The sequence below is a fragment of the Apium graveolens genome, chromosome 10 (assembly GCF_009905375.1).
Source record: "Apium graveolens cultivar Ventura chromosome 10, ASM990537v1, whole genome shotgun sequence".
Classification (NCBI taxonomy): domain Eukaryota; kingdom Viridiplantae; phylum Streptophyta; class Magnoliopsida; order Apiales; family Apiaceae; genus Apium; species Apium graveolens.
In genome coordinates this window covers 50,170,327-50,314,505 of record NC_133656.1, presented here as the reverse complement: position 1 = coordinate 50,314,505, position 144,179 = coordinate 50,170,327, and the positions used below count along the sequence as shown (strand labels likewise).

The window sequence follows — 144,179 nt, the reverse complement described above, 5'->3', positions numbered from 1 at the left end:
TATAGATAACTCAAGAAAGCTACTAGAGAACTCAGAGATATCGACAAGCCAAATTGAAGACATGAAGATTGGAGATATCCACAAGTCATTTCTTCACTAGAGAACTCAGAGTTATCAACAAGTCAAAATTCATTAAGAGAACTATGAGTTATTGACAAGTCAAATTTGACTAGAGAACTCAGAGTTATCGACAAGTCAAAATTCATTAAGAGAACTCTGAGTTATCGATAAGTCAAATTTAACTAGAGAACTCTGAGTTATCGACAAGTCAATAAGTCACTAGAGAACTCAGAGATATCGATAAGCCAAAGTGAAGACATGAAGTGGAGAGATCTCGACAAGTCAAATTCTCTTATAGAGAACTCAGAGACCTCTACAAGTGAAATCAACAATAGAGTGATTAGAGATCTCGATAAGCTAATATACTTATCGAGATGTCAAGTTCTCTATATGCCTAACTGGAGATCTCGAGATAAAATCTCAAGTACAAATTGCAGACCAGTTCAATATCCAAGATTAACAATCAACAAACAATCCAACCAGATGGATTGACAAGTATATAAAAAGCAGCTTGAAGAATGTGCAAGATCAAGGGTGAAGATTAACTAACAAAGGAAGATCAAAGTTAACACAGTATGCAAAGATATGCTAATCCAGAAATGGAAGATATATTTTCCTAAAATGGAAATGATAAGTGACAGTTTACTAAAGTGGATAGCATCTCTTATTTTACACTGTGTAAACCAGTAGTTAGCTATGATATAAAGTTAACACTGGTCCTTTGTTAGTTGTAACAATCTAGATAAGAAAATCTTGTATTTCTCTCAAGATAGAAGCTAAGCTCTTTATCAACAAAGAGCCTAGAAATTTTGTAGCAAAACATTCTTAATTTTGATATAAAATTAAGTGAGTTTTGAAATATCTGTGTTATTCATAATTGCATGTTTAATTTCTATTTTAACACATCTTACTACAAGATTTGATTTACTTTGTTCACAACCATAAAATATTCAAGAAAAGCATAAAAATACAAAAACACATTCACCCCCCCCCTCTGTGTGTAATTCATTACCTAACAAGTGATATTAGAGCAAAATTTGAAAGTAAATAGATTCAAGATCTTGGAAGAATGAATACACCGAAAATCAGTAGCATTAAAATTCCTACTTTTGACAAAGCTAACTACACTCTTTGGAAAAAGAAAATGTTGTTGTTTATTAGGATGGCCAATCCACTATACATTCAGATTCTCAAAAATGGGCCCTTCACTCCTATGGTTAGAGTTGAGGAATCTAAATATGGTGATATGGTCATTCCAGCTCATTATGCTCCAAAAGATCCTTCTGAGTGTACTGATCCTGAGAAAGAAAAAGTTTCCCTAGATAGTGGCTTGCAGCTGATATTGATAGAGTCACTTAACAATGTAATGTACACCAGCATTGTCAACTATGATACTGCTAAGCAAATCTGGGAAAAGATTGAAATACTCTGTGAAGGAACTGAGGAAGTTAGATCTAATCAAAGAAGAATATTGATCTCGCAGTATGAAGGTTTCATGGCTAAGCCAAAAGAAAGTATCACTGATGTGTTTGAAAGGTTTAAAAAGTTGATAAATGACTTAAAGCTGCATGACAAATACTATGAAGCTGAAGAAGTGAACTTGAAGTTTTTGCTAACATTCCCTGATCATTTGGAACATAATTTCAGCAATCAGAAAAGGGAGAGACTTGAGCAGAATAACACTGAAGGTTCTATATGGAATTCTAAAAACATATGAACTAGAAATGATTCAAAAGAAATCATTGAGAACTGGTCAAGGGCATGTTGTAGATGGTTCAAGTGCTTTAATTGTCAATGAAAGCCAGACCTCTAATGATGAGTCAAGATCCCAGATTCCAGTTACCTCAGTAAGTTGGCAAAGAAACAATGATTCACAGGAACAAGTCATTCTGGAATTTGAAGAAGATGAGTTCTACACCCTAGATGAACATGATGAACTTGATCAGTCAATGGCCTATCTAGCAAGAAAGTTCTCTAGCATTAGAGTGAAGAAGCCAAGATTCTTCAAGGGTAAAGGACAATCATTCAACAAAGACTATAGCTGGTAAGGAAAAGGGAAGTATACATCTGATAGCAAAAATGGTTACAAAACTGGATCTGTTGACAGATCAAAGATAATGTGCTTCAAATGTGATGAACTAGGCCATTTTGCTACAGAATGCAATAAACTCAAGAAAGCAAAGAAAGTCAAAGTTTATCTTGAACTGGAAGCAAAGTATGAAGCTCTTCTGAAGAAACAATAAAGCTAGGCTTATATTGCAGAGGGAAAAAGTTGGGATGACTCTGATAATGACGAAGATGAGGAAGTTGAAAGTTATGCACTTATGGCCTTGGAGCAAGGAGAATCATCCTCATCAAAATCACAGGTACCAACTCTCACTACCATTAATTTAAATATGAGTCAATATAAGGAAACTGTAGAAAAGATGAACACAGAAATATTTCACATTCATACAAGTATGGTTGCTGCTAATGAAGAAGTTAGCAAACTGACAAAGATAAATGAGAAGCTTGAAAATGAGAAACAAGAACCTGAACTGTTGTTGGTAGAGCTTGAAGCTGTAAGACAAGAAAATGCATATCTGAAGAACAAGCTCAAGTGTGCAAGTGAAATTGAAGCAGTGTTAAGGGAGAAGCTGGAAAAGAATGAGGTGAAGTTGAAGTCCTTCAAGAATGCATCTGAAAAAAAAAAGATTATGATGCCTTAAACAATAAAAAGAAAGATATAAGTGACAAAGGAAAAACAACAAAAACTGAAAATGTTCCAGCAATGCTGAAAAAGATTGTTTCACCTATGTTCAAGGCATGTGAAGTTTACTTCAGTGAAGAAGAGTTAATTATCAAGCAAGAAATTGATGATGAAGATTATGAAAAGAAAAATGCAGAAGCAACTCAATCTTCTAAAGTTGAAGAGAAGCTCATAAACAACCAAGATTCCAAGACACCTGTCAAAGAAATCAAAACTGAAGATGCAAGAAAGAAGAAGAAAAATAGAAATGGGAAAATTGGGATAAATAAAAGAAACAATTTTGCTTATATTGTAAATACTCCAAGAAAGAAATGTGATAAATGTGGCTCTATGAATCATCTAACTCACCTTTATAAAAAGGTTGTTAGCAAGCCACTTGAAGTAGCCTGTAAATATAATGAAGCAGATGCAAATGATCCCTACTCATTGTGTGACAAGTTTGATTGTATTCCTTGCAACTTGAAAGTAATGAAAAGTTTCCACAAGCTGAGAGTAGATCTTAAAGAAACAAAAATTGGGTCTACAGTAGATAGGGAAAATGCACAACAGTCATTGAATCTATTTTATCTGAAACAACTTATTCTACTTCTGCTAAATCAGTTAACAAAAAGAAAGTGCCCAACACTGTTTGGGTTGCTAAACATACTTAAAATGCATTGTGTGCAGGGAAAAATGAAGAAGGTCATATGGATCATAGACAGTGGATGTTCCAAACATATGACAGGTGATAAGGTCCTGCTATCACAGTTTGAGGAGAAAGTTGGCCCTTTGGTGACCTTTGGAGACAACAACAAAGGATTGACAATGGGATATGGCAAGATTATTTCTGAAAATATTGTCATTGATGATGTAGCACTGGTAGCTGGTCTTGAAGTGAATCTTCTCAGTGTTAGCCAATTTGCAGACAAAGATTTTAAAGTTTTATTCAACAAAGAATAATGCACTTTTATCAGCAAGAAAACTGGTGAAGTTGCTCTGAAAGGAGCAAGAAAAGGAAGCTTGTTTGTTGCAGACTTGGACTCAATAAATAAGGATGGTATATGTTGCTTCTACACCAAGGCATCAGAAGAACAAAGCAAGTTATGGAATTTAAAAAGTTATCTCACTTGAATTTCAAGGCAATTAACACCTTGGTCAAAAAGGAGTTAGTAAGAGACATGCCTAATATGGAGTTTGCTCAAGTTGAAGTTTATAAAGCTTGTCAGAAAGGAAAAATGAAAAGATCAAGTCACAAGTCAAAAACTGTGAATTCTATAAGTGCACCATTGTAACTTATTCACATGGACTTATTTGGGCCAGTAAATGTCTTATCAATTTCAAGGAACCAATATGCACTTGTGATGGTGGATGATTTCTCAAGATATACTTGGGTAGAGTTATGCACTCTAAAGATGATAATCCACACATCATAATTGAGCACATAAAGAAGATAGAAAAACAGGCTGAAGATCAAAACTGTCTAAAGAGATTGAGAAGTGATAATGGAACAGAATTCAGAAATGCAACTTTAAGTGAATTCTGCAAAAACAAAAGCATAGTTCAAGAGTTTTCTACTTCTAGAACACCTCAACAAAATGGGGTAGTTGAAAGAAAGAATAGAACATTGGTAGAGGCTTCTAGAACAATGTTGCAAGATGCCAAGTTGCCAATAAGTTTTTGGGAGGAAGCTATTAACACTGCATGCTATACTCAAAACAGATATCTTAGTAACAAGGCCCATGGCAAATCACCTTACTCAATCATGTCAAAGAGATAGCCTACTGTAAAGCATATTCATGTGTTTGAGAGCAAGTGTTACACATTAAAAGACAACTCTTAATATGTGGGAAAATTTGACTCAAAGGTTTTTGAAGCAATTTTTTTTGGGATATTAATTGGAGAGAACTGCCTACAAGGTCTATGTGATTGATCAAAAGAAGATTATGGAAAGCACAAATGTGACTTTTGATGATGACAAGTGTCCAGGCTTGGAATGGCTTGATAAAAATAAAGCTAAAGCCCTTGAATTTGAAAACCTCAATATTAACAGTAATTCTGATGAAGAAGATGAAGCTACTGCACAACAGATGATGAATAAAGAGACTACTGAACAGGAAAATCATGGGAATGGAAGCTCATCTCAAACACCTGATTTTTATAGCACAAACTCAGGGGGAGAAAGAGAAGAAGGATCTACAAATCATACCAATAATGAAGAAAATGATGAAGGCACAAGTCAACAAACTCACACAAGGAAGTGGGACAGAAGCCACACTAGAGAAGCAATTATCGGTGATCCTACTGCTGATGTGAGAACTAGAAGTGCAACTGCTAATGAGTGCCTACATGCATGCTTTATGTCTCAAGTAGAGCCTAAGAAAAGTGAAGAAACTCTAATGGATCCTGATTGGATATCTGCCATGCAGGAAGAGTTGAATCAGTTTGAAAGGAATAAAGTATGGGAATTAGTTCTTGCACCAAAGAACAGAAGTATTATTGGAACAAAATGGGTGTTCAGGAACAAGATGGATGAAAATGGTATAGTTACCAGAAATAAGGCAAGGTTGGTTGATAAAGGCTACTCACAGGAAGAAGGAATTAATTATGATGAGACCTTTGCTCCGGTTGCAAGACTTGAAGCAATAGAATTTTTCTAGCATTTGTTGCACATTCAAATTTTAAAGTGTATCAAATGGATATCAGGAGTGACTTCCTAAATGGTGAGCTAGAAGAAGATATTTATGTGCAACAGCCACCTGGCTTTGAAGATCCAGAATTTTTAGATTTTTTGTATAAGTTACTCAAGGCTCTATATGGACTAAAGCAGACACCTAGAGCTTGGTATGAAATATTGTCAGAATTCCTACTTAAACATGGTTTTACTAGAGGAACCATAGACAAAACTCTTTTCTATAAGAAACATGGCGATGATATGATCCTAGTTCAAATTTATGTGGATGATATCATCTTTGGCTCTACAAATGAAAAGCTTTGCCCAAGATTCTCCAAGCTTATGCAGAGTGAATATGAAATGAGTATAATGGGGGAATTAAGTTACTTTCTTGGACTACAAGTCAGTCAAAGAAGTGATGGAATCTTCATCAGCCAAACCAAGTATGTCAAGGATTTATTGAAGAAGTTTGGTATGGTTGATTGTTCACCTGCATCTACACCTATGTCTACAGCAACAAAGTTGGATGAAGATAAGAAGGGCAAAAATATGGATATTTCAAGCTATGGAGGGATGATTGGATCATTGCTTTACTTAACTATAAGTAGACCAGACATCATGTTTGCGACATGCCTGTGTGCAAGATTTCAAGCAAATCCAAAAGAATCACATTTGATGGCTGTAAAGAGGATTTTTAGATATTTGAAGGGGACTCCAAACTTGGGATTATGGTATCCTAAGGGAACTGATTTTAAAGATGTTGGCTACACAGATGCAGATTTTGCTAGATGCAGGGTTGACATAAAGAGCACAAGTGGAAGATGTTAGTTTCTTGGACAAAGACTTGTATCTTGGTATAGCAAGAAACAGTAATATGTGTCAACTTCTACATTAGAGGCTGAATACATAGCTGTAGAAAGTTATTGTGCTCAAGTGCTTTGGATTAGAAATCAGCTAATGGACTATGGCCTAGTGTTACACAAAATTCCGATTTTGTGTGACAATACTAGTGTTATATCTATAGTGGCTAATCCAGTTAATCATTCTAGAACAAAGCACATTGATGTAAGGTACCATTTTATTAGAGAACATGCTACATATGGTACTATTGAAACTCATTTTTATTCCAACAGAAAACCAATTACCTGACATTTTTACTAAATCTTTGGATGAAGCAACTTTCACTAGACTTGTAAGTGAAATTGGAATGCTCAACTCTTTATCCTAAGGCAAGAACTCGGCTAAAGTATTGCAGCGGATTAATTTCTAGTAAATTAAAATTATTTTAATTTAATTGGAAATTAAATAAAATATGAATTATAAATATTTCAGAAATCTCTGCATATTTATTTTTTTTAAAATAAAACTTTCAACTTGGAATTTTTCAAATTCTAAGTAAACTGCTCAGTTGTCAATTTACTTCTTTAATATGTAAAATTAACACAAGGCATGATCAAATTGATCAAAAGTATACAGAGAACTGAGTTCTCGATAAGTCTAACTGACTTATCGACAAGTCATTTTAAGACTTCTCGAGTGAGTTCTCAATAAGTCAATTTACTGATTTCTCGAGTGACTTCTCGATAGGAATTATTATAACTTATCGATAAGTCAATATAGAGTTCTCTATAAGTGTAAACTTATAGAGTTCTCTATAAGTGTAAACTTATAGAGTTCTCTACAAGTATTCTTTTAGACTTATAGATAACTCAGAACTAAAATAATTTAATTCAATAAATTATTTTGGTAAAATACTTTTGGCAAAATTATTCTGATTTAATTTTGAATTTATTCAAATAAAAATTGGAATCAAATTCAGTCCATTTCTGGACAAACTGGGTATTTATTTAAATCTCGATAAGTTATTTTTGTTTCTCTAAAAGAGTAATTTAAAATGACTTCTCGATATGTAATTCTTTTTCAAATTGACTTCTCGATAAGTATAACCCAAACGTCCATTTTTGACTTCTCGATAAGTCATTTGCTTTTACTATAAATACCCAGACTTCTCGATACATATACATACTTACACATTCGAGATCTCAAGTGACATAGCTTTTCAATCCAAAACCAATTTCTCTCTCATTTTTACTCATTTCTCACTAATTTCTCTTATCCACTTACTCTTACTAAACAAAAATGGCATTCAATGTTGTTAGAGCTATTATCCCAGAGAAAGGAACAAACTACCTAGCTTTTACTGATGCTAACCAAGCCCCTGATAGTTTCAAGGGGTTTGTAAAGTTCTTATTTGAATCCTACCTTGCAGGAGCTTTAATAGCTAACCCAGTCTTGTACTTGGATGTTCAGCATGAGTTTTGGACAACAACTGTGGTAAGGACTGTTATGAATGACAACACTATATCTCTGGTGATAACTTGCTCAATTGGAGGACAACAGATAGAGTTCAATGAGTAAGATGTGAATATAGCTTTGGGTCTTTCAACTGCAAACTTAGTAGAGGTGCCAACCCAGGATGAACTGACTGAGTTTATTGATTTCATTAACTATCGTGGAAGAATCAACTTGTCAAGCTTGAAGGGGATAAACTTAAGGAAAGAATGGTCCTTTGTATTTGATTATGTGGTGAGGGCCTTCACATGCAGGAAGATAGGGTATGACAACATCTCAAGTGTGGTGCAGAAGCTGGTGTACTCAATAGCCCACAACAGACACTTGAATGGTAGTCTATTAATCCTGGAAGAACTTGCAACCAGGCTGACCATGCCCCTGTCTTCTAGAGGTAAGGAAATTTTCTTTCCTAGATTCATTATGTCTACTTTAAATCATAAAGTAACATACATACATTTGTTGAATGGTATAGATAACACTAAAATAGGAAATTATAAGCAAGTGTCCAAAATAATATTTGGTTCACTTACTACTAAGAACAAGTGGTAGGTCCCAATGTGTTTGTAGAAGGGGGGTTGAATACAAACAGTACCGAATAATCGAATTAAATGCGGAATAAAAATGTGAAACAAAATTCAACTTAAATAAGAATATTATTAAACTTGAAGGGTGTTACAACAACGGTATCGATTACAAGGAATTAATCTTAAATTAATTATCACAAATCTAGAATAAATTCGACATGAACTTTTTCTATTTTTGCAATAAAAAGATTCAAATGCTAAACACAATTTGAGATTAAGTTCTAGGAATTTTGATCCGCTAGATAGTTACACAAGAACAAGAGAATGATTTCTAGTTGATTGGATTTAACTTTACAAACTAGAAATTATGATCTTGAAGTATGCAGATGAAGGATGAAATATTGTCTTCTTTTTCTTTTCTGCTGTGTTCTTGTTTTTGACTTGTGTTCTGTGTGTATGATAGTCTTCTGCTTCTTCTTTTCTTTTTAAATCAATCAACAGACTCTCATTGAACTGGCAAGACAATCCTGAGCTCAGCAAGACAATCGGTAGGATTATTGATTGTACTAGCAAGATAATCTGATTGAACTACAATGACTTTCGGTATGACAATCAGTTGAACTAGCAAGACAATCTCCTTCCCAGTAGAACTTTCGGTATGACTATTGAAATGACTTGGCATGACAATCCAGATTGTCATGCTAGTTCATTTTCAATTGTCTTGTTGATTTTAAGATTGTTTTTAATCCAATTAAACTTCTGAAAATTCTTAATAATAATTCTGAATTAATTAATCAATTAATTCAATTAATAAATAAATTAATCTTTGCAGATATAATTTATTTTCTTAATTAAATTATATGACTTAATTAATTAATAGAGAATTAATACTAATCCTGAGCAGCAACCATTCTTCTGAAAATCTTCTGAAAATCACTGAGAATTATGAATCAATTCCACCACTTCAATGTTGACACTCGATGTACTGTCTGGTTCATGAGTGACTAACTTCCGTGACGTTTCTTCATGTCTTGACTTTGATTTCAGATTAAATCCTTGTAATTCTTTGATACCCTGACGAGATCTCTGTCACTTGATTAAATCCACAACCTTGATTTGTATCACTGAGGCTTGATCAATTTCTTGAACTTCTTCCAGTGAATTAACTCCTCAAGTATGTAGATGAACCTTGTTTCTGAATCCTTTGACAGATGTTACTTTGCGAGATCTCTTTGACGGTAGATCCACTATTTACTTATTACATTCTTATTTGAGTTGAGTTAAATCCTCGAATATACAAATAGGTTATGACATATGCCTTACAACAAGGTAAATGTAAGTCTGAAAATCACTCCATTCATGCTGGAGAGGTTTAGGACTTACCCTTATCCAATGCTTGACATGAGATCAAATGCACAGTTTAGCACATCTATGGTCCCTGAACCTATGGAAGTACAAACACAGGAACACCCACAGGGACCTTCCCAAGATGAAACCACTTCTTAAAACTAACTAGCAGCTAGGAAACCAACCACCTCATCTTCTCAAAAGGATGAGGTGAGTAAAAAGAAGAGAAAGGAGATAACCTTGAAAGTTATGAATGAGAGTGGTGAGGACCAAACAGAAGCTGAGTCACCATTAGTCAAGAGAACAAAGAAGTGTAAGAAATCTGAGCTGACCACTCAAGCCACCTCTGTATCTTCCCAAAAGGATGCAATTATAAAAATGGGGACTAAACAGACTCTAGATACATTCTCTCAACATGATGTGTCTATTAAAAAGAGCATTCACCCCAATGCACCCTGTATAGAGTCTGCACAGCCTGCACCTGAAGAAATTCAAGTGTCTGATAGGAGAAATAAGGATGGCACACACAGTGAGAGAACATCTATTGAAGCTCCATCATCTATTCAGGGGGAGCTGCCAACACCCACTTCTGAACAATAACTTCTAATCTCTCAAATTTCTTCTTCACATCCAGCACTTGAATGTATTTCTCAAGCGCAAGTTAAATAAAGTGACTTGGTTCAAGAAACCTTGCTCACCCCCCAGACACTACATTCAGATGGTGAGAGTCTACGAGCTGGGATAGACCTTGATGACACCATCAAAACCATGGGGGATTCATCAGTTTTTACTGAAAACCCCATGGATGTCATAAATGCACCTTTATATACAAATCAGCCTTCACAGGCTGTTAGGTTTAAGGGTAGTACTCCTGAGGGGGAGCTATCTAAATCTTCTCCAATTCAATTGGAGGTTCCTGAACAAGGAACAACTCCCCTCAAAACCCTAGCAGAAATTGCATTAGCAGTTGATGCTAGGAGTACAATTTCCAATGACCCTGCTATGGGAGAGGCACGTCTATCACATTCATGTGATAGTACTTTGCAAGAAGCACAAGGGTTTGAGGCTGGTGCATATGAAAGTAACCCATTTAAATCCCCTCCAATTCAATTGGAGGTTCCCACTACATGTGAGGAACAACAACTTGTCATAACCACAGAGCAATTTATGAGTAAAACTGTGAATTTAGTCACAAGTGGTTCTGATCCCTCAACAGCTCAACCTTTAACCTCACAACCTCAACAACAACACATTCTCTCTTAATGGCTGCAAGAATCTGACTCTCAACCTACTTCTGTAGATGATCTTCTTGTTGAGCAGATCTCTGGATTGACAAACATCTCACAGCATCTACTAACTTCTGAAATGAGCAATCAAGACTATCAAGCCATCATGCTCACATACAATGAAGTTGTTGAAAAATAGAAAGAGAAGATTGTGAATGATGAAGAGAAAGATGGTAATGTAGATGCATGGCTGTCTGAGAACTATGTACTGGAGATGGATCAAGTCTTGGCTAGGTTTAGGGATAAATATGTCACTATTCTTGGAAGCAATGCCAAGGTCTTGACTGCACAGGATGTCTATGATATAGTAACTGAGGTCTATAAAGCTCAACTCAAGGCTTTTCATCTATTTGGTAAAGTTCTAGAACTCAAGTTGACTGGTCATGAAGACAAGATAAGGAAGCTGGTGAAGGAGAAAATGGATAAGTTTATACTATCTCAAGTACAGATCACCTCCAAATTCAAGCATTTTTCTAATCAAATGACTACTCATTGAAAAAAGAAGTCAAAAATCTTAAACAATCCTTCATTGCCCTTCATGAAGTTATTCAAACGCAAATCACCAATATAAATGACTGAAAGGTCAAACTGGAACAGCTTCACCAGAACAGATTTGAGCCCTTTGCCTTGCTTATGGATGGCATCAAACAAGCTGTGGAAGCAACCTTTGGCTCCACAAGCTCTTATCAGCCTGGCTCAACCTTTACAAATCTGCAAATCCAATCTCTCCAACAATAAGTCTCAGACTTGCAGACCTTTAATGCTTCTCTCAATGCACAAGTACAAGCCTTGACCTCTCTAGTCAAAAGTCAACAAACAGACATCCAGACCCTAGTGGACTCTCATAAACATCTTCAAATGCAGATTTTTGTTACTTTGGGGACCATCATGGGGAAGTTCAACATATCACTGCCTGCTTTACCTGAACAAATAAGGCCAGAGTTACCAACTCCCCTCCTCATGCCTGTCACCAAGACTAAGGGGGAGATTGAGGCTAGGATTCAACAATCTAGGGATGCTAAGGCAAAATCTAAAGAGCCTGTTCAGGTGGGACAAAGCTCAAGTTTATGTTGGAAAAGAAAGACTTCTAAGGGCTACAGAAGGACCCAATCAAGATCAGGAATTCAATGACCTTCTTGCAGCACTAAGAGGGTCTCTTCAAAACAACTATAATGGCATGCAAGAAACCTTTGGGAAAAAACATCAATTTCATAAGAACAGTGGTGATGAAAGTTGATAACTTCCTAGGGAAAAGGATATTCATGAACATCAATGATGGTAGTGTGGACAGGTGTCTCCAGGTGACTCTTCCATATCTTCAAACTTTATAAGCATCTGAACTGGATGTAATGATTCACAGAGTGAATCCAGTTATTTAAGAAGACACTCAACTTCTCCAAGAGCTCAAAAAGGCACAGATAGCAGCTTTTCCAGAAGCCTATCTATATCCACACAAAGGAGTAGTTTATGTATGTCCAACAACCGGTCAAGCAAGACATCTCATTATTCCTAAACATTGTGTCAAATCAAACATGAGGCTGATCATGACTGTTGGGAATATATTGTGAACTTGATGATTACATTAACAAAACACCTTAGTAGATTTAACTTAGTGAAAAATTTAGCACTTGATGGATGATCATATATAGTCCCGATGGATGACTCAATATAGTCCCGACGGATGATGATTTGACATCCATCGAGTGAGTAGCTTATGTAACAATAAGTATTGTAACACATTTCTGTGAACAACTTTGTATAGATCCTGCAGTAGCATATGAGTCATGTTGACTATTATTAGATATGCAGAATAGGATAATTAATTGTAAATATAAGATGTCTTGTAATTCTGCATAAGTGAAATAAAGTCAAGTGTCAAATAGCTACCCGACGGATGATCAACAAAGCTACCCGATGGATGATCAACAAAGCTACCCGACGGATGATCAACAAGGCAACTCGACGGATGACAAGCATATACCCGACGGATGATCAATTCAAATATTTGTTGACAGTGACAAGATAGTCACATGCATTGGGTGTTTACAAAAGGAATGTGGGAGCCTGTTTAACACGAAATGAAGAACAAAGAAGCATTACCATTTCCACGTAAGCTAAGAAGATTTTCAGAGATGGTGGAATAGAGTAATGAAGCAGCATGGAGTTTGACTTGATAGTTTTGTTTTATTATCCTATCTTATTACCATGTAAACTTGGTGATATATAAACCAAGTGTAGCTAGTGAAACAAATAACTAAGAAAACACTTTTAGAAGAGAAATAGAAAAGGCTGTAACTGTTAAGAATTTCTCTGTAGTTTGTTTGTTCACTTGTAAAGCAGCTGTGAGACAATTTGTTCTTCACAGAGTTCTTAAATCAATATATATATATATATATATATCTGGTGAAAACTTTCAAATCCACCAGAAAGTTTTAAAAGCTTGTGTTTTTATTACTTTGTGTTTTTGATTCACTTAACCTGTTATTTCGCAACTTGCAAATCAAAACACACATATATATACATAGTTTGAGTTAGAACATTATATAGTTCAAGAAAAAGTTTACTAGAATTACATTCAACCCCCCCCCCTTCTGTAATTCTTGCTGCATTGTTAGGGACTAACAATTGGTATCAGAGCAAGCTCTTGAAGCACAAAGAGTTTAAAGATCACAACAAACAGCAAGATGAACAAGAAGGATGTTAGAATCAAGATTCCTTTTCTATAAAAAGATAATTACCATCAATGGAAGGTAAAGATGCATCTTCATTTACTTTCTCAAGATGAGGCCTATATGGATTGCATAGAGAGAGGTCCTCACGTACCAATGAGAGCTGCAACTGGAAATGAGCCATCAGTTCCCAAGCCAAGGCATGAATGGTCAGATCCTAATATTGAGCAAGTCAGGAAAGACAAGAAGGCCATGAATATTTTATTCAATGGAGTTGATGGTGACATGTTTGACAACATCATCAATTGCAAGACATCCAAGTAGGTTTGGGACACCATTCAAATAATTTGTGATGGCACTGAACAAGTTAGAGAAAATAAGATGCAGTTACTAATTCAGCAATATGACCATTTTCACTGTGAAGAAGGTAAAACTCTCACTGATATCTTTAGTAGATTTTAAAAGCTACTAAATGCTCTGAAGCTGCATGGAAGAGTCTACCAAACCAAAGATTCTAACCTCAAATTCCTGAGATCCCTTCCAAAAGAATGGAAACCAATGATAGTCTCTTTGAGAAATTTACAAGAATATAAGGAGTTTACACTAAAGAGACTGTATGGCATTCTAAAGACTTATGAGCTTGAAATAGAGCAAGATGAAAGAATGGAGAAAGGGAGAAAGAAAGGAGGGTCCATTGCACTGGTTGCTGAGTTAGAGAAAGAGAAGGAGATGAAGATAGAAGCTGTTGAGTCTACTTCGAAGGTCTGTGAAAATAAGGGTAAGGGACTGGTAGCAGAAAATGAAGATTCTTTGTGCCAAGATGATATGGATGATATTGATGAACATCTTGCATTTCTTTCCAGAATATTTGCCAAGCTCAAGTTCAAGAAGAACTTTGGAGCAGCTAAGCCAAATAGAAACATGGTGGATAAATTAAAATTCAAGTGTTTCAAATGTGGCTTGGCAGGGCACTTTGCCAGTGAGTATAGAAAGTCAGATTCCAGCAAGAAAAAGTTTGAGCCTGTGGTTTATAAACAGAAGTATTTTGAGTTGCTCAAACAAAAGGAAAGAGCTTTTATTACACAAGAAAATGACTGGGCAGCAGATGGTTTGGATGAGGATGAAGATGTCAGCTATGCCAATCTAGCCCTAATGGCTAAGTCTGATGAAATAGAGACAAGTTCTTTAAGTAATCAGGTAATCACCACTAACCTTGCACATTTATCTAAAGCTGAGTGTAATGCAATAAATGACATATCTAGAGAATTATATCATTTGTGTGTTACACTTAAGTCCCTCACTAAGGAAAATACTAAAATCAAAGAAAACAATTTGTTTTTAAGTGAGAGGAATAATGTGCTAGAGTCTCAGTTTATTGAATTTGAAAAATTGAGAATAGAATGTAAGATTGTTAAGGAGGAATTAACTGAGTTCTTGAAGAAAGAAGAAATTTTGAAGAAGCAGCTTGATCGTGAACAGGATGTGATTAAGGCATGGAAATCATCTAGAGATGTCCATGCTCAAATCACCAAAGTTCAAGGTATTGAGTCCTTCTGTGATGCAGCCTGTAAAAAGAGTAAAAAGAAGCTGGAATCCAATTTGGTTGAAGGATTGCTAACAGATGTAGACTCGACGGATGATGAGAGTCATCCGTCGGATAATCAAAAAGGTTATTCGTCGAGTGACATAAATCCTCATCCATCGGCTGTGAGCAAACCTGTGAGTAAAGCCAAACTTTCCAAGTTAAATGAAAAATATGGATCAGTTTCCAAAAATTTTATTTCAGGAGAATCAAGTCAAGTGAAGAAGGAGAAGAAAGTGAATGTTGGTCATCTGTCCATCAAGCAATTGAATGACAGACTAGAAAAGATTGAGTTTAAAATAGAGGCTAAAAAGAAAAACAATAGAAATGGGAAAGTAGGGATTAACAAACATAATAACTACACACCTGATAAATATGCTCCAAGAAAAATCTGTGTTAAGTGTGGAAGTGTTAATCATCTGTCTGTTACTTGCAAAATTGCCATGCCTACTTCCATGAATGTACCACCTTATTTTCCCAACATAAGTGTTATGCCTTCTATGCCTATGAATGCTATGTCTGCACAGAATATGAATGCACAATTTGCTAATATGCCATTTACACCTAATCCTTATTATGTTGCATTTAGTATGCCTCAAATGCCACTTAGCATGCCCTACTGGAATAACATGTTTGCAAATAGCATGCCATTTCCTATTAATCAAAATGTGCATGATAATTATGCTTTAATGAATGGTTTCAAAGGTCCAACTCAGATGACTAAGGATGAATTTGATATCCCCAAGTCAAATGAGATCAAACCTAAGAAACAAAAGAAGAAAGCTAACAAGGCAGGACCCAAGGAAACTTGGGTACCAAAATCAACTTGATTTGATTTTAATGTATGCAGGGAAACAGAAAGAATATGTGGTACTTGGATAGTTATTGTTCAAGACACATGACTGGAGATTCTATCGTGCTCACAAAGTTTAAGGAAAGAGCTAGCCTAAGTATTACTTTTGGAGATGACAACAAGGGTTATACCGTGGGATATGGCTTGATTTCAAAAGACAATGTCATCATTGAGGAGGTTTCCTTAGTGGATGGTCTCAAGCATAATTTGTTGAGTATCAGCCAGCTTTGTGATAAAGGCAATTCAGTAACCTTCAATAGAGAAGCCTGTGTTGTGACAAACAAGAGGAGCAACAAAGTGGTTCTCACTGGAGTGAGAAAAGGAAATATGTACTTAGCCAACTTCAACTCATCAAATGCAGAATCTGTTACTTGTCTTCTCAGTAAAGCAAGTCAAGATGAAAGTTGGCTATGGCACAAGAAGTTATCCCATCTGAACTTCAAGACCATCAATGAGCTTGTAAAGAAAGAAATGGTTAGAGGTATTCCTCAAGTGGAGTTTTCTAAGGTTGGACTATGTGATGCTTGCCAAAAGGGAAATCAAATCAAAGCATCATTCTGAAAGAAGCTTGATTCAACAATTGAAGAACCTTTGCAACTGCTACACATGAATTTGTTTGGACCAGTCAATGTGTTGTCCATCTCAAGAAAAAGATTTTGCCTAGTAATTGTAGATGATTTCTCAAAGTTCTCTTGGACATATTTCCTAAAGTCTAAAGATGAGGCTAGTGAAATCATCATCAATCACATAAGGCAAGTCGACAATCATCCTGATTTCAAAGTTAGAAGAATCAGGAGTGACAATGGAACTGAGTTCAAGAATTCTGTCATGAGAGCATTTTGTGAAGATAATGGGATTATGCATGAGTTTTCAGCAGCAAGAACTCCACAACAAAATGGAGTAGCAGAAAGAAAGAACATATCACTTATTGAAGTTGCAAGGACAATGCTTGAAGAATTAAAGTTACCAACATACTTCTGGGCTGAAGCTGTAAATACTGCATGCTACACTCAGAATATTTCTTTGGTTAATCAAGCAAAATGCATGACTCCCTACCAATTGTTCAAGAACAAGAAGCCAACTCTAAATTTTCTTCATGTCTTTGGCTATAAATGTTATATCTTGAGAAATCAAACTGATCAAAATGGGAAGTTTGATGCTAAAGCAGATGAAGGAATTTTTGTTGGATATATTGTTGGTAAAGCATACAGAGTCTACAATCTGAAAACCAACATTGTTATGAAATCAATACATGTTGTGTTTGATGATAAAAAGATTGAAGGATTACAAGATGGAGATTACCATGATAGCCTAAAATTTGACAATGTGGAGATGGTTAGTGATGACAGTGATGATGAAAGTGATCAAGAAAATACCACTAAGGATAGTGCAGAAAAATCTACAACCAATAAAGCTAATAACTCAACATTTATCGAGTTACAAAATGCTTCATCCGTCGACAGACAATCTGCATCATCCATCGGGAGACAATCAGCTTCATCCGTCGGAACTCAAAATACACCATTCGTCGGGTCATTAAAAGAAGCTGAAAGTCAGAATATATCACTTATAAAAAGTCCTCCTTTCTCAAATCATAGATTTACAAACTCAGGAGAGTTTCTAATAATCAAAACTCAATCACACATCAAGACAACAATGAGGGCTTTTCATCTAGAGCTAATCTACCTCAACAAAGAAAATGGACAAAGGATCACCCCTTTGAGCTCATCATTGGTGATGTATCTTCTAGAGTTCAAACAAGGAGAGCAACTCAAGAAGAATGTCTATATAGCAGTTTCCTACCTAAGGAAGAACCAAAGAAGGTAGATGAAGCTTTGATGGATCCTGATTGGATTTTAGCTATGCAGGAGGAGCTAAACCAATTTGAAAGGAACAATGTTTGGAAGCTGGTACCCAAGCCTAAAGAAAAGAATCCAATAGACACCAACTGGGTATTCAGAAACAAGATGGATGAAAATGGCATAGTAGTCAGGAACAAAGTTAGATAAGTTGCTAAGGGCTACTGTCAACAAGAAGGAATAGATTTTGATGAAACCTTTGCTCCTGTTGCAAGACTTGAAGCCATCAGAATCTTCTTAGCCTATGCATCCCATGCCAATTTCAAGGTCTATCAAATGGATGTCAAGAGTGCTTTTCTAAATGGAGATTTGGAGGAGGAAGTCTATGTCAGTCAGCCTCTTGTTTTTGAAGATCCAAATCTACCTAATCATGTATACTATATTTTGAAAGCACTCTATGGATTGAAGCAAGCACCTAGAGCTTGGTATGACACTTTGTCAAAGTTTCTTTTAGAGAATCACTTCACTAGAGGTACTGTAGACAAAACTTTATTCTTTAGAGATGTTAATGGCTCTAGCATACTTGTTCAAATTTAAGTAGATGACATTATTTTTGGTTCTACAGATGAAAAACTTTGTAAAAAGTTTGCCAAATTGATGTAAAGTAAGTATGAAATAAGCATGATGGGAGAACTAACTTACTTTCTTGGTTTGCAAGTTAAGCAAGTTAGTGATGGAATATTCATTAGTAAAACTACATACATTTATGATCTTTTAAAGAAGTTTGAACTAATGGATTGCACATCTGCAAAAACTGCCATGGCCACTGCAACTAAACTTGAATTAAACACTACTGAAAAGTCTGTGGATATTTCAAGTTATAGAGGCATGGTTGGCTCACTTCTATACTTAACAGCTAGTAGGCCAGATATAATGTTTGCTACATGTCTTTGTGCTAAATTTCAAGCTGACCCTAGAGAATCTCATTTAATTGCTATTAAGAGAATTTTTAGATATCTCCAAGGTACACCAAAACTTGGCATTTGGTACCCTAGAGATTCTGGTTTTTGATCTAACTGGTTATTCAGATGCAGATTATGCAGGTTGTAGAATTGATAGAAAAAGTACAACAGGAACTTGTCAATTTCTAGGAAATAAGCTTGTGTCCTGGTTCAGTAAAAAGCAAAATTCAGTTTCTAATTCTAGAGCTGAAGCTGAATATATTATTGTTGGCAGTTGCTGTGCACAGATTTTGTGGATGAAAAACCAATTGCTAGACTATGGTCTGCAAGTGGAAAGAATTTCTATCTTCTGTGATAACACAAGTGTAATTGCCATCACTGAGAATCCAGTACAGCATTCAAGAACAAAGCACATAGACATCAAGTACCACTTCATAAGGGAACATGTAATGAATGGTACTGTGGAACTATATTTTGTTCCAAGTGAAAAATAGCTTGCAGATATATTTACCAAGCCACTGGATGAATCCACCTTTTCAAGGTTGGTAAGTGGGTTAGGTATGCTTAATTACTCTTGAATCTTTTCAGATATTTGTAAAGCAACCAGAAATTTAATTGATTTTTCAGTCCTGGATGAAGTTTTGGCTAAGTCAAAATTTACATCCCGACGGATGATCATTATCTGTTAGGTCACACACACTGTAGAAGGGGGTTGAATACAGTGTATAGCACAATCAAATCGAATTCTAATAACACAAGTAACAGAAAACAGACTTTATTCAAAGCAATAAACTCTGTTACAATATGAAACTGTCATCTCTCAGTGATAAACAAATATCACGAGAGCTGCTAGGGTTACAATGAATAATATTCTCGATAATGATAACACTTATAGTGTAAACCCTATGTCTATGTTTATATACTACACAGTTACAAGATAATCGTTAATTGATATGGAATATAATTCTGCTTCCTAAAATATATCAATCAGATATCTTTTCTTCCAAGTATTCTATTCTTCATAGAAATCCTTCTTCATGCATATCTCTTCTTACATTTGTCTCGATCTTCTCTTTCTTCAATCAGCCGCCTCCTTTATCTGAACGTTTCCTTTAAGTCCTGATATTATCTTCTGATAAATATCTCCTGAACCTTAAGTATTGATGACTTAAGTTCTGACTTCAGTATAAGTGCTGATTTCAGTTAAGTACTGATTTGTCCTGTTTAAGTAAGATCTGAAAACTAAACATAAATCATATTAGTCATGACATTATCAAATATATCTAACAATCTCCCCCAACTTGTAAATTAGCATAATATACAAGTTTAACAAATATTTGATGATGTCAAAAATATTAAGTACAAATGCATGAGAATTTGACTAGATAACTACAACTTATAGTCCTTAAAGCTTTACCAAATTTAACTTCTGATAACAACTTCAGTCTGTATTCATATCAGAATTTGAGCAGTTGTAGATCTTGACTTGGCTTCACTTTCTGATCTCTCTGATGTCAGGAGTTATTCTCAGATAGTTCTTTAACAAACATCTCTCAGCATATCTGAGTTCATCAATCATCCTCCTTTTAGCATCTTTAAGCTCTGCAGAATCTTCACCAGTTTGGAAAATAGCAGCCCTGAGATCATTAATTCTAGCTTTCCTTATGTCCTGATCCAGTATGATCAAATATGCCTTGTCAGACTCAAGATTAAATTCTACAGCCTTATAACCCAGAAAGGTAGTTATAATCTTCGCAGAGTTAGGCTTCATCTCAACAATATCACCCTTGTGATCTCTGTACTTTGGAAGATATGTGCTATCAGACTTTATAGAATAAAGCCTTTTCTGTCTCTGAATTTGAGTCTTCAAATAGTTTGCAGCACTTTCTGTTATTCTGTCATTCACTTGAAGTAAAAATAAAACATGTTCCAGTTCTTCAAAATACTTCAGTGGAATAGCATTTTCCCTTATGTGGTAAACCCTACCATCTGTCATGAAGTATAACAAGATGTGTTCTTTCAAGTAGGTATGGTAAACCATCTGTACAGATTCTAGTTGATTCAATCTTTCAGGAGTTGCTCCAACACCTGGTTCACTTAAGGAAGTTGGATCATTAGTTGTGTTATGTACTCTTCTTTCATCAGCACTACCCAATCCAGATTTATATCTTGCTTCCTTTCCAGTAACCACTCTTGCTTCAAAACCACTTGCTGCAGTCTTCAAAGGTTGAGTCTGTTTGGCTTTGGTGAATCCTGGTAGGAGTAACTTTGAGGATTTAACATGAGCAATGTCAGAGGTTTCCTTTGATTTATCTTCTGATATCAAGTCAACTTGAGCTATGTCAGAGGTTACTTGCTTCTTTGTAATATCAGAACTAACTAAATCTTGACTCTGAACAACTTGAGCCATGTCAGAGGTTGTCTTAGAAATCTTTCTTGAAGTCAGAGTAAGATCAGCATCTTCAACAGAAATTTCTTCATCCACGGAAGGCACATAAACTTTTATAGGTTCACCAACTTTTTCTTTGCCCTTGGACCTTGGATTTATCTGCAATTGTGATTTGGCCTTGGTTGCCTCAATATCTGTCCTTTCTTTAATCACAATGCCTTTGGCCTTTGGAAGTTTCTTTTTACCAACAGAAGCTTCAGATTTAGAGTTAACTTTTTTTGACTTAAGTCTAGCTTCTTCTTCCAATAGACTCTCAAAGTCCCTTCCAAGATTTTCCTTCAGAAATAACTGTCTTGAAATTTCTTCATCAAGATCCAAAAGTTCATCAGAACTTATCCTTTTACCAGTATCAGAAGTAATTCTTTTTCCAGTATCAGAACTTGTTCTATGACCTGTAGCTTCAGCTCTTCTTGATGAGAGACCTCTACCTTGACTATGACATCCACCCATTCCAGAGTTTCCCAGGTCATCTTTTTCATCATCCTTCCCCTTCAGTGTCTTAACAGTTTTGCATTTGGACTTAAGTACTTTCTCCCCCTTTTTGGCATCAGCGGGTAAAAGAAGAGAGACAAGCAATTCCACTGAGGATTGGATCTCATCTAGTTGAGATTGCTGAGAAGTTTGATTTTTCAAAATTTCAACAATCTGAGACTGTTGCTTCTCTTGGGTCTTCTCAATGTAAGAAACTCTGTCAAAGGTAGGTTGGAAGAAAGTTTTCTTGTCAATTTTCTTAGTCATTTCTTGCTTGAGCAATTCTTCCTGAATCTTATGCATCTGCATGAGTTGTTGAATGTAGACCTTGAAGATGTCTAGTACTCAATGCAGTAACTCGAAGTTGTGTCTTGAAATCATCATTAATTAGCATCTCATCAGCTTTTGCCAAGTGCTCATCAAGAATCGATTGAGAAGGAACAAAAGTAGCTGTGTTCCACTCCTTAGTCCACTCATGTCCTCTAGGAGTTTCACTCCAAGGTACTGGTGCCTCCCCTGTAACAAACTTCTTGACTATCTCACTTTTGTGAACAGTTTGTTGAGGTGCATGTCCTGATGGACCAGCCGCAGTAGCATCTTCATTTATAGCAGCATCACCAGTAGTTTCAGCATTTGCAGCATCAGAACTTACAGAGTCAGCATCTTCTGATAAAAGAATAGGATGAGAAGCAATTGAGGCTTCAACATCATCCTCTAAGTGTTGATCTGCTTCCAAGTTCTGATCAACAGCCATAGTCTGATGCCCACCTATAATCTATCATCAACATCTAGATGCAAAGAAGGTGTTGTAGACAATTATGGAGTTTCATGAGCATCAGTAATTGGTGTTGTTGATGGATTAATTGGAGCTGTTGGAGCTTCTAAGTAGAGAACCTCGGGCACAACCAGGTTGTGAATATCAATTTCAGCACTTGTGCCTGGGTCTGCAGTAGATACTGTTCATGTATAGGAGACACAGGTGGTGTAGATGCTTTATCTGTAGCAGTAGCTTCAGCAAATTCTGGCTCTTGTGAGATCAGAGATTCCTGATCTCCTTCCTTAGCTGCTGCTTCCTCATCATCTAAAACTGGCATGTGAGCTCTCTGTTTCTTTCTTTTCTTTGAAGATGGAGATTCCTTGGGAGTTTCAGCATAAGACATTCTTCTAAGCCTTTTGAGAAGCTTAGATCCCCCAATTCCAGTATCCTTCTGAGAAGGAACCTTCTCAGCTTCTGTAACAATAGGTTCTGATACAGGAACCTGTTCCTCACTGTCTGACTCATCTCTCCGAACAATCCTCATTCTCTTCTGTGGTGTCTGAGGTACAGTCTTTGTCCTTTTGGGCTTGGAAGATGAAGGCTTCACAGTATGTGCTGATGATGAAGGTTGAGTTATCTGTGAAGGTTTGAGATGTGGTCTAATAGAGGGATTGGTAGGTTGAGGTGTATGTGAGGTATGTTCTGATGGTTGTTGTGGTGTCTGGGATGTGCTGGTGGGTTGAATATCAAAGTAAACAGATCTTAAGTGTAAGGATCAGCATTTACCAGGATCTGTTTTACAGACTGAGGTATCTGTAAGGGTCTAACCACCTTTTTCTTAAGGTCAGCATTTACCAAGTCATTAAACACCCGTTTTGCAAGTTTAAAGGGTGGAAATAAAGAACTGGTTGGTTGAGGTTCATTAGCACAACAAAAAGTATATATAAGCTGACAGAATCTAGCAAAGTATACTACATTCCTATCCTCTGTCATCCTATCCCCTATAAAGCCTAGCACAGCACTTGCAAAATCAAAATGAGTTTGGTGAATAATAGCATACCCGATGTGCTGACTCATAATAGGAATGACATCAAAGTTGGAACACTTATTGCCGAATGCTTTAGTGATGCAGTCGAAGAAAAAACTCCATTCCTTTCTGATATGTGCTCTTTTCAACTGTCCAAGTTTGGCCAAACTCTTCTCATACCCCAAATTGGCCATGAGCTGTTGTAGAACGGGTTCCTCCGGTGTTGAGAAAATGCAGCCTTCTGGTAAGTGTGGAGCTTTACGAATTGCTCCAGGAGTTACCACATGCTCAACATCATTTACTTCGAAAATAATGCTTGGAGTACCAGTAGCACCACCATTATCAAAATGCCCAGTCCGCCAGAACGCCAGGACTTGTTGGCTGGAAATGACTTGAGGCTGGGTTAATGCATACCCAATCTCACTGTGTGCTAGAAGATCTTGCACAAAGTGCAAATCAGATGGAGCTTCATCATAGTTTAAGATTGCAGCATAGTTGTTGGGTACAAACTTGGCTCCATCTAAAATCAAATCCTTAGGTGCCATGAGAAAAAGTGAGAAATAAGATTGCCTGTAAGGTGTTTGATAAAATGTCTGTAAGAAAAAAAATGACAGGAGATGAGAGAGAATAGAAGTAAAGAAAGAGAGATAAAGTGTGAAAGTAAATAAAAGATTTTACAACCGTATCTCTCTTTTACTTATACACGGTAGAAAAAGTAATCGTTGGACACATGTCAGACATGCAGCAGTAAAGAATAATTAATGGGCACGGGAAAACAGTAATCATTACTTATCACATGCAGTTTTTCAAGGAAAAACCGTTCCACTTACCAAGTAATCCCATTAATTAAGGTAGTTCAGTTTTAATATAACATTTAAACTGTTCCCACTTAAAAAATTATTTTTACTACGAGACCAATAATCTGTATAAATACACTAAGTGAGAGAATGACCAAAAAAAATAAATCAAGTAAACAGGTACTGCCACGTCAGAATCAGGACTTGATTTGTATCAGGTATAAAAACGGTCATCAGAATATGGGTAAATCAGGATTTAAAAATGTATCAGAAATTTCAAACAACTCAGAGATAAAATATTGCAAAAATATAAAATTTCATTAATATATTGAGAAAATACATTCATGAAATTGAAATTACAGCATAAAATTACAAGATTGTCCTAACCTACAAATCCTATCTCTTCTTCCTACTTTCAACAAAAAGAACAGCGAGACGAATGATTCGCTCCTGCTGTCGAAGAGCTTCCAACCGTTCTTCTTCCAGTCGCTCAACATGGTGATGGTAATCCATATAGAAAAACACAAGGTCTGTCAGAACCTCTTGGGGAACAGAGTCCCAAACCTCATCAAGAATGGCAGTAACATGCCATTCCTGCTGCCATTCTGGACAGCTCATGGTGAGAGAGAAAGTATCATAGTTCAGAGCTAAGTTATAATTAACCATGATTGTGATGAGTGAAAAAGAAATGAGTTTGAGAGTTTGAGTGTAAATGAGAGATGTACTGGCTGGAATGAAGTGTTGGTTTATATAGGCAATAGAATGCCAGGAGACGCAAGGAAAATTTAATGCTTACAGGTAGAAATAATTCTACCTCATCTCCCTAGACTGAGGAGAATAAAAACAGTCATTGGAAGTGTAAAACAGGGTTTAATGCGCACAAGAAACAAGTAAACATTACTATGCATGGACGTGTACCACTAACCCTAATTGTAGTGACTGTTAATATCTCACCCGAACATATTCTGATGTAAAATAGGACTGTTTCAGATTTTAACCATAAATAAGTCAAGTAAACAATCAGAATTTAATATCAGGATTTAGACTTATATCAGAACTTAATAGTCATCAGAACATGATTCCTTAACTCAAAAAATGAATGCCTATTTCTGTAATTCTTCACACAAAGTTTGATTTCGGTTCTTCAGAACTTAATCATCAGAACTTCCATCATAACTTGTCCTCAGAATTTATGCAATCTGACACATAAACTGTTCATCTAAAACAACATTGATCACCACAGTAATTTTCATCATTCATATGGAGTGTAAGTGTGCATTAAGCTAAATATCAGACAAAGAGTAAAGTCTGATTCACTTCAGTAAATCTTAGAAATAAGGCATAACTAAGAACTTTACTTAAAATCTGTCATTATTCTGAAGCCTAATATTGAATGAGTTCATGCATGAGTCCACCTCAACTGTTTTGTGCTTATTTTATGCATCTTTTGAAATTCCATTTTACAGTGGCTTCTCAGTGTAAGTGAGTCACGACTGCTTATCAGAATTTATGCTATTATCAGAGTATTTCTCCAGTAATCATAGAGTGTGACAAGTCACCAAGAAAAATAATTATTTGCTTTTCTGATGCATATTACTTAATACCAGCAATGCACTTGGGTCATCCCTTCCATATTTTTACTCTAGATCTCAAAGGAGTACCTGATTTTTATTCCTTGTTCATTTCCTTTTTCTTTTAATAAGTAAGGTTTATCAGCACTTAGTACATCCAGCAGATTTACTAACATCAGGACTTAACAAATGAGAAGCATTATTCTAGTTTTTGACTTAGTAATAAGATAGACAAAGTAAACTTAACTAAGCTCAATATCAGAATTTGCTTGTGTCAATAGATTTCCACATAAATAATTACTTCGAACATGGGATCTTTAGTATATTAAAGACTACTAGGTCAGCATCTAGCACAGTTATCCTCATAGGATTGAATAGTCACAGAAACAGTCATATCACTATCAGAGTTTAGAAATTCACATCAGACAACAATCAGTACTTAAGCAATTTTCAATTAAGCACAGAATACATAAAGATAGTAATATCTGTAAATACTGATCATAAAGTCTGATGCAGCAGAACAAAAGCTAAGCAGATTTAAAGAAAGAACCTGAAACCATTCCAAGTTTATTTACCAATCTTGTAAAAGTAGCTTCACACAGTGGTTTTGTGAAGATATTTGCTAGTTGTTGATCTTTTAGAACAAAGTGCAATTCCACTGTACCTTCATCCACATGTTCCCTTATGAAGTGGTACCTAATGCTGATGTGCTTTGTCATTGAGTGTTGAACTGGATTACCTGTCATAGCAAAAGCACTTTGATTATCACAATAAATAGGGATTTTAAAATATGTTAACCCATAATCCAGTAACTGATTCTTCATCCAAAGAATCTGTGCATAATAGCTTCCTGCAGCAATGTACTCTGCTTCTGCAGTTGATGTGGAAATGGACTTTTGTTTCTTGCTAAACCAAGAAACCAAACTGCCTCCAAGAAATTGGCAGCTTCCACTTGTGCTTTTCCTGTCAATTTTGCAACCTGCAAAATCTGCATCTGAGTAACCTATTAGTTTAAAATCTGATTCTCTGGGATACCACAATCCCAGATCAGCTGTTCCCTTAAGATACTTGAAGATTCTTTTCACAACTGTTAAGTGAGGTTCTCTTGGATCTGCTTGAAATCTTGCACAAAGACAGGTAGCATACATGATATCAGGTCTACTAGCAGTTAGATAGAGTAAAGAGTCAATCATACCTCTATAATCAGTAATATCTACTGATTTACCAGTATCCTTATCCAATTTTGTTGCAGTGGCCATGGGAGTGGATGCACTTGAACAATCTTGCATTCCAAATTTTTTCAGCAAGTTTCTGGTGTACTTAATTTGACAAATAAAAGTGCCTTCTTTATTCTGCTTGACTTGAAGGCCCCGAAATAGCTGATTTCCCCCATCATACTCATTTGATATCTTGACTGCATCAGTTTGGCAAACTTTTTGCAAAGTCTGTCATTTGTAGAACCAAAGATGATATCATCAACATATATCTGAACCAGAAGTAAGTCCTTTCCATGGTTGAGGTAGAACAGTGTTTTGTCAATAGTTCCTCTGTTAAATCCACTTTTCAGAAGAAACTGAGCTAAAGTCTCATACCATGCTCTTGGAGCTTGCTTAAGGCCATAAAGTGCTTTATCAAGCATGTAGACATGATTTGGATATTTAGGATCTACAAAGCCTGGAGGTTGTTCAACATACACTTCCTCTTCCAATTCTCCATTGAGAAAAGCACTTTTCACATCCATTTGAAAGACAGTAAACTTTTTGTGAGCAGCATAAGCCAAAAATATCCTTATGGCTTCCAATCTAGCAACTGGTGCAAATGTTTCATCATAATCAATTCCCTCCTATTAAGAATATGCTTTTGCAACCAACCTTGCTTTATTCCTTGTGATTATGCCATCACTATCAGTTTTGTTTGTGAATACCCACTTTGTTAACCAATAACAGATCTGTTCTTTGGTCCTTGGCATTAGGATCCAGACTTTTGCAAATTCATTTACCTTCCGGCATTTACCCAATAACAGATCCTGTTCTTTGGTACCTTGGCATTAGGATCCAGACTTTGTTTCTTTCAAATTCATTTAACTCTCCTGCATGCTTGCCACCCAATCAACATCTGAAGAGCTTCTTCCACTTTCTTTGGTTCAGTTGAGGAGAGAAAGGAATTATAAGAGCATTCGTTTGAAGTAGTTGTTCCTAGTTCTGACACCTGCATCAGGATTTCCAATAATTAAATCAGGTGTATGTGATTTAGTCCACTTCCTCGCAGATGGAAGGTTTTCTCTAAAACTGGATGCTCCCCCATGATCCATGCCATATTCATCAACATCTTCTGATGCTCCCCCTGAAAATATGCTCTCTGAGTTGGATCCTTCAGTGTTTAAGTTTTCAGAACTATCAGAACTTGGCTTATCAGAACTTGATGAATTAGAACTTGAAGAGCCAGTTGTATGTTCTGATGCTTCTTGGGATGTGGTTGTATCTTCAGTATGCTCCCCCTGCACAGGTGCATCCTCTTTTGACGTAGTCACCATAGTTTCAATGACATCAGAGTTTAATCCATCAGAGTTTGCAGTATCAGGACTTAGACTGTCAGGGTTTTCAGTGCAGAATTTAATTCTTCATTTTCGAATCTCAGCTGATCATGATCATTAAAATCTTTAAGTCCAGTAATTTTATTATTATCAAAAGAGATATTGATAGATTCCATGACCCCCTTGTTCTCAAGTTGTAGACTCTGAAGGCTTTTGTGGAAAGTGGATATCCAACAAAGATTCCTTCATCAGCTTTTAGATCAAATTTGGATAGTTGTTCAGGGTAAGTCTTAAGAACAAAACACTTGCATCCAAATACAGGAAAATACTTCAGATTTGGCTTCTTTTCTTCACCATCTCATATGGGTCTTTCCATGCTTGTTAATGAGTGTTGCATTCTGAGTAAAATAAGCAGTCTGCACAGCTTCAGCCCAAAATAGGTTGGTAGCTTTGCTTCATCAAGCATAGTTCGTGCAGCTTCAATGAGAGTTCTATTCTTTCTTTCAACAACTCCATTTTGCTGTGGAGTTCCAGGAGCAGAAAATTCCTGCTTGATTCCATGGTCTTTGCAGAACTCTTCCATCGTAAAATTCTTGAACTCAGTGCCATTATCACTTCTTATTATTTTTATAGAGTCTTTAAACAATTTATCCAGTTGCTTGACATGATCAATCAAGATAGATGCAGTTTACTTTTTGTGTGCAAGAAATATACCCATGTGTATCTGGTGAACTCATCCACTATGACCATAACATATTTCTTCTTTGCAATAGACATGACATTTACTGGACCAAATAGATCAACATGTAGTAGGTGATAAGGTTCAAGAATTGATGATTCAGTCTTGCTCTTGAATGAAGATTTCCTTTGTTTAGCCTTCTGACAAGAATCACAAAGGCCATCAGGAGAAAATACTGACTTTGGTAGTCCTCTCACAAGATCTTTCTTGACTAATTCATTTATATTATTGAAATTTAAATGAGAGAGTTTCTTGTGCCAGTTTCAGCTTTCTTCAATTGATGCTCTACTCATCAGACAGATTGCAGAACCATCAGTAACTTGTTGAAAGCTTGGCTTCATAAATGTTACCATGCCTATATCCTTTCAGAACAACTTTTGCTGTAGATTTGCTTATAATTTCACAGTGTTCTTCAAAAAAATCCACATGATAACCTCTGTCACAGATTTGACTAACACTCAGGCTATTGTGTTTAAGTTTTGAGACCAGAGCTACTTCTTTAATGATGACATTCCCAAGATTGATATTGCCATATCCCAATGTTTTTCCAATATTGCCATCTCCATAAGAAACACTTGGGCCAGACTTCTCCACAAAATCTGATAGCAGGGCTTTATTTCCAGTCATATGTCCTGAACATCCACTATCCAGAACTAGGATGTTTTTTCCTGTTGCCCTGCAATCACAAAGACCACTAATGATTAGTTTTAAGGACCCAGACTTGCTTGGATCCTTTGGCCTTATTAAGTTTGTTAACATTTGTAGCGGATTTAGCATCAGAGTTTATGTTAACATTTTTCTTATCAGAATTTACACTATCAGACTTTGAATCAGAACTTACACTAGAAGGAACAATGCTAACTTTCTTTAAAGAAGGTTTTATTTGATAATAATCATAGTACAAACTATGATATTCCTTACAAGTATAAATGAAATGCCATAAACTACCACAATGAAAACAAGGATTTTGTGGCTTATATCTAAGAGACTGACTCTTAACTCCTGACTTTGAAGGTAAGGAGTTTATGTTCTTATTCTTCCTGCAAAAAGAAGCCAGATGGTTAGAACTTCCACAGTTATGACATGTTTTTGTAGGAGCCATCAGGAACAGGCTTAGAATCATTGCTTTTATTCACACCTTCCTTTCCATTCCTATTTTTCCTAGGTGATTTTACCTTGTTTGCATTCTTAACTTCTTTCAGCTTATGCTTAAGCTGCTTCTTTGTCATCAAGCCTACATTTGCTTCAGTTATCTTTTCCTGTTTTAGTTTGTCAGAAGTTAATTCCTTTTAACTTCTGATTTCTAAGTTTCAGACTTTACAGCTACAAACTTAACAGGTTTTAACTTTGGCTTTTGTTTAACAACTATAGGCTTAATATCTACAGTTCCTTTATCATTCTTATCATTTCCATAACCTAAGCCCTCTTTCCAGTTTCCACTACTTAACAAATTCTGAGTTGTTCTGCCAGAGTTAGTCCAAGTCCTGATAATCTCTCTTTCCTTTTCTAACTCAGTTTTTAGAGATTCATTCATTTTAAGTACTTCATCCCTAACATAGAAAGCATCATCTCTATCTTTCTGAGTTTGATGGAACATGACTAACTCTTTTTCTAAATAATCATTCCTCTTTTTACAAGCAAGATTTTCAGAAGTTAATCTTTCATATGTTAAAGTTTGATTCTATAGCTAATGAAAATAGTTTTAAGATATCTTCTCAACTCATTAATATCATCAGTATGAAAGGCATAAGTAGTTTGAGGTACCTTTAACTCAGCAGCTTCAGGACTGCTATCAACATTTGCCATATCAGCATTGGCCATCAAGGCATAGTTCTTCTCACTTTCAGAATCTGAAGTGTCTGTCCAGCTTTTCTTCTTTGTGACAAGAGCCTTGCCTTTGTCACTCTTCGCTTTCTTGCAATCAGAAGATATGTGGCCTTTCTCACCACAGTTGTAGCATTTGACATTTGTGTAATCTCCTCTGTCAGACTTCCCTCCTTTGCCTTCAGATTTTCTGAAATTCTTCTTATCAGAACTTGCACCTTTCCTGGAAAACTTCTTTCCCTTCCTGAACTTCCTGTATGCAATCCTTGTGATTCCTTTCACCATAAGAGCACACAGCTTCATCATCTCTTCATCAGCATCCATCGCAGGCGAGCTTTCAGTTTCCGAGTCACCATCACTATCAGAACTTGATGACTCAGTATCAGACTTTGTGAAGAGCGCTTTACCCTTGCCTTTCCTTGAGGTAGCTTCCTTGGGGGATTCTTCTTCAGCCTTAAGAGCAACTGTTCTTGACTTTCCTCCTTTTCTCTTGCTTCTTTGTTCCATCTCAAGTTCATGAGTCTTGAGCATCCCATAGATTTCATCAAGAGTTGTTTCTTCAAGACTATAGTTGTCTCTTATGATTGTGGCCTTCAAATCCCAGTTTTCAGGAAGAGCTAACAGGAATTTAAGGTTTGAATCTTCAAGATTATACTCCTTATCAACCAGTGACAAATCATTTAAGAGTTTGACAAATCTATCATATAAATCAGTCAATGACTCATTAGCCTTTGAGTCAAAGTGTTCATACTCTTGAGTGAGTATTGTCTTCCTGTTCTTCTTAATCGAATCAGTTCCCTGACATCTTGTTTCCAAGGCATCCCATATCTCCTTTGCAGTTTTACAGTTTATTACCCTGTTTGACATTACATTATCAATGGCACTATACAGTAAGTGTCGTACCTTAGCATCATTAGCAATTGATGTGATATCTTCAGCAGTGTAATCACTCTTCTCTTTTGGTACAGACTTTGCTGCTTCACCTGCAACTGCAACAGCGAGTTTTGTTGGATTGTGAGGTCCTTCCTTGATTCTATCAAGATATTCTAGATCTGTAGCTTCCAGAAACATAGTCATCCTCACCTTCCATATGGAATATTCAGATGGTTTCAATATGGGAACTCTAATGGCCTCATATCGACTATGGATTTGTGTCTTTGGAGGTTCTTCAGTTTTGGTGGGCTTAGTTGGAGTTTCTACTTCAGACATGATTGTTTTTGGATCTTAAACTGTTTGTGTGTTAAAAGATAGGCTCTGATACCACTTGTTAGGTCACACACACTGTAGAAGGGGGTTAAATAAAGTGTATAGCACAATCAAATCGAATTCTTATAACACAAGTAACAAAAACTAGACTTTATTCAAAGAAATAAACTCTGTTACAATATCGAACTGTCCTCTCTCAGTGATGAACAAATATCACGAGAGCTGCTAGGGTTACAATGAATAATATTCTCGATAATGATAACACTTATAGTGTAAACCCTATGTCTGTGATTATATACTACACAGTTACAAGATAATCGCTAATTGATATGGAATATAATTCTGCTTCCTAAAATATATCAATCAGATATCTTTTCTTCCAAGTATTCTATTCTTCATAGAATTCCTTCTTCATGCATATCTCTTCTTACATTTGTCTCAATCTTCTCTTTCTTCAATCAGCCGCCTCCCTTATCTGAACGTTTCCTTTAAGTCCTAATATTATCTTCTGATAAATATCTCCTGATCCTTAAGTACTGATGACTTAAGTTCTGACTTCAGTATAAGTGCTGATTTCAGTTAAGTACTGATTTGTCCTGTTTAAGTAAGATCTGAAAACTAAACATAAATCATATTAGTCATGACATTATCAAATATATCTAACAACATAATCAATACAACTCAAACAAACACAATCCTTTGGATCTTAACACGACAACAAACATAACTCTTAAATCCAACCATAAAACCTTAAAGGGTTGAAAGTTATACCTTCTTGGACACTAGGAAGGTTAGTTCTAGGATGATTGAGGCTTGGTTTGCTTAGAAAACACTTAGAAGGGCTAGATCTTTAAGAAACAAAACCAAGAAATAAGTTAAAATTTCGGAGTTACCTTTCAGCACCTCATTCAAACATTTTTATAAAATTGAAAAAATAATTTGAGGCTGAAATTTGGTAAGAAAGCTTACCCATGATATAAGGAAGCTATGGTAAAGATTTCATGATATTTGAATGAGTATATATTGAGTTATGAATTTTTCTTTTTCCCTTGCTCAGAAAACCCGAACTGCTGGAATGAAAAATAGGAGAGCTTTAAGTGAGGGAAAAGGGGTTGTTTCTTTTGTGGCTAAAGTGTGGAGTGTATAATGAATATATGGGATGTATGCAGCAGATTTGACAATAATTTGGCAAAGGTATGGGTTGGTTTGATTGTGTGGTGAAGTGAGAAAAGGGAGAAGTATGGCTTGTGTACTTGTTTGTCTCCCATCACTATTCAACACTATTCCACTAACTATTCTAGTTAACTTCTAATCATCTAGTTACACTCCTAACTACTAGTTAGGACTTGGTTATGCATGGCCAACTTGCATGGGATTTAAATTCTCATTCGTTTATTTATCGTAAACGCAATCGTCATTCCATTCCGATAGTTTCCACGTATAACGACTTGTTTCATAGCGATTTCTTTTATCGCTTATAATCCTATAACCAATTCCATTCCTTCTCTTGATCATAGAAACACCTTGATATATTATTTATTTCACGTAGTATTCCCGGTTCTACGCCATTCTTTACCGATACAAAAACACGTAGTATAATCGTGAATCTTCGAATTCCGTCGGCTTTTACATTCACTTATTTCCTCGATAAACAAGAATATGATCTCGGATTCTCAAAATTCCACTATTCATTTTATGATGATCCCCATACGTATTACTTAATCAGCTCAAGTTACTATTCATAGAAGTTTTAAAATATTACAAAAATCAGGGTTCTTACAGTGGAGGTTCCTGCTGAGGGAGCTGAAGCCCACAGTGCCCCTATCTTTGCTGCTGCTCCTGTCTCTGCTGCTACGGGCGCTTTTCAGCCTCTTTGGGGATTCCGCCGAGGGAATACCGTGGTTAGATCCACAAAGCACGCTTGGGATTGGTCTTACCACGGCCTAGCCCCTAAGGACTTCACTGATGTGGTAGCTACTCCCGACCTGGAGAGGATAAAGCTCATGGGAGCTCAGTCCTTGGCCTCGGTATGACTCTTTCTTATAATTTTACTCTTCTCTCTTTTTTTACTTGTAGCATTCACATGCCTTATATCTTTGTTTATTGTTTCATTTCAGTCTAACGCCTACTTTCAAGGCGCTGTGAGGCAAGCTAAATCATGGAAGAGGGCTTCGGACAAAGCTGACAATGCCCTCATGAAGCAGCAGAGGAAGTACGCTTCTTTGGAGCAAAGTGAAGCGTAAGGAGGAGGAGCTCGGAGAGTCTAATGCTGAGCTGGTTGTGCTAAGGGCTGAGAAGGACAAGGCGATTGATAACTATTTGGACTCGGAGGAGTTCACCCAGCCTATGAGAGGGACGACTCGGTGTTCCCTGGGTTTTTTAGGACTGGTTGGGATACGGCCATTGGGACCGTGAACGAGGCTTGCCCTGATATTAACCCAGCGGACTATGTCTGCCCTGATGACGAGGCTTACTATAGAGGTTCCGCACCCGAGTTGTTGTCTCGGATCGTATCCCTCAGGACCCGCTTCTTCCTTCTCCCGAGTCATCTTCTAGGCCTGCTGTAGATGATAGCTCTTCCTCCTCCGGGACTACTGAGACTTCCAGCGAGAGTGGCGGAGATGATGATATGGATGCTGAGGGCACCTCTGCTCCTTAGAGCTTTTCTAGCCCTGCGTGGCTTATTTATTTTACTTTGTCTTTGAGACTTAATTTATCAGACTTTGTACTATTTATTTGAACCATCTTTATTTATCGAACTTCATGCTTTCATCTCATGCACTTAGTTTACTTGCCATGCCACAGGAATTTAAACATATTTCGAAAAACTTTATGAATTTCTTAAACTATTGGGATTCATCCCTTACATAAATCTTAATAAACCTCAAAATAAAACTAGAACATGTAGTCCTAAGCAAGCAAAGCTTCACGGCGCTTTTTAACCTACTTGTCATCTTGATAAGTGAGAATCATGCTCAACCAATTTGCACATAGTAATTCTTCAGGTTTTGTGCATGCCAAGTTATTGGGACTTCAAAACCATCCATAGTCTCCAGCTTGTAGGTTCCTCTTCCTTGAACACTTTTGACCTTATATGGCCCTTCCCAATTCGGGGCAAGTTTCCCTCTCTGCCCAACACCAGAAGCTTCCACCTTCCTCATGACTAAGTCACCTTGCTTAAAAACCTTTCCTTAACCCTTAGGTTGTAGTAGAACGAAGTATTTTTCTGATATTTCACTATCTTCGCATGTGCCTCATCTCGTACTTCATCAATTAGATCCAGGGCTAACCTTTGCCCATTCCTCATTTTTCTTAGCATTAAAAGCTTGAATCTTGGGAGATGCATGTGATATCTCTACAGGAACAACCACTTCTGCCCCATATGCTAACATAAAGGGAGTTGCTCCAGTCGTGACTCTACAAGTAGTCCTATAGGCCCATAGTATTAGGAGTATTTCATCCACTCAGTTATTCCTCGACTTCTCGATCCTCTTCTTTAGTCCATCCAGGATTATTCGATTTGCCACCTCCGCTTGCCCATTGGCTTGCGGGTGAGCTACGGAGGTAAATCATAACTCAATCTCATTCTCTTCGCAATACTTCTTGAATTCCTCATTGTTGAACGATGTTCCATTATCGGTAACCAGGATACGGGGAATTCCATAACGGCATATGATGTTTTCCCACAGGAATTGTGCAACCTGCTTAGTTGTGATCTTGGCCAAAGGCTTGGCTTCTGTGGCGCCCCAAAATCCGGGGTCAGGAATCTCGGAGGCCACGCCATCTAAACCACTATAAACCACATACCTCACATTACAATATATAAATACTCACACTTCACGACCCCATACTTATCACACACACACACACTTACAGGTTATTGTCTTGGAAAAGAACCATTCATTACTAGAGTAAATCAAACCGCAAAGTGATAATTATTACAACCCAAAAGTAATTAAGTTTTACCGGGGAATAACCTTTAAGTAAGGCTAGTGCGTCGACCAAATATATGTTTCTTGTTTATTACCTTGCATAAGTCATACTTATATATAAGCCGAACTAAAAACAACTGAAAACCAATCCAGCTTATTCGGACTACCTGTGGTACAACACCAAACAATCTACGGAACAGCTGGCCATTTCCTACCCATTTTCTGGCTGTGGTTCTCATGGTAGGCATCTTGATTCACTGTTGTTTTGTGTCAATTTAAGAAAACAAGTGTGAGCTATAATGCCCAGCATAATAATGTACAGTATGAAAATGACTGTATGATAAACTTACATAAAACATCATATATGATAATATATTTCATCCGAAAATAGTTTTCCTTGGTGATACACACCTTCTTATGAAAACAATTCTTTAGGGGATTTTATTATCCTGCGAATACCTTAATAGTAAACCCAGCACCTAGGCTTGGGTTACAGTATTGCATCACAATTCCAATTGGAAGAATAGGACATTCATTGGAGCCACCGCATACGATGATCAGTCGTACTACGATAAAAGTAACCTTTTCTACATGTAGATGGATGATTCCCTTTTATTATTGGTTATCACCCTGGCCGCATTTGGGCCTTTTCTGTGTCCGTCCCTCTTAGGTACACACTTCGTGTCTATCCCTCTCAAGACACGGTTTTGCGTCCATCCCTCTCAGGTATGCATTCTCCACATATTCATCAGTATATAAGATACCTTCTCATGTGGTAGTAAATTGGTAGTCTCCCCAGTCCATGAAGTACTGGAGTCTACCCCTTCTTGTCCTTGTAAGAATTTCATCATAAAATCTGGAACTTATATTGTTCCCCAAGCATATTGCTTGTTGATAGGTACACATTGATTTGTACGTATATATGTACTTCCGAGAATTTTTGGAGGAAGTACTAGGGATGTGAGTTGACCGTTGTCAACATATTTGTTATATAAGGGGGAGTTTCTATTGAAACTATAATTCAAACATTTTAAAATAAGTCGAGATAATATTCTCCGACGATCTGAAATTATTCGATTGATTTTCTGAAAACCAGAAAGTATTTTAAATCGGGTTCTATGATTTTAAATCAATATTAAACCATTAAATAACTAATGCTTATTAATCAAATATTAATCGTTGAATAATTAGACCTCAAATAATTATACTTTTAAAAGAATATTTGAAATAATATTCCTCAACTAATTTATGTTTAAGTAATTTAATAACCTTTAATATTTAATCGAATCTGAAATAAATACTCACTGGAGAATACTTCTCCCATAATAAATGAATAGTAATTAAATCTTTGTTATACGAATGATACAGTATAGTTGAGGGAATACGATCTTTAGAAATCGTTTTAATAAAAGTTCGAGGGTTTAGTATTTTGCAAGTGGACGTTGAGCCCTTTTTAAACCGTACTACTGTGGACTTTTAATCGTCCTACAATATCACCGGGATGATCACCGGGTTTTTATCTTAAAATCCCGACCGACTCATGATCTTATACTTATACGTCACGCTTAAAGCGGATTTAAACATTCTACGATACTTACTTATCGTACAACATCGCTATATTATGCGAAAAGTTCAATTACTACGTATCATGGCAAGCATGGTATTTATGCAATGATAATAAAACAATACTTTCACAACACAATAGTAAATGGAGTTGGGTTCATAAACTTTCCTGGTATCTCGAGGTGGAGGATGCTCTAGGTTCCGCTCGGAAATCTATAATCATAAACACAAGTCGTTTCGTTAGGTCCCGTTCTAATTTACGGCTACCCGCACTCATGCGTTAATTATTATGTACCCTCTCAACTTATATTACCCTTATTATTTCTTTAAGTCCTTATTCTCATTATGGTTACTTCCTTTTTCTAAGTACCTTAAGTTCATTTTCATTTTCGCCGTCGGCTCCCCTTATAGATTCTACGGTTTCTAATCGCGCGATCTCGGCTCCGATATTTTTATAAAATTGACAAATCATTATTTTCACTTGAAATTTTTATGAAAGTTAGGAAACTCAATATACCGCTCTCTGTAAAAATTTCATGATTTATGAACCTTGTTAAGTCGATCCTTTATATTTTTAAAGTTCGTAATTCGCAGCAGTTTTTGTTGCGTAACTCACTTTTAGTAAAACGGCCATAACTTTTGATCCGTAAATCGGAATCAAGCGATTCAAGCGCCTAAATGATCCTCATAACATTTTCTATCATAATCACAGGTTATTTTTTAATAAACTAGAGTTCAAATCTTCAGAACTTTCTGCAGAAACTTAAAGTTACGTTTTGTTCCTTTTAACGAGATTACGGTTACGATCGGAGTTTCGTTTAAGACTTAAATCATTATACTACCCCCAACAATCGATATATCATCATCAACACACTAACTCCTCTCAAGAACATTATGTTCTTGAGGCAACACAATCAACCTTAAATTTACTTAGCTAAACATCAAGATTTCAACAATACCACCACTAAAACTAGGTTTACAACTATATACTAAAAGGATCTTGAACTTAAATCTAAAATAAAGTTAGGTCAAAGATTTATACCTTTCTTGAGAGCTTGAGATGTGTTCTTAATGATGGTGAAGTCTTGGGAGTGCTTAGTATGGTTTTTGGAACCTAAAACAATCATCAAAATCAAGAAACCAAAGAAGAGTTACTATTCAACCTATTCATTTTCAACTTTCTTGATTTTATTTCACCCATCAAACCTTGATAAAAAGAGCTCAAAGATTTATCTTACCTTAGTTTGGTTGGTAGGAAGCTTGAAAATTAATGGGAGGATCTATCCATGGCTATAGCTTAAAGATTTGAAATTGGTTTCTTTGTTTTTTGGTGAAGGGCCGAATGGAGCTAATAAATAAATGGGGAGAGAGTTTTTATGTTTGCTTCTTGATTGCTTCTTGGAATGATGCAAGTGATAGGTTGTGATATATTATATTAATTTTTTATTTTCTAGTTTAGATCCTAGGATTTTATTTTTGTTGCAAATCTTGGGGACAAATCTAACTAGGCTTCCTAGTTTACAAGCTAAGCCACTTGTTTAGCTCTTTTAGCTTACTATTTGATAGCCTTGGTTGATCATCCTACACCTTAGCTCACTATTTGATAATTTAACCATGGTTACTTTCTTACCATGGTTAGTTAGTGTGTTACGTTTATTTAATCATTTACGCATTCGCTCGGTCGCTTAAATATTTTCGTAATACTTCCTCGTAAATGGTTCGCGACGTAATTCCTTTCGTATTTATTTCTTATGTTTTGAATTATCATACTTAGATATAAATCCGTAGGGTTTTAAATTGATAATTATATTGTGATTCCCGTAATCCTCGATGATTCATAAATATGGTCGTTTTTCAAAGTTCATTTTCTTCGAAAACTAATAGCGTTTACATACACTCATTTGGTACGTATAATCATAATATCAATTCCGAAACTCACTTTCTCATGCACTACATAGTATGGGCTAAAACGTTTTTCCCCGTCCGTCAGGGTTACTATTCATCAAACGTTTTACAAGGTCTCAAAAATTCGAGTTATTACAGTCTTCCCTTGTAACAAGGATTCCGTCCCGGAATCAAGTAGAAAGTAAGTGGGGATATCTATTCCTCATTGCGTCTTCAAGTTCCCAAGTTGACTTTTCAAAATTTTGATTCCTCCACAAGATTCTAACCAGCTTCACAGTCTTGTTCCTTAGCACTTCTTCTTTTTGGTCCATTATCCTTACTGGCTGCTCGATGTAGGTCAGGTCTGGTTGTAAATCTACCTGCTCGTATTCTATTATATGTCATGCATCTGCATGGTACTTCCTTAACATGGACACGTGGAACACGTTGTGCACTTGTTGCAGATTAGGGGGCAAGACGAGCTCGTAAGCTAGAGGTCTTATTTTCCTCAAAATTTCAAAGGGTCCTATGAATCTGGGACTTAACTTCCCTTTCATCCCAAATCTCATCACTCCTTTCCACGGAGATACTTTTAATAGCACTGAATCTCCTACTTCATATTCCCTATCCTTCCTGGTCTGGTCGGCGTACTTCTTTTGTCTGTCCTGAGCTGCTACCAGTCTTTTCCTGATGAGTTCCACCATTTCCCTGGTATGTTGGACTAACTCTGGTCCTATTATCTTGTGTTCTCCAACTTCGTCCCAACATAGGGGAGAGCGACATCTCCTTCCGTAAAGAGCTTCATATAGAGGCATTCCTATGCTAGTGTGATAGCTATTGTTGTAAGCAAATTCGATCAGGGGTTAGTGGTCATTCCAATTTCCTTTAAAGTCAATGGCACACACTCGTAGCATATCTTCTAGGGTCTGAATAGTCCTTTCGCTTTATTCATCAGTCTGGGGGTGGTAAACGGTCCTCATGTTTAGTCCGATGCCTACACATTCCTGGAAACTTCTCCAAAATTGGGAATTAAACCTTGGGTCTCGATCTGACACTATGGCAATAGGAACGCCGTGTCTCACTACAATTTCTTTCAAGTAAATATCCACCAGCTTTTCTACGGTGTACCTTTCGTTGATTGGTCGGAAGTGTGCGGACTTGGTCAATCTATCTATGATAACCCATATGGCGTCGTGATTGGTCTTTGTCCTTGGTAAGCCTGTCACAAAATCCATGGCTATATGCTCCCTTTTCCATTCCAAAATTTCCAAGGGTCGTAATAGTCCACTAGGTCGCTGATGTTCAGCCTTCACTCTCTGGCATGTCAAGCACTTGCTGACCCACTCTGCTACTTCTCTCTTCATGTTAGGCCACCAATAATATTCCTTAAGGTCACGGTACATCTTCGTACTTCCTGGGTGGATTGCATATCTAGAGTTGTGCCCTTCGTGCAGCAGCTCGTGCTTTAACTCTTGCACATTTGGAATCCAAATTCGGGATGCATACCTCATGATCCCTTTCTCGCCCTTCTCGCATCTCACTTCCTCACCGGTCAATGTTCCTCTTTCTTCACTCATATTCTTTTCCTGACATACTCGTATATTTTTAGTCAGTTCCGGTACTAGCTTAATCTCAAATAATCCTTCTGTTCCTTTACCGGTCATTCCCACGTCAATTTCCTTCTTTTTAAATTCTTTAATTAACTCCTCTGATGTCATTATAATCTTGAGTCTTTCCTTCCTACTAAGGGCGTCAGCCACCATATTGGCTTTACCCGGGTGATACAAAATCACAGTCGTATTCCTTAATCAACTCTAACCATATCCTCTGTCTCATGTTCAGTTCCTTCTGAGTAAAAATATATTTGAGGCTCTTATGGTCTGTGTAAATCTCATATTTCTCATCGTACAGGTAGTGTCTCCAAATTTTCAGGGCAAACACTATGGTTGCTAATTCCAGATCATGTGTCGGGTATCTGATCTCATACTCCTTCAATTTCCGAGAGGCATACGCTATAACTTTGTCGTGTGGTATTAGTACACATCATAATCCTTTAAGCGATGCGTCACTGTATATCACAAACTCTCCCTTTCCATCGGGAAGAGCGATCACTGGTGCTGACACCAGCCTCCTTTTCAGTTCCTGAAAGCTTTCCTCACATTTCTCTGTCCATACAAACTTTTCTGTCTTCCGGGTAAGTCTAGTCAGTGGACCGGCTATCTTAGCAAAGTCTTGCACAAACCTCCGGTAATACCCTGCTAAACCTACAAAACTCCTAACCTTAGTTGGGGTATTTGGTCTTTCCCAGTTAGATACCGCTTCTATTTTGGCGGGGTCAACTAAAACTCCTTTGCTACTCACCACATGCCCTAAGAACTGAACTTCTCTTAACCAAAACTCACACTTCGAGAACTTGGCATATAATTTCTCGTTCCTTAAGATTTCTAAGACTATCCTCAAATGTTCTGCATGTTCTTGCTCTGTCTTTGAGTAGATTAGAATCTCATCTATAAGAACTATCACACATATATCTAGGTACTTCAGCGCCGTTATCGGACATTGCAGGTTGAGCATCTATTTCTCGTATATCGCTCCACACCGAGAAGGGGGATGTGTACCTCCAGCAACAACAAGAATGGAACCATAGGCTCCTATGCTGGGAGCATTTCGGGGTATAGGCCTAACCACCTCAACTCCCCGTTTCTGGCATGCTATATTATGAAAGTCTCTCGACGGCGGGAATGGGAGATTACCGGTAAGCCAGATGCTTCGCGAACCATATTCAACACCTTAATTGAGTCAGTCAAGATAAAATATGTTTATCAAAGTGCTTCTCCGATTGCTCAAGACATCTCTTTTCAACCGAGAAACAAAACAAGAGCATTTCGTTCCATTTTTAGTAAAATAGCGAAGGATATTCCATTAGTAATGAAAAAGGGGGTGGAGGGGATCCGTATATCCTGTTCATCAAATCCATAAAGGCTGCGGGTGCATTGGTTAGCCCAAACGACATGACTAAGAACTTATAGTGTCCATACCAAGTGCGAAAAGCAGTCTTCGGTATATCCTCAGGTTTGATTTTCAACTGGTGATATCCTATCCTCAAATCTATTTTGGAAAAATGCACAGCTCCCTTGAGTTTATCGAATAGGTCATCAATCTTAGGGAGAGGGTATTTATTCTTAATAGTCATCTTATTCAATTCTCGATAGTCTATGCATAATCTTATACTGTCGTCCTTTTTATTTACGAACAGTACTGGCGCTCCCCATGGTGACACACTAGGTCTTATCATTCCATTATCTAATAATTCTTGCAGTTGAGAAGCTAATTCCTTCATCTCAACTGGGGCTAGCCGGTAAGGGGCCTGGGACACTGGTGCCGCTCCTGGTGCTAATTTTATAGCAAACTTTATTTCCCTGTCGGGTGGCAACCCTGGTAAGTTCTCTGGAAACACATCCTCGATTTTTTCACTATAGGTATGTCCCATATATTAGGAACTTCCTTCTTGGTATCTACCACATGAGCCAAATAGGCCTCGTTTCCTTTCTTTAAGAATCTTTTTGACTGTAGCATGGTCAGAAATTTCTGGGTCTGTGGTTGCCCTCTAAACACTACTTCATTTCCATTCTGCACTCTTATCATCACCCTCTTTCGTTCACAATGTATTTGCGCTCCATTACTGGATAACCAATCCATTCCTAAGATTACATCAAATTCTCCTAACGCAAATGGGATTAGATCAACCTCGAATACCTTCCCTTCTAATTTCAACTTGCACTTAAGGTGTACTTGATTTACAGGAATTATTTCTTTGTTAGATATTTCCACTTGTAATATCTCACGTAAGGGTACGGCGTTAAGTTTTAACTTTTTAGCAAAATCTTGAGATATAAATGACTTGGTGGCTCCAAAATTAAATAGGACATTTGCATGTTCGGAATTTAACAGAAGGGTACCTGCTATCACGTCAGTGTTTCGGAAAGCATCTTGAACAGTCATGTTGAAGGTCCTAACAGCTGGGGGTCGGTTGGATGCAGCTCTGCTCATTCCTAAAGCTGGGGGTCTCAATATCGGGAAATCCTTCCTCATGTGTCCTACTTTCCCATATTGGAAACATGTCACGCTGGGTTGGTTGCAGTTGTTGGCAAGGTGTCTGGTCTGACCACACTTATAGCATTTCAAAGGGGCTCTCGCCTGGCTGCATAGTCCAAGGTGTCTCCTCCTACAGGTTACGATCTGAGTTTCGTTTAAGCATTAAATCATTATACTACCACCAACAATCAACATATCATCATCAACACACTAAATCCTCTCAAACACAATCAACCTTAAATCTACTTAGCTAAACATCAAGATTTCAACAATACCACCATTAAAACTAGGTTTACAACTATATACTAAAAGGATCTTGAACTTAAATCTTAAATAAAGTTGGGTCAAATATTTTTACCTTTCTTGAGAGCTTGAGATGTGTTCTTGACGATGGTGAAGTCTTGGGAGTGCTTAGTATGGTTTTTGGAACCTAAAACAACCATCAAAATCAAGTAACCAAAGAAGAGTTACTATTCATTCTATTCATTATCAACTTTCTTGATTTTATTTCACCCATCAAACCTTGATAAAAAGAGCTCAAAGATTTATCTTACCGTAGTTTGGTTGGTAGGAAGCTTGAGAATTAATGGGAGGATCTATCCATGGCTAGAGCTTGAAGATTTGAAATTGGTTTCTTTGTTTTTTGGTGAAGGGCCGAATGGAGCTAATGAAGAAATGCGGAGAGAGTTTTTGTGTTTGCTTCTTGGTTGCTTCTTGGAATGATACAAGTGATAGCTTGTGATATCTTATATTGATTTGTTATTCTCTAGTTTAGATCCTAGAATTTTATTTTTGTTGCAAATCTTGGGTACAAATTTAACTAGGCTTCCTAGTTTACAAGCTAAGCCACTTGTTTAGCTCTTTTAGCTTACTATTTGATAGCCTTAGTTTATCATCCTACACCTTAGCTCACTATTTTATAAAGTAACCATGGTTACTTTCTTACCATGGTTAGTTAGTGCATTACGTTTATTTAATTGTTTACGCGTTCGCTCGGTCGCTTAAACGTTTTCGTAATACTTCCTCGTAAATGGTTCGCGACGTAATTCCTTTCATATTTATTTCTTATGTTTTGAATTATCATACTTGGATATAAATCCGTAGGGTTTTAAATTTGTAATTATATTGTGATTCTTGTAATCCTCGATGATTCGTAAATATGGTCGTTTTTCAAAGTTCATTTTCTTCGAAAACTAATAGTGTTTACATACACTCATTTGGTACGTATAATCATAATATCAACTCTGAAACTCATTTTCTCATGCACTACATAGTGTGGGTAAAACGTTTTTCCCCGTCCGTCAGGGTTACTATTCATTAAACGTTTTACAAGGTCTCAAAAATTTGAGTTATTACAGCTTCAATCCACTTAGTAAAATAATCAATTGCTACAATCAGGAATTTCCTTTGTGTCGTGGTCATGGGGAAAGATCCAAGTATATCCATTCCCCACATGGCAAAGGGAATGGGAGAGTTGATGGAGGTCAGCATCTCGGGGGGTTGTCGAACGACAAATGCATTGTAACACCCCCAAATCCGGGGTCGGGGATTCGAGTTGTCATGAGTTCCATTTCCCTTATCAATACTTAATCTTAACAGTCAACCAACTAGTGCGTACTATGACCCCACAATATATACACACCACAAGTTATAGTCTCAGAGATGAATACCAAAAATAACACAAGTCATTTTATTCCACAATTATAAGTCATTACACCTCAAAAGGGTTTCTAAATAAATTTACATATTCTTTTCCATTATTACAATTCATAATATACATAAGTCTGGTAGATCAATAGTTGAAAACCTAGCCTATTGGTAGTCCCTACCTCATCTACGGCGGCATCAACGCCTACCAGAACTGCGGAACGTTTCCTATCCGCTCGCGAATTGGGAGCTTGATCCTGTTCATCTTGTCTATTTGTTGTTGTGTGATGAAAGAAGAAAGCAAGGGTGAATAACAAGCCCACCAAAATAATATGTATAATGATTAACAATATATGAGCATTCTCATAGCACTCATAAAAGTCTTGGTCAAGAAGAATTGAACCAAGTTTGACCTCTTAATGCGACCAAGTCGCAAAATATTTAGTATATATGTATATATACTTTTCAAAATCTTTGAAATCCTCTGCCATATATAATATACGCAGAGTTCCAGTTTATAACTGTATAAAAATATCGTTGCAAGGTGATCTCATATATCTAACCTTGTCTCAACGTTTTTCTGAAAATCTTTGTCATGTATAAGATAATCATTAACCAGATATAAGCTGAAAAGGTGAAGTTACGAGATACTCCAATATACTTATATCTTTTCAGAATACTACTTGAACTACCACCGTTCAAGGTATAATCCGTTTCCAAAAGTTCATCACATAGATGAGACTACAAGATAAGATTTGAATAGATTCAATCCTTGAAATATCATTATAAATAATGAAGTTACAAGATACTTCATTAAGTCCCGATATATATATACACCTATATATATACATTTCATACACTCCTTGAATACCTCTGTTATCAAAATTATAAACAGAGTTGTAATATCCAATGAATTTGGAAAGGAGAAAACCTTGGCATAAACCTGATATCTTGCTGATCAGGCAAAGATACCAATAAGTAACCTTTTCTACTAGTAGATGGACAAATTCCCCACTGGTCATCACCCTGGCCGCAATAGGACCTTATGCTGGACTGCCACTCAGCCACTTACGCATTTGATGGACTCCCACTGAGCCACTTACACTTTCATGGACGCCCACTGAGCCCATGTTGCTTATGCCGACTCAAATAGATGGACTTACTTCCCGAACGTTGGGTAAGTAATCAATTCATTTATCAAAACAGCAACCTCGTAGCGAATATAAAATACACCACAGAGCCGGATCCCTTATATTTTTGAGCGAGTATTCAAGTCCCCTTCAAAAAGGAAGATCTTAAATTTGAAAACGAGTTTTGGGATCAGCTCTAACTTTTCAAAATCAGTTTGAAGAATCGAAAACATTTTTAAGAATGTTTGGAGTAATGCTGATTTAATGAAATAAATCAGTCCCAATATATTAGAAAATATCTGAATATTATTATTTAAATAAAATTCCCATAAAGGATAATCTCTATAAAAATAATTGAAGTAGAAGTTTTAAAACTCATACTTGAAATAAATAATAAATAACCAAAGATATACTTATACGAAAGTACGATCTTTATTTGAATAATCGAAAATAAGTTTGATTATCGAAATATTATTCTTTAATAGAATAAAGAATATTATTTAATAAAATAAGCGGAGTCATAAGTCCTCGAATGAATATTCAAAATAATATTCATTAAATAAAGTAAGCAGAGTCATAAGTCCTCGAATTAATATTCAAAATAATATTCATTAAATAAAATAAGCGGAGTCATAAGTCCTCGAATGAATATTCAAAATAATATTCATTAAATAAAATAAAGTTATCGAAAAACCTTATTCGATTAATAGTTTTGAAAACTATATCAATATATATATATAAAAATATATATATATATATTATACTCGGGAACATCGACTGCCGGTTTAGAAAATATTCACCTTTGGGTCCCCTATACTAAGGGTATACGCAACTACTGCTTATCTCTAGCATAGGTATTATGCAACTTATAAGCATTGAATCAACAATTAGATATCAAGATTTCTAAATAAGCATGCATATAAATATCATATCACATGCTCCAATATATCGCAAGATTTGCTAATAACAATCATGCACTTATCACAAGATAATGCATATACATATATACATCACAACAACAGTATAACGGGTAGAAAACTTGCCTGAGTGTTCCCGGATAGACTTAAGCTTAGAGTGGGTCCAATAACCTATGAACAATAACATAAGTCGGAATTAAAACCCAGTCGCTTAAGAAACTAGACTTTAACCAATTGAACCCTAACGTTCGCTTATGGTCACTTCTACGCTTAACGAATCACATAAGTCATTCGAGTACCCTCGGCTCCACCATTTTTAATAAATTAACCATTAAGAATTTTAAGGCGATTCTTTCGCGAGTACTCTACCAACTTCCTAATCCACTTTACATAATTGTTTCATACTCCAATTAGTCATTTAAGTTCCTTAACCAAGGTTTCAAAGTAAGGCGAGGGATAATGGTTCGTTCGCGAAACGCCGTTACTTAAAACAGTCATTTCTCCTAAACCGTACATTGGATACAAGCGAACCACACATCAAAACAAAGCTCATAACATGAACTATCTAAACATGGCAATGGTCAGAATCTAACAGTGAGTTCACGGGTCCTGAAGTTAAGAACAAAACAGTCTAAGGTAAATCGGGCATTACGACGGCTATGTTTACGCGATTTCCCAAATTTGACCATTCCAAATCATATCAATCCAACTACCAATGAACAACAACTCAAGATACACATCAATGCTACTGATTTCAGTCATAATAAGCCCAAGAATCTCAATTTAATCCAATATCATACTATCTTCAAATTCAACCAAACTATTAAATCAAACAAGGTTCAATTCATGCTTAAACATTTAAACTACTACTCCTCCATTAACAATCATCAACACCTCAATTAAAATCCAATCATTACAAACCCAACCAAACTTTAAACACACAAGCATCATGCTTCTCATGAACTATATTAATCAAAACCACTCCTAAATATTCAAAGTAAAACTAGGGTTTGAAGTTTTATACCTTCCTTGAAGCTTTTAATCCATGAAAGATCCTTGGAATGCCATTGGAAGCCTTAATCTATGCTTAAGCTACCTTAACCTTACGAATAAAATCAAGAATCAAAAATTTGTTCTTGAAAGTTACTATTCACCCTAAACTAAAATGATTTATTTGAGCTAGCAAACCTTGGATTCAAGCACTCAAACTACTTGCTCTTCTTAGTTATGAAATATAGAATCCAAGGAAACAAACCTCTTGAATTATGATTGAGTCGAGCTTGGATTTGGAAATTTTTCTTCTTGTTTTTCTTCAAAAACCCGTGAGCAAGGAGATGGGGGGAAGAAATGAATGTGTTTGCTTGGTTGCTTCCTTTTTTGTTTGTTAATTAACATTTTACCATGGTAAAAATTGTGTGGCTCACAATCAACCAACCAATCCTTCCCATTTGGTCATGTTTATGTCATCTACTTATGTCATCTTGTTACACTTGTCTTCCTCTTGTTGGTGTGATGACATCATCATCCACTAACCCCTTTGATTAACTCCTAATTACTTGGCTAATGATCGTTGATCTGTTATACGGTTCGCTTAACTTTCGTTCGTGTTTATCGTTCGAGGGATCATATCCGGGATCTTATTATTTGGGTTCCCCTACCCTTTCTCAATATTTTATATTCCTTTTATAATCCCCTCTTATAATCCTTGAATTTAAATCCTTTTAATCATGTTACCATATACTCAAGTCTTTCGGTATCTGGTGGATTTTCGGAAAAAATCAAAGTGTTCGAATTTATATTCTGACGATCTTTACATACACTTATTTACTTTATGGAATACTAATACGATCTTAGAATTTCCATAACAGTACTCCTATATAGCGTGGTCTGATAATTTTCCTTAATCAGCATCATCAGCAAAAGTTACTATTCATCCGTGTTTCAAAAATTCCAAAAATTGGGGTTATTACAGTCTCTCCTCCTTAAAAGGATTCCGTCCCGGAATCGGATAGAAAATGAATAGGGATGCTCTCTTAGCATTGCACTTTCTAACTCTCAAGTAAATTTTCCCACATTGTGGTTCTACCATTAAACTCTGACTAGTTTGATAGCCCTTCTCCTAAGCACTTGTTCCTTTTCAATCTATAACCCTTCCTGGTTGCTCCATATAGGTTACGTCTGGTTGCATGCCTATGCGCTCATATGCCCTTATTTGTCTGGCATCCGGATTACACTTTCTTAACATTGATACGTGGAACACGTTATGAACTTGTTACATGTTCGGGGGTAGGGCTAGCTCATATGCTAACTTCCCAATACGTCTTAATACCTCAAAGGGTCCAACAATTCGTAGGCTTAGCTTTCCTTTCTTTCCGAACCTCATCCATCCTTTCCAAGGGAATACCTATAACAGCACTAGGTCCCCTACTTCCTATTCCTTGTCCTTTCGTGTCAAATCAACATACTTCGCGTTCCCATCTTGGGCTACTACCAGCCGTCCTCTGATTAAATCTATTATATCCTTGGTCCTTTGGACCACTGCTGGTCTAAGCATCTTGCGCTCTGCAACATCATCATATCATAAGGGAGATCAACATTGTCTTCCCTCAAGGATCTCATAAGGCGAAATCCCGATAATGACATATGATCTATTATCGTAAGAAAACTCAATCTGTGTTAAGTGATAATTCCAATTTCTTTCAAGTCTATTACACATACCCTCATCATAGCTTCTAGAATTATAGCTTTTGCTTGTCAATACCCACTCTTTTCCAGTTCGTAATCGCTACTTTCTTCTTTACACATTTGCTCGTTAGCATTCTATAACCTTTTAATACACGCGTCAACCTTAGTATCACGAATGTGTTAGAATCAGAATACCATCATACTGATACTACTTCCTTTTTAGCTTCTTATATCTTCGAAAGCTTGATCCATCATATAGAAGTAAAGGAATTTGTTGAGAGATCACTATGATCATGAACACTTGTTATATCGCATAGTTAGTATAGAAGGTGGCTAGCCTTTAGTACTTGACAAGCAATTGAACAACAGATGGTATCCTACTAGGCTTCTATCACACAGATAGATAGTCATTCGGCAATACCACCCCTTCTGGAAGGGTTGTTCTTCTCAGCTTACATGAAATGAAAAGGAGAGAAAAGAAAGAATTGAAGAGAATTATATATATATTAAAATATATACTGCCACAAAATATCTGGCTTGAAATCTACCTCTGAACTATAGAGGTTTATCATAGGAGAACAAAACATATATGTATATAAATCAACATTAAGCATTATAGCACGTATTTCACATGCCTAATTATTTTTGATATTCCGTCCATCATTCTATGGACCCATGCTCTTCCTCGAGCTTATACACAATCACCTTTGAAACTCCCTTGACATCGAAAATCGAATCTGGGATTTCATTCTAGACATCATCGTTACTAGAATTCTATGCTTGCACCGCAACCTTCATCTTATAGTAATACGACTTTCTATTCCTAAGAATGAATAAATATTCAATAGGTAGATAATCGACTTAATTAGTCTATCAATGATAACTTATACATCACCACGACCCGATTAGTGGTACTCAATCTCAACATCCATTCTAATACAACTCTTACGGTTGTAATCGACTCATTACTCGCAGAATCATTGCTGCATTACTATGGTCCATCGCTGACCCACTGTAGTCATTCGTTTTCCTTGGATCTTAATAGTTAACCATACGGAGTCCATACCTGTCGTATCAAATTCTTCTAAGGAGTTAACATAATCACCATTCATAATTCATGAAGAACACTCCAGATCCTGACGTACTTTCATGACATGAAGCAGATAAAATTGCAGAAGAGTTTCAATCAAAGCAACGATAACAGGTTAATACCATTCCTAATCATATGCCTTCAATAGAAGACTTAACTCAAAGGTTCATTTAGTCCTTTTTGAAACATGGTCCTGGATTATTCTCAAGATAGGACCTTCTAAGATAGATAGCCCGCTCATGGCGATTACACGAATTAAACCTTTACCAAACTACTATTATGGTTGGGTATTGCACAGTCATCAGAAGGAACGTCAATCTTCCAAACCATAATACAACCTTCACGGCTTCAACCATTATCACTATATTCCTCTGGCACGAGCGCCTATGATTGTCCTTTTACACTTAAAGTGTCGGCCACCTCTTTGGCCTTTCCTGATAGTAAAATTTCCTAACAATCAATGTCTTTTAAATGATCTTCAACTAAATTTTCTACCTCATTTCCAATCACTACTTGCGTGAAAATGCTCTTCCTTACACTTTGGTGAAAAAATATATCACCATTTTTCCATAAGTTATTGCCTCGGTCTTTTAGAGGTTAACATTGTCACAATTGACTCTCGATCATACTTAGGACGTCTCTTATCTTGGGCCCTACATATTTTCACCAATCTCGACCTTCATTGGGTCGATCTATACTTTCTTATGGTTCAACACATGCCCATCTGGCATCATTATAATTATGTCATATTTCCTTTATCAAAATTTCTATTCTTGAGAACTTTGAATATTACTTTTTTTCCTTGTAAAACCTCTTAGGTTATTCTTGAATCGTTCCTCCTGTATTTCCTAGATAAAGGGCATATCAAAATACCATTTACTAATACCAGAATCATTGTCTATATACTTCTGAAAAATTTCTCCACTGATCCTTAAAGGTTGTTGTTACCTTAATCCTTTCCAATTCATACTGTCAAACTCATACTATCCCTATTAAGGGTGAAATGCCAACCTTTATGCATTCCCCTAGGATTCATTTTAAGTTGCCGATGTTTTATCCTTAATTCCACCTTTAGAAAAAGTACATGCATCCTTCCATGGATAAATCAAGTCATATATCCCTGATGAGGGTGTCTTATTCAATCATTCCCACCTCGATAGTATATGCCTAATTTTACAATAACATGTGTATTCAAAATGAGGTCAATCAATATGGCCTCCAAAAGATAACAATGGTTATTCGCTTTTCTTTCCTAATTTGGTAATGACAACAGGGATGTCTTGGAAGATATTGGTCGTGTTCAACGTGAACTTCTTCTTAATAATTCCTTATTTACTCTTGTTGTTTATCTCAACAGTCATCTCAATGTTGGGATATCTCTCATACCTGGCGTCTCCCTTTCTGGGTATCATGCCACCGGTCTTACACTTCACATTCTTGAAGGTCACTTTCTTCATCCAATTTTCCTAATTTCTTACTTTCTTGTCTCTTCAGTCTATCCGCGTCTCATTATTTATCCTTCAAACTATCCCAAGGTTTCCCCGAATCCTTCCAACTTGAAGGGGGTACAACATATATATCTCTTATGCCTTCAACCATCAACTTTAACTCATGGTGAATCATCCTCATCCTGACGATCATATAATTTTCTATTTCTATTACTACAAGTCTTTGGGGATTCTTCATACCCGACTCCCTTATCATTCCTCAAACTCTATTGCCTTTATGCTCCTTTTCACTTCAGTTTCTTTTTATTTTCCTTTCTCTTACAATCATTTTACGTACCCACTTATCATTGACTTCAAACATCACGTCGTTCTAGGATTCTTGTCCTCTAGACAAAAATCTTGACAACTTTTACAATCTTAGATTCATAATTCATCATATTCGTCCGCCTTTATTCTGGCTCTTAAAGCTTTTACACTATCTCCATAACCTTGGAATTTACTTTCTCGAAAAAAAAAATTTGACTGAACTTTAATCAATTTATCATAACCTCTTGCTCCGTGCCTTTCTTGGTCTTTCACCAGTGGGTGGTCTCTCTCTTAGGAGGGTAAGTGCCAAAAATAGTCTTTTGTGATTCGTCAATCATTTAGAATCTCAAATGATTCCTGTATTTTCTTTAGCCAGGCTCTTGCCTCGACTGGGTCAGCTTGTTCCTTGGAACTCTGAGAGCTTAGCGACTTAAAGAACCTGAAAGAATTTCTCACCGCATTGTTTCCTCAAGGTGGTTGTTGGGGATAATAGTCTAAGTTATGTCTAAAAAGGTCCATAAATTGTCGTATAGGAGTACCGTCTCGGGTCCCCTTTCCTTACTCGACTCCTATTTCCTTAGTCTGAACGTTCCCTCATTCTCCCCATAATCGGGGTCATCCTACATGTTTTAAATCCTCATTTTCCACTCCATTATGTTATGAGTTCCTTCTATCTTGATGGAGACCTCCCTAACTATCACGTTCAGGGTTTGCTCTAAATCTTATTCCTCAAACTAGCTTTCATCTAAGATTTCATCTTTAGGCTCTTGAACATTTAGAACCCAAATTCTGTAGGAATACCTCATTATTCCCTTATCATCTTTCTTGGTATTAATCTCTTCTCCAGTCAATGACTCTCTGTCTTCATTCATCACTTTTTTTTTCTTGGCACAATATGATCTTTTTTGATAATTCGGGCTGTATTGCAATCTCAAACAGCGTTTCGGTATCGGCTCCGGTTACCTTCACTTCTATTTCCATTTTCTCAAAATCTCTTATCAACTCTCCCAAAGACATTATCATCTTGAGTCTCTCCTTTACACTAAGGGCATTAGCCACCATTTTGGTTTTCCCTGGATGATAAAGAATCTCATAATCGTAATCCTTGATTAGCTCAAATCACCTCCTCTGGCGCATATTGAGCTCTTCCTGCGTGAAATGTACTAGAGCACTTATGGCTAATGTAAATCTCGCACTTCCCTCCATACAAGTAGTGCCTCAAATATTTAGCGCAAAACTATTGCCACGAGCCCAAGCTCATGGGTAGGGATATCGAATTTTATATTCCCTTAATTGTCTTGATGCGTACGCGATTACCTTGTTGTGTTGTATAAGAAGCACCCTAATTCCTTATATGAAGCGTCACTACACATCCCAAAATCTTATTTTCCATCCGGCAACGCCAACATAGGGGTCGTCACCAACATTTGCTTCAGTTCTTAAAAGCTTTTCTCGCATTTCTCTGTCCATTCAAACTTTTCAGTCTTACGAGTAAGCCGCGTTAAAGGGCTACTAACTTTACAAATTTGAACGAACCTCCGGTAGTGACCGGCCAATCCTACCTCTGGTAGTTTCCTAACCATGGTCATCAATTCCTCAGTGGTCCTTTATTCATTCTTGTCAGGATCATCCACGGGATCCTCCCCAGCAACAATCCCTTCTAGGACAATATCCTCAACCGCTACATCCTCAATATGAACATCATCCGGTCCTGCGTTAGGACGCTCTATCGGATCCACAATCTGATCTCCAATTAGTAATACAACATCATCGCGTTGTTGCTCCTCAACCTCAGGGTTCAGAGTCCCGCTACCATATACGATAACGAACTACGCTTCTATCATGATATTTATAAGGGTTCCCATAAGGCTTTTAACTGTCAATACTAAGTTAGGTAGTCCGACTATAAACTTGGCAAGAGTTCTTATTATCTTAGTGAACTTATTATTTTAACGTCACATCATCTCTGAGGTTTAGAACGCTTAGCTGTGATACCATTTCTGTAACACCCCCAAATCCGGGGTCGGGGATTCGGGTTGTCACGAGTTCCATTTCCCTTATCAATACTTAATCTTAACAGTCAACCAACTACTGCGTATTGTGACCCCACAATATACACACACCACAAGTTATAGTCTCAGAGATGAATACCAAAAATAATACAAGCCATTTTATTCCACAATTATAAGTCATTACACCTCAAAAGGGTTTCTGAATAAATTTACATATTCTTTTCCATTATTACAATTCATAATATACATAAGTCTGGTACATCAATAGTTGAAAACCTAGCCTATTGGTAGTCCCTACCTCAGCTACGGCGGCATCAACGCCTACCGGAACTGCGGAACGTTTCCTATCCACTCGCGAATTGGGAGCTTGATCCTGTTCATCTTGTCTATCTGTTGTTGTGTGATGAAAGAAGAAAGTAAGGGTGAGCAACAAGCCCACCAAAATAATATGTATAATGATTAACAATATATAAGCATTCTCAAAGCACTCATGAAAGTCTTGGTCAAGAAGAATTGAACCAAGTTTGACCTCTTAATGCGACCAGGTCGCAAAATATTTAGTGTATATGTATATATACTTTTCAAAATCTTTGAAATCCTCTGCCATGCATAATATACGCAGAGTTCCAGTTTATAACTGTATAAAAATATCGTTGCAAGGTGATCTCATATATCTAACCTTGTCTCAACATTTTTCTGAAAATCTTTGTCATGTATAAGATAATCATTAACCAGATATAAGTTGAAAAGGTGAAGTTACAAGATACTCCAATATACTTATATCTTTTCCAAATACTACTAGAACTACCACCGTTCAAGGTATAATCCGTTTCCAAAAGTTCATCACATAGATGAGACTACAAGATAAGATTTGAATAGATCCAATCCTTGAAATATCATTATAAATAATGAAGTTACAAGATACTTCATTAAGTCCCGATATATATATACACCTATATATATACATTTCATACACTCCTTGAATACCTCTGTTATGAAAATTATAAACAGAGTTGTAATATCCAATGAATTTGGAAAGGAGAAAACCTTGGCATAAACCTGATATCTTGTTGATCAGGAAAAGATACCAATAAGTAACATTTTCTACTAGTAGATGGACGAATTCCCCACTGGTCATCACCCTGGCCGCAATAGGACCTTATGTTGGATTGCCACTCAGCCACTTACGCATTTGATGGACTCCCACTGAGCCACTTACACTTTCATGGAAGCCCACTGAGCCCATGTTGCTTATGCCGACTCAAATAGATGGACTTACTTCCCGAACGTTGGGTAAGTAATCAATTCATTTATCAAAATAGCAACCTCGTTGCGAATATAATATACACCACAGAGCCGGATCCCTTAGATATTTGAGCGAGTATTCAAGTCCCCTTCAAAAAGGAAGATCTTAAATTTGAAAACGAGTTTTGGGATCCGCTCTAACTTTTAAAAATCAGTTTGAAGACTCGAAAACATTTTTAAGAATGTTTGGAGTAATGCTGATTTAATGAAATAAATCAGTCCCGATATATTAGAAAATATCTGAATATTATTATTTAAATAATATTCCCATAAAGGATAATCTCTATAAAAATAATTGAAGTAGAAGTTTTAAAACTCATACTTGAAATGAATAATAAATAACCAAAGATATACTTATACGAAAGTACGATCTTTATTTGAATAATCGAAAATAAGTTTGATTATCGAAACATTATTCTTTAATAGAATAAAGAATATTATTTAATAAAATAAGCGTAGTCATAAGTCCTCAAATGAATATTCAAAATAATATTCATTAAATAAAGTAAGCGGAGTCATAAGTCCTCGAATGAATATTCAAAATAATATTCATTAAATAAAATAAGCGGAGTCATAAGTCCTCGAATGAATATTCAAAATAATATTCATTAAATAAAATAAAGTTATCGAAAATCCTTATTCGATTAATAGTTTTGAAAACTATATCAATATATATATAAATATATATATATTATACTTGGGAACATCGACTCCCGGTTTAGAAAATGTTCACCTTTGGGTCCCCTATACTAAGGGTATACGCAACTACTGCTTATCTCTAGCATAGGTATTATGCAACTTATAAGCATTGAATCAACAATTAGATATCAAGATTTCGAAACAAGCATGCATATAAATATCATATCACATGCTCCAATATATCGCAAGATTTGCTAATAACAAACATGCACTTATCACAAGATATTGCATATACATATATACATCACAACAACAGTATAACGGGTAGAAAACGTGTCTGAGTGTTCCCGGATAGACTTAAGCTTAGAGTGGGTCCGATAACCTATGAACAATAACAGAAGTCGGAATTAAAACCCGGTCGCTTAAGAAACTAGACTTTAACCAATTGAACCCTAACGTTCGCTTATGGTCACTTCTATGCATAACGAATCACATAAGTCATTCGAGTACCCTCGGCTCCACCATTTTTAATAAATTAACCATTAAGAATTTTAAGGCAATTATTTCGCGAGTACTCTACCAACTTCCTAATCCACTTTACATAATTGTTTCATACTCCAATTAGTCATTTAAGGGCCTTAACCGAGGTTTCAAAGTAAGGCGAGGGATAATGGTTCATTCGCGAAACACCGTTACTTAAAACAGTCTTTTCTCCTAAACCGTACATCGGATTCAAGCGAAACACACATCAAAACGAAGCTCGTAACATGAGCTATCTAAACATGGCAATGTTCAGAATCTAACAGTGAGTTCACGGGTCCTGAAGTTAAGAACAAAACAGTCCAAGGTAAATCGGGCATTACGACGGCTTTGTTTACGCGATTTCCCAAATTTTACCATTCCAAATCATATCAATCCAACTACCAATCAACAACAACTCAAGATACACATCAATGCTACTGATTTCAGTCATAATAAGCCCAAGAATCTCAATTTAATCCAATATCATACTATCTTCAAATTCAACCAAACTATTAAATCAAACAAGGTTCAATTCATGCTTAAACATTTAAACTACTACTCCTCCATTAACAATCATCAACACCTCAATTAAAATCCAATCATTACAAACCCAACCAAACTTTAAACACACAAGCATCATGCTTCTCATGAACTATATTAATCAAAACAACTCCTAAATATTCAAAGTAAAACTAGGGTTTGAAGTTTTATACCTTCATTGAAGCTTTTAATCCATGAAAGATCCTTGGAATGCCATTGGAAGCCTTAATCTATGCTTAAGCTACCTTGACCTTACAAATAAAATCAAGAATCAAAAATTTGTTATTGAAAGTTACTATTCACCCTAAACTAAAAATGATTTATTTGAGCTAGCAAACCTTGGATTCAAGCACTCAAACTACTTGCTCTTCTTAGTTATGAAATATAGAATCCAAGGAAACAAACCTCTTGAATTATGATTGAGTGGAGCTTGGGTTTGGAAATTTTTATTCTTGTTTTTCTTCAAAAAACCGTGAACAAGGAGATGGGGGGAAGAAATGAATGTGTTTGCTTGGTTGCTTCCTTTTTTGTTTGTTAATTAACCTTTTACCATGGTAAAAATTGTGTGGCTCACAATCAACCAACCAATCCTTCCCATTTGGTCATGGTTATGCAATCTACTTAAGTCATCTTGTTACACTTGTCTTCCTCTTGTTGGTGTGATGACATCATCATCCACTAACCCCTTTGATTAACTCCTAATTACTTGGCTAATGATCGTTGATCTGTTATACGGTTCGCTTAACTTTCGCGTTTATTTGGGTTCCCCCTACCCTTTCTCAATATTTTATATTCCTTTTATAATCCCCTCTTATAATCCTTGAATTTAAATCCTTTTAATCATGTTACCTTATACTCAATTCTTTCGGTATCTGGTGGATTTTCGGAAAAAATCCAAGTGTTCGAATTTGGATTCTGACGATCTTTACATACACTTATTTACTTTATGGAATACTAATACGATCTTAGAATTTCCATAATAGTACTCCTATATAACGTGGTCTGATAATTTTCCTTAATCAGCATCATCAACAAAAGTTACTATTCATCCGTGTTTCAAAAATTCCAAAAATTGGGGTTATTACATGCATGCTTCTGACAGCGATCAAACTTCTTCACATACTCTTTGGCATCGGCCATCATTTAGCCTAAACGGGTTATCTTATGAGCCAGTGCTCTGCCCCCCAAGTGTTTTCCATGGATACCTTCATGTACTTCTTCAAGAGCCAAGCGTGCCTCATCGGGCCTGAGACATCTTAAGTAAGGGACTACATAAGATCATTTATACAAAATCTCGTCTATCAAGGAGTATCTCAGTGCTCGAACAGCCAGCTTCCGTGCTTCAGTCACGTCGTTTGGCGGCCAACCAGTTTGAATGTGGGCCTTAATGGGATCTATTTATGATGTCCCCAGCCCTATAGGAGCTACGAGCTTAACATCAATGCTCTAAGTCTTCAGAATGTGGAAGTATACGCTTCGTGAACTTTCCTCTATCTCAGGTGAAGCAAACTTCGACAATGCATCCGCCTTAGCATTTTCCTCCCTTGGGATGTGCTCAACATGGCACTCATCGAATTGAGTCATCACAGCTCTTACTAGGTGGACATACTTAGCCATTATATCATCCCTTGCCTCAAACTCTCCCTTCACCTGGGATATGACCAACTTCGAGTCTCTACAGACCTATAAGTTCTTGACTCTCAGTGTCCCTGCTAGGCCGAGGCCAGCTATCACAGCTTCATATTCTGCCTCATTGTTTGTGGTTGGAAAGTCTAACTTCATAGCATATTCAATTAAGAACCCATCGGGGCTTTGTAAAACCAAACCTGCTCCACTTGAATTTATTTTTGATGCTCCATCAAAATAGAGGACCCAATATTCCTTTTCCTTAACTTCCTTCTCTTAGTCCCCTTTATCACCTTCTGTGTTTGGAGGTATAGTATCTTCCTCCCCCCCCCCCGACTTCTTGGTTGGGTATGGTACATTCCACCATGAAGTCAGCCAATTCCTGGGCTTTTATTGCCGTTCGTGGCTTATATTTGATGACAAATTAAACCAACTCTATTGCCCACTTAATCAGCCTCCCACTAGCCTTGGGACTATGAATAATATTTCTCAAGGGCTGATTTGTTAGCACTTCAATCTTATGAGCCTGAAAGTAAGGATGCAACTTTCTTGAAGCCATTACCAAGGCTAAAGCAAACTTCTCAATAGTTGAATAATTCAACTCAGCTCCATGCAGAATTTTGCTAACAGTATACGGGTTTCTGGATTTTAAGTTCCTCCTTAACCAATACAGCGCTCAAGGCATTCTCTGAAACGGCCAAGTACAAATATAAAACTTCATTCAGAGCTAGATTGGCCAACAACAGGGCTTGGGCCATATATTTTTTTAATTTCTTGAATGCCTTCTGGCTTTCCTCACTCCATACAAAATCCTTAACCTTCTTTAAGGACTTGAAGAATGACAAGTACTTGTCCCCAGACTTTGAGATGAATATTCCCAATGCAGCAACCCTTCTAGTGAGCTTTTAAACATCTTTGATAGTTTTTGGTGGCTCCATGTCCAGGATTTCCTTTATTTTATTGGGATTGGCCTCGATTCCTTTCTTGGAGACCATCAATCTCAAAAACTTTCCAGATCCTACTCCAAAAGCACACTTTGTAGGATTTAACATCATCTTGTGGTATCTCAGGACCTCAAAAGCTTCCCTCAAATGGGTTATATAGTCAGTCTTTACTAGACTCTTGACTAACATGTCATCAACATAAACTTCCATGGTCTTGCCAATAAGATCCTTAAAAATGTTATTAACCAACCTTTGATAGGTGGCTCCTGCATTCTTGAGACCAAATACCATAACAAGATAACAATAAACACCAAAGTCAGTGATGAATGATACCTTTGGGATGTCGTCCTTGTGCATCTTGATTTGATTGTATCCACTAAATCCATCCATGAAGCTCAGCATCTCATGTCCAGCAAAAGCATCTATTAAAGTATCTATCCTTGGAAACGGGAAACAATCCTTTGGGCATGCATCATTTAGGTCAGTGAAGTCCACACATTCTCCATTTTCCATTGGCCTTCTTTACCATCACTGGGTTCGCTAACCATTCTGGAAATTGTATCTCCTCAATGAAACCAGCCTCTAAAAGCTTCTCTACTTCCTATTTTATAGCTTCTTGCCTTTCTGGAGCAAAACTTCTTTTCTTTTGCTTCACCGCCTTCTGACTTGATTCACATTCATCTTGTGAGTAATCAGTTCCGGCTCTACGCCTGGCATATCAGCTGCCGACATGCAAACACATCACTATTTTCTTGCAGAAATTTCACCAACTTCCCTCTAAGGGGCTCCTCTAGTGTGGCTCCAACGAAAGTCACTTTCTCAGGATCCTCGGGAACTAAAGGAACCGAAACCAAGTCTTCTGCTGGCTTCCCTCTTTTCTTATCATTCTCTCGGATATCCAGATCTTCAATAGGCAGAACCTGCCCCCCAACTCCATCTGCCCTCAGTGAGGCCACATAATAACTTCTAGCCATTTTTTGATCTCCTCTTTCTTCTCCAATCTCATTCCGGGTGGGAAACTTCATAACTGAATGGTAGGAAGAAGGGACTGCCTTGAAGGCATGTATCCCCGTTCTTCCCATGATAGCGTTATAAGTTGAACTAGCCTTCACCACCACAAAGTCCAACATCTGTGTTGCTTGCCTTGGTTCCTGACTTATGGTTATTGGCAACTTGATTATCCCTTCCACGGGGCACTCTACTCCCGCAAATCCATATATCGGCATGTCGTTTGGGGTCAATTGGGAATCATTATAACCCATCCTTAAAAAGGTGTCATGGAGCAAGATATCCACGGAAGCACCATTATCTACAAGGACCCTCTTCACCGGGTTGTTCCTGTTAGGCACAAAGCATGCGCTAAATAAATCACGCAAGTATACACGTTCGCAAGTAATATAGAATGATATCTAGTTCGTTCCCACAGAGACTCTGATTAATTATATCTAATTAACACTTACTCACCAGTGTATGATTATTCTTCAATGTCAAGATAATAACAATTAAGATTGGTTAACTAATAATTACTACGAGAATTAAACACTTGAATTAACAATATTAAACACACATGAGATCCCAACTTGATTACTACTTCATTCAATAGTTATTGTCATTAACCTTAGCATGTAATGGTGATGATATTAATCGAACAACACGAAACTGATAAAGGCCAACTTTCGTTGTACGAATACCATTCTACCAAGCATCCACAATTAAGATAGAAGTTGAATAGGCATCAATTATATTGAGACCCTATATGGCTACAGAATTTGACAACATAATGATTTAAGCGCAAGTTATTCATGATGATTACACAGGACAAGTAAAACGGTTAGAGTTACCCACTAATCATACATACAATACATGAACCTATGCTAGCATGGCAAGTTCTAAATCTCAAGATTCACTGTCGCTTCACAAGAGATTAACAGGTTATCTTACATGTTCGCGAAGCACATAAGACGAATAAGCACAACCTATGCTAGATATCATACAATCACCACATATCAAAGTATTAAACAATTAACTAAAGAAATCCATAGTAAATCCGCTAGGATCCCATGATCACGATTAGCCCATAATAGAACTCATCGTCACCATGGGTTCATATGAAAGCATGATAATAACACAACGATATAAACTAATAAAAATACTTAATAAATAATGAAGTACGTCACAAGAGTATTAAGGTTCAGAGCATAAAAAAAACTAGCATCCACTATTACAACGAATTAAAAGAGTCACAAGATAAACGTATGCTTCCTCTTCTTCGTTGTTGCGTGCTAAAACGGTCTTCTCAATCTTCTTGCCTTCGCTCTTGATTATCTCTTCTATGAAGAAAACGTCTTCCCATAAGGTTTATATAATAGCCCAAGAGAACCAGCGCTAATAGAAGCCCAATTGGACTCGAATTAATAAAATCCAGAATCTGAATTTCCGCACACAGGCGGCCGCCTGCATCCTCCACGCAGGCGGTCGCCTGCTACTAGCACGCGGGCGCCTGCGACTAGCACGCGGGCGCCTGCAACCCTTCTGGAAAATTCCTTGAATTGCTTCTGTTTTTGCTGATTTCTTCGCTCATCACCCCTAAACTGATTCCAAGCACTTTCTTAAGCTTTATTTGATGAAAACCACCTATCAAAGCAAGTTATACCCTGAAATGCAAAAACACTAGAAAATGCGTCAAATACACAAAATACTCGAGTTCAAGACACCAATTCAAGCCGTTATGAGACGCTCTAAGTGTTATAAAATGCCACTTATCACACCCCCAAACTTGAATCGATGCTTGTCCTCAAGCATCATAGACTCAAACTCGGAATAAAACATGCATGAATGCAACTATATAAATGAAGCGATCCCCATCGCGATGACTAAACCAACCAATACATGACATATCAACAAATGCAATTAAGCGACTAAAGATCCATCAAATCACGCAAGCTAACATACAATTAGAAACGTGGTGTGTGCGAATGCTTAACAAATATGCTTCGAAACTAGATCAATCACCATAACTTAATTATCCCCAAGGCAATCACAAGCTTATACGAAGAATATATTCTAGACACAAAGTGACTTATAACATTTTTATTACGGAATCATGCTTTTATTCAACACATAAAACAAATTCTTATTTGATCATGCAATGAGTGAGGTCCACAAAAGACTTATGCAATGGTACCCATTTAGCGAGCGTTAGGTTAGCGGATCCCAGACTATAAAAGCCTTAGGTCACTAGGCACAAAGTCCCCTAAGAACTTAATAACTCGAATACCAAAGAGCTCACTCGTGATCAATTGTGTATTAAACCATATTTTTTTCTTTCTTTTCTTTTCTTTCTTTTTCTTTTTATTTTTTTTATTTCTGAGCAAGTGCGTTTTGCTCCATCTTACACAACCCTAGACTACTCGTATACAATACGAGCCGGCTACTAGCCATTTGACGTCTAGCAACAACTAGCAATGAATTCTAATTTTTTTCTAGTTTTTATCTTTTCATGTCTTTTATCATTAAGTGCCTATCATGCATTCTACGCATAAGCAATAGATTAACCTCAAAAACCATCGAACCATGCATGCCAACCTAACAAGATTCAACATGCATGCTCTAACGCTAAGACTTAGTGAAATTACAAATGTTTCTAGCATGCATGCCAACCTAACAAGATTTAACATCACTCTAACGCTATCACTACACTTGCATCAATATCACATATTAATCGATAAAGCAACACAAAGGGATCATGGTATATGCATGAGCTATATAACATGATAATTAAAGCTATAAAATAAAAAAACCTATATAAAAAAACTATATGGCAAAAATATGCAACTACATGACTAAACTATCATGAATATGCAACTACATGACACACACACAAATATGTTCCTTAACTACCACCCCCAAACTTAAAATCTTCACTTTCCCCAGTGAAGGTAATAGAAAGGAACACAGGGTATACCTACTTAGACGAATCATCATCATCATCATCACCCTCAGAGGGTGGAGTGTCAGGAGGTGGATAAGCAGAATCCTCACCATAAATGGGCCACTGGATGTTAGCTCCAAGGCCTCTAAATGCAGTCCCAAGTGCTTGGGTGAGCTCCTGCGTAAACCGACTATGCGACTCATACATCGCATCCATCCTCCTGGAAAGCCTCATGTACTGGACATCAGCCAATCCTGAACCATCTCCTCTCTCGAAGAACCTGCCTCTCCCTGAGCCTGACTGGGCCTAGCCATGGTAGCACCAGCTGCTGGAACTCCTCCCAAAAGGCGATACCCCAAATCATGTGACTCGGGCTCTCCACCCGTCCACTTCTGCATCGCATTCAAAGTCGATGAATCAATAGGAGCGGCCGACATCTGCAGCTGCTCATAAGACGGCCACTGGACTCCACATGCCTTGCAAAGCTTCGTGACAATAGAGGCATACGGGATAGAGTACTGCGATTCCCCCTCAAAAACTTCAAAATCCCTTGGTAGATGAATTCACCAAGGTCCACATAATATTCATCATTCAGAATCCCCCATAACAATCTCGCCCTTTCCACTGTAACCTCATGTGAATGCGAAGAAGGAAGAATATTAGCACATATAAATGCATTGCAAGCACGAACATACATGTTCATCATGACAGCAGGGAAAGAATGATAATCATTGGTTCCCCTTTTAAATTTCCACACTGTGCCCGGATGACAGAGAGTAGCAATAATCAAGTCCGAATCAAAATCCTCAGGGGCCCTTGCATTCCAATTCTCCTCCTGTGGTTTCCTTTGTCGCTACCCAATAACACGGTGAATCGCCTCGGGATAATAATCAATAGTAATCCCATGAACAATAGAAAACCCATTCTTGTCGGCCTTGGCATTCGCATAGAACTTGTGAACAACACTCATCTGTACCGCCTCAGGTGACCCGCAGAATGTAATCCATTCCTTCTCAGCAATCATCGGAAGTAACTCACCATCCCTTCCTAATGACAAGAACCCCCTCTCCTTCATAATCGGTTTAGTAAGAAGCTTGGAGTACTCTTCTTCAGCAGCCCTATCCAACAATCGGGGCCTCGCAGCAGTATTCCTCGAAAAATCAGTAGCAGTCGGATTGGTGATGCTGCTACCCACAGTTCCTGATCTCTTTGGGGCCATGAAAACTGAGAATAAGAGTTGGAGAGTTTGTGTTTGGTGTGTAGGAGAGATTTTGTAGAGTTGAAAGTGTGTAGGATGTGTATGTAGAGGTTGTATGTATTTATAGGGCAAAATTAGGGTTAGAATTTGATTAGGAGTGGGGATTGTGGCTAAGTATCGGGAGAAGTCGTGGGTTAATGGGTGATATGGGTTCTGTAAATTTTGTTTTTGTTTTGTTTATTTTTTTTATAGGCTGAAAAATAATTTTTCAAAAATCAGGGGCGCAGGCGGACGCCTGCTAGCACGCGGCCGCCTGAGGGGTGCAGGCGGGCGCCTGCAAGGCTTCTGAAAAAAAAATTCTGCCAACTTTTTTCAGATTTTTTTTGGGGTTTTGGATAAAGTACTAAATTATAAGGTGTCCTATGGTCTCATATCTTGGGTTGCCTCCCAAGAAGCGCTTCTTTTACGTCATTAGCTTGACGTAGAGTAATGCGATCAAGTTGACAATAAAACGGCACTAACCACTTCACGGTTTTCCGTATCCCCATAATAGTGCTTCAATCTCTGATCATTTACTTTGAATGCTTGGTCCGGATCATTCTCAAAAATCTCCACCGCTCCATGTGGAAACACAGTTTTGATGATAAATGGTCCAGACTACCTTGATTTCAATTTTCCAGGAAAATATCAGAGACGAGAGTTGAATATAAGAACTTGTTGCCCCGGCACGAATGACTTAGGCGATAGCTTCCTGTCATGCCACATTTTTACCTTTTCCTTGTAAATTTTATTATTTTCGTACGCTTGAAGTCAAAATTCATCAAGTTCATTTAGCTGAAGCAGTCGCTTCTTCCCAGCTGCATCTAGATTAAGGTTTAACTTCTTCAATGCCCAATAAGCCTTATGCTCAAGCTCCGCAGGTAAATGACATCCCTTACCATAGACAAGTTGAAACGGGGGCATCCCAAGTGGAGACTTGTATGCTGTTCTATAAGCCCAAACAGCTTCATCGAGCTTCAAAGACCAATCTTTCCTTGATGAAAAAATGACCTTCTCTAGAATGCGCTAGATCTCTCTATTAGACACTTCAGGTTGACCATTAGTTTGTGGATGATAGGAAGTAGCAATGCGTTGATTCACATAGTAGCGTTGCATCATAGAAGTGAACTTACGATTGCAGAAGTGCAACCCTTCATCACTTATGATAACTCGTGGCATTCCAAACCTTGTGAATATCTGCTTATATATGAAGAAAACTCAACACTACCTTTGCATCATTAGTCGGTAGAGCCTTGACTTCTAACCATTTTGAGACACAATCGACTGCCAACAAGATGTACTGATTATTGCAGGATGAGATAAATGGTCCCATGAAATCGATTCCCCAAACATCGAAGACCTCAACTTCAAGCATCACATTTAAAGGCATCTCGTCCTTTCTGGTAAGATTCCCAACTCTTTGGAAACAATCACACCTTAAAAAGAACTGATGTGCATCTTTAAACAATGTAGGCTAGAAAAAACCTGCTTGAAGAATACGAGCTGCTGTCTTTTCACCACCATAATGTCCACCATAAACTGTGGAATGACAGTCTCGTAATATCCCCTCCGTCTCACAGAATGGGATACATCTCTTGATGATCTGGTCAGCTCCTTGTCTAAACAAATATGGTTCATCCCACATGTACCACTTCACCTTATGCAGAAACTTCTTCTTTTGAGCCACATTCATATTAGGAGGCATTATATTGCTAACAAGATAGTTCACAATGTCTACGAACCATGGCTCTTCCTCTTGAATTGCGAACAACTGCTCATCCGGAAAGATTCATTGATCAATGTCTTATCATGTGAAGTAGACTCGGGATTCTCCAATCTAGAGAGATGGTCAGCTACTTGATTTTCAATACATTTTCGATCATTGATCTCTAACTCGAATTCTTGTAGCAAGAGAACCCAACGAATAAGTCTAGGCTTTGAATCCTTCTTTGAGACCAGATAGCGGATGGCAGCATGATCAGTGAACACTGTCACCTTTGTCCCAAGTAGATAAGATCGAAATTTTTTGAAACCAAAAACTATAGCCAAGAGCTCCTTCTCAGTAGTGGTGTAATTCATTTGGGCTCCATTTAGCGTCTTACTGGCATAGTAGACCACATGAAAGATATTAGTCTTTCACAGCCCAAGAACTGCTCCCACTATATAATCACTTGCATCACACATCATTGTTGTGCATATGTTGTGTACTTGATGATTACATGAACAAAACACCTAAGTAGATTTTACTTAGTGAAATAATGTAGCACTCGACGGATAAGAATTATAGTCCCGACGGATAACTCATTACAGTCCCGACGGATGATGACTTATTATCCATCGAGTGAGTAGCTTATGTAATAATGAGTCTGTAGCACATTTCCGCATACACCTTTGTATAGATTCTGTAGTAGCATATAAGTCATGATTGACTTTAACTAGATATGCAGAATAGATTGATTAATTGTACATAAATGATGTCTTGTAATTTTGTATAAATGAAATGAAGTCAAGTGCCAAAATAGCTACCGACGGATGATTGCAAAGCCATCGACGGATGATCAAATGGCTATCAACGGATGTTCAATATAGCAGTCGACGGATGATCAATAAAGCCATCAATGGATGATCATAAACTTGACGGATGATCATGTACTCAATGGATAAAGAATTCAAATATCAGTTGACAGTGACAGCATAGTCACATGCGTCGAAGTGTATGCAAATGGAATGAGGAAGCCTATTAACTGGGTAATAGAGAACCAAGTAGCAAAGCATTAGACCCAATAGTTTTTATAATGATTATATCTTTTGACTTTGTAATCTTGGTAATATATAAACCAAGAAGTAGCAAATAGAAACATAGATCTGAGATACAAAAAGTGAGAAACATTTGTAAGCAGAATTATTAGCATTTCTCTGTATTCTCAGTAGTTCATATTTGTAAGCAGCTGTGAGCATTCTTGCACACAGAGTTCTCTCGATATATAATATATATCTCTGGTGGAATCATTCAAATCCACCAGAAAGTTTTTAGAGACTCTTGTTTTGAATTACTTGTGTTTTGATTCACTTAAGTTTTTATTCCGCATTGTGCTAATCAATACACTTATATTTATATTCGAGTTTGAACATTTTATTTGAAGAAAAAGTTTCAAGAATTCCATTCAACCCCCCTTCTGTAATTCTTGTCATATTGTTAAGGGACTAACAATTGGTATCAGAGCAAGCTCTTAACTTACAAAGAGTTTAAAGATCAAAACAATACAGCAAGATGAACAAGAAGGATGTTGGAGTCAAGATCCCTTTTCTGGATAAAGATAATTACCATCATTGGAAGGTAAAGATGCATCTTCACATGCTTTCTCAAGATGAGGCCTATGTGGACTGCATAGAAAGAGGCCCTCATGTTCCAATGAGAGCTGCAATAGGAAACGAGCCATCAGTTCCCAAGCCAAGGCATGAATGGTCTGATCCTGACATTGAACAAGTCAGGAAGGATAAAAAGGCCATGAATATCCTGTTTAATGGAGTTGATGGAGATATGTTTGACAACATTATCAACTGTAAAACTGCCAAGGAAGTCTGGGATACAATACAGATTATCTGTGATGGCACTGAGCAAGTTAGAGAAAACAAGATGCAGCTCCTGATTCAGCAATATGAGCATTTTCATAATGAAGAAAGTGAGTCTCTCACTGACATCTTTAGTAAATTTCAGAAACTACTAAATGCTCTCAAGTTGCATGGAAAGGTCTATCAGACAAAAGACTCTAATCTGAAATTCCTAAGATCTCTTCCAAAGGAATGGAAACCAATGACAGTCTCATTAAGAAACTCACAAGATTATAAGAAGTTTACTTTGGAGAGACTGTATGGCATCCTGAAAACCTATGAGCTTGAAATAGAGCAGGATGAAAGGATGGAGAGAGGAAAGAAGAAAGGGGGATCCATTGCACTAGTTGCTGAGTTGGAAAAGGAGAAGGAAGTGAAGATGGAAGATGTTGAATTAACTTCAAAGGTCTGTGAGAACAAGGGCAAGGGGCTTGCAGTAGAGAGTGAAGATTCTTTGAGCCAGGATGACATGGAGGACATTGATGAACACCTAGCATTTCTTTCCAGGAGATTTGCCAAGCTCAAGTTCAAGAAGAACTTTGGAGCAGCCAAGCCAAATAGAAACATGGTGGATAAGTCAAAATTCAAGTGTTTCAAATGTGGCTTGGCAGGGCATTTTTCCAGTGAGTGTAGGAAGTCAGATTCCAGTAAGAAAAGGTTTGAGTCCGTGGATTATAAGCAAAAATACTTTGATCTACTCAAGCAAAAGGAAAGGGCTTTTATTACACAAGAAAATGACTGGGCAGCAGATGGTCTGGATGAAGATGAAGATGTCAGCTATGTCAATCTAGCCCTAATGGCCAAGTCTGATGAGACAGAGACAAGTTCCTCAAGCAATCAGGTAATTACTATAAACCTTGCACATTTATCTAAAGTTGAGTGTAATGATGCCATTAATGACATGTCTACAGAGTTATATCACTTGCGTGTTACACTTAAGTCTCTTACTAAAGAAAATGCTAAAATCAAATAAAATAATTTGTTTTTGAGTGAGAGGAATAATGTGCTTGAGTCTCAGTTTATTGATTTTGAGAAATTAAGAATTGAGTGTAAGATTGCTAAGGAGGAATTAACTGAGTCCTTGAAAAAGGAAGAAATTTTGAAGAAGCAGCTCGAGCGTGAACAAGAGGTGATTAAGGCATGGAAAACATCCAGGGATGTCCATGCTCAAATCAACAAAGTTCAAGGAATCGAGTCCTTCTGTGATGAAGCCTGAAAAAGAACAAAGAGAAACTAGAACCTAATTTGGTAGATGGACTGCTAACAGATGTAGACTCGACAGATGATGAGGATTATCCGTCGGATAACAAAAAGTGTTATCCGTTGATTAATGAAAATCATCATCCGTCGGCTTTGAGCAAGCCCATCAGTAAAGCCAAACTAGTTAAGCTGAATGAGAAGTATGGGTCTGTTTCCAAGAAATTTGTTTCACGAGAGTCGAGTCAAGTTAAGAAAGGGAAAAAGGCTAATGTTGGTCACATGACTGTCAAATAGTTAAGTGACAGACTTGAAAAGATTGAGGTAAAAACAGAGACTAAAAAGAAAAACAATAGGAATGGTAAAGTAGGGATTAACAAACACAATAACTACACACCTGATAAATATGCTCCTAGAAAAATCTGTGTCAAGTGTGGTAGTGTAAATCATTTGTCTGTTAATTGCAAATCTGCCATGCCTACTTCCATGTTTGTGCAACCTCAATTTCCTATCATGAATGTCATGCCTCCCATGCCTGTTAATGATATGTCTACACAGAACATGAATGCACAGTTTGCTAATATGCCATTTGCACCTAATCCTTATTATGCTGCATATAGTATGCCACAAATGCCATTTAGCATGCCTTACTAGAATAACATATTTACACATAGCATGCCATTTCCTGTTAGTCATAATATGCATGATAATTCTGTTGCAACGAATGGTTTTAAAGGCCCAACTCAACTGACTAAGGATGAATCTGAAATTCCCAAGTCAAATGAGATAAAGCCTAGGAAACAGAAAAAGAAAGCTAACAAGGCAGGACCCAAGGAAACTTGGGTACCAAAATCAACTTGATTTGATTTTGATGTGTGCAGGGAAATAGAAAGAATCTTTGGTACTTGGATAGTGGTTGTTCAAGACATATGACTGGTGATTCTACCCTGCTCACAGAGTTCAAGGAGAGAGCTGGCCCAAGTATTACTTTTGGAGATGACAGCAAGGGTTTTACTGTGGGATATGGCTTGATTTCAAAGGACAATGTCATCATTGAGGAGGTTGCTTTAGTGGAAGGTCTCAAACACAATATGTTGAGTATCAGCCAGATTTGTGATAAAGGCAATTCAGTAACCTTCAACTCAGAAGCATGTGTTGTGACTAATAAAAGAAGCAACAAAGTGGTTCTCACTGGTGTGAGAAAAGGAAATGTGTACCTAGCTGATTTTAACTCATCTAATGCAGAATCTGTAACTTGTCTTCTCAGTAAAGCAAGTCAGGATGAAAGTTGGCTATGGCACAAGAAGCTATCCCATTTAAACTTCAAGACCATGAATGAACTAGTAAAGAAAGAACTGGTCAGAGGTGTAACTCCCGGGAAATATTATGTATTTATTTTTATCAATAAATAATTATTATGTGATTTTATGTGAATTTTGGTGAATTATTTGATAATTGATATTAATATCTGGATGTTTATTTCTGATAAAATTTAGATATTTTAATTTTTAATTATCCAGAATTAAATCTAGATAATTTTGGTATTTTTCTGGTAATTTTTGGATTATTATATGATTTTATAAGAATTTATAGAATTGATAATGATTATTCTTACATAATTATAAAATTTATTTTTAAAATCAGAAATCCTCCCACTTCAGTCGCTTTTGCGTTTTTACAACCCGAAACTCTTCCAAAAACTCCTTCATAACCTAATCTGATAATTCTGAACACTTTTCATGTTTTGACTTTTTCGATCCGGGGTACGGTTTCACCTATACGAGTCCCGGTGTGAAATTTTCGATACGCAAATCATTTTATATATCAATAAGAATCCGTATTCTCAAAAGGCGAGACATTATCACCTTAATTTCATATAAATTATTTTATAGGAAACTATGTTTTGATAATTATCCAAATTTGATATTAAAAATCGTATCGTCTTTTAGTTACTTAGAGGCTAAGTAGCCTATTTTCGGATCCAATATATAAATGTAATTATCGAATTATTAAATAAATAAAATATGTGGCGGTTCTGTCAGCTATGTGTTGCTGTATTATCAATTGTCTGTGAATTGTTGAATGCGAAGATTAATTTTATAATTAATTATCGAGCTGTATGCATTTAATTCATTTTAAAGTGATTTTATTGAATATTTATTCTTAAAAATGCTAATATTGTCTCTAAAATTATTCTTATTGTTTTATAACTTTATTTATTATTTTTAGGGGTTTATAAAAGTTAGAAATCAATATTTTATTAATTATTTAATTTTAAATGATTTCGTGATTTCATTAAATTGTAAAATCAGTAATTAATTTGGAAATGCTTCAAAAATTATGGAAATTTCGATTCTATTAAATTTTAAATATTTTGAGAATTTTAAAATTTCTTCGGGAATTTTTAAAATATGTTCGGATAAATTCTCGGATTATTATTACTCGTAGGTTATTTGTTTAAAACGAAAATTTTGATGCAAATCGAGATAATAACGAAAAGAAAAAAAAATAGAAAAACCTATTTATACCCCCAAATCCCCCCCTGTCTTCTCTCTCGAATCAAAGCTCTCTCTGTTCTCTCTCACAATCTCCATATCCCTCTGTTTCTTTCACCCCAGTTTGCTTTCTTTGCCCGGTAATTCCTATGTCGCCTGTTCTTTTTGTTTCGTCATCGTTTCTTCCCTTTGCGACCACTGTCGCCGCCGGTTTTCCGGTGTGGTGGCGGTGGCGACTATGAGTGCCCGATTATGTGTATCTATATGCGTTCCGTGCGTGTCTGTGTTGTGTGTACTGTGTATCGTGGGTGTGTCGAGGTGTCGCCCGTTTTTCCGGTTGCTGCCGGTCTTTTTTCCGGCGAGGCGGCCGGAGTTTCGAGCTGCGTGTGTTGTCTGTCCTGTTGTTGTCGTTTGTTTCCTGTTACCGGCCGTGCTCCTGTTTTCCGATTAGGCGTGCGTGTAGTGCGCGTCTACCTGTTTGGGTTCAGTTGTGTGACTTGTTGCGGTGCTGCTGTTGTTTGACTTGCTTATTATATTTTATTATTGTGCAGGAATAATTGACTGATTTTATGAAATAAATTATTCAATGTTGGTAAAAATTATTTTATTAAATCGGTGAAGTTCTTATGGAAACCCGAAATTTATCGGGTACCGACGAACTTTACTGCCGTCGGCGATGAGCCTCGGTGAGCCGACGGTGGGCGATGATGATTTTTATCTGAGTCCTACAGTTATTAATTAAATAAATTAGTTCGTAATAATAATTATGAAACGAAAACGAATAAAATTAGTTTATAAAATAAATTTCGAAATGAATGAAAATGGTTAATAACTGAATTGTATTGGTGATTGGGATTGGCGTATGGATTGTAAATTGGATGATTGGTGGTTGATATGTTGTGATTGACGTCGATTTGATCTCGACGGATAGGCCGATAAACAAAGAAGGCGCTGCCCGATTTTCGGGAAATTAATTCCGAAATATCGGGAACGTAACCTATAATTATCGGAGACGTCGAATAATCATATATAATTATATTATATGAACTAGACTGCGATTGAGACAAGATAATTTATAAATAATCAATTACCCTGTTTTTCAAAACGACGAGTATACGTATTTTCTGAAAATAAATACCGAACCGAATTTCGAAGATGTGAACTATAACTGCTATGTGTATTTCGATAATACATATAAATATGAATTCGGTTATGAAATTGTATGGGTAAAATAGGATGACGATTTGATGTTAAGTTTAAGCGGTTATCTGAATTAGGGTATTTCAACCCTGTAGGTTTTAAACGGAAGACCCGAGACGTGACATCGGACTAGGAATGATCTAGAGATTGACATCGAGATCAACGAAGTTCCAACCAAAGGGTCTAAATGTTGGGATCGTATCGAGAATAGGATAGTAGGTGGACGATAAAGCCAAACGGTCAAAGTCGGACCAAAGTCAACCAGTAATAACGGTTAAAGCTTATTAAGGCAAGTATTCATGATTTTTCTTTTTAAATATTGCAAGTATTCGTGAATTTTCTTTTAAATATTGCAAATATTTATTCGCTTATATTCTAAATTCAGAATAGTTAATTGTTTTATATTTCGCTGCAATTACTCATATTATGCATGTTCGTTTATTATTGTTCCTATAACTCGATTGCTCTCTTGAGCAAATACCCATTCTTTCGGGTTATTTGCGAACCCTGAATTGGGATGTTTGAATTCAAAATGATTTGACATCAAAACACTCTACGGGCTGGATAGTGATATTTTGGGGATTGAGTAAGTCTTAATCCTGAGGATCGGGATATGACTGGTGCCTCGATATGGGCCTTAGTGCCTAGGTACCTGAATGGACCTATACAATTGGGTATAGATCCGCACTGTATCCTGAATGATCAGCAGGGTATAGTGCATATGTTAGAACTAGTATCCAGTCTAATTTGTTGTTGATCGCTATTAACGACATTCTCTCTCGAAAATTTTATGATTATGGATTAATGCTAATCTTTCTTAACATTAAGTTTCGGAAAATTACAATGTTTATAAATGAATTCGAAGTTCAGATTGTTGCTGCAGCATTAGTTGCTCAGTGATGATTAGAATCTTGAATGAATTGGGATCTTCTTAATTATGCAACCCGTCCTTATCTGGCTAGTTTAGCAGGCTAAGTCTATGGAAACTTGGTCGATAATGATGGATACTGAATAGTTAGGAATTTCTTGAACGTCATTTTATGAATAGTTATCGCATTCGTTGCTCAAGTATGAAGTGTTACCAGAAGTTATTTTGAAAACACGCAATCTCTGAAGCTCTTATAAAATGTCATTATTTCCTATGTGATTTATAGCAATGCAAATCAAATTAATTTTAAGATAACGAAGTATATCCTTTAAATAATTTCGTGTTTTGCTCTTCAAAATATTTCAGAGATTTTATCCGGAAGTTTTCTTTGATTTTAATGCTTGAAACTCAAAATATATATACTTGTTGGGCATTTTGGCTCACTCTTGCTTTGTCAATTCTTATTTCTTCCATAAACATATAAGGATTAAAGTGAATAGCTTTGATAGACAGCAGAAGTTAGAGAAATTTCCATTGCGAGAGGTTGAAGGTGTTAGAAGAATGTGACAAGAGCATTAGTTCAAAGGTATTTACACTTGTATTATAGTTGAAGTGAGTTGTAGAAGGTTAGATTCTTGTTTCATACCATAACCTGTAAAAGATCCGGACTCAAGGGGTTATTTGTTTATTTCTTTACTTTATGTAATAATGGTTTAGTAACACCAAATCTTGACCCCGGATTTGGGGCGTTACAGTTTGGCATCAGAGCTGCAGGTTATTGGTCACTGAAATAAGAATAGGTGAGAGTAAGATAGGAATGATAGATTGTACAGGATAGGAAAGACCCTAGGCATACTCAGGTTAAGTTGAGTTGAGTGCGAATTAGATTTAGAAGATCCGATCTGGAGTTGCTAAGATAGGATCGTTGAGAAAGTATAAGGTGAATATCATAACATATAGGTATATTAAGGAATCGAAGGATCGACGGAGATTGGGTATGTTACCCTACTTTTCATGTGGTTTTGAAGACTATGCGGTCGATTCTTATGGGAATTTGTGTAAGAAAAGTTACGATTTAACTTCAAATTAGGTATTACGACGCGTACCACGTCGGTAGCAACCAGTTGATGGAAGCGGATGAAGAACCAACATTGCACGTTTTGAAGGCACCACTGTTACGAAAATGTTCTTATCACGTATCGAGAGCTGCGCAAGGAATAATATCTACCTTATTGGGTATAGGAAAGTCTAGCAAGGAGGTACGACCCTATCTACAAACAGAATGTTGAATCGCATGCGTGGTTCTGAGCATAACGACAAGAGTGACGACAAGAATGTCAAAGATAGTACTAAATGACAGCGTTGCGATAGAATTGCGAATAAAATGATTCGAATGAGTATTTGCGACAAGTAAGTGTGAGCGGAGTCCGAGGAAATATAGAAGAGGTACCAAAGTGAAGAGACCCTTACATGGGCATTCTTTTAATTAGACATTTCATTGGTAAATCAGGAAAATAACAAGTAACTTATATAGTAATGACGACCAAATATCTGATTTTTTCAAAACTTTAAAAATGAGATTTTGGAAAAGATTTCCTTAATCAACTTTCAAAAGATTTTGCATGAAATAAGTTTTACAATTTGGTTGTCAAGGTGCTACTTAAGTTCTTGTTATTATAAACAGAAAATGACCTAAAAAGAAGAATGAAATTAGACTCAGTGTGTTAATTCAGAAGGCCAAGTAGACCCACCAGCGGGGAGAAGATTTAAGGTTTGTTGTGAAAAATGAAAGTAAACATTGTTTAATAAAATCAATAATTAAATCAACATATTAAAATATTATTTACTCCAATTCATGAAATTATTAAAATTTAACGAGATTCGTGATTCGAATGAACGGAGGATGATTGAAGGAAATGGCAGAATCGTATTTTTATCGACGAAATTGAGGCATTGCGTGATCGATGGGTATTCTACGCGATATAGATGAAATCTGAAGCCGTGATTATAAATTTCGGGAGGACGCGATTAAGATCAAATCATTGAAGCATTTGATGTAAAGGCATTTCCAGACAGCACTTCGAAGCAATGATGTGACTTGAATCGTGAACCTGTATTCGCACGATCCTGAAGGCAAATATAGGTGAAGCATGGAAGGCGATCAACACTGATATTCTTTCTTCTAATACGATAGTATATGTTTATCTTGATTCGAATATGTCTGAGCTTCTTCTGTTGATAAATTATATGAGGCGGAAATGAAAGAAATTTTTTTATATATTCCTTCTGAATTGTTTCCTTTCTCAAACTATTGATTTCTGATTGAGACAACAGTATTGTGATATGACGTTTTGTCGAAATGACGAAAAGTCAGGTGGGACGCCACCTAATCATGTGTTGTATGCCATATAGTATGAAAGACTGGCCATCTTGAGTATGAATATGGTTGTCTCATTCTTCACTCATTTTTCTTCCTTCAATTTTTTGATTTACAAATTCTTTCAATCGGATGTTGCATTTTTATTCCTTATTCCATTTTTCAATCAAAATCATATTCACAAACTCTCCTTTTGCAAAAAGTCTGTTCTCTGACGATTTCATAAGAAATGAAATAGTGTGATACGTGGAACAATACAACGAACATAAATATGACTGCAAATCGACAAATGGTGGACATCTACAAGCGAGGAAAAATGGATACACCGACAAATGTGGACATGGCGAAGATATCAAGTCAGACAGTTGTTTATATTATGAGTATCTCATCGAGTAGATTGCGTTAATGTAATGCACTTCAAACCAGAGGGTTTCGACGCGAAATGAATGGTTAGCGAATCGTACATTAATTACGAAATAGGGAAGTAAAGTTGTGTGCTTCAAATGGAGTAAGCGAGTATCGGGACGACAACCAAAGATCAAGGAAATTCTGAACAATAACTCAGACATGCAATTACGACGTGAAACATCCTTTCGTCGCTGGAAAATACTTGTCGTGAAGATTCAAGATGGGAGCAATCTTAAATGTAATCAAACTTCGAAAGTGTTCTTCAAGAAATTATGAAGTTCTCTAACTTGCGTAAATAAGTGATTGTGAATTTAATGCTCAAACCCGAGTCAGTGACGAGAGTTCGATACGAAGCCATAAGTGGAGATGAAGCAATGGTGACTCGATTGTGAAACTTTTCAAGAAATAATGATCTAACGATTGAGTTTCTACCAGATTGTGACGGTAATAATGGAGACCATGCGCAGTTATTAAAAGATAAACCGATTAATAATGGTCAGAAATAAATTAACAGAATCATGAAATCAAACCTTGAATTCATTAAGGACAGTTCGTAATATTTTAAAAGAATTAAGAAATGTAAGGTTATATTAATCATTGTGGGAATTGATGATTTTGGTTGATTGATGGTGTCGGCGTAAGTCCGACTGGTAGTCAATGGTGTAGGGGAAGTGCTGCCCAAATTTTCAGAAATTTCTTACGTTCAAGAATAAAGAAGTATATTGTCGTTTTCGTCAGCATTCCAAATAATTGTGATCTCGGTTCTTGAGAAAGTTGTTATGACCAAACTGACTTTATATAATTGGTCTTTGATTCCAGTTAGCTCGTCAGCATTTGGTTTAAGTGATCAGCTAAAGGAGTTAATTGATCAACTTTACCAACTGATGGTTAGTTAAATGGAGATCGATTCCAATTAGATTGAGTCAAGCTCTAACATGTTTTCAGATCCGAAATCAAAGCAATTAGAAATTTTGAGGAAGTAATGACATTAGTAAAAGTGGAAAGTTTAGTAGAATTAGCGAGATGCTACTGCAGACATGTGTGAGATTTTATTTAAATGAATAAGCCTTGCGATAAACAAGAAGAGCGTTTTCAAGGACAGGAGATGTAAGACCAAACCAAGAGATTTTATCATTTATAATGACATTCCAGCAAGAACTTGGATGTATACCCATATCGAATGACGAATTAATGGAAGATTTGAATGTACACTTCTTTTGAACGGCGATTAAATGGAAGTCGCGGTAGAATAACGGAAAGCTCGCAAATTCAAGCATCCAATGAACGACGGAGATTGATGAAGTCCGCATGGGAACTCAGGAAAAGAGATGATAATTAATGAAGAGAAGTCAAACACGTGATCTGTGATACGTCAAGCAAATCTAAGGAAATAACTACCAAGGAAATTCGACAATTTTGTTAATAAAAATTTAAATAGTATAAATAAAAGCCTTCATCCCAGTGCGAACCCCATGAATGACTTATCCAATAGTAAATAAATTAATATTACTAAGAAAAAGAAATTTGCTATAAGAGATAATGAATGATGAGAATGAAGAACTAATGAAATAAAGAGTATTTTGCGCCGTGCACAAAAGCGGTCATGGAAAAAGAGAATGGAAGTATGAAGTTACGCATCGAGTATCAGAAATCTTAAATTTGAAGATTAAGTGGACACAATGTACTAGGAGTATTGGGATAGTGTGATTGGATTTATTAATAACATCCTCGCTAGTTCAAGGACTAAGGAAGACCAAGTTGAACGCCTGAAGATATGCTTACGAAGAGTGGGAAAATAACAGCGGTATTCTCAGCTTCAAAGATATGAATTCTGGTTATAATTGATTATGAGCTCCAGTGTGTGGGTAAATTCCAAACAGGAAAGATCCATTTAGAAACAGATGTTCATATAGAAAGAAAAGAGTAAACACCATTAAGATTGTTCGGAAATGGTTAAAAGCATTGGAAAAGCTAGGAATTGAAGAATAGGTTTTGATCCGTCTTCTGGGTTATGCTGATACTTAATTTGTTGTTGAATATCAAAAGTGGTATTAATGCATCAGTAGGAAACATTGTGAGCATCAAAGTTCGTATTGATATCTAATTTGATATGACAATAAAATGAGTATTAGTACCCAAGAGACCGGGTTTTGAATAAAGTTTGGTTCATTCCGTTTCAAATTAATATATTTCCTTTCAAATAGTAACAGATTCTCGCTCAATGAATATACTCGATAGTGATTGAAAAAAAATAATAAAAATAGAATTATGCTACCAAATGGTGAGTAGATGCAATTGCCGAGATTTTTCTTTTTAACTTTTGAATAGATGTAGAACCATTCGAAGCATCAGACGTCATGAACTCAGGACATCGGGTGCAGACGGATAGAAAATGCAAGAGACCGATTAAGAATTCTCAAATACGATTGGAAACGATCATAGGTCAGGCTAATCGAACAGAAGGAGATATGAAAAGTAGAATAGAACAGTCAGTGAAAATAGAAAGTTCATGAACACGAACTATTAGAAGTGGAAAGAAAAGAAGATTAGTATGAATTAAGTTAGTCCTTTGAGGCAATGAGATAGATAGAATGAGTATGGATGAGTTGGTCTTGTTGTCACCGGTATAATGAATCTATAAGACATTAATGTGTGTATGATTACGAAAATTCATTTAGCTTCAAATGTATAAAGTAGAGATTGAGTTAGGGGTTGCATGAGCAACTGATAGAGTTGATGACGGTAAAAGGCCGTTGAGTTCTGATTAATGTGATGAGAACTGAGAAATTATAAGAAAGATACTTGAGAAGCAGCATGGTCTGTTCCTTAGCATGATTCTGAGGACAGAATCCTTTTAAGGGGGAAGAATGTAACGCCCGGGAAATATTATGTATTTATTTTTATCAATAAATAATTATTATGTGATTTTATGTGAATTTTGGTGAATTATTTGATAATTGATATTAATATCTGGATGTTTATTTCTGATAAAATTTAGATTTTTTAATTTTTAATTATCCAGAATTAAATCTAGATAATTTTGGTATTTTTCTGGTAATTTTTGGATTATTATATGATTTTATAAGAATTTATAGAATTGATAATGATTATTCTTACATAATTATAAAATTTATTTTTAAAATCAGAAATCGTCCCACTTCAGTCGCTTTTGCGTTTTTACAACCCGAAACTATTCCGAAAACTCCTTCCTAACCTAATCTGATAATTCTGAACACTTTTCATGTTTTGACTTTTTCGATCGGGGTACGGTTTGACCTATACGAGTCCCGGTGTGAAATTTTCGATATGCAAATCATTTTATATATCAATAAGAATCCGTATTGTCAAAAGGCGAGACATTATCACCTTAATTTCATATAAATTATTTTATAGGAAACTCTGTTTTGATATTCATCCAAATTTGATATTAAAAATCGTATCGTCTGTTAGTTACTTAGAGGCTAAGTAACCTATTTTCGGATCCAATATGTAAATGTAATTATTGAATTATTAAATAAATAAAATATGTGATGGTTCTGTCAGCTATGTGTTGTTGTATTATCAATTGTCTGTGAATTGTTGGATGCGAAGATTAATTTTATAATTTATTATCAAGCTGTATGCATTTAATTCATTTTAAAGTGATTTTATTGAATATTTATTCTTAAAAATGCTAAAATTATCTCTAAAATTATTCTTATTGTTTTATAACTTTATTTATTATTTTTAGGGGTTTATAAAAGTTAGAAATCAATATTTTATTAATTATTTAATTTTAAATGATTTCCTGATTTCATTAAATTGTAAAATCAGTAATTAATTTGGAAATGCTTCAAAAATTATGGAAATTTCGATTCTATTAACTTTTAAATATTTTGAGAATTTTAAAATTTCTTCGGAAATTTTAAAATTATGTTCGGATAAATTCTCGGATTATTATTACTCATAGGTTATTTGTTTAAAACGAAAATTTCGATGCAAATCGAGATAATAATGAAAAGAAAAAAAATAGAAAAACCTAATTCTACCCCCAAATCCCCCCACCCCCCTGTCGTCTCTCTCGAATCAAATCTCTCTCTGTTCTCTCTCACAATCTCCATATCCCTCTGTTTCTTTCACCCCCGTTTGCTTTATTTGCCCGGTAATTCCTATGTCGCCTGTTCTTTTTGTTTCGTCGCCATTTCTTCCCTTTGCGGCCACTGTCGCCGCCGGTTTTCCGGTGTGGTGGCGGTGGCGATTATGTGTGCTCGATTATGTGTATCTATATGTGTTCCGTGCGTGTCTGTGTTGTGTATACTGTGTATCGTGGGTGTGTCGAGGTGTCGCCCGTTTTTCCGGTTGCCGCCGGTCTTTTTTCCGGCGAGGCGGCCGGAGTTTCGAGCTGCGTGTGTTGTCTGTCCTGTTGTTGTCATTTGTTTCCTGTTACCGGCCGTGCTCCTGTTTTCCAATTAGGCGCGCGTGTAGTGCGCGTGTACCTGTTTGGGTTCAGTTGTGTGACTTGTTGCGGTGCTGCTGTTGTTTGACTTGCTTATTATATTTTATTATTGTGCAGGAATAATTGACTGATTTTATGAAATAAACTATTCAATGTTGGTAAAAATTATTTTATTAAATCGGTGAAGTTCGTATGGAAACCCGAAATTTATCGAGTACCGACGAACTTTACTGCCGTCGGCGATGAGCCTTGGCGAGCCGACGGTGGACGATGATGATTTTTATCTGAGTCCTACAGTTATTAATTAAATAAATTAGTTCGTAATAATAATTATGAAACGAAAACGAATAAAATTAGTTTATAAAATAAATTTCGAAATGAATGAAAATGGTTAATAACTGAATTGTATTGGTGATTGGGATTGGCATATGGATTGTAAATTGGATGACTGGTGGTTGATATGTTGTGATTGACGTCTATTTGATCTCGACGGGTAGGCCGATAAACAAAGGAGGCGCTGCCCGATTTTCGGGAAATTAATTCCAAAATATCGTGAACGTAACCTATAATTATCGGAGACGTCGAATAATCATATATAATTATATTATATGAACTGGACTGCGATTGAGACAAGATAATTTATAAACAATCAATTACCCTGTTTTTCAAAATGATGAGTATACGTATTTTCTGAAAATAAATACTGAACCGAATTTCGAAGATGTGAACCATAACTGCTATGTGTATTTTGATAATACATATAAATATGAATTCGGTTATGAAATCATATGGGTAGAATAGGATGACAATTTGATGTTAAGTTTAAGCGGTTATCTGAGTTAGGGTATTTCAACCCTGTAGGTTTTAGACGGAAGACCCGAGACGTGACATCGGACTAGGAATGATCTAGAGATTAGATATCGAGATCAACGAAGTTCCAACCAAAGGATCCGAATGTTGGGATCGTATCGAGAATAGGATAGTAGGTGGACGATAAAGCTGAACGGTCAAAGTCGAACCAAAGTCAACCAGTAATAACGGTTAAAGCTGATTAAGGCAAGTATTCATGATTTTTCTTTTTAAATATTGCAAGTATTCGTGAATTTTCTTTTAAATATTGCAAATATTTATTCGCTCCTATTCTAAATTCAGAATAGTTAACTGTTTTATATTTCGCTGCAATTACTCATATTATGCATGTTCGTTTATTATTGTTCATATAACTCGATTGCTCTCTTGAGCAAATACCCATTCTTTCGGGTTATTTGCGAACCCTGAATTGGGATGTTTTGAATTCTAAATGATTTGACATCAAAACACTCTACGGGTTGGATAGTGATATTTTGGGGATTGAGTGTGTCTTAATCCTGAGGACCGGGATATGACTGGTGCCTCGATATGGGCCTTAGTGCCTAGGTACCTGAATGGACCTATACAATTGGGTATAGATCTGCACTGTATCCTGACTGATCAGTAGGGTATAGTGCATATGTTAGAACTAGTATCCAGTCTAATTTGTTGTTGATCGCTATTAACGACATTCTCTCTCAAAAATTTTATGATTATGGATTAATGCTATTCTTTCTTAACATTAAGTTTCGGAAAATTACAATGTTTATAAATGAATTCGAAGTTCAGATTGTTGCTGCAGCATTAGTTGCTCAGTGATGATTAGAATCTTGAATGAATTGGGATCTTCTTAATTATTCAACCCGTCCTTATCAGGATGGTTTAGTAGGCTAAGTCTATGGAAACTTAGTCGATAATGATGGATACTGAATAGTTAGGAATTTCTTGAACGTCGTTTTATGAATAGTTATCGCATTCGTTGCTCAAGTATGAAGTGTTACCAGAAGTTATTTTGAAAACACGCGATCTCTGAAGCTCTTATAAAATGTCATTATTTTCTATATAATTTATAGCAATGCAAATCAAATTAATTTTAAGATAACGAAGTATATCCTTTAAATAATTTCGTGTTTTGCTCTTCAAAATATTTCAGAGATTTTATCCGGAAGTTTTCTTTGATTTTAATGCTTGAAACTCAAAATATATATACTTGCTGGGCATTTTGGCTCACTCTTGCTTTGTCAATTCTTATTTCTGCCAGAAACATATAAGGATTGAAGTGAATAGCTTTGATAGACAGCAAAGTTAGAGAAATTTCCATTGCGAGAGGTTGAAGGTGTTAGAAGAATGTGACAAGAGCATTAGTTCAAAGGTATTTACACTTGTATTATAGTTGAAGTGAGTTGTAGAAGGTTAGATTCTTGTTTCATACCATAACCTGTAAAAGATCCGGACTCAAGGGGTTATTTGTTTATTTCTTTACTTTATGTAATAATGGTTTAGTAACACCAAATCTTGACCCCGGATTTGGGGCGTTACAAGAGGCATTCCTCTAGTGGAGTTTTCTAAGGATGGACTGTGTGATGCTTGCCAAAAAGGGAAGCAGATTAAAGCATCATTCAGGAAGAAACTTGATTCAACAATTGAAGAGCCTTTGCAACTGCTTCACACGGACTTGTTTGGACCAGTCAATGTGTTGTCAATCTCAAGGAAAAGATTTTTCCTAGTAATTGTAGATGATTTCTCAAAGTTCTCTTGGACATATTTCCTAAAGTCTAAAGATGAGGCTAGTGAAATCATTATCAATCACATAAGGCAAGTCAATAATCATCCTGATTTCAAGGTCAGAAGAATCAGGAGTGACAATGAAACTGAGTTCAAAAATTCAGTCATGAGAGCATTTTGTGAGGAAAATGGGATTCTGCATGAGTTTTCAGTAGCAAGGACTCCACAACAGAATGGAGTAGTGGAAAGGAAGAACAGATCACTTATTGAAGCTGCAAGGACAATGCTTGAAGAATCTAAGTTACCAACATATTTCTAGGCTGAAGCTGTAAATACTGCATGTTACACTCAGAATATTTCTTTGGTTAATCAAGCAAGATGCATGACTCCCTATCAATTGTTCAAGAACAAAAAGCCAACTCTAAACTTTCTTCATGTCTTTGGCTGCAAATGCTATATTCTGAAAAATCAAACTGATCAAAATGGGAAGTTTGATGCTAAAGCAGATGAAGGAATTTTTGTTGGATATGCTGTTGGTAAAGCATATAGAGTCTACAATCTGAGAACAAACATTGTTGTGGAATCAATACATGTTGTGTTTGATGATAAAAAGATTGAAGGACTGAAAGATGGAGATTACCATGAGAGCCTCAAATTCGACAATATGGAGATGGTTAGTGATGACAGTGATGATGAAATTGATCAAGAGAATGTATTTAAGGATAATACAGATAAATCTATCACCAATGAAGCTCAAAACTCAACATCTGTCGAGTTGCATAATGCTTCATCCTTCGGAAGGCAATCTGCGTTATCCATCGGGAGACAACCAGCTTCATCCGTCGGTACACAAAATTCACCATCCGTCGGGTTATCAAAAGGAGCAGGAAATCAAGATAGATCACCTATAGAAAGTTCCCCTTTCTCAAATCAAAGATCCACAAACTCAGGGGGAGTTTCTAACAATCAAAACTCAATCACACATTAAGACAACAATGAGGTTTCTTCATCTAGAGCTAATCTACCTCAACATAGGAAATGGACAAAAGATCACCCCTTTGAGCTTATCATTGGTGATGTTTCTTCTAGAGTTCAAACAAGAAGAGCAACTCGGGAAGAATGTCTATACAACAGCTTTCTTTCCAAGGAAGAACCAAAGAAGGTAGAGGAAGCTTTGTTGGATCCTGATTGGATTTTAGCTATGCAGGAGGAGCTAAACCAATTTGGAAGGAATAATGTATGGAAGCTGGTGCCCAAGCCTAAAGGAAAGAATCCAATAGACACCAAGTGGGTATTCAGAAACAAGATGGATGAAAATGGCATAGTTGTCAGGAATAAAGCTAGATTGGTTGCCAAAGGCTACTGTCAATAAGAAGGAATAGATTTTGATGAAACATTTGCTCATGTTGCAAGACTTGAAGCCATCAGAATCTTCTTAGCCTATGCAGCCCATGCCAATTTCAAAGTCTATCAAATGGATGTCAAAAGTGCCTTTCTGAAAGGAGATTTGGAGGAAGAAGTTTATGTCAGTCAACCTCCTGGTTTTGAAGATCCAAATTTTCCAGAATATGTCTATTATCTTCTGAAAGCACTTTATGGACTGAAGCAAGCACCTAGAGCCTGGTATGACACTTTATCAAAGTTCCTTTTGGAAAATCACTTCACAAGAGGTACTATAGATAAAACTTTATTTTTCAGAAATGTTAATGGCTCTAGTATACTTGTTCAAATTTATGTAGATGATATTATTTTTGTCTCTACAGATGAGAAACTTTGCAAAAAGTTTGTCAAATTGATGTAAAGTAAGTATGTACTTTCTTGGTTTACAAGTTAAGCAAGTTAGCGATGGAATATTCATTAGTCAAACTAAATATATTTTTGATCTTTTAAAGAAGTTTGATCTAATGGATTGCACATCTGCAAAAACTCCCATGGCCACTGCAACTAAGCTTGAATTAAATACTACTGAAAAATCTGTGGATATTTCAAGTTATAGAGGCATGGTTGGCTCACTTCTGTACTTAACAGCTAGTAGGCCAGATATAATGTTTGCTACATGTTTATGTGCTAGATTTCAGGCTGATCCTAGAGAATCTCACTTAATAGCTATTAAGAAAATTTTCAGATATCTTAAGGGAACACCAAACCTTGGCATTTGGTACCCTAGAGATTCTGGTTTTGATCTAACTGGTTATTCAGATGCAGATTATGCAGGTTGTAGAATTGATAGAAAGAGTACAACAGGAACCTGTCAATTTATAGGAAACAAGCTTGTGTCCTGGTTCAGTAAAAAGCAAAATTCAGTTTTACTTCCACAGCTGAAGCTGAATATATTGCTGCTGGCAGTTGCTGTGCACAGATTTTATGGATGAAAATCAATTGCTAGACTATGGTTTGCAAGTTGAAGGGATTCCTATTTTCTGTGATAACACAGGTGCAATTGCCATCACTGAAAATCATGTACAACATTCAAGGACAAAGCACATAGATATCAAGTACCATTTCATAAGGGAACATGTAATGAATGGTACTGTGGAGCTACATTTTGTTCCAAGTGAGAAGCAACTTGCAGATATCTTTACCAAGCCACTGGATGAATCCACCTTTTCAAGGTTGGTAAGTGAGTTAGGTATGCTTAATTACTCTTAAATCTATCTGAGTTAATTTGCAAGTTGAGATGCAGCCAGAAATTTAATTGATTTTTCAGTCTTGCATGAAATTTTGGCTAAGTCAAAATTTATATCTCGACGGAGGACCCTTATCCATCGAGTTTGGTCATCCGTCGAAATGCAATTTGCTAATAAAAATCAATTACTTTTCTGGAATATTTTATGTCTCGACGGATAACAGTTTATCCTCATCCGTCGAATTGTCTTAATCTCATCCGTTAATTTCCTGTACATTATCCATCGAGTATACTTACAGTTTGTAAGCATTACACGAAGGATAATGGGTGGAATTTTTACAGTTTATTTTTAAACGGCTATTTTAGGCAATTTTTATTGGTTACTTTATTTTACTTTATTATTTTTATCAGTTATTTTTGAGATAGTATAAAAGCTTATTTCATTGCAATTGTTTTTCTTTTATCATTCTCAAATTCAACTGCTCTAATTTCATTCTCTCTCAAACACCTACTCTCCTTCTCTTCAAGTTCTTATTCTCTAACAATGGCACCTGTAGTAAAGATTATGTCTCAAACTGGGTTCATTTATGAGAAGAACAATTTCACTGCATTAGTTAACAAGGGTATTCAGTAATCGGATGACTATCACAAGATAATGGACTTTGTGAAGAATTGCAAGTTAAATTATGCCATGCTGGAATCACCCACAATCTTCTGTGAAGTTGTTGAAGAGATGTGGACCACTGCTACCTACAACTCTACAGATAAGACCATCACTCTAACCATTAAAGGTAAAGAATTCTGTATAAATAGTGATATGATAAAGGCATGTTTCAAAATTCCTGATAACAATGTGACTTCACCACACAATGACACTGATATTATCAATATGCTTAATTCCATGCACTATGCACTTCCTACTTCTAAACTGAGTGATATTAGGAGAATGGGTCTTAGGAAGGAGTGGAGTTTCTTGTGTGATATAGTTACAAAGGTTTTCTCAGGAAAGATCTATAATTTTGATTCAGTGAATATTTCCATGCTTAACATGCTATACATGCTAGTTACAGATAAATTTTATAATTTCAGTGATCTTGTTTTGTTTGAGTTAAGTTTTAAATTAGGGGAGTTAAACAAAAGAGGTAAAATGTGTATTATGCTAGATTTCTTATGTTATTAGCTAACCACCTCTGTGAAGAGATTGTGCTTGAGAACCCTAACAATAAACTAGATTATTGGGTTCAAGAGAGAAGGCTCATTGCAGATTTGAACAGGGCCAATCATCACAAGGATGTGCCAATGTTCTACTTTCCTGTAATGCAAGCACCTCAGGTAAGTGAGGTAAGTTCATCTATCCCTACAACTATTCCAACCTCCACTATTTCTTTGAGTTCAAGAGTAGTTATGGAAATTGTGCCAATGACCAAATAGTTGCCTACCAAAGCTGCTAAACCTACAATTATTTCAAAATCCAAATCAAAGAAAGCCCCCTCTAGTATCTCCCAAAAGATGCCAGTTGAAAAATCTACTAAAGCCAAAGAGGGGAGTGTGAAGGAGGGTAAGTTAGGTGAGGGAAGGGGTGAACATCAAAGAAACCCCAAGAATAAGGTTGGAGAGTTGAGTGAATTCCAAACTAGCCACACTGCAGTTTCCCAACAAACTGCAGTGCTTAAAAAGGACAAAAGCTCAATTCTAGCTGCATCATCCCAAAAGGATGTAGCTATTGAACAAAGCTCTCAACCAAGAGCACAGGCCAAGAGGGTTAGGGTACACACATAGTGCAAACTGGTGCAACAGACACAGTCACTGCACCTTCACAAATTCAGCTTGATGTGGCTCCAATAAATGTGGAATCACAGCCAAAATCTCTAGTTATAGAAGCACCTCAAACACCAAACTCACCAACAAATTCTCTGGATGTGGATATGATAAACACATCAATTCCTGATTCCCCTTCTTTAACTCTGTTGGGGAATCCAAAATTCACTGCAAGTGACCATCATCTTTTAGATGATTTGTTGGCTCACTTGCCAATTCTTTCAAGAACTGTTATATCATCTGTGCCTAAACTATCTTCAATCAGCACAGAGTCAACAATATTTTCTCTTCCCAGCTCATTCATTGCTACTCTCTCAACGGATATTGCTCATTCGTCGAGTAGTGATTGTATCCCGACGGATAAGCCTAACAGCAGTTATCCGTCGGATAGCAAAACCACTCACTCGATGGATATCACTCATCCATCGAGTATCTCTGCACAGCTTCAAACTTCAATTATTTCAGGTGCAGAAGATCTAGTGGTTGTACAGTCACTCTTAGGATTGAGAGAGTAGAGTGTTTTGAGTGAGAGTCTGGGTTGCTCCCAGGAAAAAGGAGAGGAAATGAGTGAAAATCTGCAATCCATTTCTTCAGGCTTGGCAAAAGGGAGTGAGAGGAGTCCCACCTTAGTAGGTGAAGGTGAGGGTGTGAGGGTGGGGAGCCAGGGTGAGATCCTGATGCAACAAAAGAGAGAACATGAGAGAAATGCAGGTACTGGAGCAATAAGGATGGATGTTGTTGCTAGTGAGTTAATGAATGTCCAGAATGTAGACAGGGAAGGACTATCTCAGCATCCTAAAGCTGTTATAGATTCAACTTCCCTTGATGCTGAGGCATTTACTCACCCTGTTCCAGCTTATCAAATTCTAGCTGAACAAGGCAATGATAATGCAGAAAGGATGCTCAATCTGGTGCATACCACCCAGTCTATGCAAAGGGCTAAGGATGCCATCATAGCTTTTCCTTCTACAGCTGGTGATGTGGACTATGAGACTGGGGGGTCAGCTGATTTCTTTGGAGATGGGAGTGGGGATAGTGAAGATGAAACAATGGACATAGGGGGAGAAGTGGGCTCAAGCTCAAGGTCAGGTTTGCCATCATGGGCATTCTCAAAGAACTGTGATGAGCATTACTTCAAGACAACCCTGATCCAATTAATCAACCAGACACATACTGCTCTACAAACCACTTCCAATGCCAGCACCAAGAAGCTCCTTCAAGCACATCTAGCCTCCCTGCAACTTCAGCAAATACAAGGCTTCCAGCATGCTAGAGATATGAATTCTATGAAGGGTGATATTGAGGAGATGAAGAAGGCTATTTCAGACAGGATAGATTCTAAACTTCCAGAGGCTACAATGCTTGACATCAAGAGGCAATTAAGGAAAAATTTTGATCTGTCAACCAAGATAGATGCCCTGAACATAAGAATGTCAGCCATGGAAGCATCTTTGACTGCCATTCATCTCCATCAAGCCCAACAAACTAATCTGCTTCAAAAACTGGTGGCAGCTCTGTTGGGAACCACGGACTTAGGGTGTTACTACGTTTTATGATAAAGATTACGAAAAGAGGATTACCTTGTTAATGATTGATTCCACGCTCTTCTATTGTATTCCCAAATTCCCTTGAGCGAAGTGTGGCCTCCGTCTTCTCAAGTTATCCTCTCTTCTTGCTCCTTGGTGGCTACAATATGTTTTCACACAATTCCAAGCAAGAAGAGAATAAGAATATATATAGGCTACAATAGGGACCATGGATAATTAGGTTGGGCCTTCTAATTACATCATGAGCCTAGCCCAATGTAATTAAATATTAATTCAATCCACTAAAGAATTAATATTTGCACTACCTTTCCTAATACCGTAATTTAATTAATTCGGTTCCAATATTATTTGCTTATTAAATTCCCCATGTTTAAAATATCATATGTCCATTAATTAAATAAATTATTGATAATTTATTTAATTAATATCTTTTATCCTTGATCATCCACTCAACCTTTATTTAATTATGCCAGAATAAATTCCACCTGCAGGGTTTCACATAATTAAATTTTTTTGAGCTTTCAAGGGGACATCATTAACCCGAATATTATCAGGACATGGATTCCTTCAATAAATAATATCCACCATGTATATAATTCCATCACCCAAAATATAATGATATAATTCAAAAGAATTATTTCATATATAAATCAAAGCATGTAAATAATATACACGTGTCAATTACTATTTCCGGACTAAGAACCTAAGCATTAATAATAACATAGAATCTTAGTTCTCCTTCTTAATCAGTATTAAGGGAACAATTCTAAATTTGATCATGTTCAATATACACAAAGTATACTAGTATTATTTATTAGTCAATATAAACTAATCTAAATAATACTACAGCCATACCAGTGGATTGTCCAACACCACCTGTGCTGTGAACCTTATTATATTATATAACCGTATTTAACAATCTAATATTCTGTATCCCATTTGATACTAGATTGTTCATAATATATAATATTAGACAACATGTAAACATTCAAATGATTCTCAAATAAACTGGCCAGAAATAAATGTACATACTTCAAATAAATATTTTCAGTATACACTAACAATCTCCCACTTATACTCAAAATATTCTATGTGTACATCAGTGTTTATTTAATCCACTATTACATAAAAAAAATTTGTGTCCATCCATCTGACTCATATCGCTTCCACATGCTTGTCAAAAACCTTGGTTGGCAAGCTCTTTGTGAAAGGATCTGCTCGGTTGTCTTCTGATGATATGTGAGCTACAACTGTATCCCCTCGCTTTACGATTCCTCGTATGAGATGATACTTACGTTCAATATGTTTAGCTGCTTTGTGGTCTCGTGGTTCCTTTGAATTTGCCACAGCACCAGTGTTATCACAATACACCGTCAAGCTCCTAGGCAAATTAGGTACCACATCTAAGTCCAAAAGGAAGTTCCTGAACCATACAGCCTCCTTGGCAGCCTCAGAGGCCGCCACGTACTCGGCCTCCATGGTGGAGTCTGCAATGCATTTCTGCTTTACACTCCTCCATATAACGGCTCCACCTCCCAAAGTAAAAACATATCCCGAGGTTGATTTCCTCTTATCCCTATCTGATTGGAAATCTGAATCAGTATATCCCAAAGGAAATAGATCTGAGGCCTTGTAAATTAACATATACTCCTTAGTCCTTCTCAGGTACTTGAGTATAGTTTTTACTGCACTCCAATGTTCCTGACCTGGGTTCGACTGATATCTACTAACCATGCCTACAGCAAAGCAGATGTCAGGCCTCGTACATAACATAGCATACATTAAGCTTCCACATGTTGAAGCATAAGGAACTGCTTTCATGCTCTCTATATCCTTAGGTGTCGAAGGACACTGCTTCTTAGATAGAGCAACTCCATGCTTAAAAGGTAAAAAAAAACCTTTCTTGGAGTTCTGCATGTTAAAACGAGCTAATACTTCATCAATGTAGGGCTCTTGAGATAAAGCCAACATCATTTTCTTGCGATCCCTTATAACTTTGATCCCAAGGATGTATGCCGCTTCACCTAAGTCCTTCATGTCAAATTGTTTGAACAACCATGCCTTTACTGATGACAACATCTCAACATTGTTTCCAATGAGTAAAATATCATCTACATATAGTACTAGAAAAACCACTGCATTACCTTCACTTCTCTTATACACGCACGATTCGCTTGGACTTTGATCAAATCCATATGACTGGACTGCCTGATCAAAATGAATATTCCAGTCTCTAGAAGCTTGTTTAAGTCCATAAATAGACCTCTTAAGCTTACATACCAGATGCTCTTGGCCTTCCTTAATGAATCCTTTTGGTTGCTGCATATAGATGGTTTCTTCAAGACTTCCATTAAGAAAAGCTGTCTTGACATCCATTTGCCAAATCTCATAATCGAGATGAGCTACTATATATAAAAGAATACTGATTGACTTAAGCATGACTACCGGTGAAAAGGTTTCCTCATAATCGATACCTTCTTTCTGAGTATACCCTTTCGCAACAAGTCTTGCTTTCCAGGCTTTCACCTTTTTATCTAATCCCCTCTTTTTCTTGTAGATCCACTTACATCCAATAGGTTTTATACCTTTGGGTGGTTCCACGAGCTCCCAGACCTGATTAGAATACATTGATTCTATCTCAGATTCCATCACCTTTTGCCAAAGATCTGTATCTTTGTCTTGTACTGCCTCTTCGTATGTACGGGGATCATCATCATGTTCACCAGGGACCAAGTCTGAAGACTCTCCCAAAAACATGAATCTATCAGGCTGTTGAACAACCCTCCCACTATGACGAGGCACTGGTGCGGTATTAGTGACAGGTTGTACATTATGTTGTGGTTGTTCTACTTGTACTACAGCTTCATGGGTATTATTCGTCCCTCCCACTAGTTCCTCTAAAACGACACTACTCATGGGTTTGTGATTCATTATATAGTCCTCCTCCAAGAATCTTGCATTGGTGCTAACAATGACATCCCGATTCTTCGGACTATAAAATAAATATCCTTTCATTCCCATAGGGTAGCCTACAAACAACCTTACTTCTGTACGAGATTCTAACTTAGTCACGTTCTTGTTCAGCACATGTGCTGGACAACCCCATATTCGAATATGTCTTAGACTCGGTTTATCCCCGGTCCACAATTCAAAGGGGGTTTTAGGAACCGACTTAGAAGGTACCAAGTTCAGAAGATAAGCTGCTGTCTCTAAGGCATGTCCCCAAAACGACTTGGGTAAATCCGAATAACTCATCATCGATCTAACACTCTCTAAAAGAGTCTAGTTCCTTCTCTCTGCTACACCGTTCTGCTGGGGTGTGCCTGGTGCAGTTAACTGGGATTCTATCCCATTTTCTGATAAAGATTCCCTAAATTCTCCAAGCAAGTATTCGCCACCACGATCTGATCGTAGTGACTTGATACTTTTATTAAGTCGCTTCTCCGTTTTAGCTTTGTACTCTTTGAACTTATCAAAGCACTCAGACTTACGGTGCAACAAATAAATGTACCCATATCTAGAATAATCATCAATAAAAGTGACGAAATATTCATAACCACCTCTTGCTTGGATATTCATGGGTCCATATAAATCAGAGTGAACCAATTCTAACAGTTGTTTGGCTCTATTCCCTTTTGCCTTGAAAGGCCTATCAGTCATTTTACCTTCCAAGCAGGATTCACAAACTGGAAATGGCTCCACTGCCAATGAGCTTAAAGGCCCGTCTACTACCAGTCTTTGAATCCTCCTCAAGTTAATATGACCTAATCTCAAGTGCCAAAGATATGTTTAGTTCAAACTAAAAGGTTCCTTTCTTTTAGTAGAGTTAGAAGATGTGTTGTTCAATTCCCTAAATAGCAGTTGCAGTGCAGGTTGACTAGGATTAATTATATACAAATTGTCTTGCAATGTACCAGAACATATAATTCGTTTATTCATCATAATAGAAACATTACGATCCAAACAAACATTATAACCATCCAAAGAAAGTTTAGAAACTGAAATTAGATTCCTTCTAAAAGAAGGTACATAAAGACAATTGTTCAAAACCAAAATCCTATCAGAACCAAAAGATAAATGAATAACTCCTACTGCAACTACTGCTACTTTCGTAGCATCTCCCATGAACACGTATATCTCACCATCTCTAAGCATTCTAGATAGTTGGAACCCCTGCATAGAATTACAAACATGATCAGTGGCTCCTGTATCTACACACCAAGTGCTCGTAGATATAGCCGCTATAAATGTTTCTGTAACAAGAGAAAGAGACATATCAGTATTGTTTGTCTTCTTAGAAAGAGGACAATCCTGTTTCCAGTGACCTGACTGTTTGCATCTGAAGCACTTTCCCTTAGGCTTTTTCACACCACCCTGAACTCCCACTGCCTTCACAGCTTTCTGTGTCTGAGCCTTTTTCTTCTTCTTAATACCTTTCGGCTTAGAGGAAGAACCTTTCTCAGCCACATTCACTTGAACACTCTGCCGAAATAATCCTTCAGCTGCCTGAAGTTCTGTCAGCAGTTCCGCGAGACTATACTGCCTCTTGTTCATGTTGTAATTCAAGCGGAACTGCTCAAAACTCTTGGACAAGCTCATAAGGATAATGTCAATCTGGGTTTCCCCGTCAAGTTCAGCACCAAGGATCTCTATCTCATTCAGATGAGACATCATCTTAAGAACATGATCCCTTACAGGTGTGCCTTCAGCCATCTGAGTGTTCATTAAAGCCTTCATGGCTACTTGCCTAGTAGCCCTATTCTGATCTCCAAAAAGTTCCTTGCGATTAAAGAGCATATCCGAAGCAGTGGCCATAGACTGATGCTGATGCTGCAAAACACCCGACATTGCTGCCAGAATGTAACATCGTGACATTTCATCAGCCTTAATCTACCGTTTATAATACTATTTCTCATCTTCAGGAGCATCAACAGCAGGTTGTTCAGGCTTGGGTTCATAAGTGCAAAACTTGTACTCCTCAGTAGTCAACACAATGTCCAAATTTCGTTTCCATTCAATATAGTTAGGTCCGGTAAGTTTGTTATCCTTAAGTATGGTGAATAGTGGATTAAAACCCATTTTATCCTGAGAATCATGCATAAAAACATCACATAAATAAGGGTGCATTAATTATTAAGATCTATTGATTCCTCTAACAATTATTAAAATTTAATGCACTAACATATAAACACCATAAGCTTTTGGTACGCCACGATGTGTGACATGTATACCACCTAATTTTGTTTAAATGTTAATTTGGTCCTATTACTAAACAATATGCCACGTTGGGGTGGACTATATTATTTTTCATAGCTAAGTGTATACCATCATCAAATCTTAAATTATTCGAAATCTATGGAACTTGGTACGCCACGATGGGTGGCGTGTATACCTTCCAATATTCGTAATTTTGCTTTGAATAGAATACTCCAATTCAATATTCATCAATGGTTTGATTTCCAGGTAGTGGAGGAGTCACATCGGTCTTGCTTAAAACCCACATCCTTACAAGTTCGATGAACCCGTTTTTGACAAAATCGCCCCAAATCAGAAATAAAGAAAATCCGTATTTATTCCTTTCAAAATTTATTAATTTAAGAAGTTTGTTCTAGTAATTTCTATAACATTCTACACATCATAAATTACATGCCACGATGGGTGACGTATATATAATTTATATTCGTCTTTATGTTAAATTACCTACAACCAATAATGGAGACCATGGGATTTAATTTCATATTAATTCCCTCTCCCACTTAGAATTTTTTTTATTAAAATTGAGGAATTTTAAAATTAAATGGGGCCCTATGTTATTATAATTATGTCTAATCATGTATTCAAAATACACACATAATTTTAGCAACATATAACATTTAATTAAGCAATAAATAAAATTTGTGTCCATGTCGTCCTAATTAAGTTAAACATGCAATTTTAAAAGAATTACACACATAATTAACGACACACATAATCAATAAATTAAAGCAATAATTAAAATTTAATAGAAAAAATTAAAATAAATTTTCCACTATTATGGCCCTTGAAAAAAAAATCCAGCTCTCAAAAAAAATCTGCCCCAAGCGCGCCCCGACGCCCCCAGCAGCCCCAGCAGCCCCAGCAGTCCCAGCTGCCGCAGCAGCCCCAGCAGTCCCAGCTGCCGCAGCGGCCCCAGCTGCTGCAGCGGCCGCAGCGCGCGCGCGCCTGTTGCTTTTCTGTGAGTTTTGTTTTGATTTTGTTCGATCCAAACATCAACAGCAGCCCCTTGTAATCGCACAGCGAAACAAAAAACTACCGGAATTGATTTCCGATCGCACATAACTATTACAAAATACCTGGAACAATTACAAAAAAAATAGATCTAATACAAAACTAATTTTGTAAAATCTATTCTAACACGATCAACCCTCGTGTAAATTACAACCATGCTTAAACCACGTGGAAACCAGAACAAAAATTAACCACGATTAAACCACGTGGGATCCAAACACATAATTAAAATATACATGGCCATAATAGTGGATTGACAACCTGCATCAAAACCAATACAAGCAAAACACTATACACACGCATATATAATTACAACATGGACATTATATCATAAAACGTAGAACCCATTACCAGGCTCTGATACCAATTATTGGGAACCACGGACTTAGGGTGTTACTACGTTTTACGATAAAGATTACGAAAAGAGGATTACCTTGTTAATGGTTGATTCCACGCTCTTCTATTGTATTCCCAAATTCCCTTGAGCGAAGTGTGGCCTCCGTCTTCTCAAGTTATCCTCTCTTCTTGCTCCTTGGTGGATACAATATGTTTTCACACAATTCCAAGCAAGAAGAGAATAAGAATATATATAGGCTACAATAGGGACCATGGATAATTAGGTTGGGCCTTCTAATTACATCTTGAGCCTAGCCCAATGTCATTAAATATTAATTCAATCCACTAAAGAATTAATATTTGCACTACCTTTCCTAATACCGTAATTTAATTAATTCGGTTCCAATATTATTTGCTTATTAAATTCCCCATGTTTAAAATATCATATGTCCATTAATTAAATAAATTACTGATAATTTATTTAATTAATATCTTTTATCCTTGATCATCCATTCAACCTTTATTTAATTATGCCAGAATAAATTCCAGCTACAGGGTTTCACATAATTAAATCTTTTTGAGCTTTCAAGGGGACATCATTAACCCGAATATTATCAGGACATGGATTCCTTCAATAAATAATATCCACCATGTATATAATTCCATCACCCAAAATATAATGATATAATTCAAAAGAATTATTTCATATATAAATCAAAGCATGTAAATAATATACACGTGTCAATTACTATTTCCGGAGTAAGAACCTAAGCATTAATAATAACATAGAATCTTAGTTCTCCTTCTTAATCAGTATTAAGGGAACAATTCTAAATTTGATCTTGTTCAATATACACAAAGTATACTAGTATTATTTATTAGTCAATATTAACTAATCTAAATAATAATACAGCCATACCAGTGGATTGTCCAACACCACCTGTGCTGTGAACCTTATTATAATATATAACCGTATTTAACAATCTAATATTCTGTATCCCATTTGATACTAGATTGTTCACAATATATAATATTAGACAACATGTAAACATTCAAATGATTCTTAAATAAACTGGCCAGAAATAAATGTACATACTTCAAATAAATATTTTCAGTATACATTAACAAGCTCAACCCCCCTCCACAGCTCAACTTGATGATAACAAAAAGGGGGGAGAAAGGACCAATTGAGGGGGAGAAGCTTCAGATACAAATCAGTAAAGTAATTGTGCCTTCAATTACTGTCTCAAAGCCACCAGTTACAGATGGTATAGATCTGATTCAAGCAGCAGCAGCTGTGATGGCCTTAACCCCGGGGTCAGGAGTTGACGTCACTATACACCATTACCAAAAATATAAACAACAGAATTATTATTAAAATATACTAACTTGACCCCAAACCAAGATCTGATCCAGGTTCAAGTATAATTCAGGTTCTCACTGATACAAACTCTTTATTCAACATCTAACACACACTAACTTTTATTCAACAACTCCTCAGACCTCATGGCCTGATACACACTACATCAGAGGAGCCGGGTCCAGTAGGGGCAAGAACATGGGTCGGTCTGACTGGTCTTCTAGGCATCTGCGAGATATACATAACAATTTGCAAGGGTGAGTATAATCGCTCAGCAGTACCAAAATATGAATAACAGAATAGAACAATAATGTAACAATAATAGGAACATCTGTAATCATGATATCAACATTTCATAATAAAAATCAGAGATAACTGGATATCACTAATTAGCATGCTTTGTTAAAACTACATAGTAGTGTGCTGCGTAAATACCAGAGTCCAATTTAGCATGCTAATCATTTTATAAAACCGTTGTATCAACTACTTATGCTCTTATGTAATTCACAAATCCCAATCAGATACATAGCGGATATGTGAAGACGGCTGATCAGGCTATCAACACCAGACGGCTCTAACTGCCATCCCATTTACCTGTTCCGGAACTCAGAGACTAGTAGGTCTCTGACCTGCTGGACTAATCGGTTTTATAGTGCGCGCAACCAAATTAGCCTCTTACGCCACCTCAATAGGCCTACTCTGGCCCCAATGTATCCCATATCTGACCGTTTTATCCAGTTTTCAAAATACTTGTACCTATCTCATTTTCAAAATCATTTAGTTAACCAGCACACATATAAAATCCATTTCGCAATTCATTCCATTCGAGATAGGTACCTTTTTAAAGTTACTTCTCCCCAAAACAGATTGAAAACAGTAATTTATAACTACAGGGATACGCAACTTAAAATGTTTATGTTCCATTATGAGAATAAAACATTTAGCTATTCATATGCACTGAACCATAAAAGAATGGTCAGGGGTACTTGCCTTGCAACGCTTTACAAAACCCTAAGTAGCTTTCACGCTGACTTTGATCCTGGGACAACTCGACTGGGATCTACAATTACAGAATACCCTAATTACTTATACCGACATGCTTAATATCCTCGGATTCCAACAACCCAATCTGATAACCCGACTCGTATTAGTAATATTATGCACATACTCACATAATCACAATATTCCGAACATAAATAGGGGTAACACTTAGAATATAGTTATGTATATTTACCACATATTTTTAGAAAATTTTGGCAGCATCTTATTTGCTTATATGACCACCCGTCGATTACGATCGATGTCAAAAATCACAACAATCCATAATATTATTCCACCATTTATACAACGTACATCCTAACACCAATCAAAATTAATTATTTAAATCTGAACATATTTTACATAATTATTTTATTTTATTTATTTATAAAATTTAGGACTCAGAACATCGTCATCACCGTCCACCGTTGACTCACCGAAGTTCATCATCAACGGCGGTAAAATTTTACGGGTGCCCGATTAATTTCGGGTTTTCATCGTAAATTCTACCAATTATTTTAAAACCATTTCCAACACGAATAATTAACATCACGAATATTAATCAATAATTCCCTGCAATAAAGGAATTTAAAAATTAAAATCTGCAATAATCCAACCCAACAGAATATAAACAGCCCAAAAAATCCAAACCACCAGCCCAACAGTCAATAACCGTAAGGCCCAACAACAAAACCAAGGCCCGAATGCACAGGCCCAACAGAGAACCACAGAGCAGCAACCGCATCACACACAGCCATGCTCCGCCCACACACATACACACCGCACACAGCACAGCACACACAACACAGCACATATGCACACACAGAGCATACACATGTATATATATATGTATATGTATACCAACTGAGCAAAAATTGAACCAAGCCAAACTGAAAAACAGCGGCGGCTCACTGGAAAAACAAGCCGGAAAGAAACAGTAAGAGGAACGAAGCCCAGGGAAGCAATAAGGAAGAAGATGATAGCCGAGAAGAAAAAGCCGAGCAAACTCGAAGTATTCGAGAGAGAGAACAGAGAGAATTGAGAGACAGTCGAGAGAGAGAGACAAGAAAAGTGATGTTTATCCCCTCCCCCAATTTGATTACTCAGCCTCCTGACTTAACCAACGCACGGCACATGTCCAACTTCGTTGGATACGTGTCGTTTTATTTTCGTTTTAACTGATTGCAAGCCCGACACGCTGTTTTAGTCTATTTTTAAGGGTACAATTTATAAATAAGTATTAATCAGAACATCGCCAAAATAGGCTTAATATGATACAAATATCCCGAAGTTATTTAAATCATAAGTTTCGAAATTTTAAAATAATTTTTAAGGTACGCTTTATACCCGCTTTTTAACGAATAACGAAACAACGCACGGGTAAAACGATTTCCGAAAATTTCCAAAATAATTTTAAAATGCTCAGAATAATACGAACTTGATAACATAAAATTTTCGTGACTTTTAAAGAATTTCTGAATTAAATATGGATTTTACAAATAAGCACACTCAGAAAATTATTTAAAAATAAATAATCAACGAAATATTGATTTCTCAATTTTATAAAGTCCTAAAAATAATTATTGAAATTAGAAAATTAGAAAACAAATTTTAAAGACAATTCAAATATTTATGGAATTAAAACTACAATAAATCACTATCACAAGTCAAATAAAATCATATAACTCATTAATAAATCACACAATTCAATCCACCTAACAACAATCATAAATCATAAATAATTAATTAAAAATCAACACTGCTGCCAAAAACAAATACACACATTTTATTTATTTACTTAAACCTTTATTACACTTCCAAATAAAATAAAAATACACGAGTCGTTATAGCAGCCAACTTGAAAGTTGTTGAGAAGGAAAAGTTGAGTTTGGTCAACTGGGAGAAGATTGATGAGGAGATACAGAAAAAGTTTGAACTTGTCAAGGAGCCAGTTAAGTCAGCCATCCATCACTCTTAAGTCTAGCAAATTAGTGTGAATGAGATGAGCATGAACTATCTGGAAAGAGGACAATCTTCCTGCATCAAGTCTCCAAAGGCTGAAATGATTCTTAAACCAAGGGCAAACTACTCAAAATCATACTTGAAGAACCCCTTGGACACTGTGTATGAGACACCCAAGCCTGATGAGAAGAAGCTTCTGTCAAGATCAATTGTCTTCTATAAAGATCTAGCTGATTCAGTTTCTAAAAGGAGGATTTCTAAGATTTTCAGAAATGGGAATGAAATTTGTGTGGTGGCTGGACACCCTCAATTTACTCAAGCAAAGAGAGAAGAAAAAGCTAGATTGAAGCAGGAAAAGAAGCAGGCTGCTCTAGATGCTAAAAAGGCTAAACAAAAGAGAGAGCAGATTGCTATCTTGGCCAAGCTACATGTTGTAAACTCATCACAACAAATTCCCTCTCAACCATCTGAAGCTACTGAATCAAGGAAGCAAGTTGAAGAATAGAAGAAATCTCCAAGAAAGAAGCAATTGGCTAAAAGAACTAAAAGGAAACTGGATATTGTTGACAAGGAATTGGAAGATCAATTTCCTAAGGAATATACACCATCTACAACTCAAGCATCAAAACCCTCTGTGGTATTTGAAGATATAAGGGTGGTGGATCCCTACAGGAATATTCATGGTGAACCTATTGTGCCCAAGGATGAGCTAATAGAATGGGAGAACATACCAATTCCAGACTTCAATCTACCAATCCTTAGCAAGCCAAAAAGGACAAAGTCAAGAGTAGTCAAGAAAGTGAAGCTGTCACCTCTCAAATCAAAATCTGTAGTTAAAGCTCAGCCCAAAGTCAATAAGGGAGACTACTTGTACTTGTGTGACATCAAAGAATTTTCTGATCTAAACCTCTATCTGGATGAACTAGATGACGTGAGAGGAATTGATGCATACAGAAACCTACTTGAAAGGTTAGTGTTCCAGTACAAAGGAGGAAAGGAGATTCAATGGCCACTTCACAGGATTCTTCAAGAGAGCCAAGCTGTACTGATTAAAGTTTATTCATCCTTCAAGAAGAACTTTGGGTTCAATATCACTGCAAGAAGACTAGTATTGAAGAAGATTGAAGAACTAAGGAGTGTTAGAGCTAAATATGCACTCCCAAAGACTCTAATCATCCCATACACAGGGAGAAGAGTGCATCTAAGGCCCTACTGGCTGATGGAGTTCATAGATGACAAAGGTGTGAGAAGATTCTTCAGATTAGAAGACCAATTGAGCATCTCCAGCAATGAGAATCTCTTGGAAATGCAAGGAAAACTAAATCTCTCAGAATCTGATGAACTGGAATTCCACAGGCAGCTCCAAAATCAGATTGATGAAAACAACAGAAAGCTTGGAAGAAGATCCAGACCTTCAAGAAACTAGAAAAATCTGCTCAGGCTAGAGGAGCATATTGAAAATGACTGTGAGCTAAACTTTGTATATTTTGTTATTTAAAGCACTTTTCAGTATTATCTACTTTCTTTTAAAGTTGTATGTTTAGGGTGTTTTGTTATCATCAAGTGCCTCTTAATTTATGGCTACAATTCCAGTAGACATAAATTGGGGGAGATTGTTGTGCATATGTTGTGTACTTGATGATTACACGAACAAAATACCTAAGTAGATTTTACTTAGTGAAATAATGTAGCACTCGACGGATAAGAATTATAGTCCCGACGGATAACTCATTACAGTCCCGACGGATGATGACTTATTATCCATCGAGTGAGTAGCTTATGTAATAATGAGTCTGTAGCACATTTCTGCATACACCTTTGTATAGATTCTATAGTAGCATATAAGTCATGATTGGCTTTAACTAGATATGCAGAATAGATTGATTAATTGTACATAAATGATGTCTTGTAATTCTGCATAAATGAAATGAAGTCAAGTGCCAAAATAGCTACCGACGGATGATTGACAAAGCCATCGACGGATGATCAAATGGCTATCAACGGATGATCATAAACTCGACGGATGATCATGTACTCAATGGATAAAGAATTCAAATATCAGTTGACAGTGACAGCATAGTCACAAGCGTCGAAGTGTATGCAAATGGAATGAGGAAGCCTATTAACTGGGTAATAGAGAACAAAGTAGCAAAGCATTAGACCCAATAGTTTTTATAATGATTCTATCTTTTGACTTTGTAATCTTGGTAATATATAAACCAAGAAGTAGCAAATAGAAACATAGATCTGAGATACAAAAAGTGAGAAACATTTGTAAGCAAAATTATTAGCATTTCTCTTTATTCTCAGTAGTTCATATTTGTAAGCAGCTGTGAGCATTCTTGCACACAGAGTTCTCTCGATATATAATATATATCTCTGGTGGAATCATTCAAATCCACCAGAAAGTTTTTAAAGACTCTTGTTTTTAATTACTTGTGTTTTGATTTACTTAAGTTTTTATTCCGCATTGTGCTAATCAATACACTTATATTTATATTCGAGTTTGAACATTTTATTTGAAGAAAAAGTTTCAAGAATTCCATTCAACCCTCTTTCTGTAATTTTTGTCATATTGTTAAGGGACTAACAATCATCTCAAAAGGTTCTCTCCAATCCGGTGCCGTAATAACTGGTGCGGTGATTAAACTCTTCTTGAGAGTCTCGAATGCTGCCAAATATTCTTCATCAAATTTGAAAGGCACATCTTTTTCGAGCAAGTTGCACAACGTCTTAGATACCTTAGAGAGGTCTTTAATGAAATGCCGAAAAAAACCCGCATGACCAAGAAAGCTACGGATTCCTTTCACAGAAATAGGTGGCGGAAGATTTTCAATGACGCCCACCTTGGCTTTATCCACCTCAAGACCTTTACTGGAGATCTTATGCCCAAAAATGATGCCTTGTTGTACCATGAAGTGACATTTTTCCCAATTGAGCACTAGATTGGTTTCAACACACCTTTTGAGTACCAAACGGAGATTATTCATGCATTCATCATACGATTGTCCAAAGACAGAGAAGTCGTCCATGAACACTTCGACATTATTTCCAATCATATCGGAGAATATAGCCATCATGCATCTCTGAAAAGTGGCAGGTGCACCACATAAGCCAAAAGAAACTCTACGAAAAGCAAACGTGCCAAATGGACAAGTTAAAGTAGTTTTCTCTTGATCTTCTGGTGCAATGCAAATCTGATTGTATCCCGAATAGCCGTCCAGAAGACAATAATACTCATGACCAGCCAACCTGTCAAGCATCTGATCAATGAATGGAAGAGGGAAGTGATCCTTCCTCGTGGCTTTATTCAACTTTCTGTAGTCCATGCATACCCTCCATCCTGTGACTGTTCGAGTGGGGATGAGCTCGTTCTTCTCATTTGCTACCACAGTAATACCTCATTTCTTAGGTACACATTGCATGGGGCTCAATTAAGAACTGTTAGAAATAGGATATATGATTCCTGCATTCAGCCATTTAGAATTTCTTTCTTCACCACTTCTTTCATGATAGGATTAAGCCTTCACTGTTGCTCAACAGTTGGCTTGCTACCTTCCTCTAGCAGAATTTTATGCATGCAGTACGAAGGGTTGATCCCTTTTATATCTTCTATAGTCCATCCGATGGCCGATTTGAATTCTCTCAAAATCCTCAAGAGCTTGTCCTCATCACTACCTGAAAGGTCAGATGCAATAATAATAGGCAAAGTAGCTGCATCACCTAAAAAAGCATACCTCAGGTGTTCAGGCAATGGTTTAAGCTCCAAAGTAGGTGCTTCCTCAATAGATGGTTTGAGCTTTCCCTCAGCATTCTTGAGATTAGTATTTCCCAGAGATTCAAATGGCATGTATAGCTTTCGTTTCCAAGGACAAGCATTTAGATATTGTAGTTGCTCATTGCCTTCGTCGTCTTCACTGTCAAAATCCCCCAATAAGGCTTTTTTTAAGGCATCAGACCTTAGCACATGATCAAGTTCTAAAATAACTGCAGAATCGACCAAATCCACCTTGAAGCACTCCTCATCTTCCGTAGGGAATTTCATCGCATTGAACACATTGAATGTCACATCTTGATCTTGCACCCTCATAGTGAGTTCACCTTTTTGCACATCTATCAAGGTACGGCCTGTAGCCAAGAAAGGTCTTCCCAAGATTATGGGAATCTTCTTAACTTCCTCGAAATCCATAATGACAAAATCTGCAGGAAAGATGAGCTTGTCCACCTTTACTAGCACGTCCTCCACGATGCCTCGTGGGTATGTAATCGAACGATCAGCCAATTGTAGAGACATGTAGGTGGGCTTCAGATCAGGCAAATTCAGCTTTTTGAAGATAGACAATGGCATCAGATTGATGCTTGCTCCCAAATCGCAAAGGAACTTGTCAAATGACAACTTGCCAATGGTGCAAGGAATGGTGAAGCTACCTGGATCCTTAAGCTTTGGAGGTATCTTTTGTTGCAGCACGGTACTGCACTCTTTTGTCAGAGCAACGGTATCAAGATCATCCAGTTTCACCTTCCTTGAAAGAATACCTTTCATGAATTTTGCATAACTAGGCATCTGCTCCAGAGCCTCAGCGAAAGGTATGTTAATGTGAAGTTTCTTGAACACCTCCAGAAACTTACCAAATTGCTTGTCCAGCTTTTGTTTTTGCAATCGCTTAGGAAAAGGTGGTGGAGGATAGAGTTGTTTCTCCCCGGTATTACCCTCAGGCAGAGTGTGTTCAACAGTAGTCTTCCTTGATTCCCCCTCTTTCTCCTTTTGCATTCCTTCTTCATCTACAACTTCAACTTCTCCATCTTTTGCTTTTTCAGCATCAGCAACTTTTCCAGACCTTAAGGTGACTGCTTTGGCTTGCTATTTAGCTTCCTTCCTTCCTGGCACTTCAGTATCGCTGGGAGGTATGCCAGGTTGATGATTGAGCAAGGCATTGGCTATTTGTCCAATTTGATTTTCCAAGGTCTTGATAGAAATAGCCTGACTTTTGTACAACAGCTTTAACTCCTCAAAATCAGCACTAGAAGGTGGAGCAGCACCTCCTTGTTGAGGATATGATTTCCTTTGAGCAAATTGCTAAGGTTGCTGGAATCCAGGTGGATTAAACTATTTACTTACAGCTTGCTGATATGTTTGTTGAACAGCATTCTGATTATTGCTCCAGCTGAAATTGGGATGATTTCTGTTATTAGGATGATAAGTAGCGGGCACAGGCTGCTGCGGTCTCTGAAAATTGTTCACATGCTGAACAGATTCATTAACAAGAGAACACTAATATGTAGCATGAGAGCCTGCACAAAGCTCACAGACACTGGCTATTTGATTTTCTCCATAGTTGGCTAAAGAATCGACCTTCATAGACAGCGCCTGAAGCTGTGCTGCAATAGTTGTAGCTGCATCAATTCCAGAATACCTGCTACCTTCACAGTCATCATCCTTTGAGTTGAGTTTTGATACTCGTTCGCAGCCATAGTTTCAATGAGATTATAGGCCTCAGTATAGCTTTTGTCCCACAAGGCGCCTCCAGAAGATGCATCGAGCATGGGCCGAGATTGGGCCCCCAAACCATTGTAGAAACCAGTGATCACCATCCATCCAGGCATACCATGATGTGGACACTTTCTCAACATCTCCTTGTAGCGCTCCCAAGCCTCACACATAGATTCTCCTTGTTTTTGCGCAAACTGAGTAAGAGCACTCCTCATAGCTGAAAGTTTTGGCCATTAGATAGAACTTCACCATAAACTTTTATGCAAGATCTTCCCAAGTAGTGATGGACCCAGCTGGTAAAGAATGTAACCAGTCCTTAGCTTTGTCCCTCAAAGAGAATGGGAAAAGCCTCAGCTTGATAGCCTCATCAGTAACACCATTATATTTGAAAGTACTACAGATCTCGACAAAATTCCTGATATGCATGTTGGGATCTTCAGTCGCAGCACCTCCGAAAGCAACAGAATTCTGCACCATCTGAATAGTGCCCGACTTGATTTCAAAAGTATTGGCCTGAATAGCCGGATGAATGATGCTTGACTGAATGTCATCAATTTTAGGCCGAGAAAAGTCCATAAGAGCTGGATCAACTTGAACTACACGATCACCCATTATTTCAGGTTCTTTCTTTTCATTCTCTTTATCTGAATCTTCAAAAACTATCTTCTCCGGAAAGTCAAGAGTTGTATCTGTCTCCTCATCTTTATCCAGATTTCTCTTATGAGTGTGAGAACGTGTTTGCATAAATGCTCGCTAGAGTACCTGAAACACAACCGGAACCAGTAAGTAACAAGTCTTAATAAATAAATCTTAATGACCACTGATGGCAAGTACATAAACTAAACAAATTAACACCGAGTCCCCGACAGCAGCGCCAAAAACTTCTTAGGCACAAAGCATGCGCTAAATAAATCACACAAGTATACACGTTTGCAAGTAATATAGAATGATTTCTAGTTCGTTCCCACAGAGACTCTGATTAATTATATCTAATTAACACTTACTCACCAATGTATGATTATTCTTCAATGTCAAGACAATAACAATTAAGATTGGTTAACTAATAATTACTACGAGAATTAAACACTTGAATTAACAATATTAAACACACATGAGATCCTAACTTCATTACTACTTCATTCAATAGTTATTGTCATTAACCTTAGCATGTAATGGTGATGATATTAATCGAACAACACGAAACTGATAAATGCCAACTTTCGTTGTACGAATACCATTCTACCAAGCATCCACAATTAAGATAGAAGTTGAATAGGCATCAATTATGTTGAGACCCTATATGTCTACAGAATTTGACAACATAACGATTTAAGCGCAATTTATTCATGATGATTACACAGGGCAAGTAAAACGGTTAGAGTTACCCACTAATCATACATACAATACATGAACCTATGCTAGCATGGCAAGTTCTAAATCTCAAGATTCACTGTCGCTTCACAAGAGATTAACAGGCTATCTTCCATGTTCGCAATGCACATAAGACGAATAAGCACAACCTATGCTAGTTATCATACAATCACCACATATCAAGGTATTAAACAATTAACTAAAGAAATCCATAGTAAATCTGCTAGGATCCCATGATCACGATTAGCCCATAATAAAACTCATCGTCACCATGGGTTCATATGAAAGCATGATAATAACACAACGATATAAATTAATAAAAATACTTAATAAATAATGAAGTATGTCACAAGAGTATTAAGGTTCAAAGCATAAAGAAAACTAGCATCCATTGTCACAACGAATTAAAAGAGTAACAAGATAAACGTATGCTTCCTCTTCTTCATTGTTGCGTGCTAAAATGGTCTTCTCAATCTTCTTGCCTTCGCTCTTGATTATCTCTTCTATGAAGAAAACGTCTTCCCATAAGGTTTATATAATAGCCCAAGAGAACCAGCGCTAACAGAAGCCCAATTGGACTCGAATTAATAAAATCCAGAATCTGAATTTCCGCACACAGGCGGATGCCTACATCCTCCACGCGGGCGCCTGCTAGCAGGCAGTCACCTGCTACTAGCACGCGGGCTCCTGCAACCCTTCTGGAAAATTCCTTGAATTGCTTCTGTTTTTGCTGATTTCTTCGCTCATCACCCCGAGACTAATTCCAAGCACTTCCTTAAGCTTTATTTGATGAAAACCACCTATCAAAGCAAGTTATACCCTGAAATGCAAAAACACTAGAAAACACGTCAAATACACAAAATACTCGAGTTCAAGACACCAGTTCAAGCCGTTATGAGACGCTCTAAGTGGTATAAAATGCCACTTATCAGTTCCCTATTATTGGTGTTATGACCAACGGGTCGTCATGAGGAAATTGCATACCCTCTAAGTCAGAATCATCAAATGCCATTGTTACTCTTGTCATGGCCCTATTCGGGGCTTCCCCAATAATATGCATAACCTCTCTGGTATATGCTTTCCTGTAGTTCCTAGATAACCCGGCAGCAGTTGGTCCTCTAAAAATTGTGTTTATCACAGGCCCTCGGGGTCGCGGTCCTCCAAAGATTGCATGTATAACTGGTCCCCTAGGCTGGAGATTCCGCCCCTGATTATCTTGGTCCCTCCTACGATCTTCAAAGTTCTTTCTCCCATTGTTATTCCTATATCTTCCTTCGCCAGTGTACTTGTTCAATCTTCCTTTCTGGATGAGGAATTCTATTTCATCTTTCAGTTGCCTACACTCATCGGTATCATGACCAACATCTTTGTAAAATCTATAATATTTGCTCTTATCTAGCTTGGAAGGATTAGCCTTCAAGGGTTTAGGCCAACGAATATCTTGATCTTTCTCGATTTCCATCAAGATCTGGCTTCTAGGAGCATTCAGCTTAGCATATTCAGTGAACTTTTGCCAGGTCCTCCCTTCTTTGGGGTTGAATTAGGGTTTTGTTCAGTTTTGGGATACTTGTCCTTGGCGATATATTCTAGATCAGATTTCCGCTTCTTGCCTCTAGTGGGCCTGTTACTTACTATTGTCTTCCTCATGCTCTCCTCCACTTTGATGTACTTCCCAACCCTATCTTGGATCTGCAACATGCTTTCAGGTGGCGCTTGGCCAAGGACATCTTGAAGAACTCATCCCTAGTTCCCTATTGCAGGGCTATCATAGCTACATTGTCATCAAGGTCCGGGACTTTTAAAGCTTCCTTTGTGAAACGATTCAGGTAGTCTCTTAAGGATTCCTTTGCTCCCTGCACAATGCTCATAAGGGATGCTGAACTTTTCTCATGCACTCTCCCACTGATGAACTGCTTAATAAAAGCCTGACCTAATTCTCTGAAGGACCCAATAGAGTTCGGGGGCAAATGACTATACCATCTTTGAGCCATTCCCGACAGGGTTTCAGGAAAGGCCCGACACTTAATGGAGTCATTCACGGGCTGTAACAACAGTGCATTAGAGAATATCCTGACATGATTGGAGGGATCTCCAGTGCCATCATAAGCTTTGATAGTGGGCATCTTGAACTTCCTTGAGATATGGGCATTCATTATCTCTTCAGTGAATGGTGGAGTAGGATCATCAAGATCTCCAAGGGGGAGAAGGTTGCTTGGATCAGCTCTTGGGACTATAGTTCTTCTTTGTGACGGACCATCCAGTTCTATGATTGGAGGAGGATTTCTCCCCCTAGGTGGTAGTGGGAGTCTGGGAGCCTGGTGCACCTCCAAGTCACGCTTCAGCCTTTGAATCTCAGCCTCGTGAGCCTTGATTCTCTCATGCACTTCTTGGGGATTCACCCCTCGGGTGCTCCTATGATGTTGGTTACCATCATCTCTTTGCCAGCACGTCTCCTTCTTGGGGCCACTTCATCATCTGAAGATTCGGAGTCTCTCTCAGTGTAAGGACCAGAAAATTCCTGATCCTCTAGGATAGGAGCCAAACCTTGTATGTAGGAGGTGTTCGCCCTCGTGCTTCACTCCGTCCAGCATGTTCATTTCCTCCAACCTTGGGGTAAATGGGCATCTCATAAGGGGGTTAGTGGTCACAATAATTGAATACTCATACCCAATGGGTCGAGAATTCACAGGTGTATGTAGCTGTTGAAGTTGGGGATTCGTCCCTTGAGGAGCCGCGGGAATCGTCCCTTTGGGTTGAGGTTCAGTTGCCTCTACCTGGGCTCCTCCTTGGGTGGCGGCATAGGTTGAATGCGGAGGTACCTCCACGGTTGACAAAATTATTTGGGTTGTCCCCGCTGGTGTTCCTCCTTCAAGGGCGTTGCTTCCTATCCGTGTTCTCGCCATGGTTGTTGTTGTGCTTTCCCACAGATGGCGCCAAATGTTATGGATCAAAAACTAAGGTCTAATAATTGATGTGTTGATTACTAGGGAACGTGATCTTCGAGGCTCAATTTGACTGCTCTTGTGTTTCGTGACTCGATCTGCCTTAACAAGATGCCTACGTACCTTGCTGTATGTCAAGTATCAAGTCAAAAAATATAGTTCTGATTTATGGGGTGAGGCCCCTTATATATATGTTGGGAGTCCTTGAATTGGACTTGGGTTAGGAGACTTGGTGGGCAAGTCTCAGAATTAAAATGGACTTTGGAGTCCTAAGAGGTAGGAAGCTGATTCCTTATCCCACGAGGTTTCTTGGAGGCCAATCTACAAGGATTTATTTCCCCTCTAGGACTCATCTTATCAGCTGACTTATCCCTTATTAATTAATTAAGAAATTAATTAATATTCAGGGTTTTGGGCCCTCTCAAATGGGTCTGGTTGCTGGCCTAATTCTGATATAATTAATGCCATATTAATTACATACTCAGGCCTTATTTTATTCCCTATCAAGCTCCAAGACAACAACTCCAGCTGCAACAAGCTAATGAAAAATCTGAATTAGAGGAGTTGAAGCTTATGTGCAAAAGTCAAGTTGTTTCTATCAAGACCTTGAAAAATCAAATTGGTCAAATTGCCAATGCCTTTCTAAATCATCAGCCTGGTACACTACCCAGTGATACTGAAGTGCCAGTAAAGAGGGAAGCTAAGGAGCAGGTAAAAGCAATCACTTTGAGGTCTGGAAAGTTTGCGAATTCTGAACAAACTCAAGAGTTGACCGAAGAAGTTGGGGCTAAGAAAGCAGTAGAGCAGCAGGATGAAGAAGTGGAACCAAGGAAGACTTCTGTTGAGCACACTCCTCTTGAGGGTAATACAGGGGAGAAATAGATCTATCCTCCACCGCCATTTCCTAAGCGGCTGCAGAAGAAGAAGCTGGAAAAGTAATTTGAGAAGTTTCTGGAGGCGTACAAGAAACTTCATATCAACATACCTTTTGCTGAGGCTCTTGAGCAGATGCCTAGTTATGTAAAGTTTATGAAAGGTATTCTTTCTCGGAAAGTGAAGCTAGATGATTTAGAGACGGTCGCTCTCACGGAGGAATGCAGTGTTGTGCTGCAACAAAAGTTGCCTCCGAAGCTTAAAGACCCTGGAAGTTTCACTATTCCGTGTAATATTGGAAAAGTGTTTTTTGACAAATGCTTATGTGACTTGGGAGTTAGCATCAATCTGATGCCTTTGTCAATCTTCAAGTAGTTGGACTTACCTGATCCCAAACTGACTTATATGACCTTGCAGTTGGCCGACCGTTCTATTACATATCCACGAGGTATTATGGAGGATGTCTTGGTCAAGGTTGATAAACTCATCTTCCCTGCTGATTTTGTAATTCTTGATTTCGAGGAGGATAAGAAGATTCCCATAATCTTGGGGAGACCTTTCTTGGCAACTGGCCGAACCTTGATAGATGTGTAAAAGGGTGAGCTCACAATGCGAGTTCTGAATCAGGATGTTACTTTTAATATGTTCAACGCTATCAAATTTCCTACTGATAATGAGGAGTGCTTAAAAGTGGAGTTGGTCGATTCGGTGATCACATCGGAACTTGATAAATTGCTAAGGTCCGATGCCTTAGAAAAAGCCTTATTGGGGAATTCGGATAGTGAAGATGACGAAGGTGAAGAACAATTGCAGTATTTGAATGCTTCTCCCTGGAAAAGGAAGATTGATATGCCTTTTAAATCTCTGAGAATTGAGGAATTGAACAAAGCTCATAAACACCTCAAGCCATCTATTAAGGAAGCTCCCACTCTTGAGCTTAAGCCTTTACCTGAGCATTTGAGGTATGCGTTTTTAGGTGATGCATCTACTCTGCCTGTTATTATTGCATCTGACCTTTCAGGTAGTGATGAGGAAAAGCTTCTGAGAATTCTGAGAGAGTTCAAATCGGAAATTGGCTGGACTATAGCAGATATAAAGGGAATCAGCCCTTCTTATTATATGCATAAAATTCTGCTAGAGGAGGGTAGCAAGCCTACGGTCGAGCAGCAAAGAAGACTTAATCAAATCATGAAGGAAGTAGTGAAGAATGAAATTTTTAAGTGGCTAGATGCAGGAATTATCAATCATATATCTGACAGTTCTTGGGTAAGCCCTGTTCAATGTGTGCCAAAGAAAGGTGGAATTACTGTGGTAACAAATGAGAAGAATGAGCTTATTCCTACTAGAACAGTCACGGGGTGGAGAGTTTTCATGGACTACAGGAAGCTGAACAAAGCCACTAGGAAAGATCACTTCCCTTTTCCCTTCATTGATCAGATGCTTGACAGGTTGGCTAGTCATGAGTACTATTGTCTTCTGGATGGTTATTCGGGTTATAATCAAATTTGTATCGCTCCAGAAGATCAAGAGAAAACTACCTTCACTTGTCCATTTGGTACTTTCACCTTCAGACGAGTTTCTTTTGGTCTGTGTGGTATGCCAGCCACACTTCAGAGATGTATGATGGCCATCTTTTCTGATATGATTGGCCAGAATGTGGAGGTGTTCATGGATGACTTCTCAGTCTTTGGCGATTCTTTTGATGAATGCTTGCAAAATCTTGGACATGTTCTCAAAAGGTGTACGTGTTGAGACCAATCTGGTTCTCAATTGGGAGAAATGTGACTTTATGGTGTGTCAGGGCATTATTCTCGGGCACAAGGTTTCTAGTAAGGGTCTAGAGGTGGACAAGGCTAAGGTGGGGGTCATTGAGAATCTTCCTCCACCTACTTCTGTTAAGGGAATTCGCAGTTTTCTTGGTCATGCGGGTTTCTATAGGCGTTTCATCAAAGACTTCTCGAAAATTTTGAAGCCATTATGTAGTTTGCTAGAAAAAGATATCCCTTCAAGTTTGATGACAAGTGCCTTGTAGCTTTTAAGACATTGAAGAAGAGTTTAATCACAGCACCGGTCATAACTACACCTGATTGGAATGAACCTTTTGAGATGATGTGCGATGCAAGTGACTATGCAATTGGAGCAGTTCTTGGGCAGAGGAAGAAAAACATATTTAATGTGGTCTACTACGCTAGTAAGACCCTAAATGGTGCTCAACTGAATTATACTATAACGAAGAAAGAGATTTTGGCTACTGTCTATGGTTTTGTGAAATTTCGATCTTATCTACTTGGGACTAATGTGACAGTTTTCACTGATCACACTGTAATTCGATATCTCATCTCAAATAAGGACTCAAAGCCTAGATTGATTAGATGGGTTCTTTTGCTTCAAGAATTTGAACTAGAGATCAAGGACAGAAAAGGAATTTAAAATCAAGTCGTTGATCACCTCTCGCGTTTAGAAAATCTTAATGCTACTTCATTGGATAAGACATTGATAAATGATTCTTTTCCCGACGAGCAGCTGTTTAGAGTGCAAGAAGAAGAACCGTGGTTTGCAGACATTGTAAACTACCTTGTGAGTAATATCATGCCTCCCAACTTATCTTATGCTCAAAGGAAGAAGTTTCTACATGAAGTGAAGTGGTATATGTGGGATGAGTCGTTTCTTTTTCGACAAGGAGCTGACCAAATCATCAGGAGATGTATTCCTTACAGTGAAACGGGTGGGATCTTGCGAGATTGCCACTCAACGGCTTATGGAGGACATTATGATGGAGAAAAGACAGCAGCTCGTGTTCTTCAAGCAGGTTTCTTTTGGCCGACATTATTTAAAGATGCTCACCAGTTCGTTTTGAAATGTGATCGATGTCAACGTGTGGGTAATATGTCTAAGAGAGATGAGATGCCTCTTAATGTGCTTCTCGAGGTTGAGGTCTTCGATGTTTGGGGAATTGACTTCATGGGGCCATTTGTCTCATCTTGTAACAATCAGTATATCTTGTTGGCGGTTGATTACGTGTCGAAATGGGTTGAAGTTAAGGCGTTGCCAGTGAATGATGCGAAAGTGGTGCTTGATTTTCTTCACAAGAAGATATTCACAAGGTTTGGAACTCCAAGAGTCACAATCAATGATGAGGGATCGCATTTTTGCAATCGCAAGTTCACTGCTATAATGAAAAGGTATAATGTGAATCATCGCATTGTTACGGCTTATCATCCTCAGACGAATAGTCAAGCTGAGGTATCTAATAGAGAGATCAAGCGCATTTTAGAGAAAGTCACATGTCCATCGAGGAAAGATTGGTCTTTAAAGCTTGATGAAACTGTTTGGGCTTATAGAACAGCATATAAGACTCCATTGGGAATGTCGCCGTTTCAGTTGGTTTATGGAAAGGGGTGTCATTTGTCTGTGGAGCTCGAGCATAAGGCATACTGGGCTTTGAAAAAGTTGAATCTGGACTTGGATGCGGCTGGAAAGAAGAGGATGCTTCAATTGAATGAACTCGACGAGTTTTGACTTCAAGCTTATGAGAACAACAAAATGTATAAGGAGAAGGTCAAGAGGTGGCACGGTCGGGGTCTAGTGCTCAAATCATTTATACTGGGGAAACAAGTTCTATTATTCAATTCTCATCTCCGTCTTTTTCCTGGAAAGTTGAAGTCAAGATGGTCAGGGCCGTTTATTGTCAAAACTGTGTTTCCACATGGAGCGGTGGAAATTTTTGAGAATGATCCGGGCCAGGCATTCAAGGTAAATAATCAGAGGTTGAAGCATTACTATGGTGACACGGTAAACCGCGAGTTGGTTAGTGCCGTTATTTTGTCCGTTTGAGCTCAATGTTCTACGTCGAGCTAGCGATATAAAAGATGCGCTTCTTGGGAGGCAACCCAAGTTTGTTGTACATTAGTAAGTAGAGGAAGCAAGAAGAAAAGAGAAAATCATAAAAAAATCAGAAAAAGAAAAAAAATTAGGGCTCACTTCAGAAGCTTGGCGTGCCCGCGCTGTCCTAGCGCGCGCCCGCGCTGATTTCACAAATACATGGTGCGCCCGCGCTGTTACAGCGTGTGGCCGCGCCGAATTGGCAGAAGTAGCACGCGCCCATGCTGTCTCAGCACGCGGTCGCGCCGTGTCCCGACTCAGAAAAAAATAAAACATCATTTTTAAGAGAAAATCGGGATTTTTAGTAAAAATCAATTCCAAACCGATTTTTACTCTCCCACATCCCATAATTCCCTCTCCAAATCAAACCCATTACTCCCATTATTCCCATAATCAAATCCCACTTCTATTCCATATATAATTCTCTTTTCATCACCTATATATACATACACCTCATACACAAACTTCTCCACCAATTCACAAATTCTCAAACACAAATTCTCTCTTAAACACAACTCTTATTCTCTCTACTCACTTCCAATGGCACCCAAGAGACAAATAACACAAGTCGACAGCAACACCACTGATTCATCAAGTGTGGGTGGTGTAAGGCCAAGGTTCTCTACTCCCGAGGCTGAAGCAGAGTATACTAGGCTTCTTTCGAAGCCAATCATCAAGGAACGAGGTTTACTTCCATCAGGGAAGGATGGTCAGCTGTTGGAGATGATTCTTGAGATGGGCTGGGTTCCTATTTGCCAGGCACCCGCTGCTGTGCCCATGAGTGTTGTTCGCGAGTTCTATGTGAACGCCAAGGTCGAGAAGAATGGTTTCACGGTGGTTCGAGGGAGGATGGTGGAGTATAGTGTAGAGGCTATCAGAACTGTGATTGAGCAGCTCGCGAGGAAGCCCAGGCAGGACACCTGGAACGATAAGACTCCGGAGGATTTTGATCTGGATCTTATTGTTGCTACTATGTGCCAGCCCGATACTCACTGGAAGATCAAGAGGGGCACGACCGAGTATTCTACGTTCTCGGCTTCCAGAATGAACAGGTTTGCCCGTGCATGGAACACTTTTATTTATGCTAACATCATGCCATCTTCGCATGTGCATGAGATTACTGTGGAGCGTGCACGGTTGTTGTGGGGCATTCTTCAGGGCGATTATATAGATTTGGGGATGGTGATTTATCAGGGGATTCTGAAGTTCTTGAGGGGGAGTACTACGGGGTCTATTCCATATGCGTCCATGGTGACGAAGCTGTGCATGGCCGTTGGTGTTCATTGGCCCGCACACGAGCAGTTGCAGATCCCGAGTGCTCCTATTGACAGCACTACTTTGGCTACGATGCAAGAATGGGATGGAGGCAAGCCCAATCTGAAGGAGCTTGGTTATACTTTTGACCACCTACCTGGTGGGAGGCCAGCTGCTGGGGCCACTCAGGCGAGCAGGACTGCATGGAGATATCAGCTAGGAGATGAGGCAGGGCCATCACAGAAGGCGCATGAGGAGGAGGAAGGAGCTGATATGGGAGCTGGCATGAGCACGATGCAGTACAGGCATCTAGCACGGAGGATGGATGCGATGCATGACATCCATAGCAGGTTCGCACGTGATCTCACCCAAGCACTTTGGACAGCTTTTAGAGCCACCGGTGTTGATATCCAGCGACCATTTTTTGGTGAGGATTCCGTGTATCCACCTCCGGACACACCCGACACTCCACCCGTTGAGGGTGAGGAGCCTGATTCTGATTAGGTATGCCTGAATTCCTTACTATTACCTTCATTGAGGACAGTGAATATTTTAAGTTTAGGGGTAGTAGATGAAGGAATATGTTTTTGTGTGAGTCTCATATAGTTTGTATATTCATGATAGTTTAGTTCATATAGTTGTATATTTTTTCATATAGTTTTTTTTATTTTGATAGTTTTATGTTATTTTATTTATATAGTTTTCATGCATTTGCATTATAACATGATCCCTTAGATAATTTTCCGATTGACTTGTGATATGGATGCTAGTGTAGTGATGTCGTGTTTAGAGATGTTAAGTCATATTAAGTTGATTTGCATGCTAGAGACACTTGTATTTCACTAAGTCTTGTAGGTTGCTAGATCTTAGTCATGGTTTGTTGGTTTGTCGAGGTTTAATCGCTTGTTTATATTTAGAATTTAGGTTATTCTCTTAATAATAAAAGAAATGGATATTTAAAAATTGGCAAAAATTGGATTTCATTGCTAGTTGTGTGGCTAGGTGTCAAATGGCTAGTAGTCGGGTCATATTTATATGAGTAGTCTAGGGTTGAATGAGATGGAGCGAAACGCACTCATTCAGAAATTCGTTGAAAAAAAAAGAAAAAAAATAAAAAATAAAAAATTAGAGAAAAAAAAGAATAAGTGTTATGTATAATTGATCACGAGTGGGCTCTTTAGTACTCGAGTTATTAAGTTCTTAGGGGACTTTGTGCCTAGTGACCTAAGGCTTTTATAGTCTGGGATCCGCTAACCTAACGCTCGCTACATGGGTACTATTGTATAACTCTTTTGTGGACCTCACTCATTGCACGATCAAATAAGCATATGTGTTTGTTTTGTTTTGAATGAAAGCATGAATCTATATAAATCTCCGATATAAAAATTGAAGTGTTATAAATTATTTTGAGTCTAGCTTTTATTCTGTTTTTAAACTTGCGATTGTCTTGATAAGTAGTGAGTCGTGATTGTTGATCTAATTATGATAGTATATCTGTAAGCATCTGCATACACGCACGTCTCTAGTTTGTAAGTTGATTTGTATGATTTAATTGGGCTTTATGCGAGTAGCTGTATTTGTTGATATGTTGCTTGTTGAGTGGTTGAGTTATTCTATTGGGATCATTGCATTCATATTAGTTGTATTCATGCATTTTTTTATTTTCTTGTTCTTTGAGTCTGTTTATGCTTGAGGACAAGCATCGATTCAAGTTTGGGGGTATGTTGAGTGGAATTTATGACACTTTATAATGCTCTAATAAGATTTGAATTGATGCATTTGTACTCAAGTTGTTAAGTGTTTTAACGTGTTTTCTAGTGTTTTTGCATTTCAGGCATTAATCTATTAATCAGGTGAATTAGCATTGTTTTGGTGCTAATTTGGTGTCGAGGTGGTGTTGGAATAAAAGCTTGTGGAAAGCCGGCTCGAAGCAGCAAGGAAAAAGATGAAATCTGAGTTTTTCCCAAAAGGACGACGCGTCCGCGCTGTGATAGCGCACGACCGCGCCAGGATTCCAGAAAGGCAGCACGCCCGCGCTGTGATAGTGCACGGCCGCGCCGTTGCAAAAAATATGAATCCTGATTCTAATTCGATTCTAAGTGGGGAGACTTCCAGATTGCAAAGGGATGCTATATTTATTGAAATAAGAACGTTTTCATGAGAGAGACGTACCAGAGCGCAAGAAGAGCCGTAAGAAGACCGTTTTAGCATGATTCAATGAAGACGAAGAAGATCTAGTTTTTACTTGTGAATCTTTGTTTTAAGTTGTATTTGGATGCTAGTTTTCTTACTTGTGAACCTTACTCTTGTTTTGTACTTGGTTTTAATTATTCGTTATAAAGACTACGTTTGTTATACCATGCTTTCATCGGAACCCACGTTGATGATGAGTCCGATTATGGGCTAATCGTTATCGTGGGTTTCTAGCGGATTTATTTATGGATTTCTTTAGTTAAATTATTTCGATGCCTTAGTATTTGGTGATTGATTGATAGCCTAGAATTGGTTGTGCATATTCGTCTTATGAGCGTCGTGAACTTATAAGATAGCGTGTTAATTCTTAATGAAGCGACAGTGAATTTAAGGATTTAGAACTTGCCATGCTAGCATAGGTTCATGTATTTGTTATGCATGATTCATAGGTAATTTTAACCATCTTACTTGCCCTATGTAATCAAGATAGATAACTTGTGCTTATACCGTTATGTTGTCAAATTCTATAGACATATAGGGTCTCAATATAATTGGTGTCTATTCAGCTTCTATCTCTTTTGTGGATGTCTGGTAGTATGGTACTCGTGCAACGAAAGTTGGCATTTATCAGTTTCGTGTTGTCTGATTAGTGTCATCACCATTGCATGCTAAGGTTGAGAACAATAAGGCTATTGAATGAAGTATTTAATAAAGTTAGAATCCCATGTTTGTCATACATATTAATTTAATCAATCTTATTCTCTTAGTTATAATTGATAGTTTAATTATTAGTTATAACAACCTCAATTTGTTATCATCTTAGCATTGAATAATAACCATACATTATTGCTTAAGTGTGTGAATTAATTAGTTAACCAATACAGTCTCTGTGGGAACGAACTAGAAAAGATTCTAGACTACATGCAAACGCGTATACTTGCGTGTATTATTAGCACGTGTTTAGCGACTAACAATATGCAGTCCATTAGATCAAACTTCTTTAAAAGATCAAAAATGTAATTCGTTTGACTAATGAATATTCCATCACTAACTTGCTTAACTTGTAAACTTAGAAAGTAAGTTAGTTCTCCCATCATGTTCATTTCATACTTACTTTGCATCAGTTTGGCAAACTTTTTGCAAAGTTTTTCATCTGTAGAGCCAAATATAATATCATCTACATAGATTTGAACAAGTATACTGGATCAATTAACATTTTAAAAGAATAAAGTTTTATCAATAGTACCTCTTGTGAAGTGATTTTCTAAGAGGAACTTTGATAAAGTGTCATACCAGGCTCTAGGTGTTTGCTTCAATCCATAAAGTGCTTTCAAAAGATAGTAGACATATTCTGGAAAATTTGGATCTTCAAAACCAGGAGGCTGACTAACATAGACTTCCTCCTCCAAATCTCCATTTAGAAAGGCACTTTTTACATCCATTTGATAGACTTTGAAATTGGCATGGGCTGCATAGGCTAGGAAAATTCTGATGGCTTCAAGTCTTGTAACAGGAGCAAAAGTTTCATCAAAATATATTCCCACTTGTTAACAGTAGCCCTTAGCAACAAATCTAGCTTTGACCTTGACAACAATGTCATTTTCATCCATCTTGTTTCTAAATACCCACCTGATGTCAATTCGATTCTTTCCCTTAGGCTTGGGTACCAACTTCCATACCTTGTTCCTTTCAAATTGGTTTAGCTCTTCCTGCATAGCTAAAACCCAATCAGGATCCAACAAAGCTTCTTCTACCTTCTTTGGTTCTTCCTTAGAGAGAAAGCTGATATACAGACATTCTTCTTGAGTTTATTTCCTTGTTTGAACTATAGAAGATGCATCACCAATAATGAGTTTAAAAGGGTGATCTCTAGTCCATTTTCTCCGTTGTGGTAGATTAGCTCTTGATCAAGAGGCCTCATTGTTGTCTTGATGTGTGACTGAGTTTTGATTGAAAGAAACTCCCCCTGAGTTTGTGGATCTTTGACTTAAAGATGGGGTTCTTTGTGTAAGTGATCTGTTTTGACTCTCAGCTTCTCTTATTGTTCCGACGGATGATGCACTTTGTATCTCGACGGATGAGGCTGATTGTCTACCGACGGATGAAGCATTATGTAACTCGATGGATGGTGAGTTATGTGTTTCATTAGGTGTAGATTTTTTTATGTTGTCCTTAGCCACAGTTTCTTGATCACTTTCATCATCACTGTCATCACTAACAATCTCAACATTATCGAATTTGAGGCTCTCATGGAAATCTCCATCTTGTAGTCCTTCAATCTTTTTATCATCAAACACAATATGTACTTATTCCATAACAATGTTGGTTCTTAGATTGTAGACTCTATATGTTTTTCCAACAGCATATCCAACAAAGATTTCTTCATCTGCTTTGGCATCAAACTTTCCATGTTGATCAGTTTGATTTCTTAGAATGTAGCATTTACAGCCAAAGACATGTAGGAAATTTAGAGTTGGCTTCCTATTCTTGAACAACTGATAAGGAGTCATGCATTTGGCTTGATTAACGAAAGAAATATTCTGAGTGTAGTATGCAGTATTCACAGCTTTGGCCCAAAAATATGTTGGTAACTTTGATTATTCAAGCATTGTCCTTGCAACTTCAATAAGAGATATGTTTTTCCTTTCCATAACTCCATTTTGTTATGGAGTTCTAGCTGTAGAAAACTCTTGCATGATCCCATTCTCTTCACAAAATGATCTCATCACAGAGTTCTTGAACTTAGTTCCATTGTCACTCATGATTCTTCTTACTTTAAAGTCGGGATGATTATTGACTTGCCTTATGCGATTGATGATGATTTTACTAGCTTTATCTTTGGACTTTAGAAAATATGCCCAAGAGAACTTTGAGAAATCATCTACAATTACTAGGAAATATCTTTTTCTTGAGATGGATAACACATTGACTGGTCCAAACAAATCCATGTGCGACAGTTACAAAGGTTCTTCAATTGTTGAATCAAGCTTCTTTCTGAATGATGCTTTAATCTGCTTTCCTTTCTGGAAGGCATCACACAATCCATCTTTAGTAAACTCCACTTGAGGGATACCTCTGACCAACTCTTTCTTGACTAGCTCATTCATGGTCTTGAAGTTTAAATGGGACAGCTTCTTGTGCTATAGCCAACTTTTATCTTGACTTGCTTTACTGAGAAGACAAGTTACTGAGTCTGTATTTGATGAGTTGAAATCAGCTAGGTACACATTTCCTTTTCTCACTCCAGTGAGAACCACATTGTTGCTCTTTTTATTGGTCACAACACAGGCTTCTAAATTGATAGTAACTGAATTGCCCTTATCACAAAGCTGGCTGATACTCAACAAGTTACGCTTGAGTCCATCCACTAAGGCAACCTCTTCAATGATGACATTATCCTTTGAAATCAAGCCATATCCCATAGTGTAGCCCTTGTTGTTATCTCCAAAAGTAATACTTGGGCCATCTCTTTCCTTGAACTCAGTGAGCAGGGTAGAATCTCCAGTCATATGCCTTGAGTAACCACTGTCTAGATACCAAAGATTCTTTCTGTTTCTCTGCACACATCAAAACCAAATCAAGTTGATTTTGGTACCCAAGTTTCCTTGGGTCCTGCCTTGTTAGCCTTTTTCTTTGGTTTCTTAGGTTTGATCTCATTTGACTTGGGGATCTCAGATTCATCTTTAGTCATTTGAGTTGGACCTTTGAAGCCAGTCATTGAAACAGAATTATCATGCACATTTTGGTTTACATGAAAAGGCATGTAATTTGCAAACATGTTATTCCAGTAAGGCATGCTAAATGGCATTTGTGGAATACTAAATGCAGCATAATAAGGATTAGGTGCAAATGGCATATTAGCAAATTGTGCATTCATATTCTGAGCAGGCATAGCATTCATAGGCATTGCAGGCATGGCAGTCATGTTGGGAAAAGAAGAAGGTACAGTCATGGGAGTAGGCATAGCAATCTTGCAATTAACAGACAAGTGATTAATACTACCACACTTAACACAGATTTTTCTTGGAGCATATTTATCAGGTGTGTAGTTGTTATATTTGTTAATCCCTACCTTCTGATTTTTATTATTTTTTCTTTTAGCTTCTGTTTTAACCTCAATCTTTTCAAGTCTGTCATTCAATTACTTGATAGACATATGACCAACATTAACTTTCTTTTCTTTTCTAACTTGACTTGATTCTCCTGGAACAAAGTTTTTAGAAACTGATCCATATTTCTCATTCAATATAACTAACTTAGCTTTACTAACTGGTTTACTCACAGCCGACAGATCGGGCTCCTTGTCTCTCGACGGATAATCCTTTTGATTATCCGACGGATGATTTTCATCATCCGTCGAGTCCACATCTGTAAAGAGTCCTTCAACCAGATTAGAATCAAGCTTCTCTTTGCTCTTTTTCCAGTCTGCATCACAAAAGGATTCTATACCTTGAACTTTAGTAATTTGAGCATGAACATCTCTAGATGATTTCCATGCTTTAATTACTTCATGTTCTCTCTCATGCTGTTTCCTTAAGATCTCTTCTTTCTTCAAGGACTCAGTTAATTCATCCTTAGCAGTTTTACACTCAATTCTCAATTTTTTAAATTCAATAAATTGAGACTCTAGCAGACTATTCCTCTCACTTAAAAATAAATTGTTTTCTTTAATTTTAGCATTTTCCTTAGTGAGAGACTTAAGTGTAACACGCAGGTGATATAATTATGTAGACATGTCATTTATTACATCATTACACTTAGCTTTAGATAAATGTGCTAAGTTAGTGGTGATTACCTGATTGCTTGAGGATCTGGTCTCTGTTTCATCTGATTTGGCCATTAGGGCTAGATTGACATAACTTGTTTCTTCATCTTCATCCCATCCATCTGCAACCCAGTCATTCTCCTGTGTGATGAAAGCCCTTTCCTTTTGTTTGAGCAACTCAAAGTATTTCTGTTTATAATCAACAGGCTCAAACTTCCTTTTGCTGGAATCAAACTTTCTACACTCACTAGCAAAGTGACCTGCCAAGCCACATTTGAAACACTTGAATTTTGACTTATCAACCATGTTTCTATTTGGCTTGGCTGCTCCAAAATTCTTCTTGAATTTGACCTTGGCAAATCTCCTGGATAAAAATGCTAGATGCTCATCAATATCATCCATGTCATCTTGGCTCAACTGATCTTCATTCTCAGCTATCAGCCCCTTACCCTTGCTTTTACAGACCTTTGATGTAAATTTAACAGCTTCCACCTTAATCTCTTTCTCCTTCTCTAACTCAGCAACCAGTGCTATGGATCCTTCTTTCTTCCTTCCTTTCTCCATCCTTTCATCTTGCTCTATTTCAAGCTCATAGGTTTTCAGGATGCCATATAGTCTCTCCAAGGTGAACTCCTTGTAATCTTAAGAATTTCTCAATGAGACTGTCATTGGCTTCCACTCCTTTAGGAGAGATCAAAGGAACTTGATATTAGAGTCTTTTGTTTGATAGACTCTTCCATGCAGCTTCAGAGTATTTAGTAGCTTTTGAAAAGATTTCTAAATATATCAGTGAGTGACTCACTTTCTTCACAGTGGAAATGCGCATATTGCTGAATCAGGAGCTGTATCTTGTTCTCCCTCACTTGCTCAGTACCATCACAAATAATCTGTAATGTGTCCCAAACTTCTTTGGTTGTTTTACAATTAATGATGTTGTCAAACATATCACCATCAACACCATTAAACAATATGTTCATGGCCTTCTTATCTTTCCTGACTTGTTCAATATCAGGATCTGACCATTCATGCCTAGGTTTTGGAATTGGTTCATTTCCAGTTGCAGCTCTCATAGGTACATGAGGACCTCTCTCTATGCAGTCCACATATGCCTCATCTTGGGAAAGAAGATGTAGGTGCATCTTCACCTTCCAGTGGTGATAGTTTTCTTTGTCCAGTAATGGAATTTTAACTCCAACATCCTTCTTGTTCATCTTGTTGTTTGTTGTGATCTTTATCCTCCTTGTTCTACAAGAGCTTGCTCTGATACCAATTGTTATTCCCTAACAATACAACAAGAATTACAGAAGGGGGTTGAATGTAATTCTGGCTACTTTTTGAGATTTTAAAAATTGCTCTAACTTAATATATATAACAGTGTTTGATTTGCAATAGTGCGGAATGAAAGAGTAATAGAAATCAAAACACTAAGTAATAAAACACAGGCTTTAAAACTTTCTGTTGGATTTGAAAGTATCCACCATATATATATATATATATATCAGATTGAGAACTCTGTGAAGCTTTGAATAGCTCACAACTGCTTTACAAGTTGAACAAACAAAACTACAGAGAAATTCTTACAGAATATAATTTGATATGTTTCTCTGAAAAATAAGCTTGTTTTGTTAAATGTTCTACTTGCTACACTTGGTTTATATATCACCAAGTTACATGATAGTAAGACAAGATAATAAAACAAACCTATATCTAGTTTAACTCCATGCTGCTTCATTACTCTATTCCAACATCTTTGAATATCTTCACATTAGCATGAAAATGGTAATGCTTCTTTGTTCTCAAAATCCTGCTTAACAGGCTGCCACATTCCTTTTGGAAACATCCGACGCATGTTACTGTGTTGTCACTATCAACAGCTATTTTGAATATGATCATCCGTCGGGAGTAAGTTGAACATCTGTCGGGAATATATTGATCATCCGTCGGGAGCCTTGTAGATCATCTGTCGGGAGCCGTGTAGATCATCTGTCAGGAGTCTATCTGTCACTTGACTCTATTTCAATTATACAGAATTATAAGACATCTCATATTTACAATTAGTCAACCTATTCTACATATCAATCTAGTAGTCAACATGACTTAGAGAACCCTACACAATCTACTAGACTAAAACATGTTGTTTGCAGAAATGTGCTACATTACTTATTTGTTACATAAGCTACACTCTCGATGGATGTCAAATTGTCATCCATCGGGACTATAAAGTTCATCCGTCGGGACTATATTACATCATCCGTCGAGAGCTAAAAAATTCACTAAGTCAAATCTACTAAGGTGTTTTGTTTAACTTATCATCAAGTTCACAACATATTTCTAACAATAATAACTCGGAAAAATAATTTATTTAAGCCATAAATCCTTTACAAAATCATATAACAACATAAAAATTAATAGAAAAATATTACTTTAGTTTGGACATATAAAAATTAGAATACTCAAATTTTATCACATTTAAACATTCAAACACAGATACCACTTAACAGATAATTTACCAAAATTCATATAATAAACACAAAATATTTATTTATTGACAAAAATAATTACATGATATATCCCGGATATTACATACTACCTCTGAACTGGACAGCAGGTCTGTCCATGTAAACCTGAGACCTAGGATTTTTATAGATTTATTTTTTGTCCAATTTTTTCTTCTATACATATTACTTCTGAAAGAGATGTGTCCTAAGTCCAATCATGTATGATGATTTAGGAATAACTTTTATGTAATCTGTTTTAATTTCATTGATATTAATAAATGACTTGTTTTGGTTTTATTGCGGGCTTTATCTATTTAAGTGTTTAAATAAGATATACCATAGTTTAGAGTAATCCTTTTTATGGATTATGATGAGATCATAATAATGAGATCTAAAAAATGATAACTCTAAACTTAAATATTTCCTGGTCTAGAATTACTAACTGGTAATTAGTAATCCACAAAGATCGGTACATACTATGCTTGCTTCATTATGAAGGATGTCTGTTCTCTTAGACATTTGTGTGGTGACACTATAGCTAGTATGTAGGTGCTTATTATAGAATAAGTTCACTGAACATGACTCACACAGCTGAACAACTGATGGAGTTCAGTCACGTGTCAGCAGTTGTTCACATAGTGATAGTTGTACAAGTATCCTTAGACTTGAGGTCATCATAGTCATCTTATGTACAGTGAACTATACTTTGGTTTAGTTCTTAGTCTCCAGGGACAATTATAAGGGCTCTACTGGGTATAGGAATTTGTACACGAAGATAGTGTATGATCAATAAAGGATCTACCCCTTCCAGTGAAGGAAGAGAATGTTCAATATTGATCCACTTATGCTAGTTCAGGAATCTCTGGCCAGAGTGAATGAAATTAGAAAGGAGTTTCTAATTTACATTAAATAGAACTAAGCATAGTGAATGGGAAAGCAAATGATTAAATAAAATAGGCTTGACACAAGTTCCATGCCTTGTATTTAATCGTGACATTGCAGGGTAGAAGAAATTGATTGTACGGTAACTACTCACTGAATAGGTTCTTGTTATTCTAAGCAGTGAATTCGTATTATCCGGATAGTCGCGATATGCTGAGAAGTATCCCTCACGATGTAGAATAAATATGATTAATTTATTAATTAATCATATTTAATGAATTAGAGAATTTATATAAATAATGATAAAATAGTTTTATTATTATTTATTTCTACTACCGGCTTATATTGAACCTACAGGGTCACACCATAAAAGAGAATGATTTAATGGTGGAGGAATTAATTAATAATGGCTGGTAATTATTTATTTGTGAAATAAATAATTAATTAGCAGATTTAATAATTGATTAAATAAGATTTAATTAATTATAAATTAATTAAGAAAAGTTCTTAATATTATTAATTAAGAATTTAATTTTGGAAATTAAATCAAGTGAGAGAATTATTTTTCGAAAGTGTTTAGAAAAGGGATTAATGATTAAAAGGTGTTTTAATTATTAGTTAATTGGTTAATAAGAATAATCAATTAAAGGGTTAATAATAATAATATTTTATGGAAAATTTTCAGCTGAAAATTTTGCCTATAAATATACTATTATAAACCCTATTTGCCTCAACCCAAATAATTAACCCTAATTCTAAAGTAGAACAAGAGGGAGACAACTAATTCTCTCAACCTCTTCCTCCTCCATCACATTGTACTCTTGGTGGATACCAGTGGAGTGTTTCACACTTGAGGAGCAGCTTCTAGGGATTTACGTTCATCGTTCTTGGATCGCTATTAAAGACCTCCATCTTTCCATTAACGTAAAGCTTCTTAAGGTAAACATACTGAACTACGAATTAAATATTATTTTTCCCATTGATCTTGCAGAGGGTTTTGGTTTTTTTTTAGATTTAAATTTACGTTTTTGTTGCGTTTATGTGCTAAAAACCCTTCAAATGGCATCAGAGCTACTTGCGAAAAGTTTTTAATTCGTTTATGTGTTTAACTGTTTTTGATATATGAGCATGTACGTGATTCGCCATGATTTGATGTTGATATAATATGCTTATATATGTATGGTTTTGAATATATGATATTCATGTGAGTTGTATAATCATAAGATGCTTATGTAATCTGTATATATACTGATATATACATGATTTATGTTTGTTCTAATTATGAGAATCATATTAGATACGGATTCTGAATTTGCTGCTGCAGATTTGCTGAAATCGGGGTCCGGTGTCCGATTTACGCAAACGAATACCCTATTCCATAAATAAACGAGCGTCTGAACAAAACTAATAGCTAAAGCTATCTACAACTCGTCTGTAAGGCGTTTGATGTCGTTTACTGCCCGTAAACAGTGATTCTTGTTTTTTTGATTTGATTCTGATTTTTTTGATTTTTGTCATATTTTTTTATGATTAGATTATGGATAATATGATATGTTAAGATCAGATTATGTGTTTTAACATACTTTTATGTATTGTATGAGCATGGTGGATGGTTATGGCCTTTCGACCTTAGTGTAATGGTTTTGGTTTTGGTTTTAAATACGACTTGCATGTCGTCAATTTTTGTAATCATAAATCTCGACTGTAACTCGAGTTATTCTTGTAAGTTCATTAGATTAGTTTTACTTTCAATCATGTAATGTAATTGAAGACTCAAGAAGGCTATCCAATGGAGGTGATACAAAGAAGAAGACGAGGCATACAAGAAGTCTAAACAAAGAAGAAGACTTATGTAATAAGTAGTTGTATTTATTTCCATCACTATATTAGATTGACCTTGATCTTTATCATGAGCTTGATAAAGATCACATAGGACGGGGCCATAACCAAACACATTTACTTTATTGCACTTTACATTTACTTGTTTATTTAATTTTATATATGAGATATATGCCTATGTTTACCATGCGATGATAGATTTAGGTGAACTTAAATCAATATAAGGCGTGCTCTAGAAAATCTAGAATAGGAATCGTTTCTTTCCTTAACAATAATATTATGAATACAATCATGAGATTATTGTGTTTATGAAACACGTAATTAAATATGAATTTTCAATATTGAGAGAAAGGATGATTCTGTCAAAAGCAGATTTCTATCTATAAGAAAGGGGTATTAAGTGACGCCTCTTGACAATGCTCCCCCCGATCTGGGAATCATCTGATTATCGATTATTGATTTGAAATATTTAATTTAAAAGGAAGAATCTCTTATAATATGATTATGATTGTAACATAATATAATCCCTCTAAAATTAAATAATATCAAGTAGTAATTGGCCAATGACACAAGGGGCTTGTGTCGGTCATAGCCTTCCAACATGGTAGAAAGTGGTTCTTATTTTTAAATCATTGTCATTTTGTGCTACAGCCGAGGGCTTTGATTTCGAAATAAGAAATACTTGTCTATTACATAGAGATGTGTACATTGAATTAGAATCTAAAGGTCGTTACGTGCTATAGCCGTGGGCCATTGGAGACTGATTCAATTGTACGAAATGTTGGGTTAGACTTGACTTAGAATATTGAGTTTGTCGTGCTACAGCCGTGACTCAATTATTCAAGAGGCTAAAGTTTTATTAGGGAATAACATAAGATGTAATTGATAAGAGTTGTCTGCCTATTGAACATCACATGACGTTTCGTGCTACAACCGAGGTTGTGTGATGGAATGTAGGATCCCTATTCCCACTAACATTATGAATACTTAATTTTCACTTAGGGGTTGTATAAATTAGATAAACTAGTGGGAGCCACTTATGAATAAAGACCCGATTCATATAGTGTTTTGAAATGAAATTGAATATTTGCTAAGTGTTGTTATATGTTCATCATTTACAGATTTACTATATTCGTTATGTCTTCTGCACTATCACTCCGGAGTATACTAGATGCTCACAAGTTGACTGGTCCTAATTTTGCTGACTGGCTTCGAAACTTGAGAATTATTCTCAGGGTTGAGAAGATGGAATATGTGCTTGACTCACCTAAGCCTACTGAACCTGCTAGCGATGCACATAATGATGAACATGTTGTGTATCGTAAGTGGATAGATGATGCAAATGTTGCTCAATGCATCATGCTAGCTTCCATGAACATTGAGCTACAGAAGCAACATGAGCATATGGATGCTCACACTATCCTTATGCATCTACTAGAGTTGTATGATGTGGCAGGGAGGACAGCTCGATATGAGATATCGAAGGAACTGTTCGGTTGTAGGATGTCTGATGGATCATTTGTGAATGACCATGTACTTAAGATGATCAATTTGATTGAACGTCTTGGACAACTTGGTTTTGCCATGGATGGGGAGCTGAGCCAAGACTTGGTCTTGCAGTCACTTCTGAGTTCGTTCTCGCAGTTTGTTGTAAACTTTCACATGAATAAGCTGGATGTCAGCCTGCCTGAACTCCACAACATGTTGAAGACTGCGGAATCGAATTTCCCCCCTAAGAAGAGCTTTGTTCTTCTAATTGGTGAAGGTTCCAATCCTAAGAAAAGGAAGAAGAACCCTTCCAAGAAGAAGAAAGTAGGCGAGAAAAAGCCGGTTCCACCAAAAGCTGAAGACCCCAAGAGCAAAGTTGTTTGCTTTCACTATAACAAGGTGGGGCACTGGAAGAGGAACTGCAAGGTTTACCTTGCAGAATTGAAGAAGAAGAAGGGCAGTGAGACTACCGCTTCTGATTCAGGTATGTTCATGATCGAAGTTAATATGTCACTAAGTCAAATTTCTACTTGGGTATTAGATACTGCCTGTGGTTCTCACATTTGCAATTCGTTGCAGGGACTAAGGAGAAGTAGGACTCTTGAAGAAGAAGAGGTGATTCTAAGGATGGGAAATGGAGCAAGAGTTGTTGCTGAAGCTGTAGGATCATTTCATTTACATATGCCTACGGGCAAGACTATTGTTCTAAATAATTGTTATTTTGTTCCCTCGATTGTGAGGAATATTATTTTTATTCCATGTTAGACTTGGCTGGATTTTCGTTTGTTATTCAGAATAATAAATGTTCAATTCTTAGAGATAACGTTCTTTATGGAAGTGGTATTTTAAACAATGGTTTGTATGTATGTGACGTAGAGCATAATTTACTACAAATTGAACATACTAATAAAAGAAAAAGGGATGATGAAAATCTCACTTTCTTGTGGCACTGCGGACTTGGTCATATTAGTGAAAATAGACTGCGGACATTGCATAAGGAAGGGTTACTTGACCCCTTTGATTTTAAATCATATCCTACATGCGAGTCTTGTCTATTGGGTAAAATGACCAAATCTCCATTTAGTGGACATGGAGAGAGGGCTGCAGATTTGCTAGGATTGGTACACACAGATGTATGTGGACCAATGTCTACGCAAGCCATGGGTGGATTTTATACTTCATTACTTTCATAGATGATCGATCTAGATTCCGATATGTGTATTTGATGAAACACAAGTCTGAAGCCTTTGAAAAGTTCAAAGAATATAAGTATGAAGTGGAGAAATAAACCAAACATAGTATTATAACTCTTCGATCAGATCGAGGTGGTGAATACTTGAATGGAGAGTTTCTAGCTTATCTCAAAGAAAATGGTATAGTCTCCCAATGGACTCCTCCATATACTCCATAGTTGAATGGGGTATCTGAAAGGAGAAATCGAACTTTGTTAGACATGGTTCGGTCCATGATGAGCTATGTGAATCTTACAGTATTCCTGTGGGGTTATGCATTGGAAACCTCAGCATATTTACTGAATAAGGTGCCTTCCAAATCTGTTCATCAAACTCCATATGAGATATGGAAAGAAAGGAAACCGAGTCTTAAACATGTTAAGATTTGGGGATGTCCAGCTTATGTCAAGAAAGTTGACCCAGATAAGCTAGAATCTCGATCCGTAAAATGTAATTTTGTGGGATATCCTAAAGAGACTTTAGGGTATTACTTTTACACCAATAATCGGGTGTTTGTCTCCAGACATGCTACCTTCTTGGAAAAGCAGTTTATCCTTGAAGGAAACAGTGGGAGAAAAATTGAACTTGATGAAGTTCAACAAGCAAAAACTAGTACGGATCAAGTGGAAACACCTGTTCAGACTAAACAACCTCCTGTGGAATAGCCCATTCGTAGGTTAGGGAGAGTGTCTCGCCAACCTGAGAGGTATTATGGCCTTGTCATTGAGAATGACAATGAGTTGTCAATCATTGATGATGACGAACCTGTGACCTATAATGAGGCTATGAGTAGTGTTGACTCAGAGAAATGGCATAGTGCCATGAAATCCGAAATGGAATCTATGTATACCAAACCAAGTATGGACTCTGGTTGAGGCGCCTGAAGGTGTTAAGCCTATTGGGTGCAAGTGGGTATACAAAAGAAAGATTGGAGCAGATGGGTAGGTGGAGACCTATAAGGCCAGGCTCGTGGCAAAAGGATTCAGACAAAGTCAAGGGATTGACTTTGATGAAACTTTTTTGCCTGTAGCTCTATTAAAATCAATTCGGATTTTGCTTGCGATTGCTGCTTACTACGACTATGAGATCTGGCAAATGGACGTGAAAACGGCCTTCCTCAATGGGAAACTTGAAGAGGAAGTGTATATGACACAGCCATAGGATTTTATTTCCAAGGGAAATGAACACCTAGTGTGTAAGCTGCTGCGAACCATATATGGTTTAAAGCGAGCTTCTCGTAGATGGAACAACCGTTTTGATGAGACAATCAAAGAGTTTGGTTTTATCAAAAACATAGATGAACCATGTGTCTACAAAAAGGTTAGTGGGAGCGCGGTAACATTTCTTGTATTGTATTGAAAGAGGAGACGTCAAGAGAGTTGACACACATAACAACTTAGCAGACCCACTCACAAAGCCACTTTCTCAAAGTCACTTTGATCGTCATAAAGACAGTATTAGATACCAGAGTGATTGGCTTTAGTACAAGTGAGAGATTGAAAGAGATGTGTCCTAAGTCCAATCATGTATGATGATTTAGGAATAACTTTTATGTAATCTGTTTTAATTTCATTGATATTAATAAAAGACTTGTTTTGGTTTTATTGCGGGCTTTATCTATTTAAGTGTTTAAATAAGATATACCATAGTTTAGAGTAATGCTTTATATGGATTATGATGAGATCATAATAATGAGACCTAAAGATGATAACTCTAAACTTAAATATTTCCTGTTCGTAGGATTACTCATTGGTAATTAGTAATCCGCAAAGATCGGTACATACTATGCTTGCTTCATTATAAAGGATATCTGTTCTCATAGATATTTGTTTGGTGACACTATAGCTAGTATGTAGGTGATTATTATAGAATAAGTTCACTGAACATGACTCGCACAGTTGAACAACTGATGGAGTTCACTCACGTGTCAGCAGTTGTTCACATAGTGATAGTTGTACAAGTATCCTTAGACTTAAGGTCATCATAGTCATCTTGTGTACACTGAACTATACTTTGGTTTAGTTCTTAGTCTCCAAGGATAATTATAAGGGCTCTACTGGGTATAGGAATTTGTACACGAAGATAGTGTATGATCAATAAAGGATCTACCCCTTCCATTGAAGGAAGAGAATGTTCAATGTTGATCCACTTATGCTAGTTCAGGAATCTCTGGCCAGAGTGAATGAAATTAGAAAGGAGTTTCTTTTCTTTTTTTCGTAGGTAACCCGCAGCCGCTACCCTTCGGGTGCGCACTGGGTAAACCCTACGGGCTCACGCAATAGCCTGCAAACCACGTGAACCAAGGTAAACCGCATTTAAGCGACAGGCTCTGACTCAGGAGGCATAATCATAAATTCTCCTCCCGTGGGATTTGAACCTGTGACCAAGAGGACAATTTTCCTCTCTTTAACCCACTGAGCCAACCCTTGCGGGCTAGAAAGGAGTTTCTAATTTACATTAAATAGAACTAAGTATAGTGAATGGGAAAGCAAATGATTAAATAAGATAGGCTTGACACAAGTTCCATGCCTTGTATTTAATCGTGACATTGCAGGGTAGAAGGAATTGATTGTACGGTAACTACTCACTGAATAGGTTCTTGTTATTTTAAGTAGTGAATTCGTATTATCCGGATAGTCGCGATATGCTGAGAAGTATCCCTCACGATTTAGAATAAATATGATTAATTTTTTAATTAATCATATTTAATAAATTAGAGAATTTATATAAATAATGATAAAATAGTTTTATTATTATTTATTTCTACTACCGGCTTAATATTGAACCTACAGGGTCACACCATAAAAGAGAATGATTTAATGGTGGAGGAATTAATTAATAATGGCTAGTAATTATTTATTTTTGAAATAAATAATTAATTAGCAGATTTAATAATTGATTAAATGAGATTTAATTAATTATAAATTAATTAAGAAAAGTTTTTAATATTATTAATTAAGAATTTAATTTTGGAAATTAAATCAAGTGAGAGAATTATTTTTCTAAAGTGTTTAGAAAAGGGATTAATGATTAAAAGGTGTGTTAATTATTAGTTAATTGGTTAATAAGAATAATCAATTAAAGGGTTAATAATAATAATATTTTATGGAAAATTTTCAGCTGAAAATTTTTCCTATAAATATACTATTATAAACACTATTTGCCTCAACCCAAATAATTAACCCTAATTCTAAAGTAGAACAAGAGGGAGGCAACTAATTCTCTCAACCTCTTCCTCCTCCATCACATTGTACTCTTGGTGGATACTGCTGGTGGTGTGCTTCACACTTGAGGAGCAGCTGTTAGGGTTTTCCGTTCATCGTTCTTGAATCGCTATTAAAGACCTCCATCTTTCCATTAACGTAAAGTTTCTTAAGGTAAACATACTGAAATACGAATTAAATATTATTTTTCGCATGAATCCTGCGGAGGGTTTCGGTTTTTTTTTAGATTTAAATTTACGTTTTCATTAAGTTTATGTGCTAAAAACCCTTCAACTTCCTTCATATATTTTGTTTAGAGCTATATGACATTTAGGTTTATTGTTTGGTGGCTTAGGCTTATGAACTTTTTTTTATAATCTAAATATTGTATTAATACTTGACGGGGTGGCCATGCGTCTGTTTTATCCCCCTAAACTTGAACAACCCCAACTGAGACACAGAGTGCTGGAAAGCTACTACAATTACTGTGAAGCCTTAGAAATTACTACACATATATACGATTATATAAAGCCATAGAAGAAACACCGTAACAGCCATCGTCCAAAATAGAAATTGAAATTCCTTAACCACCGGCTACTCCACCTCCGCTGGAATGTAAGCGTCGAGTGATTGATACCCAACCCCATATCCTAGTTATGCGATTCCTTCCCTCCTCCAACAGGTATGTTGAGAGTGTACCTCCTAACCGCCAACTCATGCCCCTCCTTTCTAGAAACCTTTAAACTTTGTTCCTTGCTATAAACATATTGCAGGTTTGTCTAAGACTGTATAAAAGATGAGTTTCAGTGAGAATAGCTTCTAAGAGGTTGTCTTTATAGTAGAAAATTTGAACAAGTGTCATTAATTAATTCTCAACAATATCTGCACTCTCACTTGAGCTGATAGTAAATCACTTCTTTAAAGAGGGGACAAAATCTCAAAACAATGGTCACAAAAACCCAAATTGGTATGCAGAATAAATGTATGAATACTTGTAGGCTTATGAACTCTAATTTAATTGTTTAGTATTTTAAATTTTGTACTTTGTGATAAAGGCTAAATCTCAGTTTATTGGTTGGCTGTGTGGTCTTTCCTCCACAATTAAGCTTTATAAATTCTGATTTGATGGGTATATGCCAAATTTATTTCAAAATAATTCATATTGTGGGCCAGTTTCAATTACCTAAACTGAACCTTACCTAAGTAATTAAGTTTGTGATTGTCTTTTGCTTAATTTGAAATGATCAAATTATTTATATCTTAACCATTTCTTAATCAACCTGTCTATTTATTAAGTATATAGTATGTCCTGTAGATAGTAGTCGTCGAATGTTTGTGTGTGTATAAATCGCACTTTTTCCAATAATTGAGCTATATTTCAAATCAGAGAGTGATTTGGATTACAAAAGGATACAGTGATTGTATTATTTTTTAGATAATTCCGCAAACTCTTATATTTTGCAGGACTTCGATCAAAAAGTTAAAGATCACGAGAGCTTCTTGACTACAATCCTTAATTATTGTTCATGTTTTAAAGAAGCAGTTAGCCATCTAGCTTTAACCACCAGGAAATATAAAAGGTAAACGTAGTAGCTCTCAACTTCATAGATATACTGCAATATATACTCCTTTATGAGTTATCCTTATCCCCTCCAGCTACCATGTTTCCACACCAGCTACCATATTGGATCAATCAGTTGGTACTCTATTTATTCCATGTTAGACGACATGTAACCGCATCAAAAAGCATAATATATATGTATAAATAAACCATATTACATATCTTATATTTCTTCCTTCACAACTATAACGCTTTGTCTCTTTCCACTACTTCCTCAATAATGACTATCAATTTTAGCCTCAACCAGGTAACCATGAGCTCCTTTAAAAGGTCGCTTAAAGTTAATAAATAGAATACTTATTTATTTATTAAATGTATTTTGGGTTGTAATGTGATCGACGATTGGAAACAACTAGAGATTTAACTTCTTCTGATGCTTTCAATCCGGTAATTAATGTTCAGGAACCATTGGTATCATCTTAGCCTTTTTATCTTGTATTTTATTTTAATATAAATTTAGTTATGATAAAGGTTTTAATTATTAGTAATTAGTATACGAACTGAATTACATTTTTAGTGGCATTTCATAGAGATTACTGAATGAGTTTTCATTATGTGGAGCATCTGTTCGGGATAAATAAGATTACTTGAAAATATATAGATAAACTATGTTATTGATAGGTCTAATCACTTTTTTAGGTTTTAGTAGATTATTTTATTACGCTTCCATTGTCCATTATACACCGTTTTATGCTAAAGCACCAAATTATTTCTACAGTGTGTCGAGTAATTGAGGTTGCAATTAAGTTTGTTTCATTTCATTTGTATAACCTTCTTATCTGTTTATAAGTTTATAATTATAAAGGCCATGCTTTAAATATGTTTTGGTCCATTTCGAATCATTTAATATGTACATAAGTTTGTAATTATGTTAGCACTTGTTAGGAATATGTTGTATACTTGATGATAAGTTAAACAAAACAACTTAGTAGATTTAATTTAGTGATTTTGCAGCTTTCAACGGATGATCACTTTAACATCCGTTAAAAGGGTAGCTTATATATTAATAAGTTTAGTAGCACAACTCTGCATATTGTAATGCCTTAGAGAACTAGACATTGTAGAATATTCTAAGTCATGTTGACTACTAGATTGATATGCAAGATAGGTTGGCTAACTTTAAATATTAGATGCTTTGTAATCTTGTATAAGTGAAAGAGTAAACTGCTATGAAGAATTTTGTATAAGTGAAATAGAGTTAACTGCTTTGAAAATGCTCTCAACGGATGTTCCACAAGATTTCAATGGATGATCAACTAGAGTTTCAAAGGATGATCAACCAGACTCTCAACAGATAATCAACTAAAGTCTCAACGGATGATCCCACGAAGATTCAACGAATGATCAAATTCAAAAGCAGTTGATAGTGACTTGATAGTCACATGCGTTGATTGTATGCAAATGGAATGTGGCAGCCTATTTACAGGTTTTAGAGAACAAAGAAGCATTTTCATTTCTATGCTAAACTGAAGATATTCAAAGATGCTGGATAGAGAAATGAAGAAGCATGAAATTAGAATAGAAACATTTTGTCTTATTTGTTTGTCTTTTTATCATGTAACTTGGTGATACATAAATCAAGGGTAGCAAGTAGAACAATATTAAAAAAGTAAGTAAGCAATTACCAGAGAAATAGATAAAGTTATATATGTAAAAAATTTCTCTGTTCTTTGTAAGTTCAACTTATAAGCAGCTGTGTGCAAATCTTGCATCACGGAGTTCTCAAATTTATATATATCTCTGGTGGAAAAGTTCAATCCACCAGAAAGTTTTAAATACTTGTATTTTATTACTTTGTGTTTCATTTCTTCAATACATTCATTCCGCACTTTAGCTAAATCAAACACAGTTATATATTCAAAATAGAACAGTTCTTAAAATCCAAAAAGTATCCAGAATTACATTCAACCCCCCCCCCCCTTCTGTAATTCTTTGTTAGATTGTTTGGGAATAACAATTGGTATCAAAGGAAGCTCTTGAAGAATAAAGAGTTTAAAGATCACAACAACTAACAAGATGAGCTGAAAAGATGTTGGAGTAAAGATTCCATTTCTGAACAAAGACAATTATCACCATTGGAAGGTGAAAATGCACCTGCATCTCCTCTCTCAAGATGAAGAATATGTGGCCTGTATTGAGAAATGTCCTCATGTCCCTATGAGAGCTGCTACAGGAAATGAGCCATCTATCCCGAAGCCTAGAGCAGAATGGTCTGATCCAGATATTGAGCAAGTTCATAAGGATAAGAAGGCTATGAAGATTTTATTTAATGGTGTTGATGGTGACAGGTTTGACAACATTATAAATTGCAAAACCGCTAAAGAGGTCTGGGATACAATTCAAGTTATATGTGATGGAACTGAGCAGGTAAAGGAAAATAAGATGCAACTCTTGATTCAGCAATATGAGCATTTTCATAGTGAAGAAAGTGAGTCACACACTGACATATTTAGTAGGTTTCAAAAATTACTAAATGCTCTAAAGCTGCATGGAAGAGTCTATTAGACAAAAGACTCAAACCTCAAATTCCTTATATCTCTGCCATAGGAATGGAAGCCTATGACAGTCTCAGTAAGAAACCCTCAAGATTATAAGGAATTCACCTTGGACAGACTGTATGGGATTCTAAAGACCTATGAGCTTGAAATAGAGCAAGATGAGAAGCTGGAGAAAGGAACGAAGAAGGGAGGATCCATTGCATTAGTTGTTGAGCAAGAAAGAGATAAAGGTAGAAACTGTGGAATCTGCACCAAACCCTAGAGTTGGTGAAGGAAAAGGAAAAGTGCTAGTAGCTAAATATGAAGACCATCTTAGTCAAGATAATATGGATGACATAGATGAGCATCTAGCTTTTCTATCCAGGAGATTTGCCAAGCTCAAATTCAAGAAGAATTTTGGAGCATCCAAGCCAAACATAAACATGGTTGACAAATCAAAATTTAAATGTTTCAAGGTGGCTTGAGTGGTCATTTTGCAAGTGAATGCAGAAAGTCTGATTCTAATAGAAAGAAGTTTGAGCCTGTAGATTACAAAAAGAAGTACTTTGAGTTGCTCAAACAAAAGGAAAGGGCTTTTCAAACTCAGTAAAATGACTGGGCTACTGATGGATTAGAAGAGGATGAGGATACAAGCTATGTCAATCTAGCACTTATGGCCAAATCATATGAAACAGAAGTCAGTTCATCCAGTAATCAGGTAATCACCACTAATCAAGCACATTTATCTAAAGCTGAGTGTAATGATGTTATAAATGACATGTCTACTATATTATATCATCTGCGTGTTACACTCAAATCTCTCACTAAATAAAATACTAAAATTAAATAGAACAATTTGTTTTTAAGTGAAAGAAACAATATGTTAGAACCTCAATTTGTTGAGTTTAAAAAACAGAAGATGGAGTGCAAGATTGCCAAAGATGAACTGACTGATTCCTTAAAGAAATAGGATAATTTAAGAAAGCAACTTGAACGAGAACAGGAAGTAATCAAGGCATGGAAATCATCTAGAGATGTCCATGCTCAAATTACTAAAGTTCAAGGTATAGAATCCTTCTGTGATGAATCCTGGAAAAAGAGCAAGGAGAAACTGAATCCCAACTTGGAAGAAGGACTTTCAACGGATGTGAATTCAACGGATGATAAATGGTATCCATCAAATGATCAAAAGAATTATCCGTAGAAAGACAAGGAACCACATCCGTTGAGTGAAAGAAATCCAGTTAGAAAATCCGAGCTAGCTAAGTTAAATGAGAAATATGGATCAGTTTCTAAGAACTTTGTTCCAGGAGAAACAAGTCAAGTGAAAAAGAACAAGAGAGTCAATGTAGGGCATCTGTCAATCAAGCAATTGAATGACAGATTGGAGAAAATAGAAGTTAAAGCAGAATCAAAAAGGAAAAACAATAGGAATGGGAAAGTAGGGATTAACAAACATAACAACTACACAGCTGATAAATATGCACCTAAAAAACTCTGTGTGAAATGTGGTAATATTAATCATTTGTCTGTTAATTGCAAATTTGTTATGCTTGCACTCATGTCTGCACCTTCTTCATTTCCTAACATGCATACAATGCCTGTGAATGTTATGCCTGCACATAATTTACATGCAAAATTTGCTAATATGCCATTTGCAAAAAATCCTTACTATACTACATTCCGTATGCCACAAATGCCATTTAGCATGCCTTACTGGAATAAGATGCTTGCATAGAATATGCATTTCCATGTTAACCAACCTGTGCATGATAATTCTGTAATGATGAATGGTTTTAAAAGATCTACTCAATTGACTAAGGATGAATCTCATATAACTAAGTCAAATGAGGACGAGCCTAAGAAATCTAAGAAAAAGGCTAACAAAATAGGACCCAAGGAAACTTGGGTCCCAAAAACAACTTGATTTGATTTTTTTGTGTGCAGGGAAATAGAAAAAATCTTTGGTATCTGGATAGTGGGTGTTCAAGGCATATGACTGGAGATTCTACCCTGCTCACTGAGTTCAAGGAGAGAGCTGGTCCAAGTATCACTTTTGGAGATGACAAAAAGGGTTATACTGTGGGATATGGCTTGATTTCTAAAGACAATGTCATAATTGAGGAAGTTGCCCTGGTGGATGGACTCAAGCATAATATGTTGAGTATCAGCCAGCTTTGTGACAAGGGCAACTCAGTAACATTCAATTCTGAAGCATGTATTGTGATCAACAAGAAAAACAACAAAGTGGTTCTCACTGGAGTGAGAAAAGGAAATGTATATCTAGCTGACTTCAACTCATCAAATGCAAAATCTATCATTTATCTTTCCAGCAAGGCAAGTCAAGATGAAAGTTGGCTATGGCACAAGAAGTTATCTCGTCTTGACTTCAAGACTATGAATGAATTAGTCAGGAAAGATTTGGTAAGAGGCATTCCTCAAGTGGAATTCTCAAAGGATGGATTGTGTGATGCATGTCAAAAAGGAAAATAGATCAAAGCATCATTCAAAAAGAAGCTTGATTCAATAATTGAAGAACCTTTACAACTACTGCACATGGATTTATTTGGACCAGTTAATGTGTTGTGCATCTTAAAGAAAAGATATTTCCTAGTAATTTTGGATGATTTCTCAAAGTTCTCTTGGACATATTTTCTAGAATCCAAATATGAATCTAGTGAAATCATCATCAATCACATAAGACAAGTCAACAATCATCCTGATTTCAAAGTTAGAAGAATCAGGAGTGACAATGGAACTGAGTTCAAGAATTATGTAATGAGATTGTTTTATGAAGAGAATGGGATCATGCATGAGTTTTCAGCAGCAAGAACCCCACAAAAAAATGGAGTGGTGGAAAGGAAGAACAAATCTCTTATTGCAGTTGCAAGAGCAATGCTAGAAGAATTAAAGTTACCTACATATTTTTTAGGCAGAAGCTATAAATACTGCATGCTACACTCAGAATATTTCTTTGGTTAATCAAGCGAAATGCATGACACCCTACCAATTGTTCAAGAACAGGAAGCCAACATTAAAATTTCTTCATGTCTTTGGCTGTAAATGCTATATATTAAGGAATCAAACTGATCAGCATGGAAAGTTTGATGCCAAAGCAAATGAAGGAATTTTTGTTAAATATGCAGTTGAAAAAGCATACAGAGTCTATAATCTCAGAACCAACATTGTTATGGAATCTGTACATGTTGTGTTTGATGATAAAAAGATTGAAGGACTAAAAGATGGAGATTTCCATGAAAGCCTCAAATTTGACAATGTTGAGATGATAGTGATGATGAAGTTGATCAAGAAACAATATCTAAGTATAATGCAGAAAAATCTACAACAAATGACGCACATAATTCATCATCCATCGAAAGACCAAGTGCATCATCCGTTGAGAGACAATCTGCATCATCCGTCGAAAGGCAAAGATCAACATCCATTGAGCCATCAATAGGAGTTGAAAGCCATTACAGATCACAATCAGAAAGAACCCCAACTTCAAGTTAAAGATCCATAAACTAAAAAACTCAGTCATACACCAAGACAACTATGAGGCCTCTTCATCTAGAGCTAATCTACCTTAAACGAGAAAATGGACTAGAGATCACCCATTTGAGCTAATTATTGGTTATGCATCTTCAAGAGTTCAAACAAGGAAAGCAACTCAAGAAGAATGTCTTTACAGTAGCTTTCTATCACAGGAAGAGCCTAAAAAGGTAGAAGAAGCTCTGTTGGATCCTGATTGGGTTTTAGCTCTGCAGGAGGAGCTAAACCAATTTGAAAGAAATAAAGTTTGGAAGCCGGTACCCAAGCCTAAAGGAAAGAATCGTATTGACACCAAGTGGATATTCAGAAAAAAGATGGATGAAAATGGCATAGTAGTCAGGAACAAAGCTAGATTGGTTGCTAAGGGCTGCTGTCAATAAGAAGGAATAGATTTTGATGAGACCTTTGCTCATGTTGCAAGACTTGAAGCCATCAGAATTTTTCTAGCCTATACAGCTCATGCCAATTTCAAAGTCTATCAAATGGATGTTAAAAGTGCATTTCAGAATGGAGATTTGGAGGAGGAAGTTTATGTCAGTCAACCTCCTGGTTTTGAAGACCCCAACTTTCCAGAATATGTCTACTATCTTTTGAAATCACTTTATGGACTGACTCAAGAACATGGACTGAAGCAAGAACCTAGAGCCTGGTATGACACTTTATCAAAGTTTCTCTTAGTGAATCAACTCACAAGAGGTACTATTGATAAAACTTTATTCTATAGAAATGTTAATGGCTCTAGTATACTTGTTCAAATTTATGTAGATGATATTATATTTGGCTCTACAGAGGAAAAACTTTGCAAAAATTTTGCCAAATTGATGCAAAGTAAATAT

At 36.8% G+C, this 144,179-nt stretch overlaps 1 non-coding gene across 1 annotated transcript; it reads left to right on the top strand.

The window, feature by feature from the left end:
• The first annotated feature begins 107,382 nt into the window (after window positions 1-107,382).
• Window positions 107,383-107,489, top strand: LOC141694415 (small nucleolar RNA R71). Its single transcript, XR_012563724.1, has one exon. It is a non-coding gene; the product is annotated as a small nucleolar RNA R71 (small nucleolar RNA).
• Window positions 107,490-144,179: the final 36,690 nt, after the last annotated feature.